Here is a 144,179-nt window from a genome sequence, read left to right on the forward strand (position 1 = left end):
GACAAGAGAATGTTAAAGTGGTCCCCTTTTAAATTGCGGAAGAGTTTGGTACTGAGAATTTGTGATCGAAAAATTTAATAACTCTTTATTGGCCCGACGCGATGATTAAACCTGGAATCTCGATTACGGAGTTTTATAAGTTAGTCACTAGATCAACGAGGCTATTACATACAATATTTTTGATTATATAAGCAAATATATGTGTTTTTTAAATTTCACGGGTGATAGGGTTTTGTGTTTACTGGTGATAGGGCTTTGTGCAAGCACAAGGGACGTAACATTTTAATTCCCAAGTTTGGCGGCGCATTGGCGATGAAAGTCATGATTAACATTTCTTACAAGAAATATTAACCATACATTACATCGCCACCAACCTTGGGGTAACACTGGCTTAATCACCCTTCAAACTGGAATACAACAATAATAAGTATTTTGTTTTTAGCGGTAGAATATCTGATGAGTGAGTGGTACCGAGACAGGCTTGCACAAAGCCCGTATTTACCAAAAATGTAAACTTCGGTACAATTTTTTGTATACCTTAAATATAAAGACAAGTCATTATTTCGCAACAATGGTATATCGTCATCGAGATACCATCACATATTTTAGGTCACAGTGCCACCGATATTAAAACTCATAATCCCGGGTCGGTGACCCGAATTAATTGTAAAGTTGCGGGTAGCGTGGGCCGAGCGTGACATCGTATCGGCAATTCGGCTGGTCGGACCGGTCTTCCCCTCTACGAGCCAACCAGTTCTGTGACTTGCAAAAAGCGAAGCTGCAGCGACACTGCACTCGTTACTGCAGCTTGGTGGTGCTCGTGTTGTGTTGTGAGCGGTGGTGTGTGAGTGAGTTGTCGCGGGATGTCGCGCCGGCTCCTCGCATCATGCTGGCCGTTCGCCACGCCAAGGTATTGTATCAATTCTACTTCATATTTTAGCACGATACAAAAATAAATGTTTCGATTGCTGACATCCTATAAATGACTGAACTCCACTTACAAGCAATCATTAAATTCATAAAAAATAATTGAACGTATATCAACAATCTCAATTTGTTTTAAGCAAAACATAAAATTATGTTAAAACGATTATAATAACAAAATTAACAGACAACAAAATAATGCTGCAATAAAAAAGAATGTTGCACTGCAAGATTTTTTATAGCCAAGTAAAAACTTTTATGTATAATGCATTTTATCGAAACTTTAGTAATAGAATAGTAATATGAATCGTTATAATAAAAGTTTGTTAAGCAAAATTTAATTCCAATTAAAGCACCTATAAAGCATTTTTTTTGACTTTCAATTGAAGCCTTGCTTTATAAGTTTTATGAAGAAAAAAAAAACAAGCAATAGAATGAAGTTGATGTAACAGTAGCAAAGAACGTAAACGCGGTCTCATCGTGTAATTTTTTTAGTATTACCATAACGAATATTTTGCCTTTCTTTTTGAAATAGTTACACTAAACATCAAATATTTTTTGTGATACGATCCCCTCGGTCTGGAGGATTGTTATACATATATATTTATACTTATTTACACGCGTTACATTTTATTAATTATTAATTGAATTAAAAAATACATAATATTTTAAAATAAACTTTTAAAAACATAAACCCGAGAGCATTTCTTGAAGACAGCATCGAAATATATTTTTAACATAACGTATAGTATACGTTGTTCTTTAAATTTACAAAAATTCATCTTTGTGATAATCTCCGCCTCGAGAATTAATATTTAATATATAGATATTTTTATTTAATTTGTGCATTGAAGTGAATCGGGGGCTAGTCGCCATCGCTTCAGTGCTGTGAGGTGTTGGATTACGGACAGGAATGAACTTGAACAGGTCCATGCAGGTGCTATTTACATGCGTTCTTCAGAGACGTGTTCACTGTGTGGTAAGTATTCATTAAAGATATAGACAAAGACACTTTTTTGTATTCCAAGTTTTATATATGGGATAGTTTTATTGAAAACTAAATCCGTTCGTACTAAGCTAACCTTGGGAAGGTTGTTACATGTGTCTGCAGTCCATTTGTGTTGTTTTTTTTTAACAATTTTTTATTTTTTTTACATTGTTACTATCGATTTATGCTACTTTAATGCATATACATTTGCATCCTCTATAGATAATTAGATTTCCTATAATATAATTATCCTTCTTTGGGGTTAAAGCTTGATTCATATTATATTTTACCAAAATCAAATCAATGCGTAACAGACACACGCATACATACAGCCAGAGATTCTTTCGCGTTTATAAGTATAGATTTTATTTTGTCCCCAATTTAATTATATATTGCATTGTATATGTTTAATCGACATATATGTACGGCGCAATACCATTCAAATGGTTAATTTTGCAGATTCCATCCTAATTAACAATGTAAAAAAAAAACGTAAAATCTTAAATCATATATGAAGATGTATATATAGTAAATCAAATCAAACGAGCCACCACACCTGCTTGGTTGTAGGGTTTTGTGCAAGCCCCTCTGCGTAGTTACACCGACACATCTAATATTCTATCACCAGACAGCAATACTTAGTATTGTTCTCGTTTGAAGGTTGAGTGAGCCAATTAAATTACAGCCATAAGGGACCTAACATATTAGTTTCCAAGGTTGGTAGTGTATTGGCGATATAATGAATAATTAATATTTCTTACAGGGCCAACAATATGTATGGACTAATATGGTCATATTATATAAATGCTGATTCACGTCAATGGACAAATTAATTTTCACCTGAATATTTCTTTTAATACCAACTTATATTTACTGGTGCGCATGAGATGAAATTTTTAGTTTAGATTGTGAACCTACCTTTTAATAATTTTGTAGAAAAGATACACCAAAACACAATGAAATTATCTAAAGAAAAAAAAAATGTAGGGTTTGGTAAATCTCATAAGTTTTTTTTGTCAGTTTGGCCTTACAATTTTTGGTTATCTGTTTATTAAGCAAGATCTGTTTTTGATTACCTTAAAACATTTAAATCTCAAAACGGCCGTGTCGAACACTTAATCTAACTACATAAGGTTTAGAATTAAATTTTCCTCACGATAAGGTCATAAAAATCAACGATAACATCAGTTTAAATATACGAAGTCACGTTCTCAACGATTTACGACTTGCACATATTGGCTTAGAGTAAAAATACGGCGAGGAATCGGTATTAGCGCCAGGTGCACAAAAGTGTGGCACACGCGAGCGTGTCACGATCGACTCAGGGCACTGTGTCGCGAGCTCAATAGAATGTGAGCACGCTGCTGATGAGGTGGAAAACGTGATTCTTACACAACGCCATTGTTCATCTTCAGCACGTTTATAATGTGTGACTACGTGACAAACTCTCAGTGAACTATTTTTCTAAGCTTAAAAGTATATTTTTTGGCTTTATATACTTTTATAATCGTTTTTTCTTTATTTCTGTTAACAACAACGTCTTTGGTGTAATGAGCGTGACACTAAATTATAACTACTAAACTATATAAGTTTACTTTTAATTATTATTCAACACTTTATTCTAAAACACAAAATATATATTGTACAAGAGCATAGGGGCTTAATGCTAAAAGCGTTCATTTTTTTATATATGATACACGATTACTATATTTGAAATTTCCTTTATTTTTTTTCAAGTCAGTTATTCGAATGTTGTAATAAGTATAATACGTGGAAAAAATTCAAAAAATTGAATACTAACACATATGTATATTGTACATTCTTAAAAATATAAATTTTTTAAGTCTGCTTTAATACTGAAATGCAAATAACAAACAAAGTATTTGGCGTCCGTTATTTAAGCTCCTCTGAAATGTTATATTTACCGAGCATACGAGTATATAATTACGCTAAATTATAATATTTAACATGGCAAGGGCAACTCGCTGCACAATATAATTATATTGTTCCTTCTTACGAAGAATTACTCTCTAGAAATAAACACGAAATTAACTTAAACGCAACCAAATTAGAATAAACGTCAAGAAAGAAATAGTAACTGGTAAGGTTTCTCGCTGTCGTCTAGACATGAATTGTTACGTGTCGCTGACTGCTAAACTAACATAGTCAAATTATATAATGTTTCTTTATAAGGAATAATAATATAATCTGTAACTACTACAAATTTACTTTAGAAAATTACAAGATTCGTATCCATTTACTCCAATTCTATAAATTGCCATCTAGAGAGATCCCGCTTTTATTGAGCCTCTTATAAATAAATAATTAGAAACGTGTAGACACATTGGCCCTGTCTTATGTCATGATAACAGAGCTAACTACGACGGCAAATGTACACTGAAGAAAATAAAGGAAACAAATAAGAAGTAACGTAATTAATACAAAATTTACATTTTTGCCTGTTGTAGTCGGATCATTTGGACTTTGGGGTAATATTACAATAACATTTTAAAAATTTAACACCCAGTGGCGACTCACTCGTCATTTCTTCTTCAATCAAACAGCAATACATTGTAATGTTAAGTTATAGTTACAATTGTCAATTGCAAGTCAATGAATAAGCACAAGAGTCTAGTGGTTAGAACGCGTGAATTTTAACGGATGATCGTGGGTTCAAACCCGGGAAAGCGCCACTGATTTTCATGTGCTTAATTAGTGTTTATATTTCATGTCGTGCTTGACGGTGAAGGAAAATATCGTGAGGGAACCGGCATGTTACTAATTTCATTGAGATTCTGCAAACGTGTATTCTACCAACCTGTATTGGAGCAACATGGTGGAATAAGCTCCAAACCTTCTTCTCATAAGGGAGAGGAGGCCTTAGCCCAGCAGTGGGATATTAACAGGCTGTTACTGTACATAGCTTTCTAGATTGAAGCGCTTGTGACTCTGTAAAATGTGGTTTAAGTTTCTTTAAGAAGCAGTGTCTATGGTTAATATTAACAACTTACCAATAGGTAGCTTCTATTTTAACTCTAAAATAATATAATATAATTTACGACTATTATTCATAAATAAGATTGTTAGTTTGCATTTTCTTGGTACACTTATAGTAATAATTCAAGAGATTTTTTTCTGAAGAAATGTCAACGCAGTAAAAAACATTTCTCTTACGAGAACATGTTGCTCGGCAGAACACGTGCTCCTCCGATTAATTCCGCTAATTCCAGCGACGATACTTCCCCACAATCCGCCAGCATGAATAATAAACGCCTGTCTCTGTTGAGCACGGATTTATCTTGTTTTATAAAAACGAAAAGCTTAGCGATGCTCGTTACAAGAAATTCTGCATTCGCTTTTAGCTCGTTAGTGGATGGTATAATGTTTGTATGTGGTTCGGAGTTTATGCGTTTGAGTAGTGATAGTTTTTAAATAGGTGGAAAATTTATTTATTCAGAACAATTATAAAATTAAAGCTATACTATACTTAGTATATTTTAATAGATATTCATATTAAATTTGTATTTATTTCAATTATTTCAATCTATTTCGTATTTATTAGTCATCCACTCTTCAAGTATTCTACCGCCAAACAGCAATAATTGGTTTTTTTGTGTTCCGGTTGGAAGAGTGAGCGAGTGTACTACAGGCACAAGGGACATAATATAATAGTTCCCAAGGTTGGTGGCGCAATGAAAAATCCGAATACCGAGTGTAAATTTATTGTCAACGTGTATTGGGATAACCACAAGAGCTTATTCATTTAAATTAAAGTCAACATATATGTCTTACTTTTAAAATCAGAGGCTGTCCTATATTATAAAAAAAAGATTTGAAAAAGGTACTACTTACAAAATTCTATTTAATTACCAACATTAGTATTTCAGATGTCGTTAGAGAAAGACGACTCGTACGTTCGTACGTGCTTGTACATACTGATAATCGATTAAAATATTGTTTAAGAGAAAATATCTTAAGTACATTTTAAAGTGACTGTTTATCGACCTTTTCGTATTACAAAGACCAATTTATGAATATTAAAAATATTTTAGTACCGCCACGTGTATAGTTAAACTCGCTCGATGTACGGCACGCGCCCATTCCTTGAGATCCTTGCACATAAATAAGCTGCGAGCCTCTTGTAAGGCTTGTGTACATTGAGGTAATTTTTTTTTTATTTTTATTTGGGAAACAAATAGTACATTCATTCTTAAAACTAAAATATTAACATTAGCACACATATCAGTCAAATCTCCACTTATAACTTAAATATAATTTGAGCAAAACAAACCAATAAAAAAAAACATGAGAGGAGCGGAATTTAAAAATTAAAAAACTACTTTTTAATAAGCTCTAAAAACTACTACCTAAAAAAATATATAGAAAATATTATGAAGTAATAGAGCGGTACATTTGATTTTTTTTATTTATTTAACATAAATATTTGCACTTATGTCATCATATATTTAGTACAATATTATGATGACAATATTACGGTGACAATCATTCATCGACATTGATAACATATAATTTTACAATATGAATACAATACGTCCTTCCTAAACGAGGTATTCGTTTTTAAAATATATAATTGCATTTTAATAAATTTGAATATTATTTTGGAAAAACAACAATTAATAATTTATATATATATATATATATATATATATATATAAGTAATAAACGAATACAAACTCAATAAAATTAAATAAATATTACATTTGAGAATAATACTGTACTAAGTTTCTTGGTACACATTTTCTTATAAGAGCCTATTTGAATAGATAATATTATAATTAGATACGAAAAGAATAGTTCAGAAAAGTTCAAAAACTAATTCAACTATGTGTACTTAGTTATAGGTTTGTTGCAAGGATTTAGGTTATCTTCTATATTTTTATCTTCATTTGAATATTTTTATGAAGTTTTTTATTCCACTAGTGCATACCAACCTTTATAATCTTTTGCATCAAGGAGGCGGTCTGAGGCACGTCGCGGTGTAATTAATGGCGGACAAAATTATTCTGATCCCATCAGAGATGTCCTGCCACGGTCGAGTTCAACGACCCATTTATCTCATGCTCCTGAAATTTGCTAAATTTGAAATAGCAAGATATATTTTAAATTGATGATTAATGGGTAAGGTATAAAGTATCAAAGAGCCGAGATGGCTCAGTGGTCAGAACATGAAAAATCTTTTCCGACGATTGTGGGTTCAAGCCCGGGTACTTCTGAATATTCATGTGCTTAATTTGTGTGTATAATTTATCTCGTGCTCGGTGGTTAAAGAAAACATCGTGAAAATATTTTTTTGTGCCGGAAGACAATCTGCCACTTGCCTATCCACCAACACACATTGAAGCAGCATGGAGCTTCAAACAATTTCTTCGAATGGAAGCCCTAGCCCAGCAATAAGATATTTACATGTTGTTACTTATTTATTTATTTTATTACCGGTAATGTAATTTTAAAAATAAGTGTCTTAAAAGATAAGCCCGATCAAATTTTTTAATTAATTTCTCAAATATTTTCTCTTCATTTTTACCTTACTGTAAACGTATCCATTCGCTATATCCTCTGTGATTCTGGCTACAGTAAACCGCACACGTTTCATAGTAACAGCGCGTAAATGGTGACAACGGAGGCAAAACACGTTGAGACATGTCTTCGTTCTTAGCTTAATTACACGTTCCGGTGATATTGTATGTTGTTCATTATATTTGTTATGAAATATGTGTTATTATTTTTATTCAGGTATTTTTGGTGAGCCTTGTAAGACTCGTGTGCCGACGGCGAACGGCATTACGCTCTTTTATGCCATCATGCCCGCTCTCTAATCCTTTGTGTGTGTGGTGCACTATATGTACTTACATACTATATTTTTTTATATTTTTTCCTTGCTATATATTATAATAGTCGGAAATATAAATTTATTTTATTTTCGAAACTATGTTTTTATTTATTCTACTTCATAATTTTTGTTAGTTTTCTTTAATTATATATTTTTTTCAATAACCATGAATTTCGTCTTACGTCTCCTGGCTAACTGCTGGCTGGCTGGCTCATTAATATTAATTAATGGTATGTGATCATCACCGCATTAGCAATGTGAGAAACATTGATAATTCCCTACAATTCTCGTCAATGCTTCGCCAACTATAGAAGCTGAGACGTTACGTCGCTTGTACCTATAATTACACTGGCTCACTCAACCTGTAAGTCGAAACACGGCAATACAAACTATTGCTGTTAGGAGATATTATAATTAATGGGTTGATAGTACCTAATCAGATGGGCTTGCAGTGTTATTAATTTGTTTTTTTTTTCACTAAACTTATTTTATTCTTATATTGTTGTGTATTTTTAAGTATACGTTGTAATTTTTTTTGACAATGTTAGTACAAGATAACCAATCGATACCTCGATTGATATATTTCTCGTCAAAGATAATGTTTGAAACCCATTTCACCACACTAAAACTGTGGGTAGGTGGATATGCAAGAGTCTGAATTTCATTTAACAAATACAAGTTGCTTAATTATATTGTTCATCGCCAAGCTGAAGATGAAATAAAAACAGAACTTAAGAACAAAATACACTAAATCGTGCTTGCCCTAATTTGAAATCGCAATCTTCGATTAAGTTTCACTTATATTATCCATCTAATTAGATGATTACTAATTGATCAATTTTTATTTGATTCGACTTTTTTCAGCACCAAATCGACACACGACGAAAAATTTTATATTTGCTAAAATATTATATTTTACTTATATTTCATTGTTAATACCACATATATATAAGTTGTGCTGTATTTTAAAATCATTTTAACTTTTTGGTTAAAGAATATAACCATTTCATCCAAGATCTTGATCTATCTTTGAAGACGTTAGGTAATTTTAAAGCCATTCCGCACATTCCATTTGTGTAGACACTTTAAAATACATCTAAAGTTCCTTCCTTGTTGGAAAACGTTCACATTTTTATGGTACACGTGGAGTGAGATTTTATTGTGATTTAAAAGTACTCTTGACGAGTTACATTCAGTTGCTTCGGACATATTTTTATAATATGGTTTCAATATCTATGTATTTTAAAATCGGCGACAACTATTGTATAAACACGAAATGTGAAGGTAAACGTATATCACCAGTTCCTGATTCTATCAAGTCCATAAATTTTTACTGGGGTATAGTATTCCTTTATCTTAGAAATTCCATAAATAAATTTTTGTTTGCCTATAGTCTTCAAAGATGTACTTTATCCACACAACTTAAAGCTACTAGACACACTAACATAATCAGAAGCACTATCACATCACTCTTCAGTACAAAGCACTATTATGTAAAATTGTTGAATGTAAACATATTCAATGTTCGTTCTATTGAATGATGGGATAATGGAAAAAAATCTTCTGAAAATCTGGATGTATCGTATTTGATTATATATTCAGTAAAACAAAGTGAAGCAACAGGTGCGATGAGCTCCAAACCATCTTGTAAACATAAGAAAAGGCCAACAGTGGAAAGTAATGAACTATGATTTTTTTTAATAGTTAGGCGGACGGGCAATATGGACACCTAAGATAAGTGGGCATCACCGCTCAAATACATTTACGCTGCAAGAAATATTAGCTACTTCTTACATCGCCAATGCGCCACTAACCTTCGGTATTACAATGTTACCTCAGTTGTATCTGTAGGTACACTGGCTCATACTCCTTACAAACTAAAACACAAATGTAGTCAATATTGCTGTATTGCGGTAGAATATATGATGAGTGGGTGGTACTTACTACGGCGGACTTGCACATAGTAGGTAGATCAAAGTCAGTATATAACAGTATGTAGTAGATACTCGGTTGTTACAAAAGTGTGTCCACATATTAAATATTTTTTTAAAGATATATAATTTTTTTAACTGAAACATCAAATATTTTTATAATGAGTGTGATTTGGCGCTAATACATCAAGATCTGTTATCTTCTTACTAAGTTACGACTAGATAAGAGACTTTGACGGGGCGGTTGGCGTGGTTGGTAGTTACTTGCCTTTCACGTCGAAGGTTGTGGGTTCGATTCCTACCCAGGACAGACATTTGTGTGCATGAACATGTCTGTTTGTCCGGAGTCTGGGTGTAATTATCTATATAAGTATGTATTTACAAAAGAAAAATAGTATTTGTAGTATGTCAGTTGTCTGGTTTCCATAGTACAAGCTCTGCTTAGTTTGGAATCAGATGGCCGTGTGTGAATAATGTCCCAGGATATTATTATTAATAGGCAGTGTTTAATATTGATAGAGATGAAATCACGAATATACGAAATAATAAATTAAGTGGAACTACACAATTTTTTTTAACAAACGCAATCACTCGCATTCCTTCGATCACCGTTCGCAAACCGTTTCACTGAAACAATTACAAGTAGGTACAATTTATGTTCACTATTTGTCTAAGAAAGAGAGAATGCGGGTTGAGATTTTGTAATTAATCTAATAAAGTCGTATAGCAACAAAGACGCTTTATTTCGCTCTAATGGACAACAGTTTATTATAAGGATTGAATCGCTTTATTGAAAAGATTACTAAAAGCATGCTTTATTACAAAGGTTTTATAAATTAATTTATGTTTAGCTCGAATATTGAGTAGGATGTGATGGATTAACAAAATTATATGAGTGACATTAATTATTTTAATAAAAGCGAGAGGTGGTAAATCTTCTACCTGATTTAAATAACCGATACTTTCGAGCCGGGTCAGTGGCTAGAACGTTTAAATCTTAACCGAGGATTGCCGGTTAAATCCAATCAAGCACAAAGAGATTTTTTGTGTACGAGTTTATTACATATAGTGTAGTAACGCCAGGGTCCGCTAAATATAGTGTATATTACATATATTACATATATTACATATATTACATATAGTGTTGTTGAAGGATAATAATAATGTCCTCCAGACCGATTTCGGCCACGGCGGTAGAGAGATTAGCCAACTACGAAGAAGATATTATAGTGCACAAGTGTGTGCGCAAACACAGGTGCACTCTCTATATTTCCTAACTCTCATAATCCGATGGGACGGCAATCCGACACGACCGGAAAGAGTTGAGGACCAACGGCTTTACGTGCCTTCCGAGGCACGGGAGTGTACACACTTCTAACTTCCAGACTCCGGGCTGCTATTGACAATTTTTCTGACAGAAAAACCCAATAACTTTTTATCGGCCCGACCTGGGAATTGAACCCAGGACCTCCGGGTCTGCGGCCTTATATCAAGCCACTAGACCAACGTGGCATGTTGAAGGATATCATCGTACGGAAACCAGAATGACTAATGAAAATTTGCCACATGTATATCCAACACTACACATTGGAGCAGCGTTGTGGAGTAAGTTCCTAAGTAAGGCAAAGAGTTTGCCCACTAATATGACATTAACGCATATAGGTTATCTGTCATTACACTGGTTGACTCAGCTTTAAACTAAAACGCTGGAATTCAGAGAAAGGATATATATATGTTTTTTTTAATTATATTTATTATATCTGTATTTATGCTCTTAGACTTAAATCACGCCCATGGAAGCGTAAAAAATAGACACGGAGGTTTTAACATAAAACACGTATTAATTATTGGTATCGAGATGAGAAAAAACAATTATACTCTAAGCGTTAAATCAAATTAACGACATTATGTTGACACCACAATACGTTATTATAATTCTATTAAGGAGATTCGCTATAGTTAAATTTAACGGGCTAATTGATTTAATTGAACGTCAATTCCAATTATCAATTTTGCATAAAATAATCGAATTAAATTCATTCATCAAACCAGCGCTACATCGATTAATTTCCTGAATGACATCGCTTCGTATTAATGATGCAATGCGTTAGGATTTTATTGAATAAAATGTAAAATATTTATTGACAGTGTATTTAATTTTTTTTTTATGTGAAACATCTTTTGTCTATGTGCATGGCGCGTATACTTATTGCCAGAGTGTGAGACTGGGCTATGGAAAAATAATGAAAAGTTTCGAACAAAATAAAAAAATGCTTTCATAAGAGGTATATAAATTTATTTCGGTAAAAAACAAAACTGGTATATAGCTTTGAATTATAAGAATAATTTGTAGACTATTTCCAAATTGCAATATGCAATTATGATTTTTAGAGTAACATATTTTTAATATTAAATAATAGAAAATTGTAATATTTATTAAAAGTTATTACACATAGTATTAAAATACAATGTATTTTAAGTACGTTATTCAAAAGCGTAATGCAATCAGCAACGACTTGTAACTTTAGCGTATAAAGTTTATCGCGGATTTGCCAAAAACATTTGAACAATCACATTCGCTAGATTTGGCGACTTCAAACTTCAAAACGTGCAGTCAGTCAATTCATAAGATTACGTTCATTTGAAAATAGTCCGTAATGTATTATAAATATAAGACATAAAATTGTTTGTGCTAATTATGCTTCATTGATTGCTAAGTAACGATAAGATTTGATGGTGAATTCTATTTAGAAAGATGGATTAAAACTTTTGTAGATCTCTTTATTGACAGTATTAAACTTGTCTGTGGCTCCATAAGAAATGTATGCTAATATGTATAAGCTTAAATGTGAAGTGTAAACGAGCCTTTACAATTATAAAAACAAGGAATATAAGAACCTTACTTTCATAATCAGCATTTTAATGCTTCTTCGTTTCAAGTAAAATTAATAGCCGGTCAATGTTTCACTGCTGTTCAAAAGCCTCCTCTCTTCTTAAAGAGCGGGTTTGGAACACGCTACTTTAATGCGGTTTGGCAGATATACATGTAATAATAATAATAATAATATCCTGGGACATTTTTCACACACGGCCATCTGATCCCAAATTAAGCTTGTACAAAGCTTGTGCTATGGAAACCAGACAACTGATATGCTACTTTTTTATGGAAATAAATACTTATATAGATAATTACACCCAGACTCAAGACAAACAGACATGTTCATGCACACAGATGTCTGTCCTGGGTGAGAATCGAACCCACAACCTTCGGCGTGAAAGGCAAGTGTCTACCAACCACGCCAACCGGCTCGTCAAAGTCATGTGAAAGAATTTCATCCGAAACCCAAGTTTCCTCAAGACGTTAATTCTTCATCGCCGAGCACGAGATCTTAAACACAGATAAGCGCAAGAAATTCAGTGCTTACTCGGAATTAAATTATGCATTAGAGTGTGGTGGTATCATTTAATCTAATGTAAAACAGCTCTACTTTGTATTGCTATTTTTTATAGTATAGGTAGTCAGACGAGCATATAGACCACCTGATGGTAAGTGGTAAACAACGCCCAGACACATTGGCATTGTAAGGAATGTTAACCATCGCTTACATCGCCTATGCGCCACCAACCTCGAGAACTAAGATGTTATGTCCCTTGTGGCTGTAATTACACTGGCTCACTCACCCTTCAAATCGGATAATAATAAGTACTGCTGTTTTGCGGTATGATATTTGATGAGTGGGTGGTACCTACCCAGACGAACTTGCACAAAGCCCTACCACCAGTAAAATTACAGTTTGAAGGTTTCCACAAACAATTTAGTTCTATGGGCTGTACCAGCAGAAAAAACAGGATTGGCAAATGAGCCCAAAATTTGTCAGTCTACCTAATTATATCAAATAAATAAAAAAAAAGTATCCTAATTCCTAATGGTGACCCAATAATGACCATGGAAGATGAATTTGAATTTTTTACAGCCATGTATCTCAGCTATATATCTCTAATATTAACTTTAATGCGTCAGAAATTATATTCTCTCATGACTACTGCTATTTATTAAAAATAGTTCCTTTAATAAATAGTTTTCGAAATTCATGTTGCGGTAGAAATAAAAATATTTCATTTTACTTTAAAACTTCTCCATTGCGGCAATCAACAAAAATAATATACAGACAAAAGATTACTGGATCGGAATGACTGCATTATTTTCGGATTCGTTATACCGAAGCTTATTTTTGGCATGAAACCTGGGTATTAATATGGACGCTATTTTGGCGGAATAGCGGGAATTATCCGTTATTTATATTTGTTTTATTTATAAAAATAAATTTTATATTACTATTTGCTTTTACTTTACTATTACTTTTAAGAAGTCAACGGCATAAATGTATGTAGTAAAAATCCCAATTTTAATACTTGCAGGGATGTAGGACAATTAGGTTTTATTATTATTAGCATCTGTATGCGAACTTCATCTATGTCAAAATTATCATCATCATCAGCCAATTGTATTCCACTAAATAAATGTCAATAAACATTGAAGAGAACAGGATACTGTCATTTTTAAGAAGTTTCTAGAAGCATCTTACATCATTTAATTTAAACAAAAATGGAATAGAATTTTTTAATTTAATTAAATACTTATATTCAATTATGCTCACAATTTTTAATTTCAATTAAGGAGTGGCTTATGTTTTGATAATGTACGTGTAAAAAGAATTCGGTAATTTCTGGAAATCGTCTACATTTATCTCAATTTAACTTTATGGGATAACTATATAGTATCCTTAGGTTATTCTATATATTTGTCTTTGATATAGAATATTTTTTCTAAAAATCGGAAAAAGAGAAATTACACAAAGACAAATTTATTAGACTGACATCAATGTATGCTTTTCGTGGACTTTGTTTCTCAATAGCAAGACAATCGATTTGGAATATTTAAACTTATTATCTACTTTATTATATTTAAAGCAAAATTATGTATTTTTATTGAAGTGAGTTCTGTAGTTTCTTATGTATTACGAGTAAGTCAAGATATATGTATGCCCTTTAAAATTAATCACATATTATTTTGAAAGTATTATAAAATATATCATAATTTGGATAAGTATTTTCGGATATATTTCACATGATGTTTCAAAAAACGATTAAGAAAATAAATAATAAGGCATACCGTAAGATCAGATTGCTTATTCGTCTGATTCTGATTGTTTGAAAATACACATATACATTTTTCTTAGCCTACTCGCTATATGTACATTTCAAGCCTCGTTGTTCTAGTGGTTAGATAGGAGCTTAATTTGTGCGTACAATTCATCTCGTGCCCAGTAGTGAAAAAAAACATAGTAAGAAATCTGAAAAGAAAACTGCGATGTGTATCCATCATCCCGCATTAGAGCTCAATGTAGAGAGCTTTAGCCCAGCGGTGGGATTTTTTGAAGCTTTTACTTTACAATTGAAGATTAATCATATATAAATGAAGATTATTCATATGATTTTAATTGCTTAATATGTTATGTAACAGCTGAATTTATTATAAATAAGCGCACTTCTTTTTACAGTACAATACAGTAACAGCCTGTGAATGTCCCACTATTGGGCTAAGGCTTCCTCTCCTTTTTTGAGGAAAAAGTTTGGCTTATTCCAATGCGGGTTGGTGGAATACACATGTTGCAGAATTTTAGTGAAATTAGACATATGCAGGTTTTCTCACGAGTTTTCCTTCACCGTCAAACACGAGATTAATTATAACCATAAATTAAGCACATGAAAATTCGGTGGTGCTGGGTTTGAACCCACGATCATCGGTTAAGATTCACGCGTTCTTAATACAGGGCCATCTCAGCCATTTTAAAAAAAAATGTAAATCTATATTTTGTAACAAAAGTTTCAAGTCTGTAATTAGTAAAAGTACAGTTTATATGTCGACGAGTTCTTGAAATCAGTTTCTTTGAAATTCAAACTATTTATTTATAAGGAAGTAAACATTGGTTACAATATAACCTTGGTCTAATAGGTAACTTATATATATATAAACTGTATGCCCTATTTTAAGACTAACTCATTATGCATAATCTTACAGACATTCTTTTCTAAACATACTTATTCAAATAACATTATACTTTTTTATAGAATATATACTTTTATACAATGTGCACTTCCTGATGGTAAGTGGAAACAATGCCCACTGGCATCCTAAGAAATCCATCGCTTACATCGCCAATGTACTACCAACCTTGTGAAACAAGATGCTATGTCCCTTTTGCCTGTAATTACACTGACTCACTCACCCTTCAAACCAGAACACAACAATACTAAGTACTACTGTTTTGCAGTAGAATATCTGATTAGTGGGTGGTACCTAACCAGACGAGCTTACACAAAGCCCTACCACCAATGACCACCACCACCATACTACCAAAAATTAACCATTACATACTAAAAAACAATAAAGAAGATGGGTAAACGAGGTAGTACTTAAATAAAAATGTTTTTTCTTAATTTTACTTTTAAATTGAGACTGTGGAATTATTGAAAATATTTAGGTTAGCTTTTTTAAATGTATATATAGGCTAGCACGGGGCTACTCTGCCTTGATAACTTCTAGTTATTCGTGGTCGTGCTCTAAAATTGATAATTACTATTAAGTCCTAAATCCGTGTCGGTAAGACTCATGTCAAACGAAATAGTGAGAAAATAATATCTAAGTGGATTGACGTATATATACAGCGTATAACGTTGTTAGTCCTAAACAAATATTGTTAAATCAACTACGAAACCTCAAAATCCCTCACCCCGTGCTATTCCAGCTGAAACTACGTAACATTTGAGTGCGTGCGAACTGTTTGCCTTTTAATTAAGTCTCGTTGCGGTAGTCCGGAAGCTATTGAATTATCTAACCGCGTCATAGACTTATAATCAAGTGATTTGTATGTTATTGTTGTTTATAATTAAATTTTTTAATTATTTTAAAAATTATACTACGAAAGCCCCTTATAAACAGACTCCTATCCGCGTATGCACACACATATAGCGTAAAATGTAGGTTTAAATATAAAAATACTACAATGCCCTTTACAATGGCAAAGTCTATCAAAGGGAACTGTGCACAACAACAACAACAAAAGAAAGATAACGTCTTAGATCCTACAGTTAAAGATTTATTGACGCTCTAAATATATATACGCCCGAACAGCATCCAGTTAAACAAAAAATAAAATGAATAAGCAGATATAATATGATACTTAGTCGTCAAATAAATTAGTCTATTACACAATTGGTGCCTCTTAAATTATCGGATTAAAGTTTTACTCGAGTTTATATTACGCCAGTAAAACATCTATAATAATGACGATCGTTAAACCGATTAGAAATGGTCGCACTGAACGCACACTGGAAATGTGGTTCTACAACAAATATTAAATAATGTGTCTTATTATTCAAAATTAAATAAATTCATTAATTATATTATTTATGCGAACCGAATTAACTGTGGAGCACGGAGTATCGTGCAGCCTCTCTGATCAGTGAAATGTGGGATACAAAAGCTCATTCTCTCAGAGCCTGGAGAAACTTCAGCGCCCTTGTTACAAAAAAGTACATTTAGGATGTACAATGGATAGTAAAATTATCCAGTTCTTGGACTAAATACAAATTAGTAAAATCTGGGTGTGAAGGGAATTAGGAAAATACAATTATATAAAAGAACATATTAAACAAGACGTACGTTTTAACAAAATTTTATAACTGATACACTTAACAATATATACTTTGTTGATTATTAAAACTATTTATAAATAATTTGCACAATAAAAAATAAATAGAAAATTTGTATAATACAAATAAAAAAAATGTATTTGAACCTGGCTAATGACGAATATTGGAAAACCTGGAGGCGTTTTTTTTTTTATTTTTATAGAATGGGTAGGTGGACAAGCAAATGTCGGCATCGTAAGAAGTATTAACCATTGATAATCAAAGAGAACATCATCATCATCGTACAATTAACATACACATTTCACATTTAATACGAATTATTTTTAGCATTATTTTCACATTATCTAAATACAAAAATGTGTTTAAAGACGTGGTAAATTAAAAGCACATTTCATCTCGAATAATTTTATAAAGTAATTTTGACTTATTCTTTCTAGAACTAACGACCTTCTTTGTGCGCGTCTCCTCACAAATTCCAGACACTTATTTCACTGTCAAACTTTGCGACCCTTTTAACTTTCCAAAGCGCCATTTAAATTCAAGAGAGGTTGTTTCAAAGTTATTGGCTTTCGAATAATGACAAATGTTGTTATCGTTAGCGATGGTATAGCTTGATGATTGGATAGTTGTTGACGAGTTATGTGTCAATGTCTGCCCAGCAATGAACTTGATTGATAGCATGTTGTCGACCTGATGTCGGAGATATAGTGAGCTAGTGAGAGTCGCTGGCGTGGAATAACTGTACCGATCATTCCGATTAGGGTTGTCGATTGGTAAATTATTTGAAATATTTTTATTTTGAAATCGTTTCAATGTTTATAAAAGTATTTTAAAACAATTAAACTTTTAATATTATATCCATATTTTATAAACAGATGTACAAGAGCTCGTATACTTTAAGCGATCGTGTTAAGCTTACTTTATTTATTTATAATTAGCCAGTCGTAAATACCAGTAATTTTGTCACAAGGAATTAATTTAATTGTATTACCTTTTAAGGCAAACACAACATACATATTTGGGAGCAAATACATGTAATATTACGCTATTATGTATCATAAAGATTTTCTTAAAACTAATTATACAAGAGTTAAAAATTGTTAAAAAAAATAAGTTATATAAAAAAAAAACAAAACATTAACATAAAATTAGCACCAATATTTATAAAAATAATTAGAAGCTTAAAGAAAGTATAAAAGTCAGTAAAATACTTTGATTAAAGTATAACGCCTGACGGATTTTTTATAAATATGTCTTTACATTGAATAAATCAAAGTCGTTTTTCACGTCTGTCCATTTGTTCCCTAGTTTCTTCTAATTTACATATTGAATTTTAATGATTTTTATAATTATGTAGATCATTTTTCCCGAATGATTTTATCACAATAAATTCGTACTTCATTTGATAATATTATAAAAAAAAATAACTTTTTATAATCAAAAAAAACACGAGGGTGTCATTCATAATTTTCCTTAAATTATCTCTTTAGCAAGAACCTCGTGAGCAAGAAAACAAGCCGTACCTGATCAAAAAAAACGACATTTTCAAAAATATATCACCAGCGCCATCTATTGAAAGTTACAAAAACATACTGGCATTCTCGGGTTTTTAGAGAAATGGCTTTTAACCACCCCGCTTGAATACAGGAGTAGTAAATCGTAGTTCAAACACCACCCGATAGATGGCGTTGGTATTAAATGTGAAAATAATTGTTTTAATTTTGAATTTTGTTTAGTTACATCTATATGGACTTGGTTTTATTTGAAATAAGCATTTCTTGCATGCTGGTGGATTTTTGTTATAGTACGAGTATAAGAAGTGAATTATATATAATTATAAATCATACTGAAATTTCAATGCAACAAAATATCGATCTGAGCCTCTTTTAAAAATATATATTTTTTAATTTAAAATACATCTGGTTAGTGTTAGAGCATAATTTTGTGGAATCTATCTTGGAGAGAGTTGGTTCACACAAGATATTACTTAAAAATTTAACTAAAAATATGATTTTAATATGTATAATATTTATATAGTAAATATACTTTCACGTTTCACTGTGTAAGACAATACATAGGCTCTATTAATAATTAATTATCAAATTAGAGTAAGTCTTAAGTCTTTCTTTTTGACTGGATATGGTTGTGGTTCTTTGTGCACGCCCGTGAGCTTATCACATATGTATACCTCAAAACAAAAATACTAAACATTGTGTTCCGCTTTGAAGGGTGAGTGAGCCAGTGTAATTCAGGGACATAGCTCCTTAGTTTCCAAGGTTGGTGGTAGACTTACCATCCGGCAGCCCATTTGTCAGTCTGCCTACTTACTGTAAATATATAAAAAAAACAAATAGGTAAGAATATTATGTAGGTCTAAATACTTTCGTATTGAAAAATCGCGACAGTAACCCAAGACGTCTCCGTGGTTAACTAATACGTCTACGCTAGTGATCAGTGACCGCTAAGCTTTGATGCGCCGCCATTTCTAAGTTTTCGCGAGCCGCTTTATGTAACATTGCGTAATAGGTTTCTTTGAAGGGGCCACTAATAACACAGATTATTTTTCATATTTAAAGCGAGGTAAAGACTAACACTCTTGCGAAAAGTCTTTGAATAGAAATATACATATTCTTAACTACCTTAAGTTGTAGCTTGGCAATAAATACAGTATAGTATAAAATTGACTACTAAAGTTGTCATTATATTATGAGCCGAGATGGCCCAGTGGTAAGAACGCGTGAATCTTAACCGATGATCAACCGGGCAAGCACCACTGAATTTTCATGTGCTTAATTTGTGATTATAATTCATCTCGCGCTTTACGGTGAGGGAAAACGTCGCGAGGAAACCTGCATATGTCTAATTTCACTGAAATTCTGCCACATGTGTATTTCACCAACCCGCATTGGAGCAGTGTGGTGGAATAAGACCCAAACCTTCTCCTCAAAAAGAGGAGAGGAGGCCTCTAGCCCAGCAGTGGGACATTCATAGGCTGTTACGGTAAAGTTATCATAGCGACATATATATGTTATAATATACAAACTATATATATATTAATATCAAACAATTATATATTCTTTCTCGTCATATTTTTATTTAATAATATAATAAGATTTTAATTAATACTACTATTGATCTACAACTGTATTTTATTTTAGGTCATTATATATGAGACATGCAAGTTAAATTTACTTGTTTTTCTCGTCAAAAGCTTAAAATATATAAATTAAAATGCATTTTTTAATCAAAATTATTAGTAAAAATGTTATTTGCACATCGAAAATACGTTTGATACTAAAATCCGAAAAATATTCATGACAAGATTTTTAATACTTAAAATAGTCTTGTACAGAGGAATTGTGATATTTTAACGCCGGCATTTTAGTGAAATAAGCTATGTAAGGAAGAATTTATATATCAGAATGTTCTACACGTTAGCTTAGAGTTTAATTAAACGTGCAATTTTGTGTGTATCCAGTCATAGTGCCGTAATGGAATATCCTTAGCCTCTACAGCAGCCATGTTACTGAGCACGATATGAATTTGACCGAAAACAGGAAGCCAGCTTAGTTTAGGAGATCATAATCTATATATATTTATTTATATTTAAATAGGCAAAGACAAAACAGGTCATTAACTTTTTATCCTTTGTTTATCAAACGTTTTTTTTATTGGTTATTGTTGCTAAGTTGCTAAAGCTTAAGTGTTACTTGAGAATAAAACATTTGGAAATAGAAGAAAAGTAAAATGTATTGAATAATGTAAATTTAAATAAAGGAATAAGATTTTCTCTTAAATTTGAAAGAATATACATTTATAATTTAATATATATTTAGATATTATTTTGATATTATATTATAGGTTATTTTATATTACAACTACCTTGATGAACGAGCTTCACTTGGCTCTAATAAGTAATTACATTTTTTTAAAATATTTATGTTTTTTCAGGAAATACAGATAAATTTAAAATAAAAAACCTTATCTAAATACAAAATTTGAGACAAATTGTTAGAGCCGATTGCGATTTTTATACATATATACAAGAATTGCTTATTTAATATTATAAGATGATTAATGAATTACGAATGTTTCAACCACGTCTGTCTAGAGGCTATCATATAAGACTGTAGATCCCAAAGTGTGGGATGGCGTCAAGCACAATGGCTGACCAATTATTAGTTATAGTTTTTCTATTTAGCAATTCATAGAAGCAGCCTGAAAGCCGCAGCTTCTAAGTTATCAGTGCTAACATTATCGTGTCTTTACAAGGTTAACGCATAAGAAAAGGAAAAAATATAATTTATTTAAACTATGTATTAAAAAGTACATTGATATAAATAATTAAAAAAACTTCAAAACGAACTCCTGAACTATAAATTGTAACTCACCTAACAATATGAAGGATGAGAGCTCGTGGTTAGATCAGAGAATTAATTAAATATTGCTCGTGCGAGCATGTCTGAGAAACACTGACGCGCACGTCAGATCGCTCATACTCCGCTGAGCAAGTAACTACAGTATGCGAACTATAGGATTAGTGCATCATATTGACATATCTTAAAGTTGTAATTATATATATATATTTTAAATTGGAAGTTATATTTTTTCGGTTGATGTCATAGAACGGGTTAGTATATAATATTTTTCATAATCATATAAACAGTTGCGCTTCGCAGTTCCACCCGTTTTAATCTATTCATGTGACAAGCGTGAATTTCGTGTTTTAATATTAAAAAGTCATTTGATATTGTGTCATTTTAAAAATGAAAAAGCTATAGGTTTTTTAAATTCGATTTTCAAAATAACTCGTGACGATTGTAATTGAAGTACGATTAAATGTTAACCTCAATAACTTTGGTTAACAAAACTAGCCCCAAATTGATTCCTAATTCGCCCGTAGCTCATGATTACATCATTCATTATTCTACCACTATAACCACATAATCAAATCAACCTCGCCACTCAGACAATAGCCTGCCATTTGGCCCGTTCGCCCATCTGCGCTAATTAATACAAAATGCCACTCAACACAATTACGGATCCCCTCACACAACCATTAGCTGCGACCCTCCTCTAAATGCATACTCTAGGAATATATTGCACGCCCGATGAGAGATTACTATGTGATATTACATAAAATTACTTTTATTCAAGATCTAATATTATACGACAAAATTATGAAGTTGTTTAAAAAGTTATTTATTTTAAAATGTTTATATTAATAATAGAAAATCTTTTCGGATTCATGGATAGATAAGAAGAAAAATGTATTTTGGATAGGATTTGCGTAAAATACGTTCTTAGTGAGCGTCAACGACGGGGAAGGAGTAACTGTGACAAATTTCAAGTCTATCAGGTGGATAGCTTGGGATATATCGTGATGAGTGGTATTTTGCTTATAAATAGATTTTTCATAGATAAGTTTTTTTTTACTGATTAGTAAGAATGTTTTAATTTTAGGAGATTTTAGTTTTAATTGACAAATAGTATGAATTAATAAATAACCCATTGATCATCACATTAGAGAATCAAGTATCGTGGGTAAAGTTTGTTTGTATTTTGCATGTTTTTTGAGTTATAGCTTGTTATGGCAAAGTATTACGATAAAAATTATTTGGTTCGGTCGCTTTTAAAAGGAACATGCATTCAAGTTGTCAACATAAAGTATTTATCACTACATATTATAAAACAAAGTTCCCCAACCGCGTCTGTCTGTTTGTCTGTCGGACCAGAATAAACTTAGGATTATCATACGGGTTTCACCAATACTAGTAATTCACGAGGAAGATCTAGGTATATATTTCATTAAGGTTTTGTGTGAATTGCCTGTAAAATTACGATGATTGTTGAAGATGTCGGAAAATTTACTGGTGGTAGGGCTTTGTGCAAGCCCGTCTGGGTAGGTACCACCCACTCATCAGATATTCTACCGCAAAACAGCAATACTTGATATTGTTGTGTTCCGGTTTGAAGGGTGAGTGAGCCAGTGTAATTACAGGCACAAGGGACATAAAATCATAGTTCCCAAGGTTGGTGGCGCATTGGCTATAAGCGATGGTTGACATTTCTTACAATGCCAATGTCTAAGGGCGTTTGGTGACCACTTACCATCAGGTGGGCCACCACATATGCTCGTCCACCTTCCTATTCTATAAAAAAAAAAAAAAAACATGCTAAGAGCTTCAATGGCGTGCACTGCGTAACCAATAGAGTTTTATGTATAACGATATAGCCGAAAACTTGTAGCTAGTTCTTGTATAATTTTAAGTACTTAACTTTAGAATTGTAACTGTATTTTCAGAGCAATGATATGACATTTTAATCAAGACAAAGTATAAAGAGCTGCGTTGGATAGGCCCTTATGATTCGGTACAATGAGAAGGTTTAGATAAATGTAGAGCACTACTCATTGAATTTATTTATTATTATTAGTTAAAAGTTTAATGCCGAGATGTTCTAGTGGTTTCGATGCGTAAATCTTAACTGATGACCGTCAATTCAAGCCCGGGTAAGCACCGCTGAAATTTCTTGTGCTTAATTTGTGTTTATAATTCATCTCGTGCTTGATGGTGAAGGAGAAAATCGTGAGAAAACCTGCATGTGTTCTAATTTCACTAAAACTCTGATGGTCTATTATATCAACCCACGGATTGGAGCAGCGAAGTGGCAAAAGCACCAAAACTGTCTCCTCAAAAAGAAGAGGAGGCCTTAGCCCAGAAGTGGGACATTCACAGGATGTTACATGAAAAGTTTAATAAATGTAGATACCTATAGCCTTATAAACGGATATTACTATAGTCTTATATGCGAATTTAACTACTTGACTGAAGTGCAATCGACCATATGATCATTTCCTTGGGAAAGAGGGGTTCGAACAATCAAATCGTGGTTAATTCATTCCGAGGGTTGGAATAATAACGGACATCAATATTTATAATTTGAAAGTTTATGTCAGTATAAAGATAAAGGAAATAGCTATTTAAGTCCCTTTGTTGGAGTACATTGTCATTGCTTGCATACAATTACTATGTATGCTATACTATGGGCCACATGATGATAAGTGGTCACCAACGCCCATATACATTGGTATTGTAAGATATGTTAACCATCCACCAACCTTAGGTTCTAAGATGTTGTGTCTCTTGTGCCTGTTATCACACTGGCTCACTTACCCTTCAAACCGAAACAGAACTATAACAAGTTCTGCTGTTTTGAGGTAGAATATCTGTTGAGTGGATGGTACCTACACCAGTGTATTCTGTGTTCTGAGTGTATTGGGTAATTTAGAAATTATTTAAGACTTGTTAATACTGAGTAATATATATATAAAATATTTTGACGTAGCTTATTCAAAAAAAATCCATCCTTATGTTTTTTTTACAGTACCTGGGTTCGTTCCCGGCAGGCGGCGGCGAACACGAGGCGCGTGTCGACACCGTCTCGCGACGTCTGCATCTCATGAAGGTAACAATTATGTCATTAAAAATTTTCATGTTATGTCAGCATTCGTGACAGCTCGTCTTAGTGTTTACCAAACATATAACAATTATTCTTCCGCTTAACATGAATGGTTTTCTTTGCAGTGTTTTAATTACCTCGGAGAATGTGTGAACTTGTGTAAACATTTTGGAGCCCAAGGTTAGCAGCGCATTAACGTTGAATGGGTTTTATGTCTATTAGCGCCAATGAGCGTTTTAACTGCTTTTTTGGTTTAGTTTCTAGATTAGAATATAATGCAGATAAACTTGAATAGCTTGCCATGAAAATGAAGTAGAGCATCTTTTTTTAAATGAGATATGATGATGAATGTTTTCTTAACTGATTACGCACATTGCAGCCATTCTCAAGGGAGAATAGCCATGTGTGCGTGCGCAAACACAATTACGCACTTCTTATTCCCACACTCTCATGGTATAGAAATTAGACTAACGAGGCAGCTTATAAAGATAGAGGGGCGAAATGATTAAGTAGAACTACGCTGTTATTCTACTAATTATTTTTTATTTTACATATATTTGTTATTATTAATAAAATATTATTTTAAAAATGCTAGTTAACTTTGGTTAATATTGAAATTCGAAAATTTCGCAGGGTCTATATATAAAAATATAACGTATATACGATTACTTAGAGCAAAATATTTCGTTGCAAATGTATTTCATTAATAATAGTATTTTAAGAGTTAAAAATCGCAAAAATGAAAATCGTCTAAGTTATTCTGCAGTGCGGCCTTAGTTTTACTTGGTGGCCTCGTCCGTCTGGATAGGTAACACTCACTCATCAGATATTCTACCAACAAACAGTAACTTGATGTTATATTAGTTCACAAGGTTGGTGGGGTATTGGTGATGTAAGTAATAATTATTGTAATGGTTAATATTTCTTACGGCGCAGCGGTGGCGGTAATGACTTACTATCAGGTGGCCTATCCGAGCGCCTACATATACTATAATAATTGAAAAAGGCTAGTGACTAGCTTTTATCAGCTACACACAGGCTGTAAAAGCCTAATTGACAACAGAACACGCTCCAGAACCTTTCTATAATAAGCCAGTTCCAAAGATTACAAAGGAAATATTTACATATACATTTTGAATTAAGGGCGCGTGCACCATTTGCTAAATAGAGGTTTAATTCGTTAATACTAAGCACGATCTCATAGAACCATACAACCATACTGTAATAATAGTACCACCGCTGACTCGCTCCACCGAAAAAGACCGCGTAAGAGACGTCGGCGCTAACTTACCCTTTCTCGTGGCAAGTGTCACTTGGGCTAGGACGATTCTCTTTACAACGAGATTCCCCTAGGAATAGAGTCGCGCATAAGTGAGCCTACCGTCGGGGCAACACGGTAGTATGAGTCAGCGATCCCGAGATACCGAAAAGACGGAGTCGCTATCGCTGTCACACGACATCAGCGAGTTCCATATCTCCAAAACTACACGTGGAGGAAACTCGAAAACGCGAAATAAACTAAAATAACTTGTTAGGAAATCTATCTATAATACAACGTAAGCTGATTATTGAAAAACACTTAAAGTATTAGGACCCTATGTGATCTTTTTTTTTTAATTAATTCAACAATGCAATTAAATTAAATATATAAAGCTCAACTGTTAGCAGTTACAATAAATAACAGCAATAAATAAGAGCAAACCGATTGATATCAGATCCAACTTCAGGAGATAGCATCTTGTATATGTATGTACGTCAGGACTGACGTTATCTAATTGGACGTTGACGTATGATTGGCGTGTGTCCACGCCTAGGTATTGCGACATTTTTAGCAATATTTAATTTAGAATAGTTGACTACACTTGTGTTACTTCAGTTTATATAAATCACTGTAATACATATAGATTTATAAGCGTTGTTACATTTCATTGTGCGGTAGGAAAATAAAAAACATGCGAATGTGTGAGTGTAAATAAACTGACTAATCTGCCTGTTGTTTTCAATATGTCTAATTTTGAACCGGAGGTAACGCAAGACGATTTAGAAGTACTTGTAAAAGCATATTTAAATAACATGCAATGTGTGTTTCTCTAGTGTTATATATGACATATGTTTTATTGGAAAATTTCGAACTCATTACGACTTGTATTTGAAAAAATATTTATATTTTTTAAGAAAATAGATTATATAATTTCCAATTTAACAATTCGGAATGTGAGTACTTTCAACGCGGTAATAAAGATGATGTTATCAAGATCTTCGGTTTATTATCGACTTGAACTGAATCTCTAATCAGTTATTTCAATCTCTACATACTTCGAATATAAATAAGATTACATTTCCCCTTGTTAGAAAACATGTTAAGTAAATGAACAAATAGAATGAATAAATAACTATTTTATTATTTTAGATTATTTTGTTAAACAATCAAAATGTATTAAAATTTTAATTGAATATTTCCATTTGTTTTATAAAAATATTTTACAGCCAATTTTATTAAATATATATCATTGAATTCGTAAAGGAGAAAGTATTTGGCTGCAATAACTCACGTTATTACATAAAACTAGCGATGGCAGGGTTCTGCAAGCCCTGTTCGGGTATCAACTCATTATTATTCTATCCCTAAACACAAATGCTTTATATTGCTGTATTTTGGTCGTAGTGAGCCAATGTAATTGCAAACAGAAGGGATTTAATGTCCACATTTACGTAATATGGAATAGTTGACATTTCTTACAATGCACTGGCATTTGACACCCCTCATCGTGACCGGGCAACAAAGGATGGTGACCACTTAACTTTAGGCAGGCGTGCAATTAGGTTAACTTGTACGCTTGCCTTTGTGTATCAAATAAAAACTATATATTTATTGTTTACACTAACAAAGAACGAAAAGTTTATATAATATAATAATATGTAATATATATATATATATATATATATATATATATATATATATATATTATATTACATATACGCAGAGATGGCCTAGTGGTTAGAACGCGTGAATCTTAACCGATGATCGTGGGTTCAAACCCGGGCAAGCACCACTAAATCATGTGCTTATAATTCATTATATATATTAAAAAGATGACAAAACAAACCTAAGTACTAAAACTAAAAAAATAATATAAAAAATATACTAATAAAAAAAAAAGAACAATAAAATAGGAGTAATATGGAAATAAAAATGAATTTAGTGTCTATTTACTGTCTGTTTAAATTATATGACATTATATACGAATTCTATCAACCTTTTTTCATCGCTCTTTGTTAGCGCTTGTTTATTTAATAACATATGTATTTCAATTGACTTCATACAAAACAAAGTATATTTCTTGTCAATTGGTCAAGTTCTCTATGTAATATATGTAAATGTATATGTAAAAAAGCGATGTGCGATGTACGTTGTAGATAATAATCGTCGAGAGCGGGCTAGGTCAAGTGTGAGGCGCCGTGAAGTATACTAGTCGGCTCCTACAAACGCTACAATGATGAATGCATGAATGAGGCATGTGAAGGAATTGTAAAGCTAAACTGCCACAAATATAAGTTTTTTTTTTAATTTGTAGTAGTAAGTCAAAGGCAAAGGCCACCTGATAGTTCGACTAATATGTGTATTATTATATCATCACAATTACTTTAGTGCTTGCGTAATTGTGTTCGAATATTATAAAGCTTACGATCTGGCAATGAATGAATGTTGAACCAAATGATAAGCGATAGGCCAATAATAGATAATTTTGTAATGCGTTTTTTTTTTATTCTATTGTTATATATTATAAAAAAATACTGTACATAACTGTATTTATAATTCAAATCATTGATTTGACATTCGAAAGAAGAAGACACAACATAGTATTATTATTATTCTTTTTAATGTGGTTTAATTCATAACCCGCTAAGCAACGTTTATAAGTAAATCAGAGAATTTTAATAGATTCGGGTATGAGTAAATTAACAAATAATAATTTTAGCGATAGGCTTAAAGTGATATCTTTCTTAATAGATAAAGTTTAAAATAATTTGATACTTGACCATTACAGACTGAAAATTAAAATTTGAAATTAAGTGATAATTTAAATAGTTATAATAAATAATATATACATAGTATATACATTTCTTGGACCCGAAGCAAAGCTGTAAATTGTGAACTAATAAGTACTGAGTTTGCTTACTGTTCTAATAAAATACTTTTTAATTTAGCCTTTTTTTATAGAATAGGAAGGCGGACGAGCATATGGGCCACCTGCTGGTAAGTGGTCACTAACGCCCATAGACATTGGCATTGTAAGAAATGTTAACCATCGCTTACATAATCAATGCGTCACCAACCATGGGACCCTTGTTATGTTCCTTGTGCCTGTAATTACACTGGCTAACTCACCATTTAAACCGGAACACAATAATACCAAGTACTGCTGTTTTGCGGTAGAATATCTGATGAGTGGGTAGTACCTACCCAGACGAGCTTGCATAAAGCAATTTTAATACTTAGAAGCTTGTAACAATTGTTATAGCATATTACTATAGATATATAAGATTGTTTTAAATATATAGAGCGTATACATAATAAACAAATACCGAACTAGTGATTTTCACATAAAATGACCTTATTAAGACTTGACCTTGAATAAAGTATTATATTTTTATAAGACTAGCTCATACACTCATTCACACTAAATAAATAAATAAAAAGACAAATATAGACGTATTTCCTACCAGCTTGTCAAGATGCAATAGTTAACCTAAATGATTGAATTATAATTTGAAATATAATTCTGGAGAGTACTCAGGCTTATATTTGGTTAAGCGGAGCGTAGATGATTTTATGTTGTCAATGTATTTTAAAAAATGCTCAGTTTGAAATAACACCTGAAATAAATAAAGCAAACGAATAGTCCTCAGTACCATAGAAGTGGACAAAAGCTTACAAAGTTGCACAAGAAACACGAATGCGCGAAAAACTCGTAGCGACCTAAATCTCGCGGTGAGTATTCGGATAAATTAACCCGAGTATCTTTCGTTTTCAACACATTTGCTTACCTTTTCGAGCGCGAGCTTGTGATGATATACTGCTCCCTTAATCTCGTGGCTAGCTTATGATTTCAGAATTCCGTGATTCTATATTACAACTAAAAATATTGTTTTGTAAATCAAAAAATAGCATGAAGTTTATTAGAAAATGGTAGATACCTCGTATTCGGAAAACGTTGCTAGGTCCATTGGCCATTCGCCAGAATACGCGCAAGTCGTATTGAATTGCCCACCGTTCAATGCATCTGTTTTTTTATACTCTAATGCAATCCTGAGTATATGGATAGTAATTATTAATATTACCAGCGTGTAACTGGTCAGGGTAATTTGACGGTTTACCCATAAATGAAAGAGTGAAAAGATTTAATACTGAACAACAATTTTAAAAGTCGTTCATCACTATGATGTTTTACAAGTTCTAGTTTAAGCGCATCTTTGCAAAATCATCCTTTGCAATTTGTCTTGATAAATTATAACGAAGTTTCTATTTAAAAAACTTATACTTTAACTATTAGAATAATTTCCATATTTTTAAAATCCTTGTAAAAATTAAAAAAAGTTTTCTATAAGATACTAAAAAACACGGTAACAGGTCAAAACATTTAATATTACTTTAATTTATAAAAAAAAGGTTTTCTAATCCAATAATGTACCTGTATTACAAAAATTAGCAAATAACATAACCTACAAAATATACATAATTATTTTAAAACTAAATAGGTATACATTTAAAGTAAAATATTAGAGTAGGTTGATTTTGAATAGTCCTGTCTCAGTTGATTCACCGATAAAAAAATATAAAAACACCATTTTGCACTTAACAAAATAAAATCCAACGGTTCAAGTATCGGTTTCGAAGGAAAAGTTTTAAAAACTTCCGTTTCTTAACACCCACTTCTTAGTCAAAGCGATCGTATTGTTGGCTGCCAACGGGCTGGAAACTTTTACCAATGCTGTACTGTATGAAACAAATTTGACATTTGAGGATCGACTCGATAGAAAATTTTCGAAAGCCGACTTATGCTATACGAACTTTACAAGAAAAATTCAGAAACTTATAATTGCAGTGGACTTTTGTTTTTCGCTATAGAAGCCAGGAATGATATAAATGAAATATTTACAACCAAAAGTTTTCTACCTAAGCAACTTACGTAAGTGCTTTGGGGTTGTCGTCTTTTTGCAAAGTTAATTTCATATGTATAATACTAAAACTAGCACGATTGAAGATCATATACACGAGAGTTATACAATGTTTCTTTATAGCTGTTTATGGAGTAAAAATAAAAACAATGATTAAAGTGTAAGCACGAGAAACAAATAAAAGGGGGAGTATCAAAGCGTCGAAGGGAGAGTGATGTAGGGTTAACATCGCTACCCACATTGTAGTCTAGTATTTAATATTGGAGTCTCAAAAATCCCGGCTCTGTCCATTATTAAAATACTGAATAAAATACAAAAAATCGTCGCGACAGACCTTTGAGTTTCATTTTGAGTTTTTATTACGAGGCAATGAACAGTCTAGAGAATAAGTTCACTCGTTTTTTTTTATTTGTTTCAGACTCATTTGAATTAACATTCTTCTGTCTGTCTATCTTACTGCCTCCCGTTACTTTCGTTTCATTATAACATATTATTTAAACTATATTTTTTAAGTATTGATTTAGTTTAATGTTTGTCCTCAGAAGATTAAGTTATCAGGATAATAAGAGTCAATGGAGTTTCTGAGAGAATTGAAAATCAAATATTTTGATGTAATACAAAAGTAAAATCTTTGTAGACTTACATTTGATTTCAATTCATACTCGGTTCTAAAGGTATCATGAGCAAATTTATATATTTTTTCTAATGATAAGAAATAAATAGTTTTAGGCGCTACACATTTTTTTATATTTGCTATTTCAGTAATTTATGAAATCAATATAAATTATTATTTTTTCTGTTTGATTGCATTTAAATATAAAGAAAAAATATCACCCCTAAGGGTAAAAAATAGAGGACTGTTTTTTTTTTAATTGCTCAAATTTAATTTTAAGTCGGTTAAGTTTTTCAAACAGACAATTATCCAATATGAAAATACTAACAGTCTTATTCATAATAAATTATCGGGCGTGTAAAAGCTCACTAAAAGTAGATAGTCAAACGTTCAATAACTCTCCGTAAAAGTGTTTTTGATTTATACAAGCTAGGACCCTGCTATAAATCTTCGATAAACGCATATTAGCAAAAAACATGGCCGTAAGAAAATTCAAGTAGTAGCGAACTCAACTGCTGTTGTAGGAAATCGCTCCGCTCGCGGCTACATCGAGATTAATCTGTTGTTCAGCCGCCACAGCCGCAGACGAGTCGGCCGAATTAAAGTGAAACGACACCGGACCCATCACAAGGGATCCTTTGTGCGTCTAGGATATTGCGTGCCTCTTCTGACTTTCGCTGAGCCGTCTGGATGTCGTATTACTAAAGATTTTCAAGGCAATAGCAAACAGTATTACTAGAAAAAGTTTTGAATCGATTTGAAAAATTGCTGTTTTATGAGTATTTTATCTGGAAGTATAACTATTTTGAAATTTCATATTGTTTTTATTTCAAGTCAAAAAAAAGCCGAGATGGCCTAGTGGTTAGAACGCGTTAATCTTAACCGATGATCGTGGGTTCAAACCCGGGCAAGCACTACTGAATTTTCATGTATTAATTTGTGTTAATAATTCATCTCGTGCTTGACGGTGGTGAAAACATCGTGAGGAAACTTGAATGTGTCTAATTTCATTAAAATTCTGCCACATGTGTATTCTACCAACCCGCATTGGAGCAGCGTGTTGGAATAAGCTCCAAAACCTCAAAAGGGAGAGGAGATCTTAGCCCAGCCGTGGAACATTAACAGGCTGTTACTGTCTGTTACAGTACTGTTTGCTTCAAGTGTAGAAGTGTCATTTGATATATTGTAAATTGTATTAAATGACGTAATAAATGGGCTTGATTAAGTTACTCCGAATAATTGACATATTTTAATAACTTCAAATAAGTCTTATTTTGTAATTATTAAGCCCAATTTATATTACATTTTCCCTTTTAAAACAAACTGAAATCATTCTTGTTTGGCTTTATAAAGGCTAGCTTAATTCGTAGGCTATTTACGGTGGCCTTGAGGCGGCATTTCGGTGTAACAAACTGTCTGGATCCAATCTGTGCGATGTGCCGAGACACCACCAGTGCACCCAAGAGACTACTGCGTTAGATGTGTACTAGGCATGGCTTATACTTTTAAGTTTATATCGATATATCAGCAATTATTCATATTGAGATAATACGTCTTGTATCTGTTTTGGCTGACCCATCTGTCAAACATAAAAGGAGCAATATAAAGTATTGTTGTTAGGCGAGATTCGTCCAGGCAAGCTTACATACGGGCTGTGTACCACCAGTTAAATGACGAAAATCATATGACGATGTAACTTCCACGATAGTGACAAGTATATTCTAGTGTAAGCTTAAAGTAATGAATATAATAAGAAATTGCATCTATTTTGATGTTCTGTAAAGGTAAATTTAAATATTGCATATCAATAGTTGATTATATTATAAATCCTATCGATATATTACATTTCAATATAGTGCCATCACTAGTTATTTGCCACGCAAATTGCAAACGACCGTTTCACGATTGCAATCCCGTGCCTATCTCGCTCGGTCGTACAAATGAGCAGCTATTGAATGGCATCACAATCGGGACATGAAACGCCTCACAGATTGCGTATAAATGTTTTTTTTTTGTAAAACGTTATAACGAATGCGCTTCTATAAATTCAGATGTACTGTTTTAGTTAAAATAATAATAATTTTTAAGTAATCATATACTCACGTCAACTAATCTAATCGAAAACAAGACACGAAAAACAATATTAAAACAGAATCAATTCCACTTACGTCATATTTAATTTTGATATTATCTTGATTTTTTTAAGGTCACAAGTTTTGGTTTATATGATACTCTGATTTCATCCTACGTCTAGCAGTGCCATTCTATAACAGCTCTTTTCGTATCTCATTTGTGAAATGTTGAAATCGACTTACTATTATAAGCTATTTGTTACGTGTATCCTTTCAATGTTGTAATTATTGAATGTCACATATTATATTCTAATAATATACGATCATTTTCGTTCAGCATAACTCTTTAATTGAAGTAAATCCTAATGTACATGGTTAGATTGACGAATACTCAACTAAAAATAAACTAACTACATAAATGATATAACATCTGTAAAAGCTGTTCGATAAACAGTACGTGCACATCCCCTTCATTTATAAATGTCATATATACGTTTATATATCAATGTGTATACGACGCTATATGCGTGTTAGATCAACTATACAGTGGACACATTACGAGTAAAATGCGATAAAGATTTATTGACGTATGTTGACTAACAATCAAAGATTAATATTTATTACTAGCACACTAACTAACCGCACCACCAACCCGCATTGGAGCAGCGTGGTGGAATAAGCTCCAAACCTTCTCCTCAAAAAGAGGAGAGGAGGCCTTTAGCCCAGCAGTGGGACATTCACAAGCTGTTACGGTACACTAACTATTAGAAAAATAACTATATATTCTTGGCAGTTTCGTAGTAATGAGTGTATATACACTTGTTAAGCAGTATATAATGATTGTTATATAGTGCATTGCTGGGCTAATACTTCTGCTGTTATGGTGAACATTCCAAATGTTTGTTGCTTTTTTTTATAGAATAAGAAGGCGGACGAGCATATGGGCCACCTGATGGTAAGTGGTCACCAAACGCCCTTAGACATAGCCAATGGGCCACCAACCTTGGGAACTAAGATTTTATGTCCCTTGTGCCTGTAATTACATTGGCTCACTCATCCTTCAAACCGGAACACAACAATAACAAGTACTGCTGTTTTGCGGTAGAATATATGATGAGTGGGTGGTACCTACCCAGACGAGCTTGCACAAAGCTCTACCACCAGTAATTTATTCAGTAGCTTATTCTAACATACTGTTCGAGTGCAACTTGCAATGGATAGCGTGTAATACAATTTCATTAGACTCGGGCAGGAACATAAAATGAAATATTTTGAGATGATGATGATGATTAGATGAAAGGACTCAATAGTGTTTGCTTGATTTAATTTATTTTCATTGAAGATCTACGTCCACCCACAGGACCATCTCCGCCATATGGCCAATATCACGTCATAACCTCGTTTTATAAAATGAAACCTCATTTTATCAAAATAATTTAATTTACTATAACAAACCGTATTCATGACTGATTGCTTCGTTGATTTAGAGACTAGCTTATTAGAAGGCCCCAGATCTTGAGGTCCTGGGTTCAAGGTCAAGGTCGGGCTCACAAAAGATTATTCGCTGCCGTAGTTTGGTGTCTGGAAGTAAGCCTTTGTTCCTGCGCCTGAACTCTATTCGATCATATGATTATTAAAGTGAGAGAATAGTGACTGTGTACTATAATATCTTGCATAGTTGGCTAGTACGCTTTAATAATTGCCACCGTGGCTATAAATCTTGATTCAGCTAATCGTCGTATTGTAACGTAACGTATAAAATTAGTTTTTTGTACAAACGCACACACACATATCATTAGCCAACAATCTGTTCTCTTAAGTAAGGAATTACGTTAAATATTTAGACAACAATTAATACATATTCTCCCGTGTAAAGTTAATTTACACCCCAGGAGAATTCCCCCTTGAAATGTTGATAAGGTTTTGCCTAAAACCTGCCACATACGATGAAAGTTTGATTACTTTTTTACGACCAAGCCCCTTGCCCCCCTTTAATTCCCAGAGCCCTCCGTGCGTCGCAGGAATTAATTATGAGTGTCAACGTCGTAATCCGTCGTATACATGTTGTAGGCTTGTGGCCTAATAATGCAAATGAGCTGCCAAGCAAATTACAACTTTAAACTAATAGAATTAAAATGCTTTGTTGTAAATATTATAATGGTTATTGTCTTTAGTACTTGATGAGTGCGGCATGTGAAGTATAATTATTATTATCGTTTCGTGAATTTCAGAATGCATGTTGATTTAGAGTAAAAGTAACAGATGTAAATGTTCCACTGCTAGGAAACGGCTTCCTGTCCTTTGGAGAAGAAGGTTTGCAGCTTATCCCACCACGTTGTTCCAATGTGGGCTGTTGGATACTTGTGTGATTTTCCTTTTCCTGCCGAATGTATTATAAACACTAAGCACGTAAATTTTATAGGGTTTCGAACCCGCGATTGGCTATCGTGGCTAAATTTTAGTAATATTGTTATGAATATGATGAGTTCTCATATTCAACGTCATTTTAATTATCTGAATCATTTCATTACCGGTGGTAGATATGTTTGACAATCAATAAGTAATTTTTATTCTTCAACAATGAACAAAGGTCATTACTGATTTTGATTAGCGGAGCTTGATTAACGTTATCCAAGATACTTATGACTCTTAATAACAATTATTAATAACGTACATTTATTTAATAGATTTTTAATACAAATATAAATATTTCATTATATTTGGACGGCTTACTGCAAACAATATATTCGTTGAACAAAGTATATTATTCCATCCGAAATGAAATTGAACCTTCCAATTCAGTGTATTGTGATAATAAGCACCGGATCTGTTTATTTATTTGGATTGTGAAAATATTCAGCGACAAATTGTTACACAAAACACTTACTCGTAATGGAACATGTATTTTGTTGATAGAGTTTGGATGATATATGTTATATAGTAACAGCCTGTGAATGTCCCACTGCTGGGCTAAAGGGTCCTCTCCCTTTTTGAGGAGAAAGTTTGGAGTTTATTTCACCACGCTGCTCTAATGCGGATTGGTTTTCCTTCACCGTCAAGGACCACCTCACGAGATGAATTATAATCAGAAATTAAGCACATGAAATTACCAAAGTTATTTCTTCTCACTACCATCTCTATGCAGACGATTTACAAATTTATAGACACGTCACCTTATCAAATCTGTGTTCGACCATACATGATATCAATTATGATCTTGTAAAAATTAAGAACTGGGCTGCATCCTTTGGGCTTCTTGTTAATCCCTTGAAGTCGAAGGCATTGATAATAGGTACCAGATAGTTACGTAGCAAGATTAATTGGGACATTGTACCATCAATTGTCTATGATGGAACTCAAATTGCATATAGTGACCAAGCTAGTAATCTGGGGTTAGTCATAGATTGCAATTTATCATGGAGAGCTCAGGTTAACGAAGGCAGTAAACGTGTCCATTTCTCTCTGCATTCTCTAAAACGTTTGCAGAATTTCCTTCCTTTCAAAACAAAAATTTTACTTGCACAATCCCTTCTTCTTCCTTTCCTGGATTACGCTGATGTTTGCTATCTTGATGCGAATGAAGAGCTACTTGACAAACTAGATAGACTTCAAAATTTGTGCATTCGTTTCATTTACGGTCTGCGCAAATTTGATCACATTTCTCAATATCGACGTCAGTTAAAGTGGCTTCCTATCCGACTTCGCCGGAGCTTGCACATATTATCGCTTCTTTTTAATATATTAAACCATGGTAGCCCTGATTACCTACATGAGCGTTTTCTGTTTTGTCCTGCTCGTGAAAGACCAGTACGCGCATGTGTGGCGTCGAAAACTCTTGAGGTACCATTTTTTAATACTACTTCCTTTGGTAACTCGTTTTCCGTTGTTGCCGCTCGCCTATGGAACTCTCTTCCAGATAATATTTTCCATAATAATGTTACAATAAGATCGTTTAAAATCAGATTTAAGCAACACTTTCTTTCCACTTAAGTTTAATTTATTTTATATGTATGTATATATATTTTTTTGTATCTATATAAGTTGAATGTATATATATATTATAGATAATGGTATATATTAATATATTTATTTGTATTTAGCGTGTAATATATTCATTTATCGTTAAGTCTACTTGAATTTTATAATATAAAACTAATTGATATTGTACCTACACCATAAATATGTATTACAAATAATCTCCACTAGATTCAGGGTTTCTGGAAGAGATCTCTTGTTAGAGATAAGTTATCCCTTTGTACACATTTTTCTTGGTAATCCAACAGTTAACATACATACTTTATTGTATTAAGTATTATATGACATGTAACTAAAACCAAAGCGGGATTACACAAGCATCGATTGAGCTACTAACTAGATACGGTGAGTAAAGTAAAACTATTAAGACATAAGAATTCAATTTTATTCTATAGTTATAACATATTTATGTCACATACATTTTTATCTTCCCCAGCGGCAAGGGACCTTGTTTTTAAGGTAACAAAAGCCACAATGCTATGTTAAAAATGGGAGTAATTGAGTCTTTCTGTCACGAAAATCATAGTAGCAGTTTGAAAGGTATTTTTATTATGAAATTCTTAACTTTTATTGCTAAAGAAAATGTTTTAACATTCTTTAAATTCTATTTTAGCGTTACATAGCTTGAAGTAAATTATTAAATTACATAAAATGTTCTACAATTATTATAATGTAGTAAAGAAATTACCTGTGCGATTCGTAAATACGAATTAATCAATTACCACCGTCATTATTAGTACTGGGCTGAATCCTTTTAAAAAACTCTTATATTAAATTTTTGCGAAACCTGGCCTTAACCCTACTTACTCAGACGCTACTTTAGTTAATACTTGTACTAGGTAGAAAGATTATTTTGTGCGCCTAATGTGTTTGCAAAGATAAATAGCTACTTTACTTAAAACAAGACGAGACCTAGTTTGTTTTCGTTTCGATTTTAGATACGAATTTGAACCTTAATATAAATGCAATATGATAACTTTTTGTACCCTCATGTTGTAGACAAAAAATGTTCCAATAAATATATTTATTTTAACCAATGAGATGTTGAATATTAAAGATAAAAATAATATCATTTATTTGTAAGGAAAACATCGTGAGAAAACCTACACGTGGCAGATGAAATTCTGCCATGTATATGTGTGTCGAACCCACATTGGAACAGCGATAAGCTAAATAAAGTATTTCATAATAATAACTATAACTGCTTGCCTATATACTCGTATTTAATACTCATAGCCATCCTCTCCTTCGTCTCAATAGCTTGAAGGCAGTTTTCAAGATCCATTTACTGCAATATGTTGAGTTGTTAAAATAAAGATTTTTAATTATACAAAGGAACGTTGAAGAAACATTTGTTACGATTACTTTCTCTTATTTACGATGTGTTCCTTAACTTAGTATATAAACTACGTCTTCAAGTAAATTATCCTTTACTAGTTAGTAGCAACCGATTTTGATAAAATTTAATATACAGATAATGTGAACTGTTAAGGGTGCCCCGTGGTCGAAATTTAACAATAATCGTTCTTGAAAATTTGATGAAAACATTTATCAGTTTGCATTTTTCGATTTTATTGTTGATAATTCTAGAGCACCACGATAGTTACCGGACCAAAAAAGAAAGAAAATCGGTTGACGAACATGTCTTTTCTTATTTATATAATATAATTAAACTACACGTCTGTATATTACTGAACTATTCGTTAACGGCTTGACTGATTTTGATGAAACTTTTTGTGTTTATTCGAGTGGGTCTCAAGATGGTTTAGATTGCACCCTGTAGGTGGCACTAGGTTTGAGTTTAAGGATTTTTTTAACAAAAATAAAATAAATTTTTATTTTAACCGGATGAAGTCGGGGCGGGCAGCTAGTTTATATATACATAATATATATATAGTCGTTATGGATTATGACCTCAGATATTTTGTGAGTACCCAGGTGTTCTATCATCTGGATCATGATCTAAGTTACTATAAAGTTAAACGTAAACTTTTCACTCGAACTTGGGCAGTTTTAATCATAATTCAGACACTGGTGAGGGGGAGTGATAGGCGTTCAAGAGCTTTATCCTTCACTCAGTATTACCGTTTTCATAATACCACTTCCCTAATAGTTGTTGGAATTACTTAATCAAGGCTCTCCGTTTATATTGGCCGGGTGCTCTTCTCGTGAAATGGAAGCTTTAAGGGACCCAAAAATAGTCTTATTTACTTTTAAATTAAAAAGAATTATGTTATTTGGAAATGTTATATGAACACGTAAAGTATACAGCTATATATGTATGAATTTAATAAATGATTGTAACTAATTCTATAAATCCGATTAAAAATTAAAACTTAAAGAAATATTTAAAAAATATCATACCGCAAAAAAGTTGTAAAGGGGTTCTACTTACTACTACTGGCCTTAAATAAGCTGGTATTAGGAACCTGACACTTTTCATAGTTTTTTTTTAAATTTTGATATTTAATAGGTAAGTGGACTGGCAAATGTGCCATCTGATGGTAAGTGGTCACCACCGCCCACAGACATTGATACTGTAAGAAATATTGATCATATCTTACATCGTTAATACGCCATCAACCTTGTGAACTAAGATGTTATGTCTTTGCCTGTATTTATACAAGCTCACTCATCCTTTAAGCCAAAATACAATATTACCAAGTATTGCTGTTTTGTAAACAAAAACAAGCACAAAGCCCTACCACCTTATGAAAGTAGTTAAATTTGTAGGAGATATACAGTTATTGTATTTGAGATCCAGTAAAAAACACATTATAAATGGCCAAACAATGCAAGACCGTTATAGCGCAGTTGAGCGGAAAAATTTAGCAAAATGATTTACAGGTGAGCAACGTTGGCAGTAGAGATTTAAAATTTATAAATTGGTACAAAAAGATAACCGCTGTTTTAAATATAATCATATATTTTCAATGAGTTTTCTAATCTGCTACGAGAAATAGACAAAGACATACTTTTATAAAAATGCTACGATGGTTCGTCGATCTTGATTAATAGAGCTATTCTGTAAGAAATTTGAAACTCATTTCAGAACACATTAGCGACATAAATATAATAATGATAACAGGATTCATGTATTAGATTAGAGTATTCGTTTGTTGTTAACATATCACAAGTGAGATACAAAATATATCAGAATATTATTGTAGTTTTGGATTGATATTAAATAATAATTATTATATTTAATTCATATGTATAATAACAAAAAGTTTTTTCTAGTTTAAATACTCGAAAGATTTTTTATTTTTTTTATAATTAAAATGAAACATATCTTAATGAGGACATAACTGCAACTCGTAGAGAGCCTGTAGCGGAACTACCCGCCTGCAGGATGTTTTAATGAAGTTAGCTACGTCAACTTACTAATGTTAAGTAAAAAACGTTCTATAATTCTTAGTAAAATTTTGCAAAAAAAATTATAAGCTCCTGATTATATTCGTGTGAAAGTTAATATTCGATGCAGGCAGATAATTTCAGTTAATTTTTCAAAAAAGAAAAACGTAGTATGTAATAAACCAGACTATAATTCTATTAATATATTAATCCATTAAAATACGAGTGCTGGTTTTGATAAAAATATTACACCAGTCATTATTCAAGAAGGCATTCGCTGTTGGGTCAACTGAATTTCTTGGCCTTACCGTTGATGCCAAGTTGCAATGTCCCCATATGCGGATTGGCGAATAGACTAATGCGATTATAAATGCGATTAAAAAATTAGACCGATACTATTGTGCTTTGGGGTACCTAACGCAGTAATCCATACGATATGTGTGCTGCAGAAGAAAGCTATTCTACGTATGGATTTAAAAAAAATAGATATTAACTGCTTCCCTATATATATTCTGAAATGTTATGTATATACAAATAAATGTTTATGATACTCATAAAATTGGTACAAGGGACAAACACAAAGTTATTAACCCTTTACTAGACTACATAGAATCAGTAAGTCGTTTTTTAGACAATGTATATGGTTTAACAACAGGATCTCAGACAGTATTCAAATGCCTCTGTTGCTAAATTAAAAATATATAAAGAATTTCTTGTGTGTTTTGCATATCGCTTGGTTATTTTATAATTTGAATGATAATTTGGGAATTAAACTATTTTGACTGTTTCTTTGTTATATTTAAAATTTGTAAGCAATTCATAATAACTTTCATAAAGTGTAACAAAAAAACATTCAAATACTATACTAATATCATAAACAAGCTTAATATTTCGTATTCATATAAACACTACTGAAATCAATTAGTAAGAAAGTTTCACATCAAATCAGAAATATACTTTATTCAGAAATACCAAATAATTCATTGACTAACTTTATTTATCCTTCTTATAAAACTATATTTATAATCTGTAAATAATTATTTATTTATTTGTTATATTTCGTTTATAAAACAGGATACGATAAATAAGAATTGAAAAAAGTTTCCCACTAGATGCAAACACATCAAACAAAATTATAAAAGTCCTTTAATTCGCTAGCAAAATAGAATAACATTGAATAATATTGAATAATTCGCATTTGAATGAATTTTGAAAAAATATATGTGATTACGCATATATTTTTTGCGAATATACACAATATTGGTGTAAATATATTTAAAAGCATCTACGTGTATTCTTGCTTTATTAAAAACATACCTTAGGGGTTTTCGAGTTTGAAGATTGTAGACAAGACTAGCTTGTTTTTGTATATCTCTAGCGTTACTCAAAAGTAATATGAAAACTTAAATAAAAATGTCTGACAAAAAATATAAAAAATATTAAGTATCAGTTAGTCACAGTCTGATAGTTTAGTTACACGTTACAGTTTTTAATGGTGGTAGAGCTTTGTGCAAGCTCGTCTCAGTAGGTACCACCCACTCATTAGATATTCTACCGCAAAACAGCAGTACTTGGTAGTGTTGTGTTCCGGTTTGAAGGGTGAGTGAGCCAGTGTAATTACAGGCACAAGGGACATAACATCTTAGTTTCCAAGGTTGGTGGCGCATTGGTGATGTAAGCGATGGTTAACATTTCTTACAATGCCAATGTCTATGGGCGTTGGTGACCACTTACCATCAGGTGGCACATATGCTCGTTCGCCTTCCTATTCTATATATATAAAAAAAGTTTCAGTAAATATCTTTTTTTACATCGAGATTTGTAGTAATAGTTTATGATTTGTTGAATACATGAGAAGAAGATAAAATATTTTACGATAAGCGGCAAGATTAGCTATTAACGCAGCTTATTATTAAACATGATGCTGAATTTATTGGAATATTTACTTATATCTCATTAAAAATTTATTAGGTTGTAAAACCCTAATTATCCTTGTGTTTAATCAGAACGGGTAGTTGATGTATAATGTACAAACACTTTATTAAATTTCCAATATTCAAACGTTCATTAAATCGGGGCATAATAAAGATATCGTGGCGGGCAGAGTCTAATGTGTTACAAGCACCACAGGCTTCATTAAATTACCTTTTCCTTCGTATCTGCCGAGCTCACGAGCGAACTTTCACAATAACTTTCACAAAGATTTCATCACTCTGAAACTCCTCCTAATATTATTCTTATAAAGAAAGTTATGATCAATTAACCTCGTGAAATATGTCTACATTATTTTTAAAGTTTTCGTAAGTCATCTTTTATACAAAGGCTTACTGGAACTATTGAGAGTTAGGGCTGGCGCGCACATCTGGTGCAGTGAGATGTTTGCGCAGATTCTAAACAATAATACTGACCAGTCATTCAGTTCATTTTTTTCCGATTTCATTTAAATGTCTGGCAATGTATTGATGAAAAATCATTTAACATTTATTTATGTTTTTTTTATTGAAAATTGAAATCTGTATCTTAGTATAATATGTTTAACACAAATCAATATAAATTTATAGTCAGGTGACTTGTAATTTGTCGATGCTTAGTTCCTAAAAGTAAGGTTAACAGTTGCATAATAAAATCTTTCAAACATTTTTAAATTTCCTAAGTAATAATAATAAAGCTTATATCAAAAAAGTTCATTATGGTACGAATGTAATTGTTTTAAATTATTTAGGTACTTAATAAAAATATCAGTCATTTGTTGTAAATAGTTACCTAAAAAAGCTTAAGTACGTATGTCAATATATTTTTTTCCGTTATTTGTTTATATAATAATATATGTATGTACTTAACGAATCTTATGACCTTCTTATCGTATTTCTTTGTTTATAGCAATTAATTACGGTTATGTTTAAATACCAATAAATAAATCGTTGCTTGTCAACTTATTTTTAGACACGATATGTTTTTTTTTTAAATTTCTTATATGTTTTACGAGCTTTGCCATTACTCGGACAAAGCTTAAATAAATCTTTCTCCGTAAAAAAAACAAAACATAAAGCGCAGTGACATGTAAAAGCAAGAATAAACTTGTAACAGTATCCAAAGAGGTGCCAAGATAAAGTCGCAATCCACTAATATTAGTACAAAGTAGCGCTATATCGCACGAAAGTTTATTTATCATTACCATCTTTCATACAATAGTTTGGCTAATGTATTTGATAGCAATTAAGTGTTCTGCCTCTTACATATTTTATTGATAAGTTTATAAATTGCCATTAAAAAAAACGTTTAACAAATTCTCTTATATTAAATCCATGTAAGTGTGAAATTTAGCGAACATGGGTGTATTGTCACCGACGCTATATTGTGTATGGAATTTCAGCTTTTGTATGGAGCTAGTTTACGATTCAGTTGCTAAATTTTACCCATAACATGTATATTTTGCTTAACCATTGATTACCATAATCGTTTCGTTTTTAAATTGTTATCCAAGTTGCTATAAGAAGTAATATGTATAATAATAATAATATCCTGGGATATTTTTCACACACGGCCATCTAATTCTAAATTGAGCTTGTGCTATGGAAACCAGACAACTGATATACTACATATACTATTTTTCTTATGTAAATACATACTTATATAGTATCGTGGCATAATATTGTGCGTTAAGTTGCGCTATAAATGCAGTGGATGCAGTAACATTTGAAGTAGGGCGAATTTTGCCTCGAAGCACATCTGCATTGAAACAAACTGCCTGGGGTCAGAGGCCGCTTCTTGTTCTGCCAGTGTGGACGAAATATTGTGGCCAGCTGGTACTTCGGTGGTGTGACCTCTTTCCTAAAATTAAATATTTTTCCAGCGTTCACTAGCAATGTAAAAGCGCTTTGATTAATGTTTTCTTCGAATTCGCCTACATTGAGATAATTCTTAATCTTATATATTAAAATATTAGAAATTAGAATAAAGATAGTTTAAGTTCGTGAGATTACGATAATGTATATTATTTGAGACAGCTTATTATGTAAACGTCAATCATAGGGAATATTGACTCGGCCGCATTACAATCTGGCTCATCCAATATTATAACAGAGTTATATCAAAATGAAAAGTTAAGTTGACTTCGAAAATTTTTGGGTTTTTATTCTAGGTATTTATATCTACTGTAGAACTTTTTAAGTATATCACTTAAAATACTGAACTATCGAGTAGAAGATGAACACGATTAAAACATAATAGTAATAGAAAAAAATTTTAAAAACAAGTTCGTATATATATATATATATATAAATTTCGAGTGTATGCTGTTAAATTTCAACTCGGTACTCCGTCCGTTGCGTTTTATTGAAAATATACATGTACCAGTAAAATTGTCATGGCGATCGGTAGTGCGACTTACACAAAAGTGTCAATCAATCAATCAATCAACAGCCAATCGTTGTCCACTGCTGAACATAGACCTCTCCGTAGGTGCGCCAAAGCTCCCTGTCCTCCGCCTTCCACATCCAGTTGGTGCCCGCCACCTTCTTAAGGTCGTCGGTTCACCTGGCTGGAAGGCGCCCTGCGCTGCGCTTGCCGATTCGCGGTCTCCACTCTAAGACTCGTCTGATCCAACGGCCATCGATCCTACGACATACGTGACCAGCCCACTGCCACTTCAGCCTGCTAATTTTGCAAGCTATGTCGGTGACTCCGGTTCTTTTCCGGACAATCTCATTTCTGATCTTATCCTTTAAAGATACTCCGAGCATAGCTCGCTCCATAGCACGCTGAGCGACTTTGAATTTGTGGACTAGTCCCGCAGCTTGGACACTAACTGCGGTACTAGTCTAGTCGTTTCGGCACTGTATGTCATGGCAGGTAAGACGCATTGGTTGAAGACTTTCGTCTTCAAACATTGCGGTATAGACGACTTGAGGACTTGACGAAGGTTGCCAAATACTGCCCATCCCAAGCGAATTTTTCAATCGGCTTCCTTCTCAAAGTTGTTCCTACCGACTTGTATTATCTGTCCTAGATAGGTATATTCACTAACAACTTCGAGAGGTTTCCCCTCGACGTATATCGGTCCCGGCACGACATGCCTATTGAACATGACCTTGGTCTTGTCCAAGTTTATACCGAGACCGTTAGAGTCTGTTAGTCATATTTGGCAAAGGCCTCCTCCATTCCTTTCCATTCTATTTTATTTAGTGCGGTCCTGGTCCATATATTCCCTGCTGTTGCTTTAATTTCATCTTCCCACCTTCGAAACAGTCTTCCGTGTTTCCTTTTAGCGTTTCTGGGATACCAGAAAATAAAATTTTATTTTTTTACACAAGTGTATAATATAAAAAAATTATTCATGAAAAAATTCTAGTGTTCCAAATATCACGTTAATCGTTAAAACGGTGTTGAAGTATATTGTATGTCAAGCAAATAAAACAACATCATATACAATATTGATAGTTTGAATATCACAAGATTCATACGCATTCGTCTTGGTAGCGCTGAGTACCAGTGCAGACATACTACATAGTATTACTCTGTCAGTATTACTTATTTAATTGACTGACGAGAACTAGAGTATGTCTAGGTGGGGTTAAATAGCACCTGCGCCCGTCGTGGTAATAATACCATATATTTATAAAATAGAAATATAAATAGTTCACACAATTGTATAGAATTATTAATAATGTTTAAGGTACTGGGATAATTTACTCATTTTTTTTATTATTTATATTTCTTTTGCTTCTTAAAATATTTTACGTTAAGCTTAAACTTTTTTTTTATTCGGTATTTTTTTTTTGTACTTAATGTGTATAAACTTTGGTTAATATTCTGGTTTCTTTCTGCCTATATATTAGGTATTAAACATGGACACAGACGAGTATATATCCCTGTTTATGTATTTTGATGACCATATAAAAATTAAAACAAATTTTACTCTCTATAATATTAGTATGATTACACAAATAATCAATACTATCTAGAAAAACTCTTCAAAGAATGGGACGTTGGAAATTGGCGACATTCAATTACGGTCATGATGCGGCGATAAGAAATAGCAGGCTTATCCCACAAGTCGGACACGACTACCCTTTCTTATCATGCCTTATCAGGGACGGGATACATAAGCTTTATCTACTGCTATAAAGCAGACGTCGTTCCCCGATATTCGAAAAGTTGGCATTCGCTCAGAAATTCTCGGAAGATTCTTTGAAATATTCGACGACTTGAGATAAAAGGTTCAGTGACTTTGTATAGTGAGGCTCAAATTGTAAGATATTTCAAGTGCAATTCTAAAAAAAAATGTTGAATTCGCAATAAAAAGATTATTTATGTAAAAGCACAATTACAACATACATATAAAGCATTGAAAAAATGAATTTTTAAAACGTAATGAATTTAAACAAGTTTTATATATTGATAATATTTTTCCTTAAATTTTATAATACTATATTGACGCATATAATGTCGAAATAAATAATAAATCGTTGAAATTACTGTCATAACATATTATATTATAATGATGATGCTTTAGTTCTCCTGGTTGATTTCGCCTACAGTGAGCATTCTTGAGAGACTTATTAAAAGCGCTCCTCACTCTCATAGTGCAATTGAGCTTGTAAAAATACAGTCACAAGGAACATAACATCTTTGTTTCCAAAGTAAGAAAAAGTTATTTTCTTATAGGACAAATGTCTATGGGCAGTGGTAACTAATTACCATTAGATTATTTTTTTGGATACTTATCGTATTTATATATGACTCATTCAATCATAAATCATAAAAAATATTGCACTCTAAAGCTATACGAACTTTACAAATGTTTTGCATGAGTTATTAACTTTGGTTCCGTCCGTAACAGCCTGTGAATGTCCCACTGCTGGGCTAAAGGCCTCCTCTCCTCTTTTTGAGGAGAAGGTTTGGAGCTTATTCCACCACGCTGCTCCAATGCGGGTTGGTAGAATTCACATGTGGCAATTTCAGTGAAATTAGACACATGCAGGTTTCCTCTCGATGATTTCCTTCACTGTAAAGCACGAGATAAATTATAATCACAAATTAAGCACATGAAAATTCAGTGGTGCTTGCCCGGGTTTGAACCCACGATCATCGGTTAAGATTCACGCGTTCTTTCCACCGGGCCATCTCGGCTTTTGTTTTTTTTTGTGTTACAATTCTTTAAATGTCATGTGTTCACCCTAGAAACAGGAATACAAATATACAAATGATTAGGACCGTGTTTACGAAATTGAAGAATTCAAAATTCATATTATTTTCAGCTATCACATTTCTTTTAAAGATTAGGTGTCAGTAGGTTGACAAATGAAAATTATTGCTTCGTCAATAAATAACCAATACTTTAAAGTTTAACTTTTCACTACTCTTATATAAAACGGTTTCTTAGGTAAGGAAGTAAAATTACTCTTTGGCGATAAAACAATTGGTATCGATTTGTGTGCCTAAAAAACCGTAAAATTTATTAGTAAAAGTCATAACATTAAAATATGGAACCTCACAATCGCTTATTATATATTATTATATACACAAAAAGAGTCAAATACATTTAAACATAAAAATAAACAGTTAAAAAGTGAAACGCATAAATATTCATATTATTTATAACAGGCAAATATCAAAATAGTAAGAAAAACAAACACATGTTTTTTAATGGCAAAAGACAGATGAGAAGGTCATTCACCTGATTATATATGGCAACTTCTGCTCGTATACATTATGCTAAGAGGAATTACACATTCCTTAAATAACTAATGTTCTGCGAACCTAATTTAAGTTTGTACGTCCCTGGTCCCTGCTTTGGCTCACTTTTGTTTTATATCAGTAAAATGTAATAATAATCTTTATTTTAAACCACAAAACAATTGATCAACTAAAATTTACGTATGAAAACGGTTTAAATTGCCTCCTTTTTTATCACAAACAAAACCTATAAAAATAAGAAAAAATCACATAACATTTCTTATTCTAATAATATATCAAAAATTTAGAACATTAAATGTATATAAATTTGATATACCATTACGTAACATTTCATTAAAATTTCGCTGGAACAACTCTACACTTTATTCAGTTTGAAAAACAATTAAACACATTTTCTCACTAACAACTCATTATTCTAAAGCGCGGATAATTATAATGTTATGTTCTTCTGTCCGTCTGAGGGGAAGCGTTGGACGAAGTTGGACGAGACAAGAGCAGTACGACGTACTCAAATTGCGGGAACAGTTTTGTAAAATAATACAAACCGTTATTAATAAGTAGTAAGTAACTTAAATAATTTTATAAGATAGATAGATATGAGAAAGAATAAAGCTGTAATTAGAATGGACTTAATATGAAATATCATTATTCTTTTATGATATGATATAGATAGATAATATCTTCAGAATATTTAAAAAGAAAGTACACTAGCAATGTCTGTTTTCAAAGAACTATTAACATTTTTTTTTTATATAGATTAGGAAGGCGGACGAGCATATGGGCCACCTGATGGGAAGTGGTCACCAAACGCCCTTAGACATTGGCATTGTAAGAAATGTCAACCATCGCTTATACAGCCAATGCGCCACCAACCTTGGGAACTAAGATTTTATGTCCCTTGTGCCTGTAATTACACTGGCTCACTCACCCTTCAAACAGGAACACAACAATAACAAGTACTGCTGTTTTGCGTTAGAATATCTGATGAGTAGGTGGTACCTACCCAGACGAGCTTGCACAAAGTACCACCACCACTCTACCACCAGTAAAATCTTATTTTACCCTTAATTAAGTAGGTTTAACCAGTGGCAAGATCGCGTGAATCTTAACCGATGATCGTGGGTTCAAACCCGGGCAAGCACCACTGAATTTTCATGTGCTTAATTTGTGATTATAATTCGTCTCGTGCTTTACGGTGAAGGAAAACATCGTGAGGAGACCTGCTTGTGTCTAATTTCATTGAAATTCTGCCACATGTGTATTCCACCAACCCGCACTGGAGCAGCGTGGTGGAATAAGCTCCAAATCTTCTCCTCAAATAAAGGAAGAGGAGGCCTTTAGTCCAGCAGTGGGACATTCGCAGACTGTTACGGATAAGTTAGTTTGTAGAAATCGATTATTATGATAATAATAAAAAAACATTACTAAACGTAATTGTTTTTTTTTTATTTTTATATATAAAATCTTTGAATAACCATCGATTTTGATGTCACAACTGTTGGGCGTCGCGTGAACGGCTAAATTAGTTTTTTTGGTTCTAATAATTACAAAATAAATGTTCCTGATTCGAATTAGCAGTGTGTCAGATATTTTTAGCTTACTTAACTGTTGTAACTACACACAATTCTAGTTATAGTAGTTAGTTTTAATAACTCACGTTTATCGGATGTTTATTTAAACAATGCTGTGTCTTCTTCTTTCGAATGTCAAATTAAAATGACAGAAAGAGAGAAATTAGTGTTTCACTAAACAGTCCTTCAGCAATGTTTATTTTACATCTATAAATACAGAAACTTTGTATGTTTTTTTTTCGTATTTTTGGTACTTGTTATCAATATTTTTTTTATAAAAAAACATATATTACATATAAAAGAATAAAAAAAAATAGCTATAATATAAAATAATATCTATGAGAATTAAGATATTTATCGAAAATATACAAAAATAACAGCTTGAAAATTCCACATATCGAAATTACATTATGTGATTAGGTTTTGTTCTTAAATATGATTCATATATAACAAATATAGGTCGTGATGGCATAGTGTTTAGAAAACGAAAATATTGATGGATGAAATACTGATGGTTCTGCATTTATCACCACCCACCCGCATTGGAGTAGCGTCTTGTAATAAGATTCAAACTTTTTCCTTAAAAAGAGAATAGAATTTATTCTAGTAATGCCACGTTAACGGCCTGTTTTTCTTCTCTTTCACATTATAATTAAATCACAAAATATTAAAAAAAAAATCGAGATAGCTTCCTAAATTTTCAAGTATTTTTCAGTATTGCTTAATTAAAGCCTTGATAGCGGTCTCATGGCGTTGAATAATGCATGTGCCACAGTTATTCAGCTGAAGGGTAACGCTTTCTTTCAGCTTTTCAGTGCCTTCCAAATATTCTAATGTAATATGCTAATGTCTAAATTTACATAGAATTTTATAGGAAATAATTTATTTGTATTAAAGCCTAATAATACACTTTAATGTATTTAAAAACTAGATTTTACTCGTGAATTTTCTTCTATCTTATGTTGTAAAAGAAAACATCAATACTTTATATAGATTTGCGGTTTGTAAGGTAAGTAAGCCAGTGTAATTACAAGCATTAAGGCTTAATAGATCATGAAGATCGAACGAAGTAAGGTTAAATTGTTCGTTTTCTACATTACTAAACTATTATGAAGTAAATGTTAAAATTTAATACTGTTTATTCTAAAAAAAATCTCAGAATTCTCATACTGTTGTTATAAGCTCTATATGATATGTATGTTTACAGTTTCCTTCGTATACAGCCTCCCTGGCTCGTGTCACATTCTAAGTCCCGGCACGTCGCATCTGGTTCGGACTCAATGTGGCCAGTAACAGATGTTTGTTCAATGAATATCTTATTTATTTATTCCTATAAAATCGATATATTATTTATTATGGTGTTGCTATATTAAAATTGGGATATTATTTTAGTGAAGAGAATATATGGCTCATTAGTTTGTATGGTTTCTATTTTAAATAATTATTTTTCGATTGGGTCGTTTAGAAGAAATGGTTACTTATCCATGAAACCGCTCCTTGTACTATATATTAAATAGTTTTTAGCATTTCTCTTTACTATTTTCTCGTGATGAACAATAAAGTATAAATAAATTACTTAAATTATATTGTCTGCAATTAAGCATGTAACTTAGTCGTGATACACGTTCACTGATAACCAACGTGAATTAATCCCGTTGGTTATCAGTGTAAATAGAAAAGGTGAATTATTATAGTTCCTATATTATATACTGTAGTTTCATTTTTAAAATTATTTCAAAGGAGACAAACAAACAGGCCAATTTATACTATGAGTATATTCTTACATCGTCTTACCGTGGGAATTACTATGATATAATCATTGTGTCTGTAATAACACTGGCTCACTTAACCTCGAAACTGATGCAAAGTAGAATATCTATGGTGGTACCACTCAGGTACTACTGGTATATTTACAAATGGTTCCAAATAATCTACAATTATGGATTTTTGTTAAGTTGTATAACAAAGACGCGTTATTCCCTATTTCTAACACACCGTTTGCTTTAATGAAAAAAAGTATGCGGATAGATACGAAATCTGTGTAGAATCCGACTCATTTTAAAATGCAAGTCGACAGCAACAGCAGCACAAGTAATTTTGAATATATGTACGCTATTGAATTTAATATATTTTTTTATTCCTTTATAATAAATTTCCATATATTTATGTACCTTAAATACTTTTGAAGTAAAACTTCTTAGGTAATCGTAACAGCCTGTGAATGTCCCACTGCTGGGCTAAGGCCACCTCTCCCTTTTTTGAGGAGAAGGTTTGGATCTTATTCCACCACGTTGCTCCAATGCGGGTTGTTGGAATACACATGTGGCAGAATTTCAGTGAAATTTTATACATACAGGTTTTCTCTCGATGTTTTCCTTCACCGTCAAGCACGAGATGAATTATAAACACAAATTAAGCACATGAAAATTCAGTGATACTTGCCCGTGTTTGAATCCACGATCATCGGTTAAGTTTCACGTGTTCTTACTGGGCCGTCTCGGCTGACTTCTTAGGTAGTTTTGCTGAATCATACAGTTTACACACAAAATTTACACTGAAATAATTGTCCAGATAATTTCTTCGTAATTGATTTGTTTTTATTAATACTATTGTCTATACCTTGTCTCCTTGAAAATAATAGATAATAATTGATATTATGTACCCACTTGTATATCTAAGATCTAGCTTTGATAGCTTACAAAATAAACAAATACCTACTTATTTTCTGCATTTCCTTGGCACTACGCCAGTTTTGTCTTAAAACGTGAGAATTTACTGAATGCTATAGTTCATATCACGTAGTTTCTGATCTGAACAATCTTTTTATCTGCTTTTTAAATAGTCAAATATTATTAGTTTTTTAAAAGTAATGAAATATTTACTTAATATTTCGATCGTTACCTGTACCATTTCTATTCATTTGAATCAATAGTATCATTAATGATGTCTTTCAGACCGATTTTGGCAACGGCGGCGATTTGGCAATCTCGAGAGAGATTAACTAACTGCGCAGGAGCAATGGCTTTATATGTTTTAAGTAGAGTGTACATACTTCCAACTTCCAGAAGGCTGCTACTGAGAATCTTAGACAGAAAAACTCAATAACAATTTGTTAACCCGACTTGGGGCTTAAGCCCAGGACTCGGAATCTACTTCGTTATATCTAGCTACTAGACCAAGGAGATGGTCAGCATCATAAAAGCAAATAACATCATAATATGGTATTTATAAAGAATTTTCTTTTTCCACAGTAACATTCTGTAAAAATCCAACAGCTAATGGGCTAAGGCCTCCTTTTCTCTTGTGGTCGAAGTTATATAGCTTATCTGCTACATGCATGTTTCTTCACTATGATTCTTGCACCAACGGGCGCGAAGTGAACTATAAACACAAATTAAGCACATAAAAATTAGTCTACACACGGGTTTGAATTCGTAGTATTTTGTTAATATTCCCGATTTTTAACCCAGTGGTTTTAATATATTCATAACAAAAAATATTTAGAGTAATGATGATGATTCTTTTTATGTGCAGGCGAAATATTTGTCAATTATAAATTACTTAGCTCATAATTACTAGTCTTTAAACAAATTAAATTGTGCTGTTTTAGCACTTTCTTTAGACGCTGGTATCATTAGCAAAAAAAAATCATTCAAGGGCGGAGAGTCAGGGCCTAGAATCAAATAGCTTTAAGCTTCAGGCTTCAGTCGCGAAACGCGTTCACACCGAGTGCACGTGTCGCATTGTGACGGACCAAAGTTTTGTTTCGTGACGGATTGAAAATTAACAAAGGTTAGTTTAAATTTACGATTTATTTTATTAACAAACAATACTTTAAGAATACCCTTACTTATTTTCAACTGTTTTTTTAAATATATTTTTCTAAATACTGGTTTGATACCTGTATTTATAAAAATATAATATAATAATTCAGTGATACTATTTTTTTATTATGATAATATAATAATAGCCCACTTCTATTCATTTGTGAATTTAATTACGGAAGTCATAATTTGTTTTTTGAAAGTGAATTAGTATAAAAAAAGTTTTTTATAATTACGATTACACAAAAATTTTATGAAATAACATTATATAAAATGTAAAGTCTACCCTACACAGTTCCTTCACCTGCAAATATTGTGAGACTTCATATAGAACCAAATCAGTTATTTTATTTAATGCCCATGGATGCACAACTTTATAGTTTCTTAATTAGTTATCGACGAATAGAGACCTTATTAATATTACATACATCAATTATTACTGGTGGTTGGGCTTTGTGCAAGCTCGCACGGGTAGGTACCACCCTCATCAGATATTCTACCGCAAAACAACAGTACTCGGTATTGTTGTGTTCCGGTTTGAAGGGTAGCACCGGTGTAATTATAGGCACATGGGACATGACATCTTAGTTTCCAAGGTTGGTGGCGCATTGGCGTTGTAAGCGATTTCTTATAATGCCAATGTCTGTAGGCGTTGGTGACTACTTACCATCTGGTTGCCTATATGCTCGTCCACCTATCTATTTTATAAAAAAATCCTTATTTCTATGATAAATATAATGACTTGGCAATCGCACGGCAACGTAATAATATTTACCTGATATTAGGAATCGGAGCGCTTTTTTGTTCAATTCATATAAAAATCGGGAAACTTATAGGAGACAATTGTTTATTAAATTTGTTTCTAAAAAATGAAGTTTATAAATTTGGTAAGATCCAATCCAAAAGAAACAATCAATGTTTAGCGATTCAATTGTTTTGATTTTAACGACTGAAAAAGTCGTATTATCAGTAAAAAAATTACTTTAAGGTTTATTTTCTCATTTCTGAATCATGGTGCCTGTTTGAAATAATTGATTTACTGATCAATAAGCTAGCTACAGCAGACCAGTGACCAAAAGTTGCTCGACTAAATATATTTATATATATATAAATACGTAAAACATTAAATAACGAATCACACACAAACGAAACTTTAAAGGAAATCATGTAAAAAGTAAAAAAATGAAGCTTAATTGATTTTTGTAGGAATAGTAATATGAATAAAGATTTACTTTAACAGACTAAATCTTGAGCGTAACTTACTTGCCGAAGCCAATTATATAACGAAATTCATAAAATAGCTCTTAATTCGAAGCGCAAGGGATTACGATAATAAGTGTAAGTTGAATATAAAGGTAAATTATTTAAAATGCGGTAGGTTTGCGACAAGACGACGAGCATCCGCAGTCTAAACATAACCTTCAGCGCCTAGTCGCGTTTGGGAGTGACAGGAACCGCATGTTGAGAGACGCGACAAATTTCGAATCACGTGACATTCGGTTTTGTAATATTTCAAGGTCAATTATTTCAAGTTTCTATAGCCCTACTCACTATTTTCATTAAGTTTATTTTGGGTTTGAATTTATATCAACTTTACCACTTACATAAAATATATGAGAACATAACTCTGGCTGTTTATGTGTCTCGCTTTCACGGCTTAGCCGCTTAACTGATTTTAATCTAATTTGCCATAAAATAAGCTTGAAGAAAGGACATACGCTACTTTTTTAAGCCTAACACCATGCCCACTCCCCAACACACAGGCAAAACTGCGGGCGAAAACTAGTAGAAAATAAAGTTAATATGTTCGCACACAACACAAACAATAAAAATATATTAACATTTACGTTAATTACGTTTATTTTTTTAGGGTTGATTTTCTTTGATTGTAATCGGCTACTTTTTTTAAGATCTTTTCTCACTGTAGGATACCTATCACATTTCTGTACAAGTATCATCGTGCCACTGTCTTCAAGGAATGGGGGCGCCTGTAATTAACCCTCTAGGGCGGATATAACTCACTCCGCAGGGCACTTGCTTTTTGTAATTTATGAGAAACAAACTTTTCCACTTATTTGCTAGTCGAATGGAACTGCTTCAACTTGACGGAGACAAAAAAGTTATTGTGAATGATGGGATATAATATTTGTACGCCTTTTTCAATATGGTGATTTTTTCATACAAGAAGTTTTAGTAATTTTCAAATTTGATTAACACATATCTTTCTTTTGATGTATATCAATTTTAGTTTTGAATTTTTGAAAAAAATCATAAATAAATTAAGCTTTCCTACTATTTTACACATGTCCCTATTTTCGCAAATCATTTATTCGTAACAGCCTGTGAATATCCCACTGCTGGGCTAAGGCCTCCTCTCCCTTTTTGAGGAGAAGGTTTGGAGCTTATTCCACCACGCTGATCCAGTGCGGGTTGGTGGAATACACATGTGGCAGAATTTCAGTAAAATTAGACACATGCAGAACCACGAGATGAATAATAATTACAAATTAAGCACATGAAAATTCAGTGGCGCTTGCCCGGCTTTGAACCCACGATCATCGGTTAAGATCCACGCGTTCTTACCACTGGGTAATCTCGGCTTTTTTTGTTCATAAAATCATTTATTAATGAAACGGTATATGAGAAACTTTAAACTAAACCTTCCAGCGTAGGCTGTGTGTCAATCAGTGTAAGAGATTTATCAATATTTAGTCTACGAAGGTGTCGTTTGAAGCATGCGTGCGATGTCTTGATAGGAAGAGAGAGATTGAAAATACACTTTTTTGATCGGAGTAAATAAACATGATTATCATAAATATATTTGAAAATTTTGATGAGGTACAAATGTGATATTTGCGAACACGCAAACAAATATATTCGCGAGGAGTGCACGCAGTACCAATGTTTAAGCAATGTTATGTAAATATTACAGTAAACTCTAATGTCCATTATAAATAAAATCAGTCACAAGAATTTTCTTCACCTTCTTCTTCAAACAAACATTTTAGTTAATGTTGAATACCTTTAATAACTGAGATAGTAATTTTCTACCAATTAATATTACCTAAAGAGGTGCTACAGATAACAATGTATATACTTATAATAATGTTATTATGAGTGAGTATCAACTTACAGCCAATACTATTTGTGGGCGGGGGGTAATTTAACGGGTAACTTTCTATGAAAGTCATAGTTTTTTGAACATTTTACTCGTACAAAGCTCGGACTGATTGCTAGTGATACACTAATTTTCAGAATATATTGTAATATGAGTCAAAATTCCATATCAATTAAAATATTATTTACAATATATTCAAAAGTTCGGAAGCGTTTAAAAGTACTACAATATAAGTGTACTCAAATTTTGCACAATTAAGTGAAGCATAAACAGATGCTGAAGAGCCATACTTGGAGATTGTAAACAATTGCATATAGACAATTGGATACGCAAATAAATCGCTGTTTGTTTTCACTCACTCCACTTTACTTCCACTGATCACTTATGGATTAAAACGAAGTGTAATGCAGCTCATATGTAAGTGTTCTTTTAAATGGTGGAGTACTTTTATGTTTTTTTAGTGAGGAGTCTACATTCGCAGTCGTTTTGTTTTGTCAGCGAGCTTTCTGTATTGGTGACGCGGAATGCTCGTAAATGAACAACGTTTTAAGTATATTACAACGTTTTAAGTATAATTAAATCAGTATATTTTACATTTATTGAATAAAATAGTTTCACGTTTGTGTTAAGCTAAACTTATTTTAATATATATGTTTTGCCTCATAGTAAACGAGCCGAACGGCAATTTGAAAGACGCAGGTTTAATGCTGAGCTTGGAGTGACTTTTAATCAATACTAATAGGAATTTTAAAATAAATGCAAAATTAGGTTCATAGTTTTTCATGTTGTTAAGGTAACCGTTAAGTTTTCGTTTTAATGAAGAAACAGAATATACCTACAGTATATTTTATTATCAAAATGAAATTTTAAATATTTCGATAGGCTTCCTTTACTCACTAATTATTCTATTCTACAGCAGATTTTTTTTTTTATAGAATAGGAAGGTGGACGAGCATATGGGCCACCAGCATGGTGGAGGACCATGGTAAGTGGTCACCAAACGCCCTTAGACATTGGCATTCTAAGAAATGTCAACCATCGCTTATAGCCAATGCACCACCAACCTTGCGAACTAAGATTTTATGTCCCTTGTGCCTGTAATTACACTGGCTCACTCATCCTTCAAACCGGAACACAACAATATCAAGTATTGCTGTTTTGCGGTAGAATATCATTGTGTTATTATTAACTACCAGAATAAAATATTAATTAGCTAGCCCGCATGAAAATAATTTGATTCTTAGTAAAAATGGTGGGCGACGCATTAAAAGGAAGAGCCAATAAAATATACTTGATTGAGGCAATTTTAAACATCTTTTAAATATTCTAAATTCATTTAACCAGGAAGAAACTCTTAGTTTCACTTTTCCATCAATTGTTTCTCAATATACATATGTATTATATTAAATCGTATTACTTAATTAATTATCTATTTGAAATAAATAGATAATGGAATAATAAAATTGGTAATGTTAAATAAATATTTTTTAAATATTATTTCAATAGCTTAATAGCTAACTCAAACAATTGCAGAACGTATTCCCAGGAGTTGATTTGATTTGTGTTTATAAAAAGTTTTTGGATATCTCTAAGTATTATAAAAACACAGCTATTCAATCAAATTTCAAAATGTAATTAATTGATTTACTATTTATTTGCTGTACGTTTCGATTCATTATATTTTGTTATCCAAATTATGGTCTATGTTTATTGGACGATAAATTAACGTTCAGGCGTCTTAAGCTGTATTTACTTCATTATTTATTGAGTATTGACAATCGTCGATACTAGATTCACTTTATTTCATTTATTTAATTTCATCTTAAACTTAAAGGACTTGACAATTATAAATTATAACGTAATAATTAAATTAAATAGAATCCTTTTTTTTTGTAAAAATAAATAAAAAACATCGTTGCTATATGCAATGCAATTTGACTTAAAATTAAGTGTATAGTTTATATGTCATGTTTATATTGTAGCTTAGATCTGTGATAATAATTGTAACTGCAATCGAATCAATCTGAATAAAATTCAATCATTCAAATATAAAGAATGAAACGGCATAGTCGAATAAATTTTAAAACGAAAAAATAATATTCTATTCGACTTTCATGGACGGACATAATTTAAATATACCTATGTAATTTGACTGTTGGAAGACAGATTTCTCTGTCTGTCTGTCTTGATCGAATCGAATAAAATAAAATAAAACAATTTTATTTAACTTAATTGAATAAGTTTTAATTGCAGTAGAATATATTTTAAATGCCTAGAAAACAAATACTTTCTTTTTAGGTCGATGCATAATATACAATTGCATGCTTGAACCAAATAGTCGCCCGCTACTTGTTCTCCACGAGTCTCGAGGCCTTGCCACCGTGGCCGCACTAATGGACTCTGGTTGTTACTTGTGTCGTAAATTATAAGCTTTTCGCGTTTTAGTTACGTTTTGTACAGTTCCCTGGAGATCCTTTCACTTTTAGCTATATAATAAGCGATGTTACAATTTTTCAGTATGGTGTGATGATGATTTTTTATGATGAACTTCTTGTAAAATTCTCTTGAATATTCTGGAATACACTGTATTGCTGTGAATATGTATATATATATTTGTATTCCTTATATTTATATAACTCCCTATGTGTCGGTTTGACGGTTGAGCATAAGGGACTATATTTTATAAGACTACGCCTTTGATTTCATTATAGTTAAATGCGCCACCTTTATATTTTATGTACAATTTTATATTTTTTTAAGTAAGTAGTAAATTTGTTTTTTAACAATATTATCATATTAAGATGTGTACATCTGATGAATAATACACGTTACTTGTGGTAGTTTTCCATATAATTTACTGTAAAATGTCGTTTCAAATTACTTGTAAGAGCCAACTTGAAAAAAGTTAGGTTATAACACTTCAGTTTTAGTATGTATGCTCAGAAAAATGTCAATCAATAGCTAAAAATATAGAAATATTGTAGTCGGAAGTTACTACTATGTTCACTATTATTTTTTAAAGCTAGTCGCTAGCGCTTATTTTTGAGGTGGCTCAGAAATGGAGCTCTTAAGAAAATGGTTTTCAATGTAGGCACGGAGCGGTCCCCAGCGGAATGCCTCACGTTTGTTACTCGCTTCGAGTGTCACTCTGTTTATGTGCGGAGCAACATTCACAGGGGTCATTAAAAACTGAGATTCTAGACCGGAAAATATTAATCCCTGAAGTATTTCAAATAATTGAAATATACATTTTGTAGTTTTCAACCACTTCAAACATCTTTTCTTTATTTAAAACACCAATAATTATGAAATATGTTATCGAAATACAAATCATTATAAAGTCTTATAATAATAATTCATAATTAAAAGAGCTCTTGTAGTTATATGGTATAAAGTGAATGGTTGTCATATATTTTTACAACTAGGCATGCTGCTCTGCTATGGATTGTAAAGTACAAAAAACAATATTATCTAAGTTTATAATTTACTTAATGTACTATTAATGTCTAAATGCCATGTTATATATTTTTATCTCTCGTATTAGTATGTATGTATATTTATGTTATTATTATATGTAATATATAACCTTCCCCTTTATTGTTTATTTAGCAATAATACCGAATTATTGTACGGCTGCTTAGAGAATGCATACTTTTGTAAAATTATTTTTCTTTATTTTTGTGTACAATATTGTTATTATTATAATATTAAAAGCAAGAGCCCATATAGCCTAGCAGAACAATTAATTCTCATGTTCGCAAATAGGGCAAATGCATGATGCTGCCACATGTGTATTCACCAACCCGCATTGGAACATTGAGGCGGAGTAAGCTACATGTCTCTTAGCAAAGGTCTTTCTATTAGACAAACGTTCGGTAAAAGTAAAATTTTAAATACTCGTAATAATGTGCACAATGCATGTAAAATTTCAGATTTTTATGAACTATTTTCATTCAATACACGCCACGTAATAAATTTAATTACTATCTTGAAAAAAAAAACATAAATATGCAAGCCATATTATTAAAATAATAATTATTTATTATTACAACATAAATGATTAAAATCGCAAAGTTAGTATATATTTAATTGTATATTGATAAGTGATCGTGAATAACACGAAGTATTGCGTTTCTTGTCGGTTATAACTCCATAACGAACTCGTAGCTTCAATAATATAATCTTGTTAAATGACGAATAATTGTATGTTGTAACAATATAACCTTTTATCTTTATAGGGAGTTAAGTTGGAAAAAAACAGTAATGACATAATAATGCAAAAAAAAATGCGTGAAAAAGTTATTTATATTCGAAAACTTTTTTTATAATTTTCGGATAATTACATTTGTGTAATTAAAAAAGTAGGTAACCTAAATGTGTGCTCTTTTTTTTAATTAAAAAGAAACTTTTTAATTTCATTTAAGTAGGTCATAAGGCTTTTGTTTTCAACGACAACTCTCGTAGGCACCGTTCTGAAAACATGGCATCTGACATTTAATACAAGTACTTCTGACTTTTGGAATAAAATTTTATTAATATTAGTCGATGCGATTTTAGTCTTTATGATTATTATAAGTACTTAAAATCATTTTTACTTAGAAATCATATTACAAACAACACACTGCGTTAACGTGACACCCATTAATCAAGTAAAAAATAAAATCACTTTTTTTCTATAAGTATATGTTAAGGTTAATTCAATTTATTTTTCGTAAGCTCTATATTTATTTAATTGAAAAATATATATATATTGTAATTATGTACTTCTAATTGTAATCAAATACTTAATCAAAAATTGTACCAAAAATTAAAACGTTAATTAAGACAATGTCCATCAGAGACATATTTAAACTAAAATAAAATCTAAAATGTTTAATTTCGCTAACCACTCCGGGTTAAGGAGCGTTTTGGTTTATGATCTAAATCCATCTCCATAATAAGTCCAGTGGGAACTTGACGCTTTGTTGAAATTTAAAATGACTATTTCGTTGGTTTAGCGCTAATTTCGCTTGTATAATTTACTGGTGGTAGGGCTTTGTGCAAGCTCGTCTAGGTAACTAAGACCCACTCATCAGATATTCTACCGCAAAACAGCAGTATTTATTATTGTTGTGTTCTGGTTTGAAGGGTGAGTGAGGCAGTCTAATTACAGGCACAAGGGACATAACATCTTAGTTCCCAAGGTTGGTTTGGACATTGGCGATGTAAGCGATGGTTAACATTTCTTACAATGCCAATCTCTATAGGCGCTGGTGTTGGCGTTGGACCACTCAACATCAGAGAATCATAGCGGTGAGGGTGATACGCGGATATCGTACGGTGTCGTGGACGGCGGCAACACTTCTCGCGGGCGATCGGCCTTGGGAGCTCCAGGCGGAGGTGCTCGCGGAAGTGTACCGGTTCCGGGCGGAAGTGAGGTCGCGTGGCGACCGTCCAGGGTTGGAGGAGGTGCTGCGAATCAGGACTCTCGCCCAGCAAGCCCTGATTCGCAGGCGGGAGGAGGATCTGAGGTCCCCATCAGCAGGCCTGGCGACAGTGGAGGCGATCCGTCCCCACTTGAGTCGCTGGGTAACGAGAAAAGGCGGCACACTGACCTTCAGACTGACTCAGGTGCTTACTGGACATGGGTGCTTCGGTAAGTACCTGCACGGAATAGTCAGGCGGGAGGTAACGCCCTCCTGCCACGAGTGTGGTGCGCCTACGGACACGGCATGCCACACTCTGATGGAGTGTGCCGCTTGGGGGCCTCAGCGCCTTTCCCTGGCGACTTTAATCGGTGGAGACCTTTCGCTGCCGAGCGTGATAAATGCCATGCTTGGTAGCGAAAGGTGCTGGATGGAGATGGTCTCCTTCTGCGAAAATGTCATGTCGCAGAAGGAGGCCGCGGAGCGGGAGCGCGAGGAGAGTGCCTCCGCTGACCCGCTTCGTCGAAGAAGACCGGGGAGAAGACGCCAGCGCTATGCGCATCTTCTCCTCCCGCCGTGAGTGTCGCCGGGGCCAGAGGGTCTCTGTACCCCGAGTACCCCCTAGAATTTGGAGGCCCGCAGAAACGGGCCAACCGTCGGGACGGCACGGTAGTATGCGCAAGCGATCCCGTGACGTCCCCCGACAAGATGGAGTGGGTACCGCTGGTTTTTAGTGGGTATTCCGGCGCCTTCAGCGCCGGCGAGTCCCACATACTCCCCCACCTTATGTGGGGGAAACACATAAATGTGTTTTTCCAGCGAGAAAAAAAAAAAAAAAAAAAAAAAAAATGGACCACTCAACATCAGGTGGCCTATATCCAAATCCATATAGGTAGGCTCTCCTATAAAAAAATATAGATTGGGCAAACAAAAGTTATTAAGGGGTTCTGTAATCTATCAGCAGTCAGGCGGTTGAAAAGTGAAAACATTCCATTGCTGGGAGTCTTGTGCCTGATCCCTCTCCGCTCCAATCGGGATATGATATAGAGAGCAAGCCGTCTTTGCGCATGCACTGTTATGCTATCCATTAGATATTTTTTTGTGAATTGAGAATCAAAACAATTTTAATTATATTTTGAGTCATGTTATACTTAAGTTTTCTGTAGTACGTAATAAATATATGAGGCCATGTTAGTGGCACAGCTTACTCCAGTAAATTTGTCTCTAGGTACATATTGTTCAAAGTTACTTCATATTTTACGCAGCGTGAAATTTTTAAGATCTTTATTAAAAAGTTTTAATTTTTCAAAAGCATGAAAATATTATACAACACGTTTTTTTTTATAAATTCGTTCTTAAGTAATTTGTCCTGTAAATGAAGATTTAATTATAGTCGAAGAGCCTTAACAAGAAGTCCATCAAAAATAAAAATATCTATTCAAGTTATTCAGGATTACATTGAATATAAAACAAACGCTGCGCAGATTGTTATTCTTCTCTATATATTATTGATTGAAATTATTCTTTTCTCAAATAAAATGACAGTCAACTAAATACAAATAAAGTTATAAAGACTATTATGGATATTAATGAACACTAAGCTTACGATTTTTAAATTTATAAATTAAGGTATTCTCAATAAAAAACAAAATAAGTCCTTCAGCTAATTTATTCATTAAGCTTAATAAAGCAGACAAAAGCCGCCTGATGGTAAGTGGCACTTTCGTCTATAGATATTGGCGTTGCTAGAAGTATTACAACGGTCAGTGAAGCCGGCTAGTCAGCCAGTGATTTGAGAGATATAGCCTTTATGGCTGAATTTACACTGGCTAACTTACCCTTCCAACTAGAACGTATGTTGGTAGCCAGATAGGCTTTCACAAAATTCTACCACCGGCTAGAAATGACGTTGATGATTGATCTAGAATGACATTGATTTGTCACTTTGACGCGCCTTGGTGGTCATGCTTCTCCTTGTGTGTGCTTAGTGTGTATACTATTTACTACGTTCCTATAAGTATAATAAAATTTATGAAAACTCTAATTTTTTATTACTTATTAAAATAATAACCATCAATTTAAATGTTCCACATCGGGCGTTCGTCCTGTAGGTCGCCAATTTTTCTATGTAGAAATCTTTTGATCTCTCATTTTAATTAACCTTACTTATAATATTACTTATGAAAACTAGTTTTCGAATTATAAATAGTTGTTTAATTATTTCATTAAAAAGAATACTAGTAGCAACGACCTCGGTTGCATTTCCTCGTAACGGTAATGAACATCTCGCTTGTTAAGCGAGGGAAGGCAGCCATAACTGACACTCGCATTTATTGCTCACAATAGAATCATGCCCTAGTTTTATTTAATTTAAATAAAAATATGTTTATTATACGGATGTCATTTTTTCGGTTTTAAAATTTGAATTTATTATTACATTTAATATACAAATAACATATCATACTAATATTACAAAAAAGGTTGTAAGGGCTTGTTTAATTTTTTTTTGCCGTTACACAAGTCATATAATATTGAAAAAGGCTACAGGTTATATAACATCCCGCTGATTAGCAGTAACGTTTAGCGGATAATACCAAATGTAAAAGGTAGTATTTAACAATTTTTTAAATATAGGCATACTTTTCACTACATACATAAACGATATAAGGAGTATTTACATAAAACAATACATTATTTAAATTCAAAATATTAATGAAAAAATGTTAAAAAATATTCTAAAAGAGATAATTGTAATTTTGTATTGTAAGGCTTAATTGTAATTGTAAGGAAACGCATGAATATTTGGTTCAAATTTCGTATTCCTTGCTGTTAATAAATAAATATTATGTGCATGAAACGCGAATGCCTAGATTTTTTGAGTAATTACTATGACACGTAAGGGCTTATGCTTTATGTGTTATGACAGTATACGTTCAGGTAATAAAGGGCATCAAACATATTTTGTTTTCTTATTCATTTATAAATCCAAAATAAATTTAAATTGTTATTAAAATTCGTGATACCCAATTTTTGATATGTAAGTAATGTTATATGTGTAGATATGTATGTATACCCAATATATGTAGGAGTACATTGGAGCTCAAACAACGTCAGCGATGTTGCCCCGAGGGAGATATTTATTTCCGTTTCACGTGCTTGTTTATTTAATTCAATTGTTAACGAACAAATAAGCTTGACGAATTTGTAAACGAAGTATTTAGCATACAACTCACATAAAATGACCGACGAGAATAGAATTAACAGGATTATGTATATATGACAAATTTTTATTATGATTTTGTTTTCAAGTCGAGATTGCCTAGAGAATCGGAAATAGCGGATTCAAATAAATGAAAATATTCTTTTAAATGAAATATTTTCATATTAATCACTCAGCTCTGCCAAAATTATAAAAAGTAGTTCGAACTTCTTGGCTACAATGAGAGTATCAGTCAAAATTCTTTCTGAAGTTTTTTTACGTATTTTTATAGCAATTTATGTATCACAGCTTATATATTTATTAACTTTCTTAATACATGATATGATTTTTAACCTGTTTTAAAAGTTTATCATATTGCCAAACATCGTAGAGTGTGATAGAGTATCCTAGAGTGTGTTTATCTCATCACTAATTACTTTAACAAAGAGAGCAATCGTAATCTCTTCGTTGACACATTTTAGTTTCTTATTTATGTTGAGCTAACCGTACCGGCTCGCATGGGTAGAATAAGGGTCTACATGAAATGTTTACGTCATAATACATATAGGTGTACATAACTGTGTTGATTTACCGCGCGTATAAAAGTAAAAGATTTTTTCAACATCTTCAACAATCATTGTTGTATTTCAGCCAATTACACCTACAGTAACAGCCTGTTCTTTTTTTTTTTTTTATAGAATAGGAAGGCGGACGAGCATATGGGCCACCTGATGGTAAGTGGTCACCAACGCTCTTAGACATTGGCATTGTAAGAAATGTCAACCATCGCTTACATATCCAATGCGCCACCAACCTTGGGAACTAAGATTTTATGTCCCTTGTGCCTGTAATTACACTGGCTCACTCACCCTTCAAACCGGAACACAACAATATCAAGTATTGCTGTTTTGCGGTAGAATATCTGATGAGTGGGTGGTACCTACCCAGACGAGCTTGCACAAAGCCCTACCACCAGTAGTTCATGTCCCACTGCTGGGATAAGGCCTCCTCTCCCTTTTTGAGAAGAAAGTTTGGAGCTTATTCTACTACGCTGCTCCAATGCGGGTTGGCAGAATACACGTGTGGCATAATTTCAATGACATTAGACACATGTAGGTTTCCTCACGATGTTTTCCTTCACTGTCAAGCACGATAAATTATAAACACAAATTAAACGATTATACATAACCTTAATGAATTATAAATCATTCTCATAAGTCATTATGTCCATCGGTGAACCGTATGGAAATTTGTTCATTAGATTTTGAGTTTATTGCGTTTTTAAAATATTAGTGATTTAATTAATCGTGTGATATTTGATTTAAGTAATGTAATAATGCATATTATTAAATAAGACAGTGTACCATATCTTTGTATAGTCAAGAAAAATAAAACATTTCTGACACCAAAAGATAGGTAATATATATTTGGTCAGAGCGAGAAAAAGAGAGAACTATATGTGATATATTTCATAAAGTTTAGTGCAGATAATATATTATTTTCTCATATATCAGTCGATTATCATAAACGCGATCATAACTAAGCTGTTGAAAGGATTGTAGTGATATTTTAATAATGATAATTAATTATAGTTCAAGACCTGAACGTTAATATAGATATAAAAAGTCCGAAGTTTTAGGAAAATTTGACGTAGATGGAGTTGCAGCTAGTAATCAATAAATCAAATACTAACTCCAACCCTTGATCCACTTCAGCCCAGGCTTATAGTCTGTTTGTGTCGCGGCTACACAATGGGGTCGCAATATCGTCCGACGCCGAATACCATTTGCATACAAACAGTTCCCGCTGAGCTCCAGCCATAACTTCACCTCACGCTTGATATTATCTCTGGTTAGATAAACTTAATTAAAATAAAAGAATGTATACATCTTAATATTTATAAACATTTTAAGTTCTTAATAAACTATTTATTTAATGGGAGGTAGAAATATATTTATGTTTATAATTATTATATATAGTTATATAATTTGTGTTTTCCCGCATTCGAGCTGCGTTGTGCAATAAATTCCAAATTTTCTCCTCAAAAAAGGAGACAAGGCCCAGCAGTGGACATTGGTAGGCGGTTACTGTAATTCTTTATATCATTGAATATCATTGGTATAGTGGCTAGTGACTGCAGATTGCATGGTACTGGTTTCAAACCCCGTGTTCGGACAATAAAGTTTTAATTATTGGTTTAAATTAAAATACTTTTTAATACTATAAATATGTACGTATGGTTGTATATACCACATAAAAAAAATTAATACTGAATTTTACATATTTTTTTAATTATGAGGCCGTTATGCTGTTTCGGCTATTTTTTATTATGCATTATCTACGAGGCTCAGGTAAAGGATGACAATCGCGGAGCTCACAGATCGGGCTTAATTAAAATGTCTAATGAGAGTGCACCCTCCTCTCCTCTCCCTGTCGCCCGTCGGAGGGCCGCTGCTATATTCCAGTTACTTTTCAAGAGTTTTCAAGGATATCCGATTTTGATTAAAAATTGGATTAGAGTGGTTTAAGATTTTTCACCTTATTTAATATTACTAATAATAATAATATCCTGGGACATTATTTACACACGATCACCTGATCCCAAACTTAGCAAAGCTTGTAATATGGAAACCAGAAAACTGATATACTACATATACTACTTTTCTTTTGTAAATACATAATTTTATAGATAATTACACCCAGATTCAGGACAAACAGACATGTTCATACACACAAATGTCTGTCCTGGGTGGGAATCGAACCCATAAGCTTCGGCGTGAAAGGCAAGTGTCTACCAACCACGCCGACCGGCCCGTCCGTAATAGTTTATTAACATAAATTTTAGTTTAATTCCTTACTAATATTATAAATGCGAAAGTGTGTTTATTTATTAGTATATTACACAACCTTTTCAACTAATCATCATGTAATTTATTCTACCGCAAAACAGCAATACTTGATATTGTTGTGTTCCGGTTTGAAGAGTAAGTGAGCCAGTGTAATTACAGGCACAAGGGACATAAAATCTTAGTTCCCAAGGTTGGTGGCGCATTGGCTATAAGCGATGGTTGCCATTTCTTACAATGCCAATGTCTAAGGGCGTTTGGTGACCACTTACCATCAGGTGGCCCATATGCTCGTCCACCTTCCTATTCTATAAAAAAAATTTGCATACACGCTATCAAGGGTATAGAAATGGACGGCCATTATTACGCGCGGGGAAATTATTAGTTTATAATAGAAAGTCAGACGAGCTAATGATTGTAAGAGGTCTCCACCATCCATAGATATTAGTTTTATTGGAAATTTGATAGTAAGATAGAAGAAGACGAGGGATTAGTAGGGACCTAGTATTTAATATAAAAATATACTTAATTCAATTAATTATCACAATAGTGAACCTTATAAACGTTTTCAATATATACTTTATAGTGTATAAATATATACAATTTTCTTCACTGGCAACAGGGACTGGTATAGTAAAATGTTTTGCCCAGAGCATCGCGATTAAATAGCGATTCAACAGGAAAATGCTGTTTGCATTCGTGCCAACATTCTATGCGGTCATAATTTATACAATAGTTATTTTAATTTTTATATATTTATTTAAGCCCTTCATGTTATTTTTTTTTTTTTTTTTTTTTTTTTTTATATCGCCGGGAGGGCAAATGACTCTACTCCACCTGATGGTAAGTGGTAGTAGAGTCCAAACGCGACGACGGCCAGTACAGACGGGAAAAACGTTCTGCACTAGCCGCCTTCGCCTTGCCGGCCCGCAAGATGCCTCTTCACGCCTCGTTTGAAGGAACCCGGGTTGTAAGAGGAGGGGAATACGTGAGCTGGTAAGGAATTCCATTTTTTGGAAGTGCGACAAAGAAAGGAGTTGCCAAATTTCTTTGTTCGCGATGGAATTGATGTCACAGTTAGGCGGTGACATCGAGAACCAGCCCGCGTGGACTTAAGAAGGAAGGGGGAAGCAGGAATTAGAGAGAATAATTCCTCAGAGCACTCGCCGTGATACAGTCGATAGAAAGCGCTCAGTGCTGCTATCTCACGACGCAATTGTAAAGGTTCAAGGGTGTTTGTGACCTTTACGTCGCCAATAATGCGTACGGCACGTCGCTGCAACCGGTCCAAGGCCTCAAGTAGGTACTTAGCGGAGCCATCCCAAAGGTGCGAGCAATATTCCACGCAAGACCGTACCTGTGTTTTGTACAGCAGGCACAGTTGTTGTGGCGTGAAAAAGCGCCGCACCTTGTTCAGAACTCCGAGTTTCCGTGAAGCTGTTTTTATAACAGCCTCGATGTAATCCCTTGGACTAAGGTCGCAGCGAACGTCAATCCCCAGCATGGCGATTTTGCTTTGCATCACCAGCGGAGTACCACAGAGGGAGGGAAGAGGGGAAAATGTTGACTTTTTCGCCGTGAGAGCGCATACCTGTGTTTTCTTGGCATTAAACTCAACAAGATTATCAGAGCCCCATTTGGCGATGAGATCTAACGTCCTATCGAGTTCAATGACAAGATTCTCCCGCCTCTCCTCAGTTTCCGCCCGCCCAGCCACTGCGCGTCCGTGGTATCCACCATGCACTGTACTATCATCTGCATAGCAATGTATGTTCCCAAGGGAGAGCATATCATTGATATGCAAAAGAAAGAGTGTGGGAGATAGCACAGATCCCTGGGGGACCCCAGCATTCACTACATAGAATTGTGAAGCGCAACCATCTACTAAAACACGAAGGCTACGCTTGTGTAGGAAGCTGGCAATCCAGGTGCATAGCTGAGCAGGCAGACCATATGCCGGTAGCTTGGAGAGAAGACTTCTGTGCCAGACCCTGTCGAAAGCCTTGGAGATATCGAGGCTGACAGCCAACGATTCTCCATGCTTGTCGATAGCTTCACCCCAGAGGTGTGTTACGTACGCTAGAAGATCACCTGTGGACCGTTTTGGTCGAAAACCGTACTGACGATCATTAATTAGACAGTGATCTTCTAGGTAATGGATCAGTTGGTTGTTTAAAATCCGTTCCATCACCTTACAAAGTACTGAGGTGATAGCTATTGGCCGATAATTTGCCGGGTCAGACCGATCCCCTTTTTTGGGAACCGCTTGCACATTAGCTCTTCTCCAAGCCTCCGGCACACTTCCCGAAGAGAGAGAAAGTTGGAACAGGCGCGTTAACACAGGAGACAGCTCCGCTGCGCACTTCTTCAGCACTATGGCTGGTATTCCATCGGGACCGCTAGCTTTCCGTACATCAAGTGATTGCAGCTCCGCACGCACATCACGTTGCCTGATTTTAATGTCAGGCATCGTATGGCCACATGCAGGTATTGTAGGTGGCAGTGCACTACAATCATCGATGACGGAATTGTCGGCAAAGAGTTTAGCCAGGAGATCAGCTTGCTCTTGCGGACTGTGAGCTAGCGATCCGTCCGGATTTCTGAGCGGTGGCAGCGAAGGTTGGCAGAAATTGTTTTGCACAGACTTGGTCAGACGCCAGAAGCTACGGGAGCCCCTAGGATGCGAAACAAGGTCATAATCTGTACAATGCGCTGTGCATCCGCTCTCGTGTATGCCTTTCTACAGGACTTGGAATTTTTATTATAGTTTGCTTTCAGTGAGTCAATGTTAGATGCCCCGCTAATGCAGCCGTTGATCCACTTGCGATATGCCGCCTGCTTAGCTGATACAGCATCGGCACATTCCCCAGTGAACCAACGGTTACGCGTACTCCTACTGACGAGATCTGAGCTAGGAATGTAGTATTCCATTCCCAGCATGATCTCGCCAGCAACAGCAGCGGCACTAGCTGTCGGGTCATTCCCACTGAAGCAACGTTCCTTCCAAGGGACCGACGCATAGTAATCGCGCATACCGTCCCAATCCGCCGACTTATAGTGCCAAACGCGACGTTTGCATACCGCTAGTGGCGGCAGCTTGGCCTGTGGCACTCTGGTAGAAATAAGGCTGTGATCCGAAGAGCCAAGAGGAGCCTGAACCACAACCTGATATTCCACCGGGTGAGAAGTCAGCAGAAGGTCCAGTAGAGAAGGTGCTTGCCCATCAATGTCTGGGATCCTGGTGGGCTGATCAACCAGTTGGGTCAAGTCATGTGTGAGAGCAAAAGCATGAGCAGTCCTTCCAGCATGGTCAGTTTTGAGGGATTTCAACCAGGATTCGTGGTGAGCATTAAAGTCCCCCAAAAACACCAATTCCGCGTTAGGAAATTGCTCTTGCGCAGCATCTGCCACCCGACTAAGATGGTCAAATAGTCGGCTTGTCTCCAAGTCACCATTGTGGGATCTGTAGAGGCACACGTAGACTCGGCTCTGACGAACCAGGTCCACACGTACCACCAACATGGAGAAGGAGGGGTCTTCCAAGCAGCGCAGTCGGTGACAGCAAACATCCGTCCTGACGAACAAGCATACTCCGGCTTTCGCTTTGAAGGATTCTTCAAGCGTGTAGCCGGGATAATTAAGGTAGCTGGTATCGGCAGGACGGAGTATTTGTGTCTCCGTGAGAAACAACATTGCTGGCCGTGCTGTCTCGAGATGGTGGTGGACAGCGTTGAGGTTAGTGTGGAGTCCTCGGATGTTAGAGAACTCGACCTCTTATTATATAGTTAGATTATAATGAACTTAAATCTATATAACTACGTAAATGTTGTTCTTGAAAATTAACTCATATTAGAGTTTTTAATTAAAAGTATCAACATTTATAAAATGTACGCCTTCTGGTCATAAATTTAAACAGCAACAGAATTAGAATCGTTTAATCTCCGAAAAATTTATGGTTCTTTGTTGGTTAACAGCGCGTTTTAGTGCTATTTTAGAATGTTTAGTTAAATAATAGAATCCATTTATGATAAAATTTTCATGCTCTATGACAATGACAGAAAAAAAGTATAACATTTAAGAGCGTATTAACCGAGGTATGCTTTTAAATAATAATAATTGTGCGTATCCAGCTTTCCCAAAACATTTCTACCTAGATTCTTCTTCCTACTCCTCGCTATTATGTCAATACCGGCGGGCTTATATTTTTCTATACGTTTTAGTATGTATTTTATTGTTTGTATTATTATTTGTTATTATTTAATGTGTTTGTTTATTCGTCAGCAGGAGAGCGAGCACGCGGTGCCTGTACTGGTAGTGGTCGCGCTTTCGGGAGTGAAGGTATGCGACCCCGAAGACCAGGTATGTCACATCCAAAAACATCGGTATTTTAATTCAAAATTTGTTAATTCAATGTAGGATGTTAGTTTTCTTGACTTAATAATTACAATTACATCATTTTGTTTATAAAATATTGTGATTCAAAATCTTTAAACTAATTAATATCCTCTAAGGTAGCTAATATCCGCTATTTGTGATTAGTAAAACGCTCATGAAATGTTATAGCACTTAAGTGTGCACGCAAGCACGGAACCGGAGAAAGACTTCCTTCTCAGAGCTGCTATTGACATTTTATTGACTGACAAACTCAATAACTTTTATTTGTCCGACCCAGGATCCATTAGCAAGCGCATGGAACTAAGTAATTTAATATTATAATAATTATATTAATAATAAATATTTTTATACTATAAGAAATTATACATTCACAGAGTGTGCGCATGTCGCACGCGCTCCGGCGGATATCGTATGCGACGTGTGAGGCGGCGCGGGCCCTCTTCGCCTTCGTGGCTCGCGAGCCGCGCTCTGAACCGACGCATCAATATTGCCACGCGTTCGAGACCGATACACCCGACCAGGTATGTAATGATAAAATTAAAATAAGCTAATAGCCATGACCTACTGCTTGGCAAAGAGCTTGTATAACGTTGCTCCAGTACAGATGATCATGTAAGAGATTTCCTGTAGTTAAAATGGGTTACTCACCCTTTCTACCGGAACACAATATTACTATATATTGCTATAGTAAGTAATTGGTGTGGTGGTAGAATATGTGATGAGTTGGTGGTAAATTCACAGTCACCGGTCTGTAACACAAAGCTTTACCACAAAGTTAACGTAAAATATGTAACAAGCCTTAAATAATTAATAATTTTAGATATATTTGCTTAGAAAGATAGAAAAAAAAACGATCAGTTCAATAAGTGCCAATAAATTTATTTTCATACTTTTGTAGTAAACAATATAAATGTGATAAAGATAAATTTCTTTCAATTAGATTTATATATAATACTTTACGTTTTAATCTATGTGAAAATTGGCTCACTATTGATTTAATTGGTAGTTTTCAATAGTACCTATATTGAACGAGAACCAATATTGCGCTAGACCACAAGCTGTCTGAGAAGGAAGCTTAAGTTACAGCCTTTAATATAAATACTGTTAAAGAAGCACTCTACATCTTGAGCTTAAACACTAGTTTTAAGTTTAATGAGAACTGAATTAATAAGATGGAAATGTATTAGTAATTGGAATTTAAGATTTTAGTATGAGTTGTTTGGTTTGAGTTATTTTATTGATTTGTAATAACATTTTTTGGTTTCTTCTAATGTCTAACGCCACTATTGTTTAACTGCCGTCATTGCTCGAGTTTATAATAATTTTTGCATTTCCTATTACATAAAAAACCAGCCAATTACGAGTCATACTGGACTGTAAAGTGGTTCGTTATTATTTTGATTTTCATAGGAATAAACAGCTTTATCATGTAATACGACACGCTATGCACTTGATTTTAAGCGGTCTCAAGTCCTCTCCCAAAATAAACCTACAAAATTGTTATTTGTTTATTTACAATAAACCTCCTTAATTTAGTAATATAAGACACAAAATTCAAAGTATTTACATATGTGAATGAACCTGTTATGGTTTCGATTTTTGATCTTATAATAGGATCTAAACACAGAACTAAATAAGTCTATTGATATAATATTTTAGAATATTTTTTTTATTTTTCATATTATTCACCACGGGTAATTGATATAAAATTTTCTTTACCACATATCATAATACAGATAAAGGATGCTTCTTCTGAAGTGGACCAGTAGCATTACCAAGTCAATCATACCTAGGAGCCGAGCGTAATAGTCTACCAAATATTGCAACCATACCAAGAAATACAAGCGATACAAGCGAATAAAAAAGAATACTGATCCGATATAAATAATATATAAAGCCGCAAAGACGTCCTTGTTACTGTTATATTATTTGTTTTAAAATATAAGCAATTTTTAAGTGAGTAAGTCTTCTAAAAGTGTCATTAATCAAAATGATATAAATGGCAGATAAATACAGTAAGCGAGTGGTTGCTGCTAGCTCGTGACTGGCTTCCTGATTTATTGAAACCATCTGAGAAATAAAGCATGACTTACATTGCGCTAAATATTTGTGAATGAGGATGACAACCTTTGGCTCAAATTTCACATTATTTATTAGAAAAACTACTAAAAGATCACATTTTGAAAGTATAAATTGTAAATCAATCTTATAAGACTTCATATCCATTGCCATACCTTTACGTCATGATTTTTATTTATATATCTTAGGTAGGCGTCCATCCCTTATATCTCCAATGTGTTACTAACATTTCCCAATGTTATGTCCCTTGTGATTGTACACTGGCTCGTACAACCTTCCAAAGGAATTACAATAATAATAAGCATTTCTGTTTGACGGTAGAATATGTGATGCGTACACCTAACCAAAAGGGCTTGCACAAAGTCCCACCACAAAGTAAAAAAAAATAATGATAAAGAATTTGAATCAATTTATAATAGTGGCAACATAATATAAGTATACTTATTTGTAAAGATTGTCGAAACTTGTACACTTGAAACATTTTTGCGTGAAGTTATAATATGATTTCAAATATTACAACCCTGTAACAAATATATACTAATATTATAAATGCGAAAGTAATTCTATCTATCTGTTACGTTTCAAGGCTGAACCACTAAACCAATTAAAAAAAAAACAAGGTATAGAGCAAGTTTAGGCCCCAAGGACGGACTTAGGCTACTTTCTTTGCCTATTACCCGCACTTCTCCCCCTAACTCGTGAGCAAATCCTCGAGCGAATACTAGTAAAAGTATTTATACTTTTAAATTAGACGTATGTATGAGTATGGATTCCTATAAATTTCCTTCTTGGACCAAACCCTTTCCGCTACTACTTCCACTTGGGATTATTGCGACCAAACTTCTACGTGACTAGTGCTCAAAACTAAGGTAACTGTTCTATTGAAGTAGGCGATGGTCCAATGCTAATATTGTGTAGCAAATTGCACTGCGAAAACTATAAATTAATCATATTTCCTGTCAGTCTCATACGTAATATTAAAGTACATCCTTGATATTTACTGGTGGTAGGGCTTTGTGCAAGCTCGTCTGGGTAGGTACCACCCACTCATCAGATATTCTACCGCAAAACAGCAATACTTGATATTGTTGTGTTCCGGTTTGAAGGTTGAGTGAGCCAGTGTAATTACAGGCACAAGGGACATAAAATCTTAGTTCCCAAGGTTGGTGGCGCATTGGCTATAAGCGATGGTTGACATTTCTTACAATGCCAATGTCTAAGGGCGTTTGGTGACCACTTACCATCAGGTGGCCCATATGCTCGTCCACCTTCCTATTCTATAAAAAAAAAAAAAAAATAATATATAACTTTTGAATTAAGCGTTGATATACATATATTTTAGTCAGAGCTTTGATGATGGTAGGGCTTTGTCATCTCGTCTGGGTAGGTACCACCCATTCAACAGATATTCTACCGCAAAACATCAGTACTTGCAGGTTGAGTGAGCTAGTGTAATTACAGGCACAAGGGACATAACATCTTGGTTGCCAAGGTTGGTGACGCATTGGCAATGTAAGAGATGATTAACATTTCTTACTATGCCAATGTCTATGGGCATTGGTGACTACATAACATCAGGTGGGCTATATGCTCGTCCACCTACCTATTCTAGAAAAAAATAATGGTCCTGTAGCTAGAATAGGTGAATTCTTAATCTTTTTTTTTTCGTTCAAACAAAGATTATCACCATTGAATTATCAAATTTTGCTATATCTTGTTGCTTAGTGGCTTAAATCTGTATGTGCCCGATTAAATCATGCCACAGTGCTTCCACCAATCTGAATTTCAGCAGCGTGTATAAATATTGATATAATTTAATATACGGAATATAATGTTGATGATTATTAAACTTCCAATAAGTTCTATTGATATATTGTCTAGACTAATAATTAACTGTTTACGAACAATAAAAAAAAGTAAGTGCAACAAACAATATCGTAACATATTAAGTATCCTATCGCTCCGTAGATCAAAACGAAGCCTTAATACAGACTGGCTCGCCAGGCGGCAAATCAAATAGGATTTCAAACATAGGCCGAAACTTACTTCGGCTATATTCGTACGGCAAGCGTTTAACTTTCCCGACCCATTTTGATTTGCTTACATTTATCGAATACACTTTGGCGAGGTGTCTTCTTAAAAGGGTTAGTCAATTTGATTTTTGATGTAGATGTGGTGTGCGAATTTTTTTTAAAGAAATTATAGTAATACAGAATCATTGTCCTCACCGCTATGACTTCGGGCCCATTGGATAAAGTGCTCCCCGAAAATCGCATCTTCCGCCCACAGGCACAGATATCTCATCTGGGCCTAACCTCCCCGTGTCCTTGGAGCGTATGACGACACTACCTCAAGGCCAAGATAACCATTGCGCTATTGACGTTTTTTATTACGTTTTGGAATAAATAATAAGTATTCTATATAAAATCGAATCTAACCAACCAACATTCAAAGCACTGCGTCATCTCGATTCCTATTTTAAATAATCAGTGAATATTGTATACGGTGATAGTATTTTTTTAAATATTAATACAAATAACTCTACAATAGGTCTACGTGTTCAAACTGATTAAAAAATTAATATTGAAATATTTTCATACAGCCAGGTGGTGAATGGAAGGAAATACAGCGTCATTTCCCTTTATTCGTCTTAATTTAAAACCGGAACCTAATCATTACAGCTCGTACAATGAACGTTACTTTAGTTGATACAATATAGAATTACAGCAGAGAGTGAATTTAATAAAACGGATACCAGACCTATTATGGTTGTTAAGAGAATTTATTAATAACTAGTTTTATACCGCGGCCTCGCCCGCGTGTTTAGGGAGGGCGGGAAATATGAGATAAAAATAGTAGCCTATGTTCTTCATTGGGATTCAAGCTTGCTTCGTACCAAATTTTATTCAAAATCGATCAGTGGTTTTGGAAAGTGTAATGGATAGACAGAGTATAGATTAATCGAATTTTTAAAATTAGCAATTTTTTTCGATGGTAAAAATGCGTGTAATTTTTATGAAAAACCAAAAAATTTAAATTTTTATACAAAATATACAATAATCTAATTTTATTTAATTATCACGCTTATGCTATTTAATTGTTTCTCGCTCATATATTTTCTCGGAAGAATCTACATTCCGACATCAAAAGTGCTTTTTGAGGCACGAGAGTGTATTCACTACTTACACCAAGTAAACTAGTAATAACTTTTCATCGGCCCAACTCTCAATATGAATCTAGAGTCTTGGAATCTACAGCCTTATAGGCTAGCAATAAGACTAAGGAACCAAAAGTCACCATAAATGTAATACATATTATACTCGTAGAATATATTAAAAAATATAACAAGTGTACATAGTACATACGACTAGTTTTTATTTATCGCAAATGGATTTGTCACGAATTTCGGTTTTCAATAGTCACTTGGTATCTATCGTAAAGCGATTACACGCACGCGATGTTCGACGCTGCGATTGATTTTTTTATCACATACGATTTTCTTAGCACGCGACTTGGTTCTTTAAATACCAGAGATAAAATTTCATAATGCAAGTATTTTAAAATTTTATTAATGATAAGTTTCAACAAAAAAAAAATATTTGTCATAAAAATGAACAAAACAGGTCAATCCGCTTACGTTTTCGAGCGCTAAATTTGTTTACAGTGATATCGAACTCGTTGAAGATCGTGTGAAAAGCCTGTGTTTGTCAAATACATGTATATTCTATAAGAATATCCATCCAAATTGCGGTGAAGCAATGCGGTTTATTTTGCTCCAAAATATTCGCCGTCACTAAAGCCAGCTGTTACTGTGTGTAAAGTAAAATATGGCCATTTATGTACATTTACATAAGTCGTCCTTCATAAGATTAAAAAAACCAAAATTTGATTCCAAAAAAGCAAGACAATACTGCTCTATGTAAATTATAAATTTTCGGAAGAACTAAATTAAAACCATTATTTTTATACCTAAATCTATACATTTGTCTTCAAATTAATCGCTTGTTATACAAGTCATATTCAATATATTGAACTTAATATTATTCACATCCCAGAGTCCACGATGAAGGTAGTATATAAATTGTTTGTCAAAAATATAGTAACAACATAAATATATTGAACTCAATATACTTTCTTTCAACTACAAATATGCTGCGGCTGTTTATCGGAATATTAATTTATTCTGTTGAGGAGATTATCATATTTAATTATAATGTCGACATCGTATCGGTACGAGAATCGGATTAAATAACTGCATACCGAGTATTACCATTAGTTTCATTTGTCACGACGCTTAATAATTGTTTCAGCTTAGTGTCAGATACCATAACGCGTGCCAATGAAATAATTTATAAATGGACGACAGTTATATATTTCTTCACTTCACATTGCATATATATATATACTTTTTTATTTTTATGTTAAAACGTACTTCCAATTTTGTATTAAATCGATGTATTTATTTATTATTATTTATTATTAATTATTTTAATATTGTTGTTTGGAAGCAAAAATTTAATTCAATTTGTATCTACCCGTATCGTAGAAGTAATCATGATCTCTTACTCAATCAAGATAATTATGAACGTTATAATGATATGGTTAAAATGTAAGTCAGACTCGTGGATGGTAGGCGATGGCGCGCATTCTAGCACGTGACCTTGCGGCGAGGGCGGCCGCCACATTCCAAAGATCGAGCTTGGCATAACTAAGATCACCGGCCGTCAACGAAGCTCTTTTTAAACTGACTTTGCGAACCATTACTCTTGTCATCCCATTCAACCGTCGCGTAATCAAATGACGAATGACAAAACACGCTTGATGAATTACCCACAATCAGAAACCCAGCTAAATTCGAATCAAGTTTGGTATTAAAATTGTATTGAATGTAAATTAGAGTCCTACGCCGAGGACTCATTAAATTCGAACACGGGTCATCAACCGATCGCCTGGCTCGCAGAAAAGTTCGTCGCCTCGTACATACAGGCAAAAATAAAAAGCGATTTACGACACAGGTGCGCGGGCGCTCGCGTTTCTCATTGTGCTTGCGCCACTTACCATGAAGGCTTTAGAAACGAGTTCTCAACTTCTTAGCAACGCATTTCCACTCAGTTGCAGCTTAGCTTTCGAGCGGGACGGACGTCGTTCACGTTTGGAATTATTTATTCCTTGGAATACGAGTGTCATTCGTTTGTGTTGCAAAGTGATTGATGGTGTTGTGTGTTTGGTGTTACTCTTATGCTGTGAAGTGTGATTGACCCGCGCGCCGTATCGTGGGAGCTTGCCCCTGGTATGCATGTCTCTTTTGTAAATGTTGAGCGATGCCAATAGAAACTTCTCGTTTATTATCATACTAATAAGCTTTTATTGTTCTGAGCCACTTAAATTCGAACTCTTTACGACATGCGCGAAAGTTATTAAACGGTTAAACGGTTTTTTATAGACTTTAAATTTAACTGCAAAATACTTCAAATTCGAATATAGTTAATAAGTAAAGAGAAAAGTTTTATACGTACAAAATAATTTATGCCATTACATGTTAATGTTTTGTTTGTCATTAGTTTTAATATTTCTTAAATAATTTCATACTTATAATTTAATTAGCAACAAACTCATAAGGAAGGATTTCTAAATAAAGTTTTTCCAGTGTCTCTTTTCGTCAACCTTTGAAAGTTTAAATAAACAACTACGGCTTTGTTTTATTATTTATTTATACAATCAGATATAAAATAAATGTATCAACAAAAACTCATAAAAAAAACAACCAATTATAGAAGCATATAATCTGAATACACATATGTATATATTTCAAACAGTATCACTGTTTTAAATTACTCGTAACTTCTTCGAGGAATAGAATTAATAATTTTATCATCGGAATCAACTTTTAATTCATTATCTCTTTCTTATTCTTTTTCATGTGCCTTGCTACTATTTAAGGTTGGCCGTCTTCTTATCATGTAATATTAACGTGTTCACGAAGAAAAAGGTTCACGTGTTCTCAAAAGGGAGAGGAGGCCTTTAGCCCAGTAGTGGGACATTCACAGGCTGTTACGAATACGAATACAGTCCTGACAACGCACTCAATTTATAGGCAAACAAAATACAGCAGCGAATAACAAACTTTGTGTATAAATATCTCCCCAATGATTACAAACGAAGCTGTAGACATTAAGTCGTCTCTATTCTTAACAAATATTCCAAAACTACTAACGAATACACCCATTACTATGCAACTATTTTCTAGGCAAACGGAACAGTGTATAATGCCCACGGGATAACCAACTGTCTGTACTAGAATCTCAATATTCAACTTTTGCAAACGATGTTCGGACACCAAGTCGTATTTAATTATCACAAATGAAACGAAACTACTGATGAATGTGGTGATGACGCAATTGTCTTAATACTCTTACTTTTATATTTTAAATTCATTTGGAATTTACCATTCAGTTATGTCAGCCCAGCAACAGGGCGCAAGCGGGTGGTCCGAACTATACCTGATCTTTTAATTATCGCTTTTGTGTCCTCTCTAACAATACAATACTAAGTTTTTGCCACGTTTTTACTTTTTATACACTGCTATTGTTTCTTTTTATACGGTCTTATTTTGTCTGATGTTAAATATTAAAGTCGAAACATGTGCTTTTAATTTTCTTTCTTTTTTGTAATATTTTAATTGTTACAATATAGAAAAAAGTTGCAGTTGTTTTTAGTATCAACTGTAATGAGAAAATCCTTTAGAAATTTTCATTTTTAAAATTGAATGGTTTATTAAAATTGAAATAGGTCTACGATAAAAAGCCAAATGAAAGAGCGTTTATGAAGTCGCTGAGTAGACTTCTCTTTAGTTTATTGCCAATCTCCTTTAACTTTTATTTTGAGTTAATTGAAAATATGGTATAATATCGTCTATAAATAATTTATAAGAGTTATGTGATTTGGTTATAGTTGATTTTATAATAACGAATTTTAACCATCTTGGATTAAAACTTACCAATGAAAAAACCTTATTAAAGTTTCATAAGACAGCGCAAATATTATTTCCACATCGGTAACTTTTATCCAATTACAGCAAATAATTAGGCTAATGTTTAAATTATTGAATTTAACCGAAATCATCATGACAGATTCAGCGCGTAATTATTACCCGTTATTCTAAAATTTTTGAGAGATTTCGGTGATTTAATTCTTTGAAAAAGTTCCCCAGGTTGTCAGGTTTATTATTTTTTGAGCTATAGCCCAATTACAATTTTGTGCTATGTTCCGGTTTGAAGGGTGAGTGAGCCAGTGTAATTGCAGGCACAAGGAATATAACATCTTAGTTCCCAAGGTTGGTGGCGCATTGGTGATGTAAGGGATGGCTAACATTTCTTACAATGCCAATGTCTATGGGCATTGGTGACCACTTATCATCAGGTGGCCCATATGCTCGTTCGCCTTCCTATTCTATATAAAAAAAACCATACAATAATCAAAACACGTACATTTATTTTCAATTAACAGAACTTCATAACCCTTTTCAAGTTATAAAAGAATTGCTTTTTAGTAACTTGATAAGTTTTTCAAGATCATTGTTTTATGTTAAACAATACGTTGTTAATTGGATTGAAATTGTTTATATGTGTGTGTCTTACGAATACACGTTCCTTTGACAAGCATTGTTTATTCCCAAGCTTTTATGCAATGCTTGCACCCTGATAGCTCTGTCTTATTCACTCATACCGCAGGTACAGTTCCGTCTCTGTCACTCGTCAGCTAATCACGACTATTGTTCAATATTACCGCCTCCCGAGACAATAGAAATTGTTGCTTATAGGTTTGCGAGAGAATGTTTTCTGATAGATTTTTTGTTTGCTTTGGATAATGTGGCTGTTGTTCTAGACGGTAAAAGTTCTTTGTATGGGGTTCCGTAAGTGCAGAAATAAAAACAACCATTTGGTGTTCAAATGTCTGTACGTATCATGGTTGACAATAAACTTGATTTAAGGTTAGTTTAAAAAAAGTCGAGATGGCCTAGTGGTTAGAACGCGTGAATCTTAACCGATGATCGTGGGTTCAAACCCGGGCAAGTAGTTCAGGGGTAAAGATATGCCAACATAATCTCTGCAATTACACTTTTTTACAATTTGTATTTTTAAGTTCTGGTATCTTGATCATAGAAAACTTAACAAAAACCTGTGTAAATTCGAAACATCGTTTATTAGTTTTATTTTATTATAATCTATTTATCATACATGCACAAGTAGAAAATGTAAACGTGATTTAGTTTTATAATGTCACAGTGCTTTAAAAAAAACAAGACAGCTTTGGTACCTGTTAATAAAATGATAGTATAATACTATAACGCCTATTCGGGTAAAGATCGAGCTTAGTAAATGAAATTGTTTTTAATTTATATATTTTATTAAAACTCTATCTTTTTTTAAATGAATAACAATTTAAGTAAACGTATTGTTAAATGCAATTGATTTTTATATATTAATTATTAGTATTTATTACATTGTTATGTTTTATTTTCTTATACACACAATGTCGCAGAAATAAGTTTTCTGCGACATTGTATGTGCGCATTTTTCGTTATTGTTTTTAATTTATTTGTTTCGCTTCATTAATCTCGAATTTAATTCTAATATATAATTGCATTTAATGTGTTTTTTTTAACTACGATTATATTTAATTTGCATCATTTTATTGACTGACATGGAATCCGTGCCGAATAATAACATTAAATTAAGTAACGCTGATACATTACCTACTTTGAATTTATATTTGTATAAAGTTAAGGCCTAAGCTAAGCCTTCGGTTCCAGTCACTTTCTTGAAAACCATGATGTTTTTACATATGTCAAAAATGCGAAAAGCTTGCAATCTCTTCGTCACTCACAGAAAAAAATTTAATGCATATAAAAATACTTATATTAACTCACAGCACGTATAAAAAGGAGTACCGCCGTGGAGTACCGGCTTAGAATAGTACTCCCCCAATCTCATCCCGTGGGTGTCGTAAGAGGCGACTGAGGGACGGGGAAAAGGGGGGATGGGCAGCAGCGTCCCCCCTCCCATAAACATCTTACCCCCTACTGCGCTCGCCAACACGCCTGCCCAGCGCGGCGAGTATGGGCAAACCACCTCCCTAAATGGCAGATGCGCCCAAAAAAAGGCCCCCAGTTACCGGCAAGCCCGCTAGGCCCGACCAAGGTAGCGGTCGCGGTATCGGCAGGGCAGGGGGTGCTAAGAATCACCGGTTCACGGCAGGCTACCGTACAAAACGACTGAAAATGGCAACGTATAATGGACGCTCGATGAGGCTGGACCATCACCTCGCCGAATTAGAAGTAGAGTTAAGTCATATAAACTGGCATATACTGGGGTTATCTGAAGTCCGAAGACAGGGGGAGGACACGATAACTCTAGAGTCCGGTAACTTACTCTACTTCCGCGAAGGTGATAACCTCTCCCAGGGTGGTGTCGGTTTTCTAGTCAAAAAGGATCTCATTAGCAGCATTGTGGAAATCAGTAGTGTGTCGAACCGGGTAGCGTACCTTGTCCTAAAACTTTCCGACAGGTACTCCCTGAAGGTTGTACAGGTAAATGCGCCAACTTCGACATACTCTGATGATGTGGTCGAAGCGATGTACGAGGACATCGCAAAGGCCCTCAACGACACCTCGAGGGCCCACTACAATGTTGTTATGGGAGACTTTAATGCTAAAGTGGGAGTACAAGATAGCGGTGAATCGAAAGTCGGACCTTACGGCTTGGGCTGCAGAAATCACAGGGGGCAAATGCTGGTAAACTTTCTCGAAGCGCAGGGGCTTTTTTTGATGAATTCTTTCTTTCAAAAGAAGCCTCAGAGGAGGTGGACCTGGCGAAGCCCCGATAACGTGACAAGGAACGAGATAGACTTTATCATCTCGAATAAAAGGCACATATTTAGAGATGTTTCAGTGATCAACAGGTTTAATACCGGAAGTGATCACCGCTTGGTTCGAGGCACTCTAAATATCAACTTAAAAGCCGAAAGATCGAGAATGATGAGGTCTACTCTCCGACCTACCATGCTCCAAGCTGCTCAAGGCTCCGAAAAGTTCCAAATGGAACTTCAAAATCAATTCACCGCGTTGGAAACCATAAGCAGCATTGATGAGAGAACCGACACGCTGGTCAAAATACTGCAAAACACATCCCGCAAGTGTTTTCCGCCACAGAGAAGAGACAACGCACCAAAACTCTCTGCTGAGACACTCGAGCTCATGAGAAAACGACGAGAACTACCATCGTTTTTGTCAGATAAGGCCTTAAACCGAACAATAAAAACGCTGACGCGACGCGATCTCCGACGCTCCAATACCCGTGCCATCAAGGCTGCGATTGAGCAAAATCGGGGATCGAAAGTGTTCGCTCGCAAGTTTGGGAGGCCGCGTCTGACAAAACTTAAAACTGAAAATGGTGGGTTCGTTACCTCTAGGCCTGAGATTATCGGAGAAGTAGAGAGGTTTTATGGGCAGTTGTTCTCTTCAAGATCGGATAAACCCATGGGAATCAGTATTGATGACCAGCGCGTCCCTCTTATGCGCCATTACTCCGAGGAGCTCCCGGTCGTTGACCAAGGAGAGATTAGGGCGGCTCTAGAACAGCTTAAAAACAACAAATCTCCGGGAGATGACGGAATCACAACAGAGTTGCTTAAGGCAGGCGGGACTCCGGTCCTGAAAGAGCTAGCAAGCCTCTTTAATTCCGTCATCCAACATGGCAAGACCCCGGAAACGTGGAGCGGGAGTGAGGTGGTACTGTTTTTCAAGAAAGGTGATAAAACCCTCTTGAAAAACTACAGACCAATCTCCCTCCTGAGTCACGTGTATAAGCTGTTCTCAAGAGTCGTCACGAACCGTCTCGCCAGACGACTTGACGAGTTCCAGCCCCCAGAGCAAGCCGGCTTTCGATCAGGCTACAGCACCGTGGACCACATCCATACTGTTCGGCAGATTGTGCAGAAGACCGAAGAGTACAATCAGCCGCTGTGTATGGCATTTGTGGACTACGAGAAAGCCTTCGACTCCATCGAAACCTGGGCAGTGCTCGACTCATTGCAGAGATGTCATATCGATTGGAGATATATCGAGGTACTGAGATGTCTGTACAGCGCCGCTACAATGACTGTCCACATCCAGGACTGTAAGACGAAGGCGATCCAATTGCGCACAGGGGTGAGACAGGGGGATGTAATATCCCCGAAACTGTTCACCAACGCGTTGGAAGACGTTTTCAAAACGCTGGATTGGACTAGGTATGGAGTCAATGTAAACGGCGAGTACATCTCACACCTTCGATTTGCCGACGATATCGTCATCATAGCAGAGTCGCTGGAACAACTCACCGAAATGCTGCGTAGCCTAGGCGAGTCTTCCCGGTGTGTCGGTCTCGGCATGAACTTGGACAAGACCAAGGTCATGTTCAATAGGCATGTCGTGCCGGGACCGATATACGTCGAGGGGAAACCTCTCGAAGTTGTTAGTGAATATACCTACCTAGGACAGATTATACAAATCGGTAGGAACAACTTCGAGAAGGAAGCCGATCGAAGAATTCGCTTGGGATGGGCAGCATTTGGCAACCTTCGTCAAGTCCTCAAGTCGTCTATACCGCAATGTTTGAAGACGAAAGTCTTCAACCAATGCGTCTTACCTGCCATGACATACGGTGCCGAAACGTGGACACTAACTGCGGGACTAGTCCACAAATTCAAAGTCGCTCAGCGTGCTATGGAGCGAGCTATGCTCGGAGTATCTTTGAAGGATAAGATCAGAAATGAGATTATCCGGAAAAGAACCGGAGTCACCGACATAGCTTGCAAAATTAGCAGGCTGAAGTGGCAGTGGGCTGGTCACGTATGTCGTAGGACCGATGGCCGTTGGAGCAGACGAGTCCTAGAGTGGAGACCGCGAATCGGCAAGCGCAGCGTAGGGCGCCCTCCAGCCAGGTGGACCGACGACCTTAAGAAGGTGGCGGGCACCAACTGGATGCGGAAGGCGGAGGACAGGGAGCTTTGGCGCACCTTGGGAGAGGCCTATGTTCAGCAGTGGACAACGATTGGCTGTTGATTGATTGATTGATTGACGTATAAAAAGCCGAGATGGCCCGGTGGTAAGAACGCGTGAATCTTAACCGATGATCGTGGGTTCAAACCCGGGCAAGCACCACTGAATTTTCATGTGCTTAATTTGTGATTATAATTCATCTCGTGCTTTACGGTGAAGGAAAACATCGTGAGGAAACCTGCATGTGTCTAATTTCACTGAAATTCTGCCACATGTGAATTCTACCAACCCGCATTGGAGCAGCGTGGTGGAATAAGCTCCAAACCTTCTCCTCAAAAAGAGGAGAGGAGGCCTTTAGCCCAGCAGTGGGACATTCACAGGCTGTTACGGTACGGTACGTATATATAGCTTTTTGATTTCCAAAATTCTTATCAGAGAGTTTTGATCGTTGCAACTGAACTATCATTTTAACTACACTCAAATTGAGTCGTGCCGCAGAATATCAGATTTTAAATATCCTAATGCTGGGCTTAGGTCTTCTCTCTAAAAGAAGAATGTTAGGAACTTATTCGACGACGGTGCTCTAATGTGGAAACACATGTGGTAGATTTTTATAAGACACATGCTTTACTTGCTGCTTTTTGATATTTACCTTCACCGCCGAGCATGAAATGAATTATAAAATCAAATAATACGCTTAAAATTTCAGTGGTGCATGCTTGAGTCACCAGCAATCATCACGAGTTACGATTTTTTCAACCACTGGACCATCTCGAAAAACCTGAATAATAAATGTAATTTGTTGCAAATAGGTGTGTTTAATAAAAAATATATAACACTGAATAACTGTTATTTATATTGCTTAAAATTCCTTCAATAATACCTACAGTAATAAACCGTTATTTTTTTATTTTGTAATATTAACTAGAATTTTCTATAAAATATTTCGAATAGTTCGAATGTTATCGTATAGAAACGACAAATTAATAGTTTCATAAATTGTGTGGACGAAAACGAGATATTAAAATCTTTTTACTAACAAAAAATGATGTTAATTTTTATTCCCTTTATAGTCACGCAAAACCCTTATATTGGATTTCCAAAACTTTTTATACATATAATTTCTATAAAAACTGGCTTTTACTACTTTATTTGAAAGTAGCTGAAGTTTTCCTCGTCCATCTTATACCTATTCCTCATAATCCCTCAGTCAGAGATCTAAGCCGCTATTCAGCCACTGTTTGCTCATCTCCGCAAAGTCTAGACGTGAAACTTGGCGTATATATTTCTCCTCCACACTAAACTAGTGATTTAAATATAGTAATATAACTTTTAAGCTTATGCATAATATTATATAAAAAAAAATGAAATGTACTTGAGATGTGATAAAAACTATCTTATCAATGTTTAGGGTATAAAGTACGTATTTTGAAATCAATGGTTTTATTGGTTTGATGGATTCCTCATGAGTAGTCAGTAGGCACTCTTACAATATTAATGTTCAATTTTCTTTGTCATATCGGATGAAAGAAATCACTGATGGGATTTTGTGCCTATGTAACCCGCCTGTCACACCCTATTTTCGTGGTATTAGTTTTGCACAGTTAAATATCGGTATTCATATAGAGTTTGTAAATCACGGATGTATAATTGAAATAAACGCATTCTGATATTGAACTCGAAAATAAGGTAAAAAAAATTAAATGCGTCATGTTATGAAATGGCTCCTAAATTAAATATTTACAATTAAGTTTTAGAGTATTAACAGGAATGAACTCAAGATCAATTAAGGAATCGAATTATGTTATATCAAGGTTTTGGTATCTAGTAGAGGTTTGACTTTAAAAACTTCAAACATATGTTTTCGCACGTATAAGTCAAAATTGAATTTGTTTCCGGGTAGTTTTGTGTTATGTAAATATTCGAGGTTGTATGTACGTCAGTTGGCTCGCGTTTGTTATTTTTGTTTTATAGCTCTGCGTCCTTTGTAGACCTTTCCATGTTTTATTTCTTTTGTATTTCTTTTATTACTTTTAGGGTTTAATAAAAATAAATTTGACAAAGTTATTATAAAGTATACAATATCAGTAGGTTTTCGTTAAGGTTTCCAAATTTAAAATAAAATATTAATAATGCATACAAAGTTGCATTCGAAATTTAATTTCAGTACTATTCACTACAGTATGTACAGTGTTTGTCAGTGTAGTGTTTTCAGCCTATGTCAAATAGCAAAAAAAAAATTCTATTTTTTATCTGATTTAAAAAGTTCCTGCTTAAATGGTCATAAATATAACGTTTTTTTGTTTTTCTATTTTAAATTCGTAGTTTTATTTGAGATTATACGCGGTTAAAAATCAAATTTTTACAAATTGATATTGCCAAATAACCTCCTTTCTAAACAATATATTTAAACATTAAAATAGATGTTAACAATAACATTATTTTTATTATATAACAATAACATTATTTATATTATTAATATCGTAATGTCTAGTACTTTTTAAAAAAATATACATAAGACATAAATCTTTTAAATCTTGTATTATCATAATATTTATTCTTAATGCATACTAAAGAGAGATAAAAAGCAATTAAAACGAAAATATGTAGAGAACGGATCGTAAAATACTTCTGATAATGCATTCAGAGATAAATTTAAAACGTAAATGATATATTGCATCTCTTTGCTCAGTATCTTTGATTTAATTCGTGCAACATGTATCTTAGTGGAATACGATTATATTCGTTAATAAGCGTCAGTACAGGAACGGCTTACGGGTCGTTTATTGATGTAAAAGTTATATCGCTTTGAACTTCTTGGATTGGCCGGTGGCGCAGTTGATAGTGGCAGTATTTAAACATTTATTGAATATTATTTATGTAAATATGTTTATCAGTCAGTTATTACCAAAAAAAGGCATTAAGTCACCTACTTTACGGACACACGACCGTGTGTAAATACAATAAATTATTTGGCTATAATTGACGAGCTGGTTGGCGTAGTTGGTAGATACTTGCCTTTCACGCCGAAGGTTGTGGGTTCGATTCCCACCCAGGACAGACATTTGTGTGCATGAACATGTCTGTTTGTCCTGAGTCTGGATGTAAAATTATCTATATAAGTATGTATTTACAAAAGAAATGTAGTATATGTAGTATATCAGTTGTCTGGTTTCCATAGCACAAGCTTTGTATAAGCTTAATTTGGGATCAGATGGCTGTGTGCGAAAAATGTCCCAGGATATTATTATTATTAATAATTGTTTCAAATTCCAAGCACAGGTTAATCGCTTAATTGGAGGAATTAATAGGAATATTTTAAAGCGCTTCTGTTTTAATAGTTTAAAAAGAAGAAGTGGAATGTAAGTATTCTTTAGTGCTTACCAGAGTTGTCACATAGGTAATATCAAATCACTTTAAAATCATTAATATTACGGTAATTTCTAATATTGTGATTATTATTTATTATCATCATATTCAGCCCATATTAATCCAGTGCTGGACATAGGCCTCCTCACAGGCGCGCCAGGTCTCCCGGTCCTGTGCTAGTCGCATCCATTGAGCACCCGCCGTCTTCCTAAAATCGTCTGACCATCGGGCGGGTGGTCTGCCCACTGGCCTTTTTGCTTCTCTAGGCCACCACTCTGTGACGACTTTAGTCCACCTTCCGTCTTCTCGTGTGGCCAAGTGTCCAGCCCATCTCCACTTTAACCTCGTGATACGCTTCCCAATATCTTCCAATTTCGTCTTTCGTCGGATTTCTGCGTTTGGTACACGATCAACGAGGGAGATGCCTAGCATAGCACGCTCCATCGCCCTTTGTGCCACTTTTATTTTGTGCATGTTATGCTTAGTAAGCGTCCATGTTTCGGCACCGTAGGTGAGTATAGGCAAGACATATTGGTTAAACACCTTGGTCTTGAGGCATTGTGGGAGTTTGGATGTCAGCGTATCTTCGAGCTTTCCAAAAGCAGCCCACCCTAATCCAATGCGTCGTTCGATCTCCTGTATTTGAGATTTCTGATCAAATGATAAACGATGTCCAAGATAGATATAATCGCTGACCACCTGTACGGTGTCCTTACCTACGATTATGTTAGGTGCACGTATGTGGCGATTAGTCATGATTTTGGTCTTGGACATGTTCATCCTCAGACCGATCCTCAGTGAAACTTCTTGCAGATCTGCTAGCATAAGTTGAAGTTCTTTGGTGCTCTCGGCGACAAGAATCAAGTCGTCCGCGAACCTAAGGTGCGTCATGCGTGTTCCGTTTATATTGATACCTCTCTCCCTCCAATCCAGCGTCTTCAACAGATCTTCTAAGACGGTGTTGAAAAGTTTCGGCGAGAGGTTATCGCCTTGTCGGGCCCCTCTGTCGACAGACACGAGGTTGGTGTTTTTGTGCATGCGCACCTGCATAGTTGGGAATTTGTACAGCTCTCAGAGGATATCTACGTATCGCTTGTCAATACCGTTTAATACAATTATTTATTATAAGAATAGAATACTCTTCGTTTTTCAAAGGTGAACAGAATTACTTGGTTTAATTAACTAATTGTGCTGTAAAAGGTACAACTAATTCGATTCACGCGCCCGTCGATTTAATAACTATATAAAAGGAAAAAGAATTTTCACGCTGGACTTGGCTCTATTAAAGGCAAGTGTAGCAAATGGGCATAATGACTTAATCGGTATTGAACCTCTGCTTCGTTAATTGCTCACTACCGACAAAACCTCGTCAACTATTAAACTTTTCATAGCATTTACAGTCTTATAATTAAACGATTAGAATCTATTTTGTCTTGTATTCTCAACCGCTATATACATTTTAATTTAATTCAATATGAACCGTATGTATTTAATCGTAAAGTAGGAAATCGATATTTGAAATATTATTATTCGGAAAATGAATTTAACACAGCAATTGTAAGGGCTATAGTACGTAGTTTAGTGAACTCGTTTGCGTTAAAGTATTCTTGAATAGTATTTAACAAATACAATTGTGACGCCCACGCTTCGAAGTTTCCTCTTTCGTGATCGTGGGAGTTTTGTTAGAGATTTATATTGATACTTAAAATTTATGAAGGTTACATTTATAAGTTATATTTAGTTATAAATTTTGCTTTTATAAAATAACTTAATAAATAGTGAAATTGCAATAAGGATACATTATGTAACAACATGTTTTATATATTATATTGCCAACTACGCAGGACATTTTATAGTGCACAAGTGTGCGCAAACAAAGATAGAGTGCATCTTTGTTTGCGCACACTATTCACTCACTCTCATAATTCGATGGGACGGCAATCGGACACGCCTGGAAAAAGTTCTAACTACTACTACTTAACTATTTCTACTTAACTATTTTATTGGTCCAACCAGAGATTTGAACCCAACACCTCGGAATCTCCGGCAGTCACTAGACTAATGAGGCACTATACTATACGCATAATATTAAGTCCACCTAAAATACATAATATGCTGTTTTATACATAAATTATACTTCCACTATATTGTCATATTCATTTCCCTAGAACTTGTCGTCTAAACATTGCACTTAAAGACGTTGAATCTTCCCTTTCATCGCATCTGCATCGCAAATAATTTTAACTTTAATTAATTGAAAATGACATTATTATACTATACTATATTATTTAATGAAAAAAAAAAACATTTTAAATAAAAAAAAAATGTCTATCCGTGATTGCGAATAATACTGCAACTAGTATTGCACTAACATGAATTCAAATCCTATTTGAGAAATTGAATGAGATTTTAACTATTAAAATAATGGAATAAGCTAACGGTCGACTTAGTCAAAATATGTGTTCAAGAAATAGTAGAAGATATCAATAAAGCAAGCACGCGTCACAGCGGGATAAAAGATAAAAATACATTTTATTGCCTTGTAAATATCCGTTTAGATGAACATTTTATACGGCCCGAAATATGCGGGAGCGAAGTGCAATGACTGACTATTTACAGATAATAGAAGGATAAGTTCAAATATTTAAAATTTGAATATTTAGGAATCTTCTGTCAATAATATTTTATGTAGCTTACTACAGATTTTTAAGATTTTTGAGCTTTGGTAAAATTAAAAACGGGCAATAAACATGCTTATTATCGCATAATAATAAGTTACCTAACGAAATTTATACATACGAACATACTTGTGACATTTTCTTTTATATTTGAAAGACAAAATAATAAAAAAAATATTTATTTACTTGTTTCCAGAGAAGAATCTGATATTGTTATTTAATTCAATATTCTTTATTGTACACCATATAAAACAGAAACAGAACTAAAATAATAAAAAAATACCTATGTTTAGTTTAAATTTAATCTAAATATATTATAAATAAATATATTACAAAACTTTTATATTAATGTTTCAATTTAATAATTTATAACAAACACCATCCCGTTAGTTTTATAACACGACGAATTTGTTAGATGTCTTTTTGTAAAAAAACTAGGACAAGAACTCGAGTGTGTTTTAAAAGATCTCGTAATATGTTACCCGAATACCGGCGTTTGTGGTCGCGTGGGAGTGGACAGGAAGCGGTTTATGGATGACCACCGGCAATGCGGTTCAGAACAAAATCTACCCTAAGATTACCTATTTTTAGAAAAAAAATACAGGAAAAGCGAATGTAAACAGTTTTGTGCTCCGTTAAATGATTCTTAAATGAGGCGATTAAACTCCATATGAGTATTTTTAATTGTAATAAAAATATAATAAAATCAATTTGTTGTTTAGTTGATGCATTTGCCGCTACTGTTCTTGTATTATTATAAAATGTTGAAGGGATATAAATAAACATTCCAAAATTTATTAATATAAAATATTTGAACCCATTTATAATTTATGTATCGTAAATATAGTCGTAGTAACAAAATCTTTCTTCATTTTTGAGGATTTTTATATAACAACGCAGGCTTTGTTTTTTTTTATAGTATAGGTTGGCTGACTAGCATATGGGCCACCTAATGGTAAGTGGTTAACAACGTCCATAGACATTGGCATTGTGAGAAATGTTAACCATCACTTACATCGCCAATGCGCGACCAACCTTGGGAACTAAGATGTTATGACCCTTGTGCCTGTAATTACACTGCCTCTCTCACTCTTCAAACCGGAACACAACAATATCATGTACTGCTGTTTTGCGGTAGAATATCTGGTGGGTGGTACCTACCCACACGAGCTTCATAATTACTACTAACATCAATATTTCCTAAAAAAATAGTATAGAATATAAATAACAATCTAGCTAAACATATATGTATTTCTACAAATAATTTTTTTTTTTTTTGGGAAACAAACAATTATAATTACACTTAATAGTAATAAAACAAATATAAGAAAAACATAAATCAATCAAGTTTCCACTTAAAATTAATACAAACAAATGACATATTATATTAAAAATAAAAACAAAAACAGAAAGCACAAAATGCAAGTGAAACTGCTATAATTTGATTATATGACGTAAACTAAATTTAAATTCGCTAATTTTTGAGTTAAATATATCTAATTCTGTACAATGTTTGTTATAACTTTTACATGCACGTAACAAGAACATATTCTTTGAATAGTCACAGTTATTTTATATAACTATATACGATTTCGTTTCATTCTTTTGTATTGGTCCGAATAATTCAACAAAGATAGGTTGGTGGTAGGGCTTTGTACAAGCTACTGGTGGTAGGGCTGTGTGCAATCTAATAATATATAATTTAAATATGATATTATTATTATTTCGTATGAATAGGTGTTATTCAACATTCTTAGAAAATAAGTTCTTGCATAGCTGGTTTCCTTATTAAGCTCAAAAGCAGTCATATTAAATAACAAAATTCCTCGGTTATCGCTCCCGCAAACAATGCGAAATACGAATCTATTATCTTAGGTAACTGTTGCATCACGAAGCGAATAGAAATATGTAATTATGATAAGATGTAAGTTTTTTTAATATGCTTATTTCTTTCTCTCATAACATGCTTTCTAACAAATGTATTAAAGAGTGACAGCAACATCAGTTTCATATTTGTTTACTTCTTTATAATATCAAAGTTTATAAATGAGGAGACGTTTTTTTTCAATTTTTATCCATTTCATATTTAAAATGGGAATAATTTTAATGACTTAGAGATCGATATAGGTATGAATTGTAGAAAAGTTATAAGGAAATAAATAATAAATAGCTTTAAGCTTCTAATTAAAAAAAACGTCGCAGTGAAAATTAAGTAACTCAAGTCGACAAGTTTGGTTATTTTTTTTAACAATTTTAACAATAGCCTACGTTCTATACAATTAATTTGATAAAAACTAAAGAATCCATTGAATAATTCAAATCTTATTTACAATACTATAGTTCTCTGTACGACGTGAGCCGCAGCTGGTATCAATTCTTACGCACATCGCCATCACACACGATTGAATTACTATCTTTGCGGCTCACTCGCACTCCCTCTCGGGAAATGTAAATGAAACGATCGCAATCCTGTTACCGGGACAATGTCTAGCCTTATAGACTATTGCGTTTGTGGCGAATAGAACACTTTTATGCGTATTCGTTCTTTCCGCTCCATTGGAATTTTATTTTAGTGTTCGAAATTTAAATACATGGTTCAATAAATTTTGACTTCACAGTGGAATTTTGTTTAAGTTCTTTGTTTTGAATATTTGTTTTGAACTATTATTAAATAAAAAAAAAATGTTTATCATCTTTTGTCTACCTCGTCCAAACATTAACTTTGTATATGAATTAATCTTAATTTATCGAGGTCGTTGTTGTACGAAATTTATTAAATACAGTCAAGTGATACTTTCTCGTAAATTTCTTGATTAACTTAATTTAATTAAATTGTATTGTGACAGCGAGTACAATATATCTTGCCATTTTGAATGAAACAAGAGTTGCAAATAATTACGTTTTTATTATTTGATATAAATTTGTTTGAAACTTGTTCACTTGCAATAAATATACATACATACAATTATTTAGTCGTTACTGACACGTGGCTGGCAGTAAATTAGGAATGTAATATATGGATAATGCCGTATATAATATTGATGTTATGGATTATTATATATTTTTCTCATTTGTTATTCTTCATGAACGTCATAAAAACCACAACCAACTGGCTACAATAATAATCAAATCAAATTATTTCATTTTATTCAAGTAGAGAATTATAGAGTATAATAGACCCCTACAAATAATCATGAATACTTTGTGCAAAGGGTCTAGGTAGGTAATGTCCACTCATCATATATTCTACTTCCAAATAGCAATGCATAGTATTGTTGTGTTCCGCTTTGAAGTGTCAGCGAGCCTGTGAAACAATAGGCACAAGGGAAATAACATCTTAGGTCCAAAGGTTGGCGGCGCATTGGCGATATAAGGAACAGTTAATATTTCTCACAACGCCAGTGTCTATGGGCGTTGGTTACCACTTATCAGATTCCTGTGTGCCTATCTATTTAATATATAAAAAAATAATCAAATAAGTTTAAATTTAATTTAAAAAGAACTGACAAGGAACACAGGGGTTACTCCTTTCCTACCAATTAAATTACACTGTGTAATTGTAATATAAAAATAATTACGCATGCTGATAAAATACAGATATATTTTTATATATCCTGTATGAATATTAACGAATGCTAACTCCATACTTTTATCGTCTGTATAATATTTTATAGAGTAATGACATATTTTTGCATGATATTTTAATAATTCATTGATAAAGCTAAAGGTGTTTGTGTAAAGCGAACACCTTGTTCAAGGTAGGATGAATTGACTTGGTGTCGACGGAAAATTGGTATTGCAATTATATTAGATACGTTTTTTTTATAGAATAGGAAGGCGGACGAGCATATGGGCCACCTGATGGTAAGTGGTCACCAACGCCCATAGAAATTGGCATTGTAAGAAATGTTAACCATCGCTTACATCACTAATGCGCCCTCAACCTTGGGAACTAAGATGTTATGTCCCTTGTGCCTGTAATTACACTGGTTCACTCACGCTTCAAACCGGACCACAACAATACCGAGTACTACTATTTTGCGGTAGAATATCTGATGAGTGGGTGGTACCTACCCAGACGAGCTTGCACAAAGCTCTACCACCAGTAATATCCGTACATATAAGTATCAAGATATTGTAAATAGATTAAAATGAATCGTTAAATAATATAACTTATTTTTATAAATAAAATGAATATAACATCGATTTTAAACTCGATGTGTTTTCAACAAGTTTTTTCTTATTATAACAAATCGAGCAGAGTAAATCTGCGCATTGAAATTACACAAGCCTGTTTCAATGTACCAAGGATATCTTTATTAGAATCTACGTGAAATACGAGTCCTCAAGTCGATATTCAATGAGTAAATGTTTAATTCAAATTGTTTTACAGCGTATCAATAAACTTACCTTGGCAGTTTAATGTAGGATATATAAAAACGTTTGTCAATGAATAAAACATTATGTTTTTTCTTATTACTTTTTACTATCTGTTAAGGTCCGGCTATTTCATTAAGCTTTACTTTATAGCAAGGGGGCGATAGCTAGGACGAGTAAATTGAAAACGGTGTTAGATAATTGGTTAACTTTGTATGTATACTTTTGTATAGTCAGGTTTAGTCATCACTGAGAAAATATATTTAACCCATTAAATCATTTAATAAAAATAGTTTATATTCACCGTATTTTATTTTGAGTTTAAGTGAAAAAGTATATTACTTATAAATATAGTTTAATTAATGTCTAACATAATTATAGAGTATAATAGCTTTATCATTTTCTCGTCATTACCTAACCTACTCGTTATCTCATGCAATATTGATATTGATTTTTTCTATGGTATGCAAATTCATAAACGGTTTGTCTAACTTTAGTTTTTTTTATAGAATAGGAAGGCAAACAAGCATATCTGCCACCTGATGATAAGTGGTCACCAACGCCCATAGACATTGGCATTGTAAAAAATGTTAACCATCGCTTACATCATCACCAACCTTGGGAACTAAGATGTTATGTCCCTTGTGCTTGTGATTACACTGACTCACTTACCCTTCAAATCAGAACACAACAACACCAAGTACTGCTGTTTTGCGGTAGAATATCGGGTGAGTGGGTGGTACCTACCTAGACGAGCTTGCACAAGGATCCACCACCAACAAACTTATTGGTGACTTTAAAATGAAGGAACTGTGGTAAATATATGAAAGGTTATGTGTTAGTAATGAGTGAAGATTTTAATAGCATAATAGCATAAAGTAATACTGAGTATTTATATGCTTAAGTTGTGTGTATTGTATATTATATCGTTCTATATGTGTGTATAAAAACTGTCATGTTAGCCTCAAATTTAGTGAATTTACATATGTATGAAATGACTTTATATTTTTTAATATTCGTTTAATTAATTATTATATATACGTAATAGGTATCAACGTGTAAATAACGTATTACTTAATATTTGTAATTTTCAATAGGATACAGAAATTATAATAAATTTAAATTTCATAAACGTTGTACAGTAGAATTTGAATACAAATCCTTTGGATGCTGCGCGTAATGTAATACTCCGATTCGATACCTAATTTTGTCGAGTTTATTTTTCTCGGTTTTATTATATTATGTTCCAACCTTTTCTTAATTTATTTCCTTGTTTAATTTAAAATAGGCACACAGGTGAAACATTGGCCTATTTGATGGTAAGTGGTCGTCCTCACCTATCACTTCAAATCTCGTTTTAATTTGCCCATGCGCCGTTAATAATACAATCAAAGGCTACGTCCCAATATTATAAAATCAATTGCACACTCACCCTTCAAGCTGGACCACAGTACCGTTTGGCGGTAGGATAATTAGTAAGTGGTATCCATCCAGATATTTCAAATGACCATACCATCCACCATCCACCATCGGTTATTGAACTCGTATAATATTATAATGATATTGAAACAATTATATGGTATCAAAATCGAATTAACACAATATGTACATAGTACTATTATTTAATGCATTATTAATTGCTCAAATTGCAACGATTCAAAATTTCATCAATTGGTTTGGTTTTATTTTATAGCGTTTGCTAATTTAACAGTAGGTAATGTAAAAACATTTATATCATATAATAAAAAAACAGCTAATATTTAATTATTATTAGTGTTTTAAATGAGGTGTTTATATGGAAGACAAAATAATGAATATTTGTTTGCTTTGTCTCCTAATATCCAATTGCCAAATAGAATTTACATTTAAAACATGACTATAATTAGTTGAAAATAATCCTAGTTTTTAAACATAAGCTGTATTGTATGAATTAATTAATTTATGTTACTGATAACGGAGTTACAAGTTTAATTATTTACATAAATATCGGATACTAATTACTTAAATAAATTTTAAATAAAACAAGCGTATTTTTTTTTAAATATTTGCACGGGAAAGCTTATATCGCATCGAAGGCAACTGGTTTACGATTAACATAAAAATAAACCCAACTTCGACCCAACGCTCCAACGGTACCGTTACTGTAACTGTTTCTATACAAAGACTTGTATAAAACCTTCTGAAATTAATTTTGTTGTATTAAAAAGCGCATCTCGTTGTTTTTTAATATTCGTTGAAAAAAAATACGTTTCGTTTTTATACATCAAGTATTGTTCAATATTTAGATTCATGTCGATCTGTAAAATTGAAATAAAGGTATTTGTTTTATAAAACACATGTTCAAAATTAAAATAATTGGACAGATTGTTGTCTACATTCAATGTTTATTATGTAATATAAGTCCTTATAATACTTTACGTAATTACTAATATTCCTATTTACTTCTCCAATGAAGCTTACAGATTGTGTTTGGGGGTGAAAATAGGCCAATAAGGACAAGGAATCAGGATCGAACCGACGATTTTAATAACCATTGCGCTATTGAAGCTATAAAATATGTACTTACATAATTCATAAAATTTAAATGATTAATGAAGTCTGTCAAAAAGATCGACTTATCTGCTTCTCAAATATTTCTCGATATTTTATTGTTATCCAAAAATTTAAGAAATGCAAAATTTAAATTATAAAAAAGAATTACATAAGCAAGATTTGCACTTGTGTTTCAAAGTTATGCATTCGATTTATTAACATAGTGAAGTTTTTAATTATGCTATAAAATTCAATAATTGCATTAAAAAAACAACATGCACATATATATACATATACTCAGAACAATACGTATACTAAAACAGAATATAAGAAGTACACTTCACATCTATTAATAAAATTTTTGTCATTCGCTTTTAAATGAATACTAAGTTCTTAATTTATCTTAACTTGTATCTATGTTTCCCAAGTACTATCAGGTGGTCCAATAGACAGTTTGCCTACCTATTTTAAATTTAAAAAAATATACTCTCATAGTGTAGCTTAGCGTTAAATACATATTTATAAATATGTTGTAATTTATTCCTGTATAAATTTTAATGTGCTCAGTATGAGATTAAAAGGCTTAATTATGATATAAGATAGATTAGCCTTTCTAATATCATATTCACACACGCTTGATGATAACGCTAATTAATGAAAACAGCTTAATCCATATTGAATATTTTAAGGGTATATTAGAGGAATATAAATAAAGAGTTTGTCAAATACCAACTAAAAACAAAACATACGTAGCAGGAGAAATATAATCTGTTTAATTACTTTCTTATATACATATATAAACTGTCTGACAGGCTAACTATTGAGCACGTTGATTTTAACTGAAATTTAAAACTATTCAGGTGTATCTTATCCTCACATACACAAAAAAAAAAAAAAAATTAATAAAAATAGTTCAAAATAGTTTTCATCTTTCCTTTGCAATCTTGAATACAAAAAATCTATACGTTTTTTTATAGATTATCATATTACTAACAAAACAATTGAATTGTTAACACTGATTATATCAATAAATAATAAAATAAAAAATATATACATATAATGTAATAATGTATTATTCTGCTACAATTGTTTTCAACAAGTTCACAAGTCAACAAGCCAAGTGAGTGACAGAGTAAGGCACCAAAAGCTAGTGCCTTTTGACATCCTTGATGTCGCGCCTACAAAAACGGAAACTTGCTTCCGCTCAAATTAAGCAAACAGCGCCCGCTATATTCTGTTTCTAAATAATGAGTACCTACTTTTATCACTACCTAACTTAAATAATAAAATTTTATTTGAATTATAATTTATATTGTATTATATAAGAAATTTTACTGGTAGTAGGGCTTTGTGCAAGCTCGTCTGGGTAGGTTCAGTAGTCCACTCATTCATCAGATACTTTACCGCAAAACAGCAATATTTGGTATTGTTATATTCCGGTTGAAAGGGTGAGTGAGTCAGTATAATTACAGGCACAGGGGACATAACATCTTAGTTCCCAAGGTTGGTGGCGCATTGGTGATGTAAGGGATGCTTAAAATTTCTTACAATATCAATGTCTATGGGAGTCGGTGACCACTTACATCACTGACATCTATTATATAAAAAAACTACGAAACGATAATATAAAAAATACGCGAATCGAATTTGTAGTACATTTATGTATATATGCATACGAAACACAAAAAAAAACATTTTATTTTATAATTATACAAATGTATAATTTTAAAAGCGGCTTTTGAAGTGGATTGAGGAATTAAATGCTATATTATAAGTTAATACCTACATATACATAGTGGGATGCAATATAAGTTTGAATATAGAATACGTGTTTGATTGAAGAGCTTGTGTTAGACCTGATTATAGAATGTCAGCAATATAGACAATAGACCGATAGCATCATATCGTTTCTTGGAACTAACAGCAACATGAGTGCTTGTGAAACAATAGTTTTGATGAATAAAAAAACATAACCACTCACACTAGAAAGATTAAATACTCTATAATAAGCAGATTCTTATATTTGACAAACGTGGTTCATTTTTGTAATCTCAAATATTTTTTATTAATTAGAAGGTATTTTTTTTTAAGTTACAAATTTTTTATAAATATTTCTTATAATTATTTATAAATTAACTTATAGCTATTTTATATTAAATGGGACGACAAAATGCCATGTCAAAAAATTACATCGCTAGAAATTGCTAGAAGAAAAACATCGTGAGAAAACCTGTGTGTCTAATTTCACTGAAATTCAGTCTCATGTGTATTCCACCAACCTGCATTGGAGCAGCGTGGTGTAAAAAGCTCCCTAACTTCTCCTCAAAAAGAAGAGGAGGGCTTAGCCCAGCAGTGGGACATTTACAGGCTGGTACTGTACTGTTCTGGCTGCAACTTAGTTTATGTTATTTGAAATATACGTTCTTATATTTTAATTGGCTTAACTTATATAATCCTAAACTCTTTGCAGGCGGAGGAATTGAACGCACTGGTGGGAGATGCGTTCCGAATGGCGTTCGCGTCGCAGCTACAACCATCCGCACCGCTCTGGGTGAGTTCAAACAAGTTATAGTACTTGAATATCTAGTTGGATAACAACTAGATAAAAAATCTATTATGTTAGAGGAATCTAAATTTTGTTTATTTACGTAGTGTGTGATAGGTAGGTTATAGTTACAATAATATAATTAATAGTATTTAACCGTGTATCCCATAGGTATAGTTGCGAAAGGACATATTTTTTTAAGAGAAAATATCCCTGGTCGAAGTATTGAACTTTAGCATCTGCGGTTTTATAAGCTAGCAATTAGACTAACGATGCAGTGAATTAAAACAAAAGAAATAGTTGAATAACTCATTTCAGTTTAATCAATATAAAATAACCAATCAAAATGCTAGAAAAATGACAATATAATAATAACACAATCAACAGAACATTATTATAGTAATAAATTTTATTATAGGTCAATGGCACCGTTGCTAATTCTAAGAAATCATGTTACATAATAACTATTTTATAACGAGGAAGAGCCTTATTATTTCCATAACAAGCCTTGTATTTTTAGAAAATTACGATCCCCTAATGATGAGATGGTGTGCGTAATAGAGGTCGGTGATAGGTTATTAGTGTGATTTAATAGTAGCTTCTGAATTTTATTTTCAATTGGCTTATTAGATTATATCGTAGGTATATGATTTATTATACATCTTCTGTTTTAGATATTATAGTTTCATTTTATTTTATTTTACAAATGTTAAATTTTACTAGCAGTGTTTATGTGGGCTTACGTATTTAATGACATAAGAGTTTGTATATTCTATGGTTGTGCAACGTTTAAAGCACTAATGCCTCTAACAATATTATTGTCTAAATATTGTTGCGATATTTTGGGATATTGTAGATGCTGGGTCAGTCTGTGTATCAATGTTTTTAATTGTCACGGCTAATTCCAATATTTGGTCAAATGTGTGGCTTAGGTAGCGGTAGGAGTTTATATAGTTTTTGTTGGTTTTGTTTTGAAGGATGTGCATTCCAATGTGTGTTTTAGATCCTGTTAGAATATTTTGCCATCAGATAGAGAGTGTATCTGTATTTACGCTTACCTACATATACCTATGAATATTAATGATGTATATCATGTTAAAAGATGAAATGAAACGAAATTAGTTACTTTTATTACAACTGTATAATGTTGATGCGCTTTATAATAATTTTTGTTCCGGATGCTATCAATTTTAAATACAATTAATATGTAAATAAGACAGAAATTCAAACGCAACGGTTATTTCAGAAGCAATTAAACGATACTAAAAAATTTACATTGTTAATTAAATGTCAGTACTTATATGTAAAGTTAATGTTCTTAGAACTAGATTAGGCACATGTTGATAGCCATTTGCGCGGGGCATATTGTAGCGCACAAGTTTGTGCGCAAACACAAGTGCACACTCACAGTCTAATCTATCTGCAAAGAGTTCAGGCGTACGATCTTTACGTGCTTTCCGACGCACGGAAGGGCGAATACAACCAAATTCCTGACTGTATATTAATTTAAAATAACTCAACATAGGAACTTTGATTATGATTACTTTTTATTTGATGAATCGAACTTTAATACAGCATAGCCGAGTCTGTCATAAAAACAAGATTGTATTAGTAATGTTGCTAACATTTATTAAAATGGTCGTAATATTGTCAAATCGTATAATTTATATTCGATAGATTTATAGCATCGATTCGTCTCGAGTCTTACCGTCAAATATTACTATTGCGGTTTTTGCAAAGGAATCACCAGAATTGAAATCGTTTGCAATTTATGGGGATATTAATATCTAGATTTAATATTTATGGAGGTGAGGCACTTTGTTAAAGCTCAAATTTATTGTTATAAAATGACCTAGGTGCTGTACAGTAACAGCCTATTAATGTCCCACTGCTGGGCTAAGGCCTCCTCTCCATTTAGAGGAGAAGGTTTGAAGCTTATTCCACCGCGCTGCTCCAATGCGGGTTGGTAGAATACACATGTGGCAGAATTTCAATGAAATTATACACATGCCGGTTTCCTCACGATGTTTTCCTTCGCCGTCAAGCACGAGATGAATTATAAAACGTAGAGTGTGGGTTGGAAACCGACCCAGGACAGACATTCATGTACATGTCTGTTTGTCCTGAGTCTGGGTGTAATTATCTATATAAGTATGTATTTACAAAAGAAAAGTATTATACCTAATATATCAGTTGTCTGGTTTCCATAGTACAAGCTCTGCTTAATTTGGGATCAGATTGCCGCGTGCGAATATTGTCCCAGGATATTATTATTATTATTAAATAGATAAGAAAAACCTCTAAATATATAAATAGTATTAATAAAATAATTATGTGATATTAATTGGCTTGCCTAATACACGTTTTCGATGTTATATCCTTTTGTACTATTTACGATATAAATACAAATTGTTAAATCGAAACAGGCTTTGAAACTAAGTAATCTATGTGTCGGCTACCGACTCCATGATGCCGTCAGACAGGTTTAAAGCTGTATTCATTCATGGTATTGTGGTATGTTACGTGAGAATGATTATTAATTTATCACAATTTTTAAATATACTATTAATAAGCAACTATCTTTTGCGATATATTCAACATAAGTAACTATAATATTTTCTAAATAACAATTAAAAATAAATAAGCAATTACAAAGGCGGTTTAATGTCTATTATAATATGTTAGTACTTATGTCTATAGGCTTCACAATATTGTAATAATATATAATTTTAATGTAATTTTGTTTTATGTGTTTGAGTGGATAGCTTAGATTGTACCCGGTAAATAGCGCAGCAATCGTATTATATGATTAAAAAAACCATACGATGTTGTGCAGCTGATATTATATACAACTTATATGACCGTGATATGACTTATGCCAAAATATTTGTATTATTAGATGACATTTAAGAAAAGGGTGAAGACGCACATGACTAACGATGTCGCAGTACTATTTTGTAGACCAATAACATAATAATAGTCGCGGGAAGCCGTTGGATGCGGGTAGCGTAAGACCAACCTTCATGAAAATCTTTGGGGAAGGTCCAGCAGTGGAGGTCTTCCGGCTGATATGAATATGAAATAAAAATAAGAACACATAGGTCACCTTAAGAACCTTAACGCCTTAAGAAATATAAAAAAATATACAATACAGTTAAAAAGTTTTAGAAAAAAATGCATAACCAATATACAACATCTTACTTCTTTTCAGATTAGATCAATAAAACTCTTACAACTATACAACCTCAATGTTTTAATAAATTATTATATTTTAAAATAAAAAAAAATGAACTTATTACCTTTAAAACCATTTGCAGCTCAATGTAAGGGGTAATATCTGTGACAGATTAAATAAAACGGGATGCAATTACAAATTTCTAAAAGCAGGAAAGAGATGCAAGCAGTCACGCATATTTTCGTGCGAAGCAATCGTAAGCTGTGTGACGTAATTACCAGGAATTTGGAAATGTTTAAATGTATTATATTTATATCCTTATAGTGCTATTTAAATGAAGCATATATATCAGTGGAATGAGGCTCTCTTTTAAAATTTTTACACGCTTTTGTTTGTCTGTCTATAAACATATATAGATGCATATGTGTAAGTATACTACACATAAGCATCTGTATATATTATATAATGAAGGCAAAAATCAACAATCGGTTTGCAAAACAATAAACAGAAACTTTTAAATTGGATTACTCGTCGTATCGACTTAAAACCTTTTTAATAGATATGTAATTTGGATAGAATTACATAAGGATTTGGTACCATTGAGTTGATTTGATGATCGTCATCATCCAGGGCGTATAGTGGAACGTAAGCCCAAACTACTAGTATATTACTATTAGATACGAACAAAAAAAAAATTAATTATGAAGTCTAATAATATTTGCTAAAAAACACGTTTATTTTAATTACTGAAAGCTTGTTTAACCCTTTAACCGCCTAGGTCGAATTAATCCGACAAATATTTTCGGGCCCATTTCGCCTGAGTCGTATATTTACGACCAAAATAACACTGATCGTTTTATCAGCTTTTTTATTTAATTACGTTGTATTCTATCAAAAATATGTTTACATTAGGTAAATAGTTGACTAAGTAATCGTTTACAGTTTAATACACTTTAGCCTCTTAATTAGAAGTCTTAAAAATAATGTCCAAAGTTAGAAGAATTACTAACATTATTTTTAGAAAATTGTATTGTGTGTTTCGATTCACTGTGCCGGGCGCTGGGGGCACGCCAACAGATATGAAGTCGGGCGGTTAAAGGGTTAACCTAAAATTAAAGTGTATTAAACTGTAAACGATTACTTAGTTAACTATTTACCTAATGTAACTACGTAATTTCATTCAGCGTGTCAGTCTACTGTTTTAAAAATATATTTAACTAAGTAAACATCGAGTGCTCAAATTATTATTATTATTACTTAATCCTGTTTTATTTACGTTACTTATCGAGGGATGCCAAAATTTTAAATCACGTCGCCTGATTCGTCTGACGCAAGACACGCACACTCCTTAATGATGGAATTCTTAGCTCCTTCATAAATAACGTAAGTTAAACCGGATTATATAATATATAATAATAAAAAATACGTTATATTTTTTCTATATTTAATAAAGAAAAAATAGTTAATAGGATCAGATAGCCTGTCCGCCTGTCCTATTTATATTATAAGAAAAACCGTGTTTAATAAAATAGGATAATAAAAGTTTTCACGTCAACAGGATGTGGTTGTCTTGAAGCGCGTGTGGTTTTTTACAAGTTGTTAATTTTTAAATGTTATGCTGCTACCGATTACCTTCTAAAAATACATCCAATTTTTGAAGAGAATTTTAACAACTTTAACCAGAAACTTAAATTTGAAAGGATTTAATGTTAAATGACACGATAATCAAGTAACTCGTTTTTGATTTAAGTAAAATTAACGAACACTGACGTAAGGGGAACTTTCTATCATTATATTATTCATTATTACTGAATAAGTTTTATTAAATCTTATTTCATATGCCTAAATTAAAATATTTTTCTGTTATTAAAAAAAAATAGTGGTCTGGTATAAATTGTACAAAGCGTGGACGCTTTTGCTCCAGAAATTATGAAACGCAATCCTACGCTAAGGACGTTAGTATCATGAATCTGGGACTGTCTTTGAAGATAGATTTTACTTATATATTTTAATTATTTTTTTTTGAAAAGTATAATTATTGAATGTTCTATTTACATTGTCATTAATTTGTACTCGCGTGTCTAGAGGTCAAAATGTCAGATTCATGAGTGGGAGCCCGAAAGGTTTCGTGTTGAGACGCAATGAACAAAAGAACTATCGCGCGATAAATACCCCCCGCAATCCGGGCCAGCGTTATTCACCCGAAAACATGTTTTGTCTCAAGTTACAAGCAGAAGCGGTTATTTAATGTTCAATAATCACATTAAAGGAGTGTTCTGTCATAAGATAATATTAATAAATTTCTTAAAACTAGTAGTAGTTGAAATTCGCCTTTTGTGCCTTAATGAATATTTTTTTTAAATTTTTATTTCCTTTCCATTACTAAACTTTTTTTTTTTTCGACAACACAACAACAACTTTAATTAAATATTCTTGTTTGTTTTTCCTTATTTCTTAGTAAAACTATGAAACATGATTATTATAAACACAATCATATCATTCAAACTCATTAACGATATTGTTTTTTTAAATTGGAACAATTTTTTTCTTGCATTGAAATAAATAATTTATTAAATATTTAAAAATAGAATGAAATGTGGTTTATGACCAGAATACTATTGAAGACAACAAAAGATTTGAACAAATAAAATATCACTGCGTTTACTCGTTCGTTGGAAGGTATCTGATTACAACGACTTATTTTAACACGCGTGATTAAATAAACTGACAGGCGTATAATCGGCTGTCACCTTTCACCTTCTACATCGAGGCTTGTGAAATCGATTTAATAATTGCCTATTAAAAATTAATTTTATATTCAACACCCACTTATTGTAAAGACTGGATAAAACTGGTTTTAAAGATGTATGAGTGTAATGAGACATTGATGTAACATCCGGAGTAACATCCAATAATAAATGCGTTAGTGTGTGTTCGTAAATATCAAGCATTATGTAGTTTTATAAATTTTAAAAATTACGAGTGTCATGAATCGAAAAACATTTATTTACTTATAAACTCATAATGATAAAACTTATAATATGATTCTATTATCAAAAAAAAAAAAAAAGTAAAAATCAAATAATCTTTTCCTAATACTTGTTACTATTGCTGATTAACACATTTTACTTATCCAAAATAATACGGCGATCATATTAAAATCTACTATTAGCTACTATGTAATCATAAAGTTATTATATGTATTATAAGTATATGTACGTCTGTATTACTGTTTTAGGCTTGAAAATTAATGTTTTTTTTTATATTGTAATTTTAACATAATAATTGACTCGCGGTGTATTTAAATATCTATTGTACAATACAATCGTTTGTGGTAAATAAAGAATTTATCTTCATTTATCATATATGTATTTCTAGACGATCATCTTATAACTTGTACCGTATACCACTTTCTACAACCGCGTGCCTTAATCACTCGAGTCGATCCCGAACATTTAGGAAAATGGAAATCTCCATTCGTTTGCTGATAGAAAACGTGCCTGCCGCTGATGGCTCGTCGCGACGTCAGCAGGGTGCTGTAATTGCAGGCTAAATGATTTCTTACGGGGGTGAAGTATGCTTTCAAATCGATACCCTATTTTATTGTTGGGTTGTATTTGATATCGATGTAACCATTTCGTTGACAATGTGTTGTAATTGCAGACAGGAAATAGCTTGTGATGGATATAAAGGGAGGCAAAGTCGATATAAATTTGAAACTTTATGTTACATTTAAAACTGTACAGTAACAGAAGGTTTGGAGCTTATTCCACCACTCTGCTCCAATGTGGGTTGGTGGAATACACATGTGGCAGAATTTCAGTGAAATTTGATACATGCAGGTTTCCTCACGATGTTTTCCTTCACCGTCAATCACGAGATGAATTATGAACACAAATTAAGCGCACGAAAATTCAGTGATGCTCACCCACGCTTGAACTCACGATCATCGGTTAAGATTCACGCGTTCTAATCACTGGACCATCTCGGCTTTTCAAAACTGTGCTTTATCAAAATAAATATAATAATATATACTATTTTAATAACATTCTTTCAGCTTAATAATAGCTTGTATAGAATTTAATTTTTTCTTATTAATATTTAACTTCCGATGCCAATAACAAGTCTACCTGAAATATATTTGAAGAGTTTATATACTGTGAATAAATGTTTTGTTGATCAGAAAGAATAAATAATCGTACGTAATTCACTATTTATTCAAATATAATAAAAATAATCATTTGACACGCACCGGCATTAAGTAGTCGTATTATCTGTTCAATATAGTGCTTAAAATATTGCCAAGGTTGTTAAAAAGCTCCTAGTTTATCTTCGAATTGCATTTATCGGTAATTCACACGCAATGTTTATTGATTTTGTCTGTTTTAACTTATTATAAGCTATACTAATATTATAACTGCGAAAATCCATTTGTCTGTTCCGCTTTCAATGATACACCGCTGAACTGATTTCGATGAAATTTGGTATGAAGCAAAGCTTTAATATAACATACATAACATGTAACTCCCTCACTAATATATCAATTTTAAAAAGTAACAGACTGTAAATGTCCAACTTCTAGAAAAAGTTTTCTCCTCTTTTGAATAATAATAATGTCCTCCAGACTGATTTCGGTCACGGCGGTCAATCTCAAGAGAGACTAGCCAACTACGCAGGAGATATTATAGTGCACAAGTGTGTGCGCAAACACAGGTGCACTATATTCCCTAACTCTCATAATGGGACATAATACGATGGGAAAGCCATCCGACACGACCGGAAAGAGTTCAGGCGCAGGACTAATGGCTTTACGTGCTTTCCGAGGTACGGGACTTCCAACTTTCAGACTCCGGGCTTCTACTGAGAATTTTCTGACAGAAAAACCCAAGAACTTTTTACACACACACATTTCCAACTTCCAATCTCCGGCCTGCTACTGAGAATTTTCGGACAGAAAAACTCAATAACTTTTTATTGGCTCGACCTGGGAATTGAACTCAGGACCTCCAGGTCGACAGCTTTGCATCAAGCCACTAAACCACCGAGGCAGTTTTTATTGAAGTAGAAGGTTTATAGCGTCTTCCTCCCGCTTCAATAGTGGTTCGTGAACACTTGTGTCAAATTTAATTCGTAAGCTACAAGCTTCTGAATTCATAGCGTGTGTATAAACGAAATACCATTCATCAAGAGATCTCCTAAACTAGCCGCCCGATTTGAAATTAGTCACAGTTACTCCTTCCCCGACATAGACGCTCACTAAGAACGGATTTTACGCAAATCATATCCTAAATACATTTTATTATTATATACCCGTGCGAAAATGTAACGATTTGCTAGTATAATGTTTAAATGGAAATGAGACAAATAGTGAACATCGTATTCCAACTACAATTCATTTTACAAATGATTTTGTAATGTTTGTTATCGTTAATATATTTTTTAAAATGAACGCATAAATACATTTGTATCTCTTTCATTCAAATTATAAATTGCACTGAATGTTTACATTTCATATGCATTGTCTCTGTCCCTTAGGGCTCAGAGCTCATCCCAGCAACTGGAATACGTTGTATATAATTTGTTAGCTTGCTTTATTCAGATTGAGTTTTTTTTTTAATAAATTTATTTTAGTATCACGTTTTCATTTTACAATTAGTTTAAATATGAAATAAAAGGATACACTGTTATCGTTCGCAAGCAGCAATAACGTGTGCTTTTAACCATTTTTAAAAAAATATTGGACTTTATTTAATGGAGATAATTATAATAATTGATGTTCAGTGATATTTTTTGTCATATTTTGTCGATTTTAATATTTTAATTGTTTGTAAGAAAGGTGGTTAAGACTTATTTCGCAAAGGTACGACATAATAAAAGCGAAAAACATTTTACCTCGTCAACCGAATAGTTTATTCATAGGTCGCTTCTTGTCAATGGGATCTAAGACAACCTTTTTAAATTGTTTTTAACAAAAATATTTATAGTATTCTTCTACACAACACAAAACAAAACTACAAACAAACAAGACAAAAATATACACAAATACCAAAATACAATATGAAAATCAAATTCAATCATACCAAATATCCTATTAATTTTGGTAAAAGCATACATACTAAATATTTATTTTAGGTGTATTATAGCTTAGAATTTTGTTAACGTAGCAAAAGAAGAAAATATATTTAATGAACCGATGCAGGGATTTACGTTTTTTCGGGTTGATGTGCCCGAAGCGGCGCTGGGCGATTAGTTTTTGCTTCGACGTGATTGATGAGTCGCCGTCGGCTACTCGACAATTTTGCCAATATTCAGAAAATACTATTATAATATGAAAAGACAAAAGATATTAATATATTTGGTGTTATCTTAAGTTTACAATGAGTATGTCAAATCACCTCCCTGGATAATATTTGTTTTTTTTTTATCATCATCATTATAATCAATGCCAAAACTTTTATTACTACTATAATATGAAAATACGAAATACATTAAGAAAAAACTTGATGTGAATTATACAAATATAATATAAATTATACGTATGTCATTATCATCCTGAATTTGCAATCAGTATTTGTTAAATCACCTCGCAAGTACTTATTTTATGATATGAAAAAGTACAAAATGGACCCTTATCAGATTACAATGGAAAATGTAATAAAATGTCCTTAGTATAAAAAAAATCTTCCCTTTCCAATTTTAATTCATACGTATACGTTAAACCGACATTCTCCGACCAGCTTGTGAAAGTATTTAATAGGTTTGTGTTTTATAAAAATACATGGAAAAAATAAAATAAAAACAGAACTCGACGATTTGTCTGCATCGCCGGATATTATTTTAAATGAACTCTGTCACGCGACGACACATCCGCTTACCAGAATTAGGCATCTCACAATCAGACGATATTAGTTCATATTCCATTAATAATAAGGGCCATGTTCGTTTCAATTAGGTGTTTTGAAATCGCCCAGCAACAGAATAAAATAAAACAAGACACTTACTTAAGCCCTTAATTTACGAACAATAAGCAAATAATTCGCCGACACAACTATAAACTCTTGTTCATTAAATTGGATTTCGATAAAGCCGAATGATAATAAATACAACAGCATCATGACATATTTTTACAATTATGAAAAAAAAACAGATCAATTCTAAAGTCGTTGCGTTAAGGCTGAAAATTCCTTGACAAATGTTTTACAAAGTGCAGGACTGTCATTGATTCAGTGATATTGTTTGGGGATAGGTCGCCGGTTCACATTCCGGTGCCGGAATGCGCCGGAGACTGATTTATAACCCGGCTCTACTTAAAACCAGTGTTGGGGACGATGGACGTGCGTCGATTAATCAAGCAATATATTAATACTAATTTTCGAAAGCTCTTACTAGAATAAAATGGCTTTTCGTATATCTGATAATAAACATTATTTTAATTACGCACGGCTGTGCTTATAAATGTTGTTTGGATTAAACAATTCTTTAAAATGTCAAAGTTACGGTGACGAAAAGAGATAAATATTTGTTTAACTAAGCACTCGCTTAACAACGTTAGTATGTCTAAGACCGTAATAACACACTTCTAAATTTATTATCCATATATTGTTAGTCTAAGGGTTGAGATTAATTCTGCCACATGTGTATTCCACCAACCCGCACTGGAGCAGCGTGGTGGAATAAGCTCCAAACCTTCTCCACAAAAAAAGGAGAGGAGACCTAGCCCAGCAGTGGGACATTCACAGGCTATTACGGATTACAGAAGATGTATCAAATAAAAAAAAATGCCAATTCAGTAAAACTATAAACACATTGTGGCTATTTTATATGTATAAAGGTATCTAAATTAAAATATGATCCGATCACAATTTTTTAACTGTTACAAGTAATTACAAACTCTTTATATGCAGATAGTCAGTGTACATAATCTAGTATGCAAGTGCTGGTTTTTTTTACATAGTTTATCATTCAAAACTTACTGTAATTGATTACTTTTATAAGTTTCTTCAATACTACTTTTATTATACTTTATCATGATCTTCATCTTTTATAATGTGTAACACAAACGGTGTACATATGTTAATCAAAAACAAATATACACTGTGATTCAAGTAGACTATTATAGACACATTTTGAGCGTAAAACGCACTACGAGGCTATTATTAGAAGAACGTAGAAGTTAAGTTATCATTGGTATAAGCAAACAAAATACTTCACACTTCGCATATAATAATAGGAACTTAGCCCCCGTTAAGTAGATGTTTTCAATATAAAATTAGAAAATTACATTGAAATGGTACAATTTTCTTGAAAACGTTTGAAAATAAATGTGAAATACGAATATTCCCTGGGTACTAAGATGCTTGCATACCGAAACGTTTACGAGTTTACGACGGGAAGCGCTGTTATAAACTACGTTTCCGTAAATGTATTTTTAAAATGTCATCGTAATATGGACCCTATTATGGTGTATTAGAATCCATATTATTACTTACTAGTGTATCTTGTACAACTTATTACAATCATTAAAAGTATTTATTCTATCGTTCTAGTAATTTTGGTCTGTTTACAATTAATATAGAAGTTTTATCGCAATTGCTTTATGCTTTCCTGCTGTTAATATATCCTCTCTACAACTATCATCATAACCGTTAAACATTTCAAAAATAGTTTAAAATAAATAATATAACATCAAAAAATTCACAAAGGTAAAGTAAAAACAAAAAATAAAGCCTTAGATCGCCGCGTTGGCTGCACAATGTCAAGGTTAAAAAAAAAAGTAAAATAAGAAAACATTATTGCACCGATTCACGTTCATTTTTTAAACGGTTAAATCTACGTCAGAAATATACTCGCAAATTGCGTGAACCCATAAAAAACAAAAGCAAGCTTTAATAATAATTATTATAATCATGTAACATTTCTATCTCTCTTTGTCTTTTTATAATTTGACTTATCCATTCCAGTTATAAATCTGGTAGAAATATAATGAATAAGCCTGTTTAATATAATATAATTTATAAGTTTAAATCCGGGCAATCACTACTGAATTTTTATGTGCTTAATTTGTGATTATAATTCATCTCATGCTTTACGGTGAAGGAAAACATCGTAAGGAAACCTGCATGTGTCTTATTTCACTGAAATTCTGCCACATGTGTATTCCACCACCACGCACTGGAGTAGCGTGGTGGAATAAGCTCCAAACATTTTCTAGGAAGCTTCTAGGAAACTATTTTTTGTAAATATTAATTCATTACTTACATTTATGATAGTTTATGTGCGAATATTTAAGTTGTGCTTATCCTGACGTCATGTTTAATTGAATTGCTCATATTTTTAGAACCTTCTCCTTTAAACAACACGTTTAAGAAATCAAATATTAAGCTATTTGATTTCTTAAACTTATTGGCATTTTATAGTATAATTGTTTTACGGCCTTATTTAGCGGAATGTTTAAGCGGGTGATTTGTTTAACAATGCTCTGTCTTCTTCTTTCGAATGTCAAATCAATAATGACAGAAAGAACGAAATGAGTCTTTAATCAAATTTTCGCTAAGCAACGTTTCTAATTAAGGAATTTATTAAAAGAAAGTTTATAATTGCGCTTATAATTATTAATAGCTTGCGCCCGCGGCTTCAGTCACGTGTGAATGTGGCACAGATGATAAGTAGAAATTGTTTTAAGTCATTAGCTATTTCAATTCGAAATTTTGAATCGTGACTTAGTGACAAACAACCAAACATACAAATTATCACATTTATTACATTAGTTATATAAAAAAAATTGGCTAATTTTTTTTAAATTACGAACAGTATAGATACAATAAATATTTTTTATCAATTTAGATAAACAATATTAATATATGTAATGGAATAAAATTAATAATTACTGTCAAATTAATTATCAAAATTCGGTGTCGCTTCATGCTCTATCCTAACTAACGGGTTGTGTTGTTATTTATTCCAGAGCAAGGAGCTAAACGCTGGTGCGTGCACGCGCGCTCCTGACACTCTCCCTGGTTTGACGCACCACTACCCACACTGCTTGGATAGGTAGGTTACACGCCTGAGATTAGCAGGCGAATTTTTTGACGTTTAGCGCGCATTGACACAAGCAACACGAAATAAAATTTCAAATTAGCTTTTTCACGACCGAATATCCAATATTCAACAAACATATCTTTATATATGTATCTTGTTGCAATTAAGGCCTACGTGAACTCGGCACCCGACTTTTGAAAATCGAATTTTTTCTTTTTGATTCTTTTAGATATTCGTATGTAGTTGATTGTAGTAATTTTTTTTTCGTTAGTACTACTACTATTTGCTTCAAGAATCAACTATTCATTTTGAGTGTCGACAAAAGCAGGGGATGAGTTTTTTTCAATGTCCTCCAATTTTTTTTTAGAGCTACTACAAACGAAAAAAAATTTACTACAATCAACTTAGAAAAACTTCAATTTTCAAAAGTCGGGTGCCAAGTGCACCCACGATAGAGGTAAATAAAAAAATATTGTAATAAAATATTAAGTGTTGAAGGCGGAGAAACAAATTTCCTTGAAGGTTGTGTGACGGTTTTTCTGTTGGGACAAATGTTTTTGAGCGGTAATCAATTAACACCAGAAGTGGCGTGGTCGCTATTTATATATGTATTAAAAAAATGTGATTAAACTACAATATTAAAATAATATATAATTTATATATTCTTTGAAGTAATCTTTCTATGCGACCTTATCAACCTTTTCTTCTATCGTCGTGAATTTGACGTTCGAAAAAAAGACCAAACATTCTGTAAATATACCACAGCTCATTAAAATCACGTAATAATAATCAAAATAGTTTTATTACACAGTAATATTATGCCATAATTATTCCTCCTTGTTTATTAAGTATACCTATTTAAAATAATAAAACTCGCTATATTGTTTTTTTATGATATTGCAATTAATTTGACTGTTGATAATTCTAATTGCAATGTGGCAGGTTCATGTCACATGTACCAAATCAGAGAAACGTTGTCTTAAAGGAAATCTATAAACTTTTCAGGTCTCCAACACAATGCGACATAATGGGGGGTTCGAAGCTAGACGCGTGCGAAGCCAGCGAACCCAGCGAAGCGAGCGAAGCAAGTCCGAGTTCTTCAGAGGATTGGAACTCACCCACCGAGCTCAGCTGCTACCGACGACTAGGGGAACGGTTGGAGAGGATGGAGAGACCACCGCTGATGAAAAGATTAGCGCTTGGTTTCAGTGGCGCCTTGTTGCAGCCTTCAGACGACGACGCCACACCTCTCGTCACGGATACCCCTACTACGTGAGTAAGAGTTAGATGTCATATAAATAGTTGATAGCATTGATGTAAATATTAATAAAGGAACGACCTGTCTGATGCCACCGTTTTCTGGCAAAACTTGTTTGTAGGCCAGAGACTGAAAGTCTTTCTATTCTAAGCTGCCAGAAGTACACATTGTTTATAAAATTATAGGCAATTTGTTTATAGAATAATTAAAATGTATATATATGTAAGTATTAATGTTGTATTTTTTTCAGCCCTACAAATGTTCCACTCTGTCTCAATGGAGGGTACATTAACGAAGCGTCCGAGGCAGAAGCACGCACACGTGAGAGTAACCGCGCACGTCTCGACACATTTCCTTGCGATCTCGACGCTGATTTTAGGAAATGCAATAATATTAGTAATGGGTAAGCTGTTGTCCAATTTGTCACTTCTTGAGGCGCACTAATATTTTTTTTGTATTTAATTTAATAAATATATAAACTCATAAATAAGATCTAAAATCAATCGTTATTTCAGTTTTAATATTATATAAAATACATCAATATATCTTGAACTTGTACCATTTACTTTGTTGGTCGGAGCACTACATTTTTCATTATTATCTTAAGTAAAAAGAGTAAAGTAACAGCTTTTAAATGTCCCTCTACTGTTCTAAGGCCTTCTTTCCCTTTGAAGAAAAGTTTTGGGGTTTATTCCAGACGGCTATAACAATAGTCCTCCAGACCGATTTCGGCCACGGCGGCCAATCTCTAGAGAGATTAGCCAACTGCGCAGGACAAATTATAGTGCACAAGTGTGTGCGCAAACACAGGTGCACTCTCTATTCCCTAACTCTCATAACCTGATGCGATGGCCATCCGACACGACCGGAAAGAGTATAGGCGCAGTACCAATGGCTTTAAGCGCTTTCCAAGGCACGGGACACACTACCAACTTCCATATTCCGGGAAGCTACTAAGAATTTTGGACAGGAAATCTTAATAACATATTATTCTATATTATAGTAGCCACTAGACCAACGATGCAGTCAAATTGCTATTCATAGATAGAATTTGTGATACAATTGACAGTGAAATTGAGCACATTTAGGTTTCTAATCAATGTTTTACTTCACCACAGACCACGAAATAAATGATGAACATAAATTAAGCACATGAAAATTCAGTGGTGCTTGCTTGGTTTTGTTTTACTATTGATGGATTTTGTTTAACTATTGGGTCATTAATTTCTGATGTTGGTCAAATTTGAGTTTTTCATTTGTTTTTTTAATTAACACTTCATGAAAATCCAATGACAATTTGTTCCTTTTCCAGTAGACCTAGTACGGGCAGCGGTGCGACGTCATCGTCTTCGGGTGAATCGTCGTGCGGTGCGTCACGCGCGTCTGGTAATAACAACGCGCGTCCTTTAGAACCGGAGCTCCGACACGCGCCTTGGTTTCAGCAGGGCATACCCAGAGAGGTACTAACAAATGAGCCCTAAGTTGCTAAAAAAAACATTATCTCAATTAAGGTCAAGTGACTGTTTCAACTGTCAAGCAAAGTTAGCTCAGTAAAAATAGTTAGTGTTGTGGTAGCCTTAAATTCAATTTAATACTGTAAAATAATGATTCAAAAGTTTCTTATAATAAGATATAACACAAATAAATAATATTTTGATTTTGGTGTTTGAAGGTCAAAATAAATATTTAATAGAAATGAACTGCTTATAAAATATTTTATAGGACCCATGTTAACAGTTTTTCTTTAATATGAAAATCATTTTTCGCTATATAAAATTAAGTATCAATAATAAAGTATGAGATTTCTACAAAAATGAAGTCAATAATAAAAAACAACTAAACTTTCCAGATCGCGCTGGAAGTTCTCGGCGCGCAGTCCCCCGGGGCGTTTCTCGTGCGTGGAAGCACGACGCAGACCGGCTGTCTCGCATTGTCTCTGCGTGTGCCACGAGACTTCGCACCACTGGGGATAGCCCACTACCTCATATTGCGGACCCCTAAAGGATATAAAATTAAGGTACACCATATTATTGTAATTTAATTTAAAATGAATATATTGTCTAAAAGACTCATTTGTAACTTACAATTAGATGATGATCTTTAATACAGAAGCCACTCGGCTAATCCTAAAATTGACAATAATTTCTCTACAGAAAGTTAAAGTATTTTGTTGAGCATTGAAAAATAGTATATACAATTTCTATAAGTACTTGTCATTATAGAAAGTTTTCTCAAACTAAATAGTCACTTCAGACACTTAAGACAATCATCATAGCAAAATGTTCACGCAGGGCTTCACGAAGGAGTTCAGCTCGCTGTCGGCGTTGGTGACGCACCACAGCGTGATGCCGGAGCTGTTACCGGTACCGCTGCGTCTGCCGCGAGCACCCGCTCGTCCACGCACCGATCTTGAGCAACTCGAGCGCCTCGCGCCACCACGCGCGTCCGCCCCGCACAACGGATACCGCGCACAGCTCGACGTTTGAGCTCACTAGCTGGTACCCATCTGTAGATATCTACACTCGCATCCGAGTAGCGAGTTAGATAGTTGCGAATATATTAGATTCTCTATATCATGTCACTAGAGTCTTCAGTGACATTATTCATCTCTGCTATAATATCACAACTTTCTGTCAAATTTCGTAATATATCATCATGTAATATTATTTTAAGTTCACGAGCAACTGATTCCTTGTGTGTTGTCTTACGTGTATAACTACGGTATTTAAATATATATTTAACAATATACACAATATAATTTTACGAACAATAGACAAATGATTGTATTAAGATACAATAAAAATAATTTGCGTTGTTTTTACAAAAGTTGATAATTGGTGACATTATGATGAGATCTTGTTTAAATACTACGAGAATTCAGATTCAATCGACACAAGAGACATTTCTTTTTTATCATATCATATATACGTTGACAATGTACTTGAAACTGAGAATTGTATGCGCTCTCACAGCGAAAAAGTCACCATTTTCCCCTTTTCCCTCCGTCTGTGGCACTACGCTGGTGATATAAAGCAAAATCGCTATTTTGGGGATTGATGTTCAATGCGACCTTAATCCAAGAGATTACATCGAGGCTGTTATAAAAACAGCTTCGTAGAAACTCGGAGTCCTGAACAAGGTGCGGCGTTTTTTCACGTTGTACAATATTGCTCACACCTTTGGGATGGCTCCGCTAAGTACCTACTGGAGTCCTTGGATCGGTTGCAGCAATGAGCAGTTCGCATTATTGGTGACGTAAAGGTCACAAACACCCTCGAGCCTTTACAATTGTGTCGAGAGATAGCAGCGCTGAGTTATTTCTACCGACTGTATCACGGCGAGTGTTCTGAGGAATTATTCTCTCTAATTCCTGCTTCCCCCATCCTTCATAAGTCTACGCGTGCTGGCTCTCAATGTCACCGCTTAATTGTGGCATCAATACCATCGCGCACAAAGAAATTTGAAATCTCCTTTCTTTGTCGCACCTCCAAAAAATGGAATTCTTTACCAGCTCACGTGTTCCCCTCCTCTTACAACCCGGGTTCCTTCAAACGAGGCGTGAAAAGGCATCTTGGGGGCCGGCAAGGCGGGGGCGGCTAGTACAGAACATTCTTCCCGACTGTACTGGCCGTCGTCGCGTTTGGACTCTACTACCACTTACCATCAGGTGGAGTCATTTGCCCTCCCGGCAAATATATAAAAAAAATAAATACAAAACGTAGCGTGACAACAAAAATTGAATCTATTCTTCGTATTTTAACTGTGGTCTGAGAACTGACTTTGCTTGCAATACTCTAATTAGAGTTAAAAAGAATATTAAGATCGATGATGACGTTGCTTGAAACTTAAACATAATAAAATTCTGGACATCCTTTCTATCGAAACGAACTAATTGCGTTGTCTCTTTCATGTCTATCAAGCTAAAGGGAGACAGGTGGTTTTATTTACAGTTAATAAATAGAAGGAGGTCCAAAATTTATTTAAACGTTGAATTATAAATTAAGTTTGTTTGAAATTGTATATCATTCGAAGGTACCTATATCAAAATTAATTAGTCGTTGCGAAGTCACTAAATTATTGTACGTTGTCTAGTTACTGTTTGCTAAGATAGTTTTTATAATAAACTAATGTGATAAATATTTACTTAGGGCGTGTAAAAATTATTGTACAATAAATAAATGTGTATATGGATTTGTAAGTATAGCGTTTTGTGTCATAATTTATAGTTTTAATGTAGGAATTGCGCAAGAATATGATTTATTTGTTGTGCATTTAATTTTATTTTAGGTATATCTAGTCGTAAAACTCATTTTGCATTCGAAATCAAAATTATATTTTCGATGAAGTTTTTATTCACAAAATGAAATGTTATGCTATGAATTTAGAATGTCACACTTTAAAGGATGTTGCAGAGCGACAGAAAAATAAATTAATTAAAATATATACAAAAGGAAGACAAGAAAATTTGACTATTTCTATGAATGAAATAGTGTGACATTTAATTAAAGTAATTGAATCGCTAATAATGTTTTATGTGATGTTTGGTGCATTTATTGACGTATTCTAAAATATGTAATTGTTGGGATTAAATAAATTATATCGTGTGAAATAAGGATTTTGGTGTAATGTTTTCTGAGAAATAACTACTACGAAACAGCCTTCAACTGGCTTTACTGTCAAGTGAAATTGACAGCACAATCTTCAGATCTTAAACTTGTATTTCATAAATTCATTTATTAATTAGATTTGCTTTTCTCAAACCATATAATATATATTGTTTTGTATAAATTAAGAGATTTGCTTCATTAAGCTTTATTAGTTGAAAATGTTTATTAATATTGGGCTGATATTGTGATGTCATTTTAACATTACACTGCCTTAGTATGAAAAACGTGTTTGTAAATGAAGATACATTTATCATTAGAATTAGCCTGTTGATGTTTTTCAATTCGAATAGTATTCAGGCTTTATATTGTTCTAAATTATCTAAGTGCCATTAGATATGTTTGACAATGCCCTAAGCTTAGCCACTAACTACAAGCTAATTGCTAACTCGTCTGATTTTATAATAACAACAAATATGAGTACATAAAATAGTAACATTGTGAATGTTTGTTTTTTTAAGTAACAATTAAATATAATCAAACCATACGTTTGAGATTCTGTGTAATAATCAATTACAATATAACCGTTTGGACTCTACTATCATTTACCATCATGTGGAGTAGTCATTTGCCCTCCCGGCAAATATAAAAAAAGCATCAGCAATTTATATTACTGTGTGCACTAAAAAGTAAGTGAGAGACATAGCATATTTCTTATTAGGCCAATATTTATGAACGAATAGGATCACGATCGAATAGTCCATTTGCCTATCAATAAAATCAGATTAAAATTACAATTATACTTTTTCAACAAAAATTGTTAAAAAGTTGTAGTTACTAGTCTCTTGATTATATTTTACATATACGAAAAATTATAATAGCATTTTGAGTGAAATCGATTAATTTCAGTTTGGATTATGAATTGATAAGCACGAATCATTTATATAAACGACCATATGTTAGACGTTTATGATGCAATTAATTGTTAAATTAAATGACGGCTGTCACTAAAATTCCCAGAGTGAGAGAGAACTAATAATAACCATTATGTCTCATCTACAATCCTTTTATCTAAGTATAACAGCCATATTAGTTTTCGCACATTTAAAAGAAAAATACATCATCAAGGAAAAATTGTCACACTGATCACTATAAGTGCAATTTCTTGATATTAACATTAACGATTTAAAATAACAATAATGGTAACTCATAATCTGTAAATAGTTGAACTTGTTAGTACAGTTTGGGCATTGTTAATTCAACAACAAAACAAATATATTAAGTTACTGTAAACGAAATTATCACCTGTATACATTTTCCATTAATTTATTAATTAATCAATAAAACAATGATTACAAATATTTTTGTTTTATTTACCTTTAAGTAAATAATGTGGTTAAAAAGCTTATGAAAAAAAATAGTTCCTATGATGAAAAATATTTGTCCGTAGATGGCTAATCTTCCACGGTGGCCATTCACCGTGGCCGTAATCAGTCAGGAGGATATCATCACCAACAGCTCGTTTCGATTACTTTTATGAAAAGTTTAGCCAACCGATCTATTAACTCTTACTCTGCTAATGGACCGGACAATTTTAGATAAAAACAGACAATATTGCCATTGCACAATTTTAATAAGATATTCGGATAACTAAAATGTTTCCTAATGGACCAGACATTTTTGAAGGGTAATAAATACTAAATATATAAAAATATATAGTATACGTTAAGTATAAGTTAAGTTCGAGGGTTTGCCGTTTGTTATGTACACAGTTTTATATTTGCTTTGATATATTAAAAGAAGCCTTTTAAACATTAATATTTTTTTAAATTAAATTATCTTAAAATAAATAGAGCATACAACCGACATTAGAGACATTGGACAACCCGCATTGGAGCAGCGTGGTGGAATAAGCTCCAAACCTTCTCCTCAAAAAGGGAGAGGAGGCCTTAGCCCAGCAGTGGGACATTTATAGGCTGTTATTGTAAATAGGACATAATATAATGTATGTAAACGTTTCTTGTTATAATAATTATAACTAGCTGCTTCACAACCGACCTTCTTGCACTTTTTGCGGTCCTGATACCTTGAGTATCTAACAATAACAATTAAGATACGACGAGATTACGAGGTTGCATTTCTGACCTTATAAATAAAAAAATATATTTAAATAGCTACAAAGTACTCTCGTTGCACTTCTGCGCTCCTGGTATTTAAGAGTAGGTACTGAAACGCTATAAAATACTGCGTAACTCCAGAGAAATCGAACTACGAGTCTAACTTACGTACGCCTCTTCAGATGTTGAAAAAACGCGGCTGTTTGCCAAATTCCACACAGTAAAACTCAAATTAGATTATGATAAAACGGAACAATTATTATTAAGCCAACATTTATTATAAAACAACAGTAGATTGTAGATTGCAGCACACACAAAAACACACACGTAGGTATAAAGTTAGAATTATATAATTTAAGATGCTTTTATGTTTATATTTTAGGATGAATATATGAATAATAATTATTGGAAGCTTTTGTTTGTTAAGGGGCAAGAGCAGGGTACAAAGTAACACTTTGTCACGGTAGCATGCGAAAGCGATCCCGTGGCGCTCCTCGTTAAGACGGAAAGGGTACCGCTGGTTTTTTAGTGGGTATTCCGATGTTCGGGGCGCACTCGGCGCCTTGGACACCGGCGAGTCCCACATAGCGTAATGCGTTTTTCCAGCGTTTAAAAAAAGGGTACATTAATACGGGTATAAGCCTAGTACAGGGGCTATTGCTACTAGCTTGTAATGCAATTAATGTAATCAATAAAACATTTTTCTTTTTCTTTTTTACAGATGGTAGAATTTCCTACTGAATGTTAAATTCAGAAGCTTGCCATCAGGAGATAATCAATAACGGATATTAGGGTAAATCTACGAAGACGACAGAAACTAGTGTTTTAATAAAAAAAAAAGTGTATTACAAGACCCCAGTATTAGCCAAATAGATAGTTTTTTTGTTTCTAGTATCCAAGCTTTTGTTAGTCGTTCTAGAACAGCGCCATCTCGATTAAACGAGTTGAACAACTACAAGATAGACAACTGTTTCATAAAAAGCGCTAGAATTTGTTACATTTTATGTTCACCTTTTTCATTGGTTACTGAATAGATGACGTTGTTTACATATGAATATTTCTTATATACAATAAGTTCATAACCGGCATATTCTTAAAAAAACGTTATAAAATGTTACATTATGTTAGTGTTAGTTTAATATATTTCATATTTTATTTAATTTCATTTTATTTATTTTGTTTTTAATATTCACTGATTGGTAGAAAATCTTTTGTTCAAACAAAAAAAAATTGTTAGTTTTTAAAGCTTTTAAAATAACCATGTACATCTAGTTAACTGAATACCAGTTATAATAGTTTGCTGAAATTGATGACTTTTATGATGATTGGCCTATTTCTTGAGTTTGAAATTGAAATATAACCTTGTTCAATAAAAGGTTTATCGAACGCAAAGAAATTTTTCAAAACGAAATGGTAGTACCTGATATTAGCTTATTCAACCACATACACTTTCAGGCTTTGTAATTAAAAAGTAAAATAACAATTTTAAATTAAATATATTGTCTTTTATCAAAAATGTTTCTTGAATCGCATCGTGTACCTATAGCTGCACAAATTTGGACATTTTTCTCGGATCGTATTTATATTACAGTGTAATTGGACTTGATAATCTCATTAGCGGCGGCTACCTTATAAATCTTCACACCCCGTAATGTTGGGTCCAATCTGCGAGTGAGGCCGAAAAAAACCTATTGGGTATTCCGAAACCTGGAGTTCAAATTAAAAGTTGTTGTGCTTACACTCCTGTGTTTCAGAAGTACTTAAATCCATTGGTCTTGCTCCAAAACTCTATAATATGAACTGCAAAAATAGCGAGCCTTTCTTAAGACTAGCCGTCATGGCTAAGAGTACACTAAAATGTAAAATACCTTAATGAAATGCAACAATCTCAAAAGATATTGGACCCCTTGAAGTGCAGTCACTCCATTCTATATACACAAACACATCTTAGTAGTACGAAAGTACATATCTAATTGCTTAAGATTTTAACTTACACTACTCCTTTGCTTCAAGACTTGTTAAGCACTTGCTTCGTTTTAAATATGTAATGCAGTTTCATTCGTTTGCAATCAGCGTAACGTCGAGCAAGCCTCTGAATATTCTCTTTGAACTGCTCCAAGTTGCACTTCTGGCATTTTTAATGCTGCGTGAAAAATGAGAATTCATAATGTGAGAGACATTATCTTCAGTATTTATGTGTTTGAAGATCTCGCGAATGGATTCAGTCTGAAGGACAAAATTAATTTTAGATTCCATATAATTCTTTGTAACGTTTTGCGAAATCATGACAGTGGTTGTGGCGATGAATATTATTTTAGTTACCATTAAGACCCATTTATTTTATAATAAGAGGACAAATTATTTATTTCAATAGAAAATAGAGGCGGACGGGCAAATAGGTCATCTGATGGTAAGTGGTCTTCACCGTTCATAGACATTGACGCCGTAAGAAATATCAACCATTCCTTATATTACTAATGCGCTACTAAACCTTGGATGTTATGTCCCTTGTGCCTGTAGTTACACTGGTTATACAATGACTCCAAAATACCATCAATTATAGTGAGAGAGTAAAAGTTTGCACTTTTATTCGTGTAAACACGTTATAATAAAATCTTCTGAGGAGTTGTCTAGTTTGCTTTGAAATTGACCGAGGTCATAAAATCAGTAATGAGTCAGGACTAGCCTATTTTTTTATTAAGACCAAACAAAATAATATTCACAGCACATACTCGTAATTGCAATCGGCTTAATTTACATATGATAAGATTATTTAATTTCATTATTATAAATGAACTATGTATTTTGATAAGACTACTGAATCTCCTACTGCCAAGCCGATGGTAACTTTAAATAAAATGACGTCTTAAAAGTGCTTATAAGAGCCCAATTCAATAAAGTGTATTTTATAAATTTTAATTATTTTTTTCATTAAAATGTGCTTTTTTTATCGGATGCATAGTAACACAATCAACTCTCTTGCCCAGTGGTTAGATTTAAGGCTGAAGATCGAGATTTCGGAATCCTGGGTTTAATTCCCAATAAAAATATATTGGGTTTTTCTGTCGAAATTTCTCAGTTGCAGCCAAATTGTAATGTCATTGGTTATGCACTTTAACTCTTTCCGAACGTGTCTGACTTGCCGTACCATCTGGTTGTATAAAGTGAGGGAATAGAGAGTGCACCTTTGTTTGAGCACACACTCTTGCATAATAATATGTCCTGCGCAGTCAGCTAGACAAACATACAAAGAAATAACCTCTTTTTGGTTATCAATCAGATGAATTGTTTAGGAAAGTAGAAAGGACAAACATACAAACGGTAGTGCTCAATCTTTTAATGTTTTAGGTGCCTATATAGTAAAATCTTATAACTTTCATTTTATTATAAATGCTAAAACAATTTACGATAATTTTTAACGTTCACATATAAATACATATTAATTAGTAGACGACTAAATAAATAAATAAAAATATATGGAATCATACTTCAAGGTATATAATAATTACTTATGTATAATTCCAGGGTCACTATGACCCAATGGATGGAAACTTAGATCACGCAAATCTTAGCCGAAGATAGAGTTATATAATCCATGCAAGCACCCCTGAAACTGCATTTCATGTTCTCTATTTGTGTGTATAATTAATGTTATGTGATGTTGAAGGAAAACATGTATGTGTCGAAAATCTGCCACACGTGTTGACATACTACCCAGCATTGTAACAACGCGTTGGTATTAGCTGCAGACTTATTCAAGGAGAGAAGGCCGTAGTGGAAGTAGATATTTTTACGGACTGTTAATTTATAAATTATTTTCATGTATATATTTTTTTGATCTATTTTCTTTCTTTAAGCTTAAAATATTATTCGTCAGTAAATTTAATATAATCATATTATATAATTATAGTAAACATAGTGACTTACTTAATGCGTAATCTCTAGATAAAAATCGTAATAACTTAGATCTTTCTCTAGACATTTCACCTTGTTTAATTCACTTGAACAATTTCTTGGATTGTTCAAGTTTGAATAAATAATTTAAATGAACTAGTTCATCAGAAACTTTATCCTCATCCACAATTATATAAAATCTAGTTTAACATACTCGTAGGTAGTTCTTTCAAATGTTGTGCTCATTAAAAATTCATTATAATGTTGCACGAACCAAGTCAAAAAATATATTAACTCATAAATTTGTAATAAAAAACGATAGTTTTAAATATTACAAATATTTAAAAATAGTGTTTTTACAATAACACAATGTATAAGGGTGTCAGATCAATCGATCGAAGGTCGATCGTTGGTTGTCGTCGTTCGATGTTATACTGCAACAGTCAACGTCAATCGACGTCTTTTTACCATCAACAATCGATCAACGATCAACGTTATTGATATTATTTAATGTGATCGGTATTTTACTTACAATTAATTAATTTACGTTATTGTTTCATATTTATTTAATATGATTACATATTATATAATACATGTATCGTATTTATCATAAATAATAGAATAGTCGTTTTTTTTTACATTGGTTTATTTTTTTTTAATTAGTCCACAAAACTGACTACAATTATACAATCAACAATGACATACAATAATACATTTAACTGAAAATATTTACAATTGAATTTTCTCGATGTGGTCATTACTATGCTTATATGAGGGCTAAAAAGCAAAAAAAAAATTACATTAGCTATAGTTTATACTTAATTTTTAAAACTATGCGATGAACTTATAAGGCTTAGTATAATATTATCTTCTGGAAAGTTTTAATGCTAAAAAATAAAAATGAAACTGGAGATCAATGCTTGAAATATAGACATCGGTGTTAAGATCTATCTACTTCTATTTATTAAAAAAAGATAGTCGATATAGTGTTTTTGAAAATTCATTTCACAGGAAAACTTGGGATGAAAGTCTATATGTAAGAAAATACACTGGTTTTCTGAATAATATTACCGATGGTATATCCCATTGGGTACACGGCAAGTCTTATCATAAAATTTAACGGGATAAGCCCTTATCTTTGCATATACGAAGTACATAAGGGTAGTTAGTATCCTTAGAATTTTATTGAAGCTTGTTCGAATAACGTCGTCGTAGTAAATTGAGTCGATCCTTGCAAGATCGTCGAGTTAATCATTCGATCGAGTGGAGGAAACGCTTGGCGTAAATCATTGGTTCAAGTTTCAGGACTTGAATACGATCTAAGTGTTAGTGCCCATGACGGCTAAGTAAAATGGTCTGCGGCTTTGACTTCTCTAAATTTGTAATGGATATTCGGAACGTTCTGTGATAATAAATTCAGCGAAGGGGCAAGCAACTTTGGTATTAAGATATCTGAACCAGTTGAATCTTGACAACTAAATTTAATTGAATCCTACGCACCAAGAACTTGGGTTGAAATTTGATTACCCCTGAAAGCGGAGGTCGTAATATCGTTTGAATTTGTAATATCGTCTGAAAACAATCCAATTCTAAGAAATACAAGACCCGTCTGTGCTGCAATACTATCATACCTGGAATTTAGAATATGAAATTATCATAAAATTTTATGTATCCTTGCTGAACCAGTTTATTAAGGATTATTATATACATTGTAACTTTGAAAAAAGAATCTTATATATCATTGCTTCTTTGATCTTGTTCTTTTAAAAATAATTAATATTACAATTATTAATTAACGACTTATATTTTTACTATTTATATTATATTTTTATGAATTAGAATGGAAATAGGTTTTTTAAAAAGATAAATCAAAACAACTATACAACAATAAAGTAAACGTATATCGGACACGTACAATTTACACACAAAAATAGAACAAAGGAATCAATACTGACCAACTGAAATATTATTTATGAGATATTCTCCTCAACCAAGAGTCCATGCAGAAGTCCCTAACCGGCCTAAGCCGGGCTGACCGACCGATAAACTCGGCAGGGGCAGTCCCCACAACGACGACCATCGCGTGATCAAGTCGAGCCGGTTGGCAACGCCCCTTCGGAAGATATTCCTAACAATATTATACACGCTCTATCCCAGGTCGGGCCAGTCAGCCCGGAGTCTGGAAGTTCGAAGTGTGTACACTCCCGTGGCTCGGAAAGCACTTAAAGCCGTTGGTCCTGCGCCTGAACTCTTTCCGGTCATGTCGGATTGCCGTCCTATCGGATTATGAGAGTTAGGTAATAAAGAGTGCACCTGTGTCAGCGCACACACTTGTGCACTATAAAATGTCCTGCGCAGTTGGCTAATCTCTTCTGAAATTGGCCGCCGTTGCCGAAATCGGTCTGGAGGACATTATTATTATATATGTTCTATATATGACGCTAAAGTTTTATATGTAACACCTCTTTTTAAATAAATAAAATTGTGTTTGTATAAATATAAATTGTCCTCTATGTATTCCTTAGGAGATTTTGATTTGATTGTAATAAGAAGTTGGTCGTTTCTTCTGTGTTCGCTGGAGAGGGATCTTGGCACAAATTTGTTTTTCTTTGTGAGCTTTTATGTAATCATTCCATGTAGACCTTTATTGCAGTTAGGACGGAAAGCTAGTAGATATATTAATTAAAATATTGTAATTATATATCTATGTTATTATATTATCCAAAGTGTTATGTGGGCGAATAATGTATTTACTGATTTTATTGCTATAACTTTCAAAAAAATAACATGGCAATATTTACTTTCCCGTATATCGGAAAACATCTTATCGGATCTTATCGGATGTGCGGTCTCGTTGGACTATGAGAGTGAGGTATAGAGGTATATAGAGGTGCGCCTATGTTTAAGCAAATACTTGTGCACTATAAACTATCCTGCGCATCAAATGGCTATTTTTTCTTTCTCATAGCCGCTGAAATTCGATCGAATCGATTTGAGAACGTCATCTTTAACTAATCATATAATAAAACCTAGTACGAATTTTGCTATATAAATATTCGATGTTTTGGCTTTTTGCCCGTATGGGTAGGTACACCCATTTACATATAACATTACTTAGTATTGTTGTGTTTCGGTTAGAAGGAGTGAGTCGGATCATATACACATAAGGGATATATCTTAGGTTCCAAGGTTGATAATGCATTGGCGATGTAAATAATGCATAACATTTGCTAAAAAGCTAATATATACGAGTGGTAGTGACAACTTACTATCAGGTGGTAATGGTGGCGCTTTTGCTCGTCCGCATGTCAATACCGAATTGTTGGTGCTACGTCTTTTATTATTATGAAAATAACCTTTCCTTTTATAAACATGTACCCTATTAAAAAAATCTCTATTATGTCTCTCGGCACTGAAGTCAGAGCCCAGTTGATAAGAGCGAACCGTGTTATCAAATATTAACATGGCAAGTGGCGCTAGACATCGCAAATGTGCTTCCGGCGTCGGCGCTAATGACGTCATCACACCGCCCTCAACCGAGGACCACTTGGCAAATGACATTTACATGCATAAGTTCATGCATAGTGACAAAATTGCTTCGCGCTCCTTGAATTTGAAAGGCTTTCCTGAAATGTCCTATTAAAATTGTTATAATGATAAAGAATATAATTTTCTTTTAAAAAATAGCTAGTTATAGTTTTATGAATTTAATATAATATAATCCTCTGATTTCGTTTTCAAGCTTTTTTTTCCTTTTATTTCTTTATACATTTATGAATATATTATTGCCTTATATTTATTGGTGTCGTACATGTTTTTTTTTCTTTTTAAGTTCTTCAGACCTTTGGTACAATCTATTTTTCGAGATTAGAAGTATATGAAGAACCTAAATAAAGCGGGTGCGGGTAAAAAGCCAGAGCGAATTATGTGTGGTTTTATTAAAATGGAGAGCTAAAGTTATTTTCATTGATGCGACGTTTTGTGTGACTTGACAAAAAGTTAATATATTTTATTTGTTTTCATGAAATATTTTATAGATAAAATTGTTTTGAACAAATAAAACATAAATGATTGAATCTTTTCACTCAATTATGATTACAGCAAAAGTTACTGGCATTATGTTCAGCATTCAAGATAAAAGTCATCCTAGATATTCCTCCAAGCTGAAATCTAGTCATCTACTTCACATCATCTCTAGATATTGCTATAAGTTCGTGAGATCACGTAATAAAAGCTCTCCCCAATGATTTCCCACATACATGGAATTTGATTGCCTCGATTGCTTTGATTGCTCTCATTTCAAACCCAAAGGCAAGATTGGTGCTGTGACGTTAAGCTGATTTGCAATCACAATTTAAATTAAATAAAATTTACCAAAAAAATCTCTTATTTTTTTATATTGAAAAACTAATAAAAATAGAAACCGAGTAGGTTGTGCAATAAACTTACATTCGAATATGCACAAACTAAGAATTACCACGTATACGTAATACAAACAGAAAATTATATATAATTATATATATTTATAATAATATCTTGGGACATTATTCACACACGGCCGTCTGACCCTAAACTAAGCAGAGCTTGTATTATGGACACCAGACAACTGATATACTACATATACAACTTTTCTTTTGTAAATACATCCTTATATAGATAATTACACCCAAACTCGGGACAAACAGACAAGTTCATGCACACAAATCTCTGTCCTGGGTGGGAATCGAACCCATAGCCTTCGGCGTGAAAGGCAAGAATCTACAGACCACGCCAACCGGCTCGTCATATTACAATTTGTATTATTATTAATTGTTAATTAAGTCCGTCTATCACGGCTTATTTTCTTCGAATATAATGTAAGAAAAAATTGTACTCATTAAGAATAAAGATAACACAATTATTAGATATAGATAATTATTAGAGAGTATTACCGAAATAGAGGAAAAGACGGAGGGTAAAATAGAAAACTAACCAAATAGCTCATGGTATGTTATGAAATGAGAAATTATTAATCCATATTTTACTGGTGGTAGGGCTTTGTGCAAGCTCGTCTGGGTAGGTGACAATGCCAATGTCTAAGAGCGTTGGTGACCACTTATCATCAGGTGGCCCATATGCTCGTCCGCCTTCCTATTCTATAAAAAAAAAAAAATACTGATAAGCAAATATAAATTATTTAATGTGTTTATATTGAAATATGAATATTTCAAAGAATATTATACGAAACATAAAAAAATCGACAATTTTACATGGATTTCTATGACGAAAGGTTCTTAAACACACACGAGAAACGAATCTGCAATGCACTTGACTTGCTTCTGACTTTTTAGTATTAAGGGCATAAGTGTTACATATGAACAATAAACACTTTACCCTTTACACTTTCTTATAATTTTAATTTTTCATATTAAAATAAAAAAACAATTTTTCAAATGTCATTTAAAGAATAAACCTCAAATCCAAATAATATGGTTCTAAATGAGATTAAGTGTATTGTCTCAAGCGACACAATTAAATAAAATCTTTGTTGAATTATGGATTGTTAAAAGTGTGAAGTGGGTTAACGAATCGGAAAGCCATTATCGGCTGCGGGAGAATTGGGGAAGGATGAGCAGGCGGCACCTAGCACAGATTAAAATTTTGTCCCAACGTAAAAGTGAGAGCGATATTACTACTCTTTTTTTTTTAAACAAATCTATAAACAAATAATAGATAAATCCGTACATAATACAGACTCGGAACGAGATTCGAACGCGAAACCCCGAGAGGCCGAGGCCATAAGCCGAAGGGTCATCGGTAACTGCGCCAACGCGCCAGTCAATTTTAAGTATATTTTATATAAAGTATTTGAATTTTGACCGCTATTGTAACTTATGGATTGTTTTAACTATCATTTCAAACATTAACGTTTTGACAACACGTAGTCGAAAAAAAACGAAATGTGTAACTATGTTGAAATCTTGAGATTAAGTCTTTAATAACTAATTTATTAATGATAAAACATATTTTCATAGAAAACATTAGGTTACTATAATAAGAGGCTACTATACTAAAAGGCCTATAATATGGTTTATCGCAACTAGTGCAGCGTATAACTACGTTTGGTCTTATGAGTTTATAGTTAGACAGGCTATGTGTTACTCAATTGCTCGTAATGAGAATCATACAATGTGAATGTCGCCTAATTAAATAGGCCTTTAACTCTGAGCTATTATTCCAATTTCCAAACTATCAACTTTCATATTCATAATAATGTTACAGTCAATATTTCTTTGTGTTTTTATTTCCATAAACATTTTTGTCGTAATTTCGACTATGAATATTGATATTATTATTAGAATTGCAAATGTAGTCGACAAAACAACTTAATTCAATGAAATACTTTCCTAATTAGTATATGAAGTTTCAATAAGAAAATTGGAATTTTTAAAGTATTTATCTTCTCTATTCTCTATATATACAACTACAACTTATTTTTGATGTGTTTCATTTATTTTTATGATTAATTTCATGCTCTATATACATACTCCTAATTTCAGTAAAATTTTGTCACATAAATATCCACCAAAATGTGTTGGAGCAGCGTAGTGGAGTGAGCTCCAATCTTCAAACGGAGGAGGCTTTAGCTCAGCAGTGGGAAATTTTCAGGTTATTACTTTAATTTATAGCTCAAGTCGTCGATGAGACAGAATAAGGAAAAAGACGCGTACAAAACGCGTATATAAACCGCGTTCTAAGTCGTGATATGATATCTTTGGAGGCTTCAGATGGAAGGCATTTGTAATCTGAGATGGCTCAAATTACAAATGCCATGATGAATTTTAATGCAAAGTCAAGTACTCACCCTGACCGATGACGCTATAAATGGAGATCAAAAGCAATTACACTTAAAAAAAATGGCAGTCTCTTTTGCTCGGTGACATTCGATGCGGATACATAACTATTGACATAAACAATTTATTTCATTATAATTTGTGACAAAGAAATGTTATTTTATTTTGGTTGAATCGAGTTGATTATCCTGTTAAATTTTATTAAAAAATAAAATCTTTACACATTTGTGTCTTACAGCACTATATAATAACAATTGTTCGCTTTTTTCTCATAACTTATGCTGCAATAGGAACACGAGCAGTCTTGCTCTTTGTGATTGTTCCCATTATTCCTTAATTAGCAACGGATAGAATAGGTACTAAGTCATTACCATCACCTGTTCTCATATTAAAGCTGTATTATGAGCTATTACGCTATGACGTAATGAGTTTTGATTGAGTACACAGATGAAACTAGAATTGCTGATGAATCAAATAATATTTTTGAATTTTGTTCTATATTAGTATCTTTGTTTTGTACTACTACTACTAGTTTATAACATTAGCTTTACTCTTGGCTCTGTTCGTGTAATTATTAAGAATTGCTAAATATCAATTTCCATAGAACTTTCTTCAAAAATAAAGGGTCCTTCTGGTGGTAGGGCTTTGTGCAAGCTCCTCGGGGCATGTACCACCCACTCATCAGATATTCTACCGCAAAACAGTAGTACTCGGTTTTGTTGTGTTAAGTGTAATTACAGGCACAAGGTTCGCAACATCTTAGTTCCCAAGGTTGGTGGCGCATTGGCCTGTAAACGATGGTTAACAATTCATACAATGCCAATGACTATGGGCGTTGGTAATCACTTACTATCAGGTGGCCCATATACTTGTCCACATTCCAATTCTATAAAAGAAATCCATACAAACTTTTATCCCGCTTATTAGTGGTTAAATTTTTATGATGCATCAGTGGTTTGGGTTGTGCATTGATGTGTCAGTCAGTCAGTTATTATTATATATAAATACATAACATATACATATATACATAACTTGTAACATTCATATAAATATGAACGTATAATAACTACGTGTACATTTAAAGATAATCACCAACATGTAATGATCAACCACAGTCAAATACTTCCAAGAACATTAAATGCAAGAGGAAAGTTTAAGCGTACTAAGAATACACAATACATCTCTAATGAACCATTAGCTTCGCGGCTCACCCGAGCTGCTTAATGTAATGGCGGTACGATTAAGAGACCAAGTTCTATTATAAAATAGATTCAAAACTAACTTTGCTCATGAGGCTTATTATATTAAATATAAGTAACCGTTTTACTGTTGAGCAAATGTCCCTTCTGTTAAGATGGTTTGGCATTTACTCCACTATTCTTCAATACCTCAAAGTATCCTAAATTCAGTAAATAAAAAAAACAAGTTAAAGTAAAAGATTGTAAATGTCCCACTGGGACAAGGCCTCCTCCTCTCAGTTCAAGGGTTAGAAGCTTGTTCCACCACGCTGCTCCCATGTGGATTGAAGGCCACACGTTAATTATAAAATGGCTAAAAATTATAAATGTGATTTGTTTTTTTTTACATACACGTAAATACACCAGAAAAAACATTTAATATATTAATTTATTTCACGTATATACATGTTGGTACAATGTAGATTATAGGTTATATAAATTGACAAATTTAATTGGAAATCAAACTAATCAACGTAGTTCAGCTGACAGTATTACTTAATCTAGCAAATAGAGACTAACCACCTGACGCATATTAAACCCTGGCTCAATTCCAAGTGTTGTCCAATCAATATTAGTACATGAATTCCTTTGTGTCATTTTATGTCAATTAAATTTAACTATCATATATTTAATGAAAATGTAAAATTTGTGTAAATTTATCTAGAAATTTATAAAAATAAATATCCTTTAGGTACCTAATTAGGCTTAGAATACGTTAAATACGTTTTAATTGTGGCTGCAATAGGTTGTCTGTGGGTCTTATCCAAACTAATCAAAATTGTTTAACAATCTTATAAAAAAGATAGTATTTAAATCTTTTGCTAAGATATTTAACTTTATAATAATGTAGCTTTGTATAAAGCACACCGTGTAATACCTTTAATACTTGTGCGACAACAAAGTGTGAAGTTAAGGCAGTTTACGGGATAAACTGTTGAGAATATACAGAAATTCAAAGACGCCGCTTCATTTGTTTATTCTTGTGTTATAATAATAATCTTATTCGGAAATTTGTCCATCTGAGTCTTCACTGTTATATTTAATTGATGTTAGTAGGTAATAGAAATAGTGAAATGTATTTATAATAGGTGAATCATGAAGAAAGTGGTCTATATGTTTGTATGTATTTTTTTACTTTGAATTAATATTTTTATATTGGAAGTTTACTATTTTAGTCATGCCGTTTTGAGACTAATATTATTATTTCCACAGTACAGCATGTAAAAGTGGTGGGAACGACAATCGCCCCGGAGGTCAATGTTAATTATTTTTATTTTATGTAAAAGGGATAAACGTGCAGAAGGCTAATTTGATGGAAAGTGACTACCACCGCCCATGCAATACTGCTACTCTGGAATACCAGAGAACCTACAACCTTCGGCGTGAAAGTATTTACCAACCACGCCAACCGGCCCGGCTATATATATATTGAATAAGATAGAAAAACACAACATGCAATAAGTAAATGTAAGTAGTAATAATATATAAGAACATTTTAGAACGTTACCTTACTTAGTATTCTCAGACCAAATAGCTGTTATATCTAGCTACGTTCCGGTCGGAAGGGTGAGTGGACAAGTGTAATTACAAAGGATACAACAACTTAGTCCCAAGAGGTGCCTACAAAGTCTCTGTGACATCAGCGCCCATCAACCAACCAGGGACATCAAAAGCTCGTCTGCTTACTATTCTCAATATAAATAAATCACAATATAAACAAGAGTGTTATTACCACGTGAATATCTTGTCTTTAAAGCAAATCAACGTGAGCTGTAAAACTATTTACCATACGAATGCACAATTTTCCGATACATCGCAAATATAGTACGTACATACATCGACAGCTCTGACGGAGAACTCTCGACGTTGGAAATTTTCTGCATTTTCTTCTCGGAACTGGGAGTGAAATGGAAGTGATATCAAATGACTAGATGGTAGGGCTCAGTGTAGCTCATCTGTATAGGAACCACCTCCTCGTCAGATATTCTACGGCTAAATACCAATATTTAGTATTATTGCGTTCCGGTTTGAAGGCATGAGTCAGTGTAACTACAGGCACATGGGGAATAATATCTTAATTCCCAAGGCTTATGGCGCAATGGCGACGTAAGAAATGGTTAATATTCCTTTCGTCGTCAGTACCTATGGGTGGTGGAGAGAATATCAGCTGGCCCATTTGTCCGTCCACCTATCTATAACATAACAAAAATTTCTCTTTTTAGTACAACCTCCTGTATCTTATACATTCTTCTCAACAGAGCCAATTTCTTATTGGTAATAATTAAAAATTCAGACCATTTGGCCAATGCGATGATTATTTGAATTAAAAAAGTCTCTTTGATATAAAAAAACTTATACGAAAATAGCCCGATCTGTATTAAATATTGGTTTGCTTCACCATCAGATAATCTGCTATTTTAGATAAGAAATTAATAAAGACCTGACTTCACCTGATTTGTGAATTATAAAAACGACGTACAATATTCTTCTATGAAATAGACAGACTACATTGTATATGACGATGGCTTCCTGATTAATATTCATTAATTCTCAAGGGACACTAGCTGGTATCTGTACATGACATACATGATATGAATTCAGTTGTAGGACCAATGGCTTTGCGTGTTTCCGAGGCACAAGACTGTAAACATTGTCAACTTGTATGCTAATGAGAATATCTCAAAAATCTGAACTTAGGACCTCAGGATTTGCAGTCTTATAAGTTTGCCATATCTAATATAATCGTGCGCAGCATATCCAGTGATCGTTTGGGTAATGCCTAAAATTTCAGTGAATATGCTCGACGGTATGTCTGAATTTGTTTCTATTCTTCTATTTTTCTTGCAAAGCGAAGTAGGTCAGACGTCCTCGTCGCTTACTGCGCAAAGACAAAGGTAACAGAATCACGACACTCAACTACAAAAAGACAACAGAAACGCTTGGGAATAAAACTTACAATGTCTTATTTTATAAACTATTATTTTAAAACCTTTTTATAAAATGCGATAGGCTTAATTTGCCTTAATTTATTTCTGTTCAGCGTTCCATTATTAATTTATTAAATATAGAAGAGTATATTAATTCTGCTGGATTACAAGCTACTTTTTTATATTTTCAATTGAAAATGAATTCGAAAAGTTAGAATAACACTTATTTGTGTGTAAAATATATATTTTTTGACATATCTGTAATTATTAAATACTTTTCATGTCCGTAATTTTTATTTAAGGACGCGAAAGTATTTTTTTTTGATTAATGTATTTATTAATTAACCTTAAATGACTTTGGTATTGGTCGATGCGAAATAAGACGGAAATCCATATTATAACAATACGTATAATCAACTTACATAAGAAATAAACTATTTGCTTTCTTAATAAAAATAATTCATGCCGAATTTTATATTATGCAATTAACTTATAAATGAAAGCATCAACCCAATTCAGGCGATTTAACACGATTTATAAATAAAGCAACGTACTGGTACGTAATCCTTTGAAGTAGCGCATCTGTGGCGCTCAGTTTTGTTAAATGTTAATTTAATTACGAAATTTCCGCAAAACAAAACGTTACAAGGGCATCTGAAATTTTCTAGTAAACGACGGAGTGCAAAAACATTTGCTTTCAATATTGTTGTCATTATAGCTGGAATTCCCATAAGTAGTAAACATTTAATTATTTTAACAGTTTTCGGATGCAATGTTTGCTTATGGTTTTGTTATCAAATCTAAGAAAACATTACCCATTATAAATTATAATAAAACTAATTAATGTTAATGTTTTGTCTTAATGCAAGCTCGTCAAAGTAGATACCACAAAAGTCACCAATAGTAATTCTACCATCAATGCATTCCCGTTTATTTTTAGGCAGTGACAGTAATTTAGTGATTTTATATTAAGTTTTTATATATCGCATAGTGTATCGCATTTATATAAGCAAGCGTCCTTCCTGCGTCTTAGGCTGCCTTTTGGATGTAAATAAAAAAAATCCATATATCTGAAGTCGCGCAAATTTTTTTTAATATCTAATAAAAATGTAATGAGTTAACTTTTCATTTGAATGAATTTATATCTTATGTAAAAAATAAATAAAAAAGCGCGATATTCTTACTTATCGATTTCCATACAAGACATATAATGTGTTAACAGTAAATAGCTATCTATATCATTTAAGGCAACAAGTAACTAACTAGGTATCATGCCAGTTCTTCTTATTAGAGTATTCCGAACATTCCGAGCAGCTGATATTGAATTAAATTTGTTAAATGTTTCAAAAATGTTTATAAGAACTCACTTGAATAAGGAAATGTTGATTTTTTTTTTTGATAAATAAAATACATTAACAAAATCTTTGTAATTTTTTGTGAACATTGTAGCTTCACATCGCTTCGACCACCACGTGGATTTTATTCAGTAGTGGATGAATTTTGTTCAAATTCAACAATCGGTTTATATCCCAGGTCAACCTTTGTGCAGTTCAGTAGCATAGTATTCGCCCAATGAAAGAGTTCAATGGATTTTATAAAATCCGTAAAAGCAAAAACCGGTGGGTACATCAGTTTCTATGTTTTAATTTATTTTATTTCAAATTTGTTTTTTTTTTTACTTAAAGAATAAAATTGAAATAATAATATCCTGCTAAAGACACAGCTACCGACTGAATAAATTTCACACTATGAAAACATTTATAGAGCAAACGATGGACCATTTTCAATTTTGCATGATTCGATCCGGAGCAAAAATATGTTCGCTATATCGTTGCTTTAGAAAAGTTTGCTTGCCATTCAGTTGTAGCTCTGGGAAAATGTACTAACGTCATGTTATATTCATTTCCGTGAATAATAGGGACTTGACATTTGAGAACTGTTCGACCAGCAATGTAATTGCCTGCCAAAGTTTATAGCTAGATTTATAGAGATTGAAGAAGAAGAAGAATAAAATTGAAATAATAATATCCTGCTAAAGACACAGCTACCGACTGAATAAATTTCACACTATGAAAACATTTATAGAGCAAACGATGGACCATTTTCAATTTTGCATGATTCGATCCGGAGCAAAAATATGTTCGCTATATCGTTGCTTTAGAAAAGTTTGCTTGCCATTCAGTTGTAGCTCTGGGAAAATGTACTAACGTCATGTTATATTCATTTCCGTGAATAATAGGGACTTGACATTTGAGAACTGTTCGACCAGCAATGTAATTGCCTGCCAAAGTTTATAGCTAGATTTATAGAGATTGTTAATTATGTCCCGATGAACACCGAACGATATTAGATATAATATCTGTATGTATATAGCATATTATTTTCATCCAATTGCGATGAAACTTGATGAAACGCATGCCAGTATATGTTTCTATATTAGTACAACTATCTCAAAGCAGGTGGCGTGAAACGTTACAATGAATTGAATTTCAACCGCAAGCAAGTCGCAGGCAACAGCTATTTACAATTAAACTGTATATATGTCATAATGTGATTATAATATTAAGTGAAATGAAAATGAAAAATGAAAATGAAAAATAGTTTATTCTTTATCAAGTTGTACATAGCAAATAAAGGTTGGGACCCTCTAGTGAGTATAATATAATACTCGTGACAGAAGGACCTCTTCCATAACATACAATTCTGTCCATGTTCTTAAAAGAATAAACAATATCTTACTATATACTAAAACTCACAATCAGTAGGTAAACTAACATTATATCAAAATGAATTTACTTGTGTGTTTGTGTGTGTGTGTGTGTGTGTGTGTGTGTGTGTGTGTGAGTGTATGTGTGCATGTGTGTGTGTATGTGTAGGTGGGTGTATGTGTAGATTACAGTAGATTAGATTATGTTTTATGAAACAGAATTAATTCGGTGTCATCGTATGTTTTTATTTTTAACCATTCAAATAATTTCTGTTTGACGTTAAAATATTGTTCGGGATATATGTTTAGAATTTTATTAATTTTATTATAAAGGTAGGCAGAACGTGTTGTAGTGAAGACCTCTCGCTGCCGAGTGTGATAAACGCCATGCTTGGTAGCGAGAGGTGCTGGTTGGAGACGGTCTCCTTCTGCGATCCCGTGACGCCCCTCGAAAAGGCGGTGTGGGTACCGCTGGTTTTTTAGTGGGTATTCCGGCGCATATTCGGCGCCGGCGAGTCCCACATACCCGCTTCAGTGGGGGAAACGCGTAAACGCGTATTTCCAGCGAAAAAAAAAAAAAAAAAATGCAGAACGTGTTATATATTGGTTGCTAGCAAAAGTAGTCTTAGCACCATACGTTTCAGCAATTTTATGTTTTATTCTTCTGTTTAATGAACTGGATTTAATGAATTTTAATGATTTATGAGCTTTAAGAATGATACGTGGGATATACAATTGTCTGACAGTCAGTATCTGGCTCATTGAATATAGCGTGTCCGTTGAGAAGCGATATGGCTTGAAGTGGATAACTTTTAGCAAAAGCCTTTGCGCTCTCTCAGCTTCAATGAACTTAGATTTAGCAGCTCCTTCCCATACAGGAATACAGTATTCCAATATTGACTGCGCCAAAGCTTTATATATTTTATGTAATAAGACCCAAGAGGCTTTGTGGCGTAACATCTTAAATATTGAAATTAGTTTACGCAATCTACATCCTATAGCTTCTAGCTGTGCATCCCATGATAGTCTTTGATCTATTAACACACCAAGGTACTTGAAAGAGTTCACTCGTTTGATCATGGAGCAGTTATTACAATCCTCACATTTAATGCTATTGGAAACATGAACTGTAATATTATAGTTACTATCTGGCTGGGTTCGATTATAGATGGAAAAAGGCATGTAGTTTGTTTTGGTTGTGTTTAGAGACAGTAACTTTGACTTCAGCCAACAGGAGACAGTGAAGAGACCTCTTTCTGTTGTATTTTTAACTTTAGTCCAACTAGTATCTGTAAAAACAATTGCGGTATCGTCTGCATAGGAAAATATTTTAGCATTGTTTATTTTTAAATTACAGAGATCATTAATGTAAATTAGAAACAAGGTAGGTCCTAAGACACTAGCTTGCGGTACGCCATAAGTTATTTTTGAGGCACGACTAACAAACTGTCCAATTTTGACTTCTTGAGTTCGGTCACTCAAGTAGTCCCTAAAAAGAGCCAGCGAGGTATCTCTGATTCCCAAATTTTCTAACTTTTTCACAAGAATGGGGACAGAGACCGTATCAAAGGCTTTTTTTAAATCAAGGAATACAGCCAAAGACCTTTTACCAATGTCAAGACTCTTAACAATGTGCGAGGTTAGAGCTTCAACAGCGTCCTCCGTGGATTTGCCCTGACGAAAACCATATTGAGAGTCTGACAAAAGCTTAAATTTATTTAAATAGTTTAATAATCTCACATTTATAATTTTTTCTATTAACTTTGATATTGACGGCAAAACGGAAATATAGGATAGTTACTAACGTCATCTCTGTCACCACCCTTGTGAACGGGAGTTATGATAGATCGTTTAAGCAGGGACGGAAAGATTCCTTTTCTAAAGCAAAGGTTCGTTAGATGACAGATTATTGGAACAACTACTAATTTAGCTATTTTTAAAAATTTAGTTGGAATATTATCCCATCCAGGGGCACTATCTGTTTTAAGAGACATAAGTACATCATGTACTTCTTTACAGTCTGTATCAAGAAGTACAAATTAGTTTAACTGACTTGTATGAGTATTGGAAAAAAATGAACCACTTGAAATAAATACTACATTTTCAAATTTTCATTCGATTGCATTAATGACAATATTTATTGATGTTTATGAAGCTTTTTATTACAATGAAAACTAACTTCATGCAAGTTTTCATCAGTTGGTCATGTCGTAATAATTACGTGTCTGGTGTACATATGATGTACTTAGGATATCCGACACGAAATAAATATATCTACATAGATACATATACACGTAGAGGTATCTTTCAGAAATAGAATCAATCCGAACTATTAGGATATTAAAACGTCGAGAATTTTAAAAATCGAATTTTGATTTTAATTTAGTAGAGAGTTTACTAAGAGATATCCCATAATTTACAATTTTATCGTATTTGATACAGTGAAATTTTATATCACTCGATATATCGGGATATCGTAGGTTTGCTAGCAATTCGATTGAAAGTCGAATAAGAACGGAATTCAGTTTAAAAGCAATATGAAAGCGAATTTATATAGTTCACTATTCCTTTGATTCGAATAAAAATA

At 33.3% G+C, this 144,179-nt stretch overlaps 1 protein-coding gene across 1 annotated transcript; it reads left to right on the plus strand.

The window, feature by feature from the left end:
* Positions 1 to 824: 824 nt before the first annotated feature.
* Positions 825 to 120,002, plus strand: LOC126768948 (EGFR adapter protein-like). Its single transcript, XM_050487432.1, has 11 exons — positions 825 to 910; positions 24,797 to 24,877; positions 73,068 to 73,145; positions 73,556 to 73,702; positions 102,727 to 102,807; positions 115,941 to 116,026; positions 117,020 to 117,286; positions 117,523 to 117,675; positions 118,585 to 118,732; positions 119,122 to 119,289; positions 119,564 to 120,002. Exons 1-11 carry the CDS (start codon positions 887 to 889, stop codon positions 119,756 to 119,758), a joined length of 1,428 nt encoding a protein of 475 aa, XP_050343389.1. The 5' UTR covers positions 825 to 886; the 3' UTR covers positions 119,759 to 120,002.
* Positions 120,003 to 144,179: the final 24,177 nt, after the last annotated feature.

Source organism: Nymphalis io, chromosome 6 (assembly GCF_905147045.1).
Source record: "Nymphalis io chromosome 6, ilAglIoxx1.1, whole genome shotgun sequence".
NCBI lineage: Eukaryota > Metazoa > Arthropoda > Insecta > Lepidoptera > Nymphalidae > Nymphalis > Nymphalis io.

Excerpts from the sequence above, each read along its gene's own strand:
- LOC126768948 (XM_050487432.1), top strand. The coding sequence starts at position 887 with ATGCTGGCCGTTCGCCACGCCAAG. Across the intron at positions 911-24,796 it reads TGGCCGTTCGCCACGCCAAG|TACCTGGGTTCGTTCCCGGC; the intron begins GTATTGTATCAA and ends TTTTTTTTACAG. Across the intron at positions 116,027-117,019 it reads TACCCACACTGCTTGGATAG|GTCTCCAACACAATGCGACA; the intron begins GTAGGTTACACG and ends TAAACTTTTCAG.